This window comes from Schistocerca piceifrons, chromosome 3 (genome assembly GCF_021461385.2).
Source record: "Schistocerca piceifrons isolate TAMUIC-IGC-003096 chromosome 3, iqSchPice1.1, whole genome shotgun sequence".
Classification (NCBI taxonomy): Eukaryota; Metazoa; Arthropoda; class Insecta; order Orthoptera; family Acrididae; genus Schistocerca; species Schistocerca piceifrons.
This window is the reverse complement of record NC_060140.1, coordinates 672,478,140-672,622,318: the sequence shown is the minus strand read 5'-3', so window position 1 is coordinate 672,622,318 and position 144,179 is coordinate 672,478,140. Positions and strand designations below refer to the sequence as shown.

The 144,179-nt window shown below is 39.7% G+C and overlaps 2 protein-coding genes across 3 annotated transcripts; one reads left to right on the top strand and one right to left on the bottom strand.

The window, feature by feature from the left end:
* Positions 1 to 22,870: 22,870 nt before the first annotated feature.
* LOC124788956 (THAP domain-containing protein 2-like) lies at positions 22,871 to 72,629 on the top strand. Its single transcript, XM_047256245.1, has 4 exons — positions 22,871 to 23,108; positions 23,223 to 23,468; positions 72,374 to 72,506; positions 72,620 to 72,629. Exons 1-4 carry the CDS (start codon positions 22,871 to 22,873, stop codon positions 72,627 to 72,629), a joined length of 627 nt encoding a protein of 208 aa, XP_047112201.1.
* A 5,469-nt stretch (positions 72,630 to 78,098) lies between these two features.
* Positions 78,099 to 143,365, bottom strand: LOC124787763 (probable ATP-dependent RNA helicase DDX17). Of its 2 annotated transcripts, XM_047254644.1 has the most exons (14): positions 143,123 to 143,365; positions 137,159 to 137,440; positions 136,869 to 136,994; positions 136,541 to 136,652; positions 127,127 to 127,315; positions 118,965 to 119,144; positions 108,172 to 108,344; positions 100,064 to 100,174; positions 98,652 to 98,713; positions 88,526 to 88,585; positions 85,879 to 86,114; positions 81,635 to 81,638; positions 78,621 to 79,165; positions 78,099 to 78,398 (listed from the first exon to the last, which is right to left on the bottom strand). In XM_047254644.1, exons 1-13 carry the CDS (start codon positions 143,140 to 143,142, stop codon positions 78,636 to 78,638), a joined length of 2,085 nt encoding a protein of 694 aa, XP_047110600.1. In that variant the 5' UTR covers positions 143,143 to 143,365; the 3' UTR covers positions 78,099 to 78,398; positions 78,621 to 78,635. The 2 variants fall into 2 exon arrangements, with proteins under 2 accessions (XP_047110600.1, XP_047110599.1); XM_047254643.1 differs by lacking the exons at positions 78,099 to 78,398; positions 81,635 to 81,638 and having other exon boundaries at positions 79,054 to 79,165; positions 143,123 to 143,345.
* Between the last annotated feature and the right edge of the window lie 814 nt (positions 143,366 to 144,179).

Here is a 144,179-nt window from a genome sequence, read left to right as displayed (position 1 = left end):
AATCTAGAGAGAGTGTCTGGTACTACATTATGCTCCTCTGTGACGTATTTTGTCTGTAAAACAAACTGTTTTATGAATAAAGACCATCTAATCAACCTCCCATGTTGTAATTTGGGTACATTAAAGCCTTGTGATACGTAACTACTATAGTGTGATGGCCCCAAACAATGGCTAACATTTCCTTTTCATTGATACTGTAATTTTTCTCGGAACTGGTTAGCCAATGGCTGCCACATGCTATTGTTTGCCCTTGCTTCACTCCCTTCTCTTTGATTCTTGAAAAAGCTGATGCCTGATTCTGTAATCAATGGCATTCACTATGAGGCAAAATGGTAAGCTCAGTCCAGGGAGCTCAGGGTTATTGTATTAGCTAAAGTTCTCTTTATCTTCTCAAATGATATTTGACATTCCAGTGTCCACAACCAATTGTTATTATTCTTATGTAGCCTTGCTAAGTGTGATTTACTCAGAGCTTGCTCTGGAATAAATTTGCAGTAGAATTATCATACCTCATACGTCAAATAGTGATTTTAATTGCAATGTGTGCTGTAATTTTCAGCTTCATTCTGTCCTTTTAAGTGCCTTGAATAACTCTTCTAGGATTCGGTAACGCTCCTTGCATTGTTCTGTAGCTACCAGAAGGTCATCAACATAGCAAGTTAATCTAGGACACATCTCAGGCTCCAAAACAGTGTCTACAACTCTGATAAACACTGACATAGATAAGTTAATACCAAAGGGTACCACGCTGTACTGGTAGGATCTTCCATTGAATAGAAAGGCTGTGTATTTTCTACTATCTTCTGCCAATGGTATCTGCCAGTACCTACACATTAGATACCAGCTTGACAACTACCTCAATCCTCTAAACTTTTGTAAAATTTCTGACATGTTTTCAGCCTGTTTGTTTCCTCTTTAATGATCTTCTAATGTGGCAGCCAGAACTACACATAAAATTCAGTCACTATCCACTGCTCCATCTTTCTAAGTTCTTCTTCCGTAGCAGCTCTATTAGCTAGTGATATGGAATAAAGTTTCACAGCAAAAGGTTGATGAGGTTTGTTTCTTAACCGATATTCATAAGTAAGTATCACTCCTGGACAATTTGAAAATACTTTTTGTACTTTAGTAGCAGTTCCCCAAGAGCATTGTGCTAGTCCATAGTGATGTCTACCATGCGATTTACTTTTTCCAATATTTTCTCTTCTACTGTCTTGTTGCCAGTGAGGTCCTGATTGTTGTGCCTTTCTTCCTGCCTCTCTATGTCAAGTTGTTTACACTCCTTAACCGAGCGAGGTGGCGCAGTGGTTAGACACTGGACTCGCATTCGGGAGGACGACGGTTCAATCCCGCGTCCGGCCATCCTGATTTAGGTTTTCCGTGATTTCCCTAAATCGCTCCAGGCAAATGCCGAGATGGTTCCTTTGAAAGGGCACGGCCGACTTCCTTCACCGTCCTTCCCTAATCCGATGAGACCGATGACCTCGCTGTCTGGTCTCCTTCCCCAAACCAACCAACCAACCAACCACTCCTTAAGTTTTAATCGACATACTACTGCTTTTTTTTTACACAATCCCTGAAACAGTATACTTTTTGTCCGATTATCCTTTGTGAACTCCAAACATCTGCAATCACAATCTACAGTATGTCCATTCCTAAGACAACACAAGCAATCAGTTCTGGTACCGCCAAAAAGTCTTGGTCCGCCTAAAAGTTCCCTAAATTGATAGTTGTATATACTGATTTGGTAACAGGCTTGGTTAACATTCCTGTGACACTCTTGATTCTAACATTAGTCACTGGCATTGTTAGCCACTAGTGCTACTCTCCTCTGTGTCATGGCGGCTGCAGTGTAACACGTGTTAAGTTCGGCTCGCGAAATTTAGTTGAATTCGAAGGTGTTCTCGCAGGTGGTGTTGTCTAGTACAAGTGGAAATCGTGAAAACAACAGTGTTCTGTGCAGTAGTGCTATTTTTTTTTCTGTGCTCCGCCAATATCTTCGAGAAAATGGTAAACAGAAGAGTGAACAGCAGCGCGTCCAGCAGCGGGGAAGCAGCAGGTGCGGCGGGCCCGCTCTTGGCGGAAGGTGCGGCCGCGGCTCCCGGTATAGCGGAGCTGGTCCGCTCTGAGGTAAACGCTGCGCTTCGCGATAAAAACAATCTCGATCTGATAGCAGGCACTATATCAGATACTGTAACGGCAGCAGTATTGGCCAAAATGCGTGAAACTGTTGAGGCCAATACTGCCGAAATTACAGCACTAAAAAAGTCTGTGTCTGAATACGAGAAAAAGGCACGAGAGTTGGAAGTCAAACTATCTGCCGCAACTGACGAACTAGAACAGTACCAAAGGCGAAATAGTCTACGACTGTTTGGAGTAGTAGAAAATAAGGAAGAAGACACGGACAAGCTGCTTATACAAGTTGCACGTGAAAAATTAGGCGTTGAAGTGACCAAGGCAGACATTGACAGGAGCCATCGGGTGGGACGAAAATTACCAGGTGCCACCAAACCTCGTCCGATAATAATTAAATTTGTTTCGTACCGAAAAAGGGCAGAGATCTTTACCCAGAAGAAGAAGTTAGCAAGGACAGGGCTTACAATAAGGGAAGATCTGACACATGAACGGCTAAAGATTTTAAACAGTGCCATATCCCATTTCGGTCTTCAGAATGTGTGGACTCAGGATGGCAGAGTAATCATTAAGACAGCAGCTGGAAAGAAGACAGTCACAAACATGACAGAACTGAATAGTATTAAGTGAAGCTACTCGAGCCAAAAGTGCAAACTTAACACCATTTGCAATTGTAACAGCCCCAATACTCAGATATAGTCTTGTAATTGTATTAATTTCTTAATTATACCCATATTTGTACCTTCAACTAATTGTTTTTGTAACTGTACTAACTTTTCACTATTTTTTTGTGTCTGTAGCTCTAACCATTACTTAATTTTAGTTACTGCTAATTCTTTTTTCATTTTCTCAGTTTATTCTCTTCCATTCTGAAATAGTTCTATTGCAATTATTAGTCTCTCCTTTAGTTCATTAATCACCCATCTCTTCGGTTTAAATTGTTCATAACAAAAATCACTATCAGTATTCACTTTAGCAAATTTCAATCTAATTGTAGCTTCCTACGATAATCACTACCAGTATCACTTTAGTAAATTTCAATTTAATTCTAGCTTCCTACGATAATCTATTAATTACTAAGCTTACTTCTCTCTGCTGGCAGCATCGGCCTCTTAAATCACTCCCTTCTCCCTTATTTCCACCCTAAGCTGTTTCAAATACGCTAATTACATTTCTCCTCGTACGACAGAGGATACACAGTGACACACAGCCGTCACTATTTTGGTCATATTCTCCTTGCACAGAATACCACTAATCCATTTTCTATACTCCCGCAACCTCAGGTAATCTTTAGCAGGCGCCTTTCTTTCGGCACTCGCGGTGTCACAAACAGGGCGTGCAAAATCTCGGACACCCCTGCGGTATGTCACTTGGCGGAAGCAGCGGCCAGTGCCCCTCGCGGCAGGTAGTGCCTAACAAAGGGACAAACCAGTCTGCCACCCTACTCCAGGCGGCTCGGCGGAACGCGTCAGAGCTTTTAGCAGCTCACTGCAACGTCCAGTCTTTACCTGCGCATTACGAAGAACTTAGCCTCCTCTTCAACCAACTAAACTACCACGTAATCCTCTTATCCGAAACGTGGTTGAAACCACACATATCCTCTGCATCTTTTCATCTCCCAGGGTACACATTTCTTAGGGCAGACAGATCAAAAAAGCGAGGTGGCGGGGTCGGCGCGTATATACGAACAGATCTCAAAGCGAAAGTCTTATGTACGTCAAATCCTGCTGAAGAAAAAGAGGCTGAATTCATGTTCATTGAAATAAATATACAAAGTCGGAAATTCTTGACTGGCGTCGTGTACAAGCCGCCAAAAATAAGCTCAATGAGTTCTTTTCAGTCGGAATTACATTCACTTCAGTGTCAATACGAACATGTCATCGTAATGGGTGACTTGAACATAGACCTGCTAAGAGACACTCCCTCCGCAATAAACCTAAGAAGACTGTTTAGTTGCAATAGCATGAACATTCTTCCATTACAACCTACACACCATACGGCGCACAGTCATACTCTTATAGACGTAATCGCAACGAAACAGACTGACAAAGTAAGAGATGTTGGTCAAACATCGGCCCCTGGCCTCTCAGCACATGATGTAATATTCCTGGCCTACTCTGTGCAGCCCCCAAGGATCAAATCGCGTTACATAACTTGTAGGAACATGAAACGTATTGACCTTGACGCTCTAACAGCCGATTGCTCAGAAATCCTATGGCATCAAATAATCAGAAAACCCACAATCGACGGCAAAATTAATGACCTTGGTGATAAACTCACTGCCCTCTATGACAAACATGCACCTGTGCGCACAATCCGTGTAAGAAAATCTCCTGCTCCATGGCTGACAGCTGAATTACGTCAAATGATGACTAATAGGGATGCTGCCCACAGGCGTTTCAAGGCAGATCCGAAACCCGAGCGTTTCGAAGAATATAGAAAGCTACGGAACAGAGTGAAACAATGCATTCGCAATGCTAAAATCAGGCACGCTCGCTCCCTTGTATGCAGCGATCTGACGCCCACGACTCTATGGAAGAATCTCCGTAGCTTGGGGGTCGGAAAGGCAAAATCGGAAACTACTTTTCATGTGTCTGCTAACGAATTAAATGAATTCTTCTCTCCACCTCTGAATACCAGCACAGCTGATAATTACCGTCCACAAGAATCCCCAAACAGGATAACTAACAACGATACCTTCCATCTAAAACATGTAACAACAAATACGGCAAGAAAAGCAATAATGAGAATCTCTTCTGATGCAATAGGCAACGACAGTATCGGTATAACCATGATTAAGAATGTTGCCGATATCTTAGTACCTGTCTTAACTGACATATTTAATTTTTCCCTCGTGAACGGAATATATCCTACTGCATGGAAAAGAAGCCTAATTCGACCCATCCCTAAGATCGAAAACCCGCAACTGCCTAGTGATTACCGACCAATTAGCATACTGCCTGCTGTTTCCAAAGCACTTGAATATATTGTTCATGACCAAATCACTGAACACTTGCATGAATTCAGCCTATATGACAAATTTCAATCCGGTTTCCGTAAACATCACAGCACAAACACTGCTCTAATTAAAGTAACTGATGACCTGAAATATGCCATCGACAATCGAAAGGCAACAATATTGACGCTACTGGACTTCAGCAAAGCTTTTGACACTGTTAACTTTGACATATTGCTCAGAAAAATGCAACAACTTAATTTCTCTGATAGTGCAATGAGATGGTTTGAAAGCTACTTAAAAGACAGACAGCAATGTGTTGTCTGCGTAAATGAAAAATCTTCCTGGAAACATGTTTCCTCGGGAGTGCCACAAGGATCAGTCTTAGGACCACTTTTGTTTTCTTTATATGTCAACGATATTTCGTCGGTTCTGTCCTCCTGTAAATATCATTTCTATGCCGACGACCTCCAGCTCTACCTAAGTGTCAGACCTGAAGATGTAAACACTGCAATCGCTCAGATGAATGATGATCTGTCTTCAGTAGTGAGATGGGCGAAAAACCTGGGGCTTAAACTAAATGCAAAAAAGACGCAAGTAATCTTAATAGCCCATCAGAAATTAATAAGTTCAGATTTCCGCGAACGGCTACCTCCTATTCTGCTCGACGGTACTCCAATACCATATCAGAAAACAGTGAAGAACTTGGGTGTAACTTTGGATGAGCATCTCAACTGGGCGGAGAATACAGTCGCAGTGTGCCGAAAGACGTCTGCTTGTCTCTATGCTCTCAAAAAGTTTCGGAACATATTTCCACAGGACTTGAAACGCCAGCTCGTGCAAGCACTCGTTCTACCGAACCTCCACTATTGTGATGTGATTCAACAAGGCATGAGTAGTGAAAACAAAAGACGGCTAGAGCTAACCATGAATGCCTGTGTGCGTTACACCTGCAACATTCGCCGATATGATCATGTTAGTGCTTCATACTCCGAGCTAGGGTGGCTGCGGCCTGACAAATTGCGTGACTACCACACTCTATGTCTACTCCACCGACTCCTCATCGCGCAAGCACCCCAGTACCTTGCTTCAGAGATTAAAAACCTGTCATGTCATCATAATCGAAACACGAGGTCACTCTTATTTGGTATCCTAACTGTGCCCACTCACAAAACAAAAACTTTTGCAAACTCCTTCTCAGTTGCCGCTGTCCGCCTATGGAACAAACTGCCCCTTACCTTGCGCAAAATTCGATCTCCTGCTGCTTTTAAGAAGAAGTTGAAGCATTTCCTACTATCATCCTCACAAAGTTCTCCACAAAATTAATGTACAAGGACAATCCCCTCATCTGTCAAATAGCAAAGCTAGCGTCTCCTATCTTGCTCCTGAGATGCCTTCCTCTTCATCTTTCTCTATTAGCCACGCAATCTTCTTTTCCTTTATATTTCCTTAATTATGTTTCATCATGTCTCTATTCTTCTCCTCCCTTCACCATGAGTCTCCCTCATACTCCGTGCTGCCGGCACTCCTATCTAAAATCTGTCTCTTCAATAATGTCTAATTATAACAGTACTTGTGACCTAAGAATATAAACTCTATATGTATGTATTTTTCCAGGTGTACCTTTCAAATTGTTTATCTCACTTTTTGTACTAGATGTAGTTTAACATGCCTACTAAAACATATGAATGTAAAATAAGTAGAATGCCTGGTTAGATGTAAGAGAGGGCCTGATGGCCCTAATCTTGCCAGGTTAAATAAATCAATAAATAAATAAATAAATAAATATAGTACCTACCCTCACTTCTAATAAGGGCTGAAAACTATCTTCAATTATCCTATTGTCCCTCTGACTTCTAATAAAAATATTTCCACTTCTTCACATGAGTACATAATTGAAATTCCTCTCCGACCAACAACTGTCTTCTTATCCAGCAGTTTTTGATGGTTTGTTTAGGCATGTCTTCTAGTGCATTGTCTGTTATGTAGCTGACTCCATAACCAGTTTCTTCTTTGTCTTCATCAGCTTTTTCTAGCCATCCTGCCCATACAGCAAATAACATCACGTCTTCATTTCCCAACAATTTGATTCACATAATTTTAAAGGTTCCTCCTTCCTTCCAGTTAACATAATTCACTATTAATTCTATTGCAGCTTCAAATTCCTTTTCGTTGTTTACACCTGTTAAATCGCCATGCCTTCCCACTCTCTCCTTTGCTCCCTATCAGTCTAGAACCTCTGCCTCCTCAGTTCCTCCACTGTTCTCCCCACCATCATCTCACTCTAACTCCTCCTCCACTTTCTCCTTGTCTTCTACACCAATTAGTCTTTCTCTCTTTACTATGATATTTTCGTCTCCTCCATTCTCATAATGGTTCCTGCTTTATTCAATGTCCGTATGATCCACCTTGTCTCTCTGAATGCCCTTTTGGTCTCTTCAAAATTCATCCTCATATCACTCAAGTCAGTTGTCATCCTCAGTGTCTTCTTCTTCTTTCTTCTATAACAGTATTCTCAAACCCCGCACTCCCCTCATATCTAATCCAGGAAATAATTTGCATCTTCCGAGCTTCTTCTACCTCAATGACTTTGTCTCTCTTTCTTCCTCATCACCTTTTCCATCTTTATTCTCCTATTCCTGTTCTATGGCTCTTCCCCTTTCATTGTCTCCTTTCCTATTTTCATCCTCTTCAGTATCAGATTCTACTGTCTCCTAAGGCTTCAATCTCTAATGACACAGCATCCCATAAATCTTACCATTTATTGCTGTGTCTGTTCACCTTCATTTGTTCTAAATTTCATTCTACATTGGCTTAGCTGGCTTCAACTATGTTATTAGAACTGGCTTCCATTTCATTGGTTGTCTGACTAGGATCTGTCTTGATATCATCACAAACTGGCAATTCTGATTCTTGCATGACCTCTCAAGTCATAATTCTCCATGCTGAAATTAACCTAGTTGCTTCTTCATTTCATTGAAAGTCAATCCTACAATTGGTGGCACCTCTTTAGCATTACAGATCCTAAGCCTTATCTCTTTATATTCCCCATCTTCCGTCTCCTCACTTTCCTGTCCATTACCACCCTCTTCTTCTGCCTCATGGACTTGAGTATGTGATATTTCTGCCTACCAACCATCATAGCATCCACTGCCACTTCTGTGTGACTTTGCCCTTACCCTATTTTGTTCTGTGTTGACCCAAGTGATGTACACTTGCTTGTCCGTTGCTAAGTACATCTGTCTGATGCACTGGCATGGCAACAGATTCACTGGAGGGGGCACCTTCTCTGCTTACTTCTACCCCTACCTGTGGCTGTCCAACTTCACATGGTAGGTACTCATTGTTGCTGCCCACCTTGATCTGCACTTCTCTTTGTGTTGCCACTAATTTTGGTAAACAAAGTATTTACTTGCCAGTCCTGTACTCATCTCTACTTTTTCTTTTACTTTCATAGCTATTACGGCATGTCCTTTGCTGGCAGTGCCAACTACTTGGCCCTGGCCACTGTCTCGTGTGTGCAAACCTTCACAAGTGTTCCTTAGTTTTCCTGCCAGTTCTGATTCTTCTCCTTTGCCTGCTCTGCTGTTGTTTCTTCCATTTCTGGGTCTTCCTAGATCACTTCTACCTCTTCAACCTTGTGGTATGTTATTAATGTTTTGAGTCGGTCCATTCATGTAGTCAAACGTTTCTCAGGATGTCTGTAATTATTGAATTGCAATTTTGCCCATTGTACCTTCCTCAGAAAACTTTCTTCATTCATCCAAGGACCTCCTCCCACTATTTCCTGTCCTGCTTTCACCAACTTCTTCCATAATGCCATATATTTCACTGCATCACTCCCAGATTGATTAATATATCATTTTAGTCACTGTCTACAGTGAGTTTCATAGCAAGTGTCAATAGTCGTTTGTTTTTAAAACTAGTTGTCACCAGTGGTTGTTTTCATCAGTGTCTATAGCAGAGTTTCATAGTGCATATCTATAGCCAACTGTTTGTTTTAAATGTGAGTGTATGCTTTCCCGGCGTATACAGCTGGCGAAGAGTTCTCGGGCTTCCAGCCGGGTGGCGGTGTCTTCAAACAGCGACGTTTCGACGAGTGACATACTCATCATCTTCTGGCGAAGTGCCGAGACTTTGCGGATGCCGGTCCCTTTATACCTGCGGTGTGCCCCCCACCACCTGGCCGCGGGAGGCTGGGTCCAGAGGAGCCGGCGGGCGAGGTGGAGGGGGAAGCGGGTGCGCCTTTCGTGTCTCCGTCAGAGCATTCTGATTGCGTCTCGTGAGCTGGACGGTTCTTGTTGCGTTCCTGGCGTATTGCGGCTAATGCTGGATTTCAGGCCGCGCTCAGTTGATAGCCTTCGTCCCTGTTCACAAGGTTCTCGTGGACCCGTATTTCTATTGATTCTTTAATGAAACTATCCCAATAGCTCCCGGCTCGGCATAGCACCCTGGTGTTTTCGAAGTCAAAGGTGTGATTTTCTTTGATGCTATGTTCAGCTATAGCAGATTTCTCTATCTGTCCAAGTCGAACATGCCTGATGTGTTCCTCGCACCTTTTTGAGATGCAGCGCTGCGTTTGACCAATGTACTGCACACCACATTCGCAGGCAATGTTGTATATACCAGGTGTGTTTAGTTTGAGTGGGTCTTTAGCTGAGCCCAGCAGCTCTTTCGTCTTCAGCGGTGGTCGGAAGACGGTATTTATGTTAGATTTTCTTAATAGCCTCCCGATTTTGGCTGATGTGGGCCCCAAATATGGAAGAAAGGCGAGTCTCTTGTTAACTTCCTCTTCTTCTTCCTGAACTTTGTCAGCCTGTCTCCTCTTGAAGGCCCTGCCAATCTGTGTTTCACTGTACCCGTTTTTCCGAAATACCTCTCTTAGGTGGTGTAATTCGTCTGAGAGGCTTTCTTTGTCACGAATGACGTGCGCCCTATGCACCAAGGTGGTCAGTACTGACTGGCGTTGCGCCGGATGGTGGCAGCTGGTTGCATGGAGGTACAGGTCTGTGTGTGTCTTTTTTCTATATACTGAATGGCCCAGCGTGCCATCCGCTTTCTTCCTGATCAGTGTGTCCAGGAATGGAATACAGCCATTCTCTTCTACTTCCATCGTGAAGGTTATATTCTCATGTATGCCGTTTAGGTGGTCCATAAACTCCTCCAGTGCCTGCCTGCCATGCTGCCAAATCACGAAAGTGTCGTCCACATAGCGGAAGATGTGCCTGGGTTTACGGTGAGCAGTTTGTAGTGCCACCTCCTCAAAGTGTTCCATATAAAGATTCGCGATCCCTGGAGCAAGGGGAGATCCCATGGCCACTCCATCCACTTGCTCATAATGCTCTCCATTGCACTTGAAGTAGGTGGTCGTAAGTGCATATTCAAAGAGCTTCTTTGTTTCAGGCTCGAAGTGCCGATTAAGGAGCGCCAAGGCGTCTTGTAGCGGTACTTTTGTGAACAAGGAGGTGACGTCGAAGCTCACGAGTAGGTCATCACTCTGTATTCGGATGTCCTTCAGTATTCTAACGAAATCCGCGGAGTTTTTCACGTGATGATTGCAGTGTCCCACCAGTGGTTTCAATAGTGTCGCCAGGTATTTGGCCAGTCCATAACTGTGCGAGTTGATAGTGTCCACAATCGGCCGTAGAGGCACCCCATCTTTGTGAATCTTGGGCAACCCATACAGGCGCGGTGTCGTTGGCGCTCTGGGATACAGCCGTTGCTGCACTGCCTCTGGTAGATCTGAGTCCTTCAGTAGCGCCACGGTTTTCCTGGTCATCGTCGATGTAGGGTCCTTGTTGAGCTTCCTGTAGGCTGGGTCTTGCAGCAGAGAGCAGATTTTCTGTTGGTAGTCGACTGTGCGAATCAGCACCGTCGCATTTCCCTTGTCTGCTGGGAGGACCATGATGTCAGCATCATCCCTCAGTGCGCAGATAGCCTCTCGCTCCTGCGCAGTAATGTTAGCTTTAGGGAGTCGTGACTTGTCGATGATCCTGCAGGTTTCCCTTCGGATCTGCTCAGCTTCCTCCTTGGGTAGGCCCCGGATTGCTTCCTCTACGCTGCTGATGATGTCCCGGTTCGGTATGGTCCTTGGTACAGGTGCAAAGTTCAACCCTTTCGTGAGGACAGAAGTTGTGGCTGCATCTAGCACCTTATCTGTCAAATTTACAATAGCTCTGGTGCTATTTGTCACCTTCTGGGTCGACTGAGCTCCAGAGAGTCTGCCGAATTTGTTGATCTGTTTTGCGGCAACATGTCGTTTCTGCACCTCACTGTCGGCGTGAGAGCTGCAGTCAACCCACTCCCAAGTGTGTGCCGGTAATGCTTCTGCCATTTTCAGGTGACATGCGATCAGGATGCGTGCATTCTTGTCCAGTTCTTGCCGTGTGTAGTGAATGCGTTCCCTGACAATGGCCATCCCTGCTCGCCGTAAAATACGTTCGGTTTTCTTCGTTTTCACAGGATGTCTTAATTCCGCAAATCGTGGCAAGATGTTCTTGTCTCGGCAACGTTGGAGGAAAGCCAGTGAGCTGAGCAATTTGGCTTTCCTGTTGCGTTCTTTCTGCAGCAGCTTGAAGCTACAGAGCATCTCCTCCCCGTAGAGGTGTCGTAAATGTGAGTGTATGCTTTCCCGGCGTATACAGCTGGCGAAGAGTTCTCGGGCTTCCAGCCGGGTGGCGGTGTCTTCAAACAGCGACTTCGAGCCTGAAACAGTGAAGCTCTTTGAATATGCACTTACGACCACCTACTTCAAGTGCAATGGAGAGCATTATGAGCAAGTGGATGGAGTGGCCATGGGATCTCCCCTTGCTCCAGGGATCGCGAATCTTTATATGGAACACTTTGAGGAGGTGGCACTACAAACTGCTCACCGTAAACCCAGGCACTTCTTCCGCTATGTGGACGACACTTTCGTGATTTGGCAGCATGGCAGGCAGGCACTGGAGGAGTTTATGGACCACCTAAACGGCATACATGAGAATATAACCTTCACGATGGAAGTAGAAGAGAATGGCTGTATTCCATTCCTGGACATACTGATCAGGAAGAAAGCGGATGGCACGCTGGGCCATTCAGTATATAGAAAAAAGACACACACAGACCTGTACCTCCATGCAACCAGCTGCCACCATCCGGCGCAACGCCAGTCAGTACTGACCACCTTGGTGCATAGGGCGCACGTCATTCGTGACAAAGAAAGCCTCTCAGACGAATTACACCACCTAAGAGAGGTATTTCGGAAAAACGGGTACAGTGAAACACAGATTGGCAGGGCCTTCAAGAGGAGACAGGCTGACAAAGTTCAGGAAGAAGAAGAGGAAGTTAACAAGAGACTCGCCTTTCTTCCATATTTGGGGCCCACATCAGCCAAAATCGGGAGGCTATTAAGAAAATCTAACATAAATACCGTCTTCCGACCACCGCTGAAGACGAAAGAGCTGCTGGGCTCAGCTAAAGACCCACTCAAACTAAACACACCTGGTATATACAACATTGCCTGCGAATGTGGTGTGCAGTACATTGGTCAAACGCAGCGCTGCATCTCAAAAAGGTGCGAGGAACACATCAGGCATGTTCGACTTGGACAGATAGAGAAATCTGCTATAGCTGAACATAGCATCAAAGAAAATCACACCTTTGACTTCGAAAACACCAGGGTGCTATGCCGAGCCGGGAGCTATTGGGATAGTTTCATTAAAGAATCAATAGAAATACGGGTCCACGAGAACCTTGTGAACAGGGACGAAGGCTATCAACTGAGCGCGGCCTGAAATCCAGCATTAGCCGCAATACGCCAGGAACGCAACAAGAACCGTCCAGCTCACGAGACGCAATCAGAATGCTCTGACGGAGACACGAAAGGCGCACCCGCTTCCCCCTCCACCTCGCCCGCCGGCTCCTCTGGACCCAGCCTCCCGCGGCCAGGTGGTGGGGGGCACACCGCAGGTATAAAGGGACCGGCATCCGCAAAGTCTCGGCACTTCGCCAGAAGATGATGAGTATGTCACTCGTCGAAACGTCGCTGTTTGAAGACACCGCCACCCGGCTGGAAGCCCGAGAACTCTTCGCCAACTGTTTGTTTGTTTTGCAAGCTAGTGGTTCCTCATAGGCAGTAGTCAGTCAGGTAGCAACTGCTGGCTGAGTGACAGGAAAGTAACAGATTTTGTGACTTTCTACAAGTTCCCAACCTAGTGCGACTTAAGTAGTTTCATCTGTGTTCATTGCTAGTCTTTTTTGAATTTCTGCTTGTTAATTTAATATTTACTGGACACAGTTCTCTCGTTTTCGTTTGTGTCAGAAAGCAAACAATTTTTGACATTTTACAAGTTCCTAACCAGGAGCAAATTATTTTGTCTCACCTGTGTGCTTTGGTAGTTCAGTTTTTGAGTCTCTGCATGTTAATCTAAACTACTAGACAGTTCTTGCATTTTCGTTAGTGTCTACTGCAGAGTTCCACAACGCTTGCCAATCGCTGTTTGCTTGTCTGTGTGGTGTAGTTCTTCACCGTCTTCAGTATGGACTAGTACAGTATTTGTTGCATGCAGACATGAGCTGAGGCGGTGGCACTTTGCTCTTTGGCCTATCTGGTTAGTCTGATAAAGAGGTTTCAGGTGCTATGTGTGGCTGACTGCGTCCCTTACCCAGATGCAGTCCCTTGTCCTATTTCACAGGAAATGTCTCAGCCTGCAAGGCCTGGGCAGTTTCAGAGGGTGGGATTAATGATACTTGGGAGCTCCAATGTTAGGCACTTTATACGGGCCTTAAGATGGCCTCACACGTAACTGCATGGTTGACAAGCACACTTGTGTAACTGTGCTTGAGCAAGCATACACAAATTCCTGGCTCCTACACACAGTTCAAGCATGCTTGCATGAGCATTAGTTTGTTTACCAGAAAATGTAGGCAGCAGCAACAGAGCAATCAGTTCCATCACTGAAGTGCAAAAGGAAGTTAGTGTACCAAATGTAGAGGTTAGAAATTTTGGCCTACACTTGCGCGCACATTTCAATTTAATGTTTATGCTGCAAACAGCATCGACAGACGAGGGCTAGTAGAAATCCTTGGGTAACAGAAGAAATATTGAATTTAATTGATGAAAGGAGAAAATATAAAAATGCAGTAAGTGAAACAGGCAAAAAGAAATACAAACGTCTCAAAAATGAGATCGACAGGAAGTGCAAAATGGTTAAGCAGGGATGGCTAGAGGACAAATGTAAGGATGTAGAGGCCTATCTCACTAGGGGTAGGATAGATACCGCCTACAGGAAAATTAAAGAGACCTTTGGAGATAAGAGAACGACTTGTATGAATAGCAAGAGCTCAGATGGAAACCCAGTTCTAAGCAAAGAAGGGAAAGCAGAAAGGTGGAAGGAGTATATAGAGGGTCTATACAAGGGTGATGTACTTGAGGACAATATTATGGAAATGGAAGAGGATGTAGATGAAGATGAAATGGGAGATATGATACTGCGTGAAGAGTTTGACAGAGCACTGAAAGACCTGAGTCGAAACAAGGCCCCCGGAGTAGACAATATTCCATTGGAACTACTGACGGCCGTGGGAGAGCCAGTCCTGACAAAACTCGACCATCTGGTGAGCAAGATGTATGAAACAGGCGAAATGCCCTCAGACTTCAAGAAGAATATAATAATTCCAATCCCAAAGAAGGCAGGTGTTGACAGATGTGAAAATTACCGAACTATCAGCTTAATAAGTCACAGCTGCAAAATACTAACACGAATTCTTTACAGACGAATGGAAAAACTAGTAGAAGCCCACCTCGGGGAAGATCAGTTTGGATTCCGTAGAAACACTGGAACACGTGAGGCAATACTGACCTTACAACTTACCTTAGAAGAAAGATTAAGGAAAGGCAAACCTACGTTTCTAGCATTTGTAGACTTAGAGAAAGCTTTTGACAATGTTGACTGGAATACTCTCTTTCAAATTCTAAAGGTGGCAGGGGTAAAATACAGGGAGCGAAAGGCTATTTACAATTTGTACAGAAACCAGATGGCAGTTATAAGAGTCGAGGGACATGAAAGGGAAGCAGTGGTTGGGAAGGGAGTAACACAGGGTTGTAGCCTCTCCCCGATGTTGTTCAATCTGTATATTGAGCAAGCAGTAAAGGAAACAAAAGAAAAATTCAGAGTAGGTATTAAAATTCATGGAGAAGAAATAAAAACTTTGAGGTTCGCCGATGACATTGTAATTCTGTCAGAGACAGCAAAGGACTTGGAAGAGCAGTTGAATGGAATGGACAGTGTCTCGAAAGGAGGATATAAGATGAACATCAACAGAAGCAAAACAAGTATAATGGAATGTAGTCTAATTAAGTCGGGTGATGCTGAGGGAATTAGATTACGAAATGAGACACTTAAAGTAGTAAAGGAGTTTTGCTATTTGGGGAGCAAAATAACTGATGATGGTCGAAGTAGAGAGGATATAAAATGTAGACTGGCAATGGCAAGGAAAGCGTTTCTGAAGAAGAGAAATTTGTTAACATCGAGTATAGATTTAAGTGTCAGGAAGTCATTTCTGAAAGTATTTGTATGGAGTGTAGCCATGTATGGAAGTGGAACATGGACGATAAATAGTTTGGACAAGAAGAGAATAGAAGCTTTCGAAATGTGGTGCTACAGAAGAATGCTGAAGATTAGATGGGTAGATCACATAACTAATGAGGAAGTATTGAATAGGATTGGGGAGAAGAGAAGTTTGTGGCACAGCTTGACCAGAAGAAGGGATCGGTTGGTAGGACATGTTCTGAGGCATCAAGGGATCACCAATTTAGTATTGGAGGGCAGCATGGAGGGTAAAAATCGTAGAGGGAGACCAAGAGATGAATACACTAAGCAGATTCAGAAGGATGTAGGTTGCAGTAGGTACTGGGAGATGAAAAAGCTTGCACAGGATAGAGCACCATGGGGAGCTGCATCAAACCAGTCTCAGGACTGAACACCACAACAACAACAATTCTTTGCACTCGTTGACCAATCTTAATTCTCAAGACATTTAATTTTGAAATCAGGGACTCCTTTGCTGGGCACCCTGTAGATGCAAATTGAAGGGGATCACTCTGTCAGCTGCAGCGGGACATAAAGCAGAATCAATAGCGACAAGTGAAAATGTGTACCAGGCCAGATATCCTACTTACTGACCAGGTGTGTTAACCACTGCACCAACTGTGACACAGTGTTATCACAACTGCATGAACTATTTTGGCCCTCCTCACAGCTGATCCACATACCCACCAAGCGTCACCTATCCGCAAATACATCCATTCTCCTGTGGGAATCTCAAAGTAATGAACATGGTGTCAATGGACAGGGACTGCAGATATGTGGCGCTCAGTGGAGATGTGGATTAGCTGGGAGGCGTGCTGAGACACGTCTGCATAGTTGCGATGATGCAGTGGTTAACACTCCTGCCTAACAAGCAGGTGATCTCAGGTTCGAATCCCAGTCCAGTACACATTTTCACTCATCACTTCTAAGTGCGCTTAATGTCCCTCTCCAGCTGACAGCAGTGTTCCCCTTCAATTTACACATAATATTTCACAGCTGCGGATTCTGCATGGTGTCTGTTCTTTTGAACATGCTGAAAGAACAGACATCACACATTCATATAACCCTGTAGATGGTTAGCAGTTCTTGTTATGGCAGTTAGCACCATATACAAACTATGGTATAATATTTCTTTTCTTAACAGAGCCTAGAGTATCATTAAGAGAGCCTGAGGGAAGTGTGATAGGACCACTCTTGTTTTCTACACATATGAATGCTCTGACTGACAGAATGAGAAGCAATATGCAACTTCTTCCTGATGACGCTGTAGTGTGCACGAAAGTGTTGTCGAATGACTGTAGGGGGGTGCAGGTTGACTTAGACAAAGTTTCTATTTGGTGTGATTAATGGCAACAAAAGTGTATGTTAATGCTGGTAAGTAGGAAAATTTTTTTATGCAAAACTGGTGGTGTGCTGCTTGTAACCATCATGTTGATCAAATATCAAGGGGCAACACTGTAAAACGACATGAAAGAGAAACAGCTTGTAAAGTCAAAAGACAAATGGCTGATTTCAGTTTATTGGGAGAATCAAGAAAAGTGTAGCTCATCCATACAAGGGATCACTCACAGAAAGCTAGTGCGACCCAGTCTTGAGTACTGCTCAAGCGTTTGAGTGTTTGGGATCTCCATCCAGATGGCTTAGAAGACTTCAAAACACTTCCAAGATAAGCTGCTATATTTGTTACTGCTTAAGTCAGATCAATATGTGAGTATTATGGAAACATTCTATAACTCAAATGGGAATCGCTGGAGGTAAGAAGACATTCTTTTCACAAAACACTGCTGTGAAAGTTGAGAGAACTGGCATTTGTAGCTGACTGTGGAGTAGTTCTGCTGCCGCCAATGTAACATTTCACATAAGAACTGCAAAGATAGTATAAGAAAAACAGAGAAGCAAGAAAAATAGAGAAACAAATAGTGTTTTTCCCCCTTGCTCCATTTTAGAGTGGAACAGGAAAGGGAATAACTATTAATTGTACTGTTTCTTCCAAATTTATGGAAGAGCAGTAAAAGCAGTTGTCCCAGCAATTGTCTAAAAATTGTGGTAGAGAAAGTGAACTCCATCATAGTGAATCACCTAAAACTTTCACCATATATATTGCAGAAACGGAAATTGCTACTGATATGCAGTTTTCACAGAATGGACTGGTAGTCAGGAGCTCGTACTGTTAGTCAATAAACAGATTGTAATAATAGTTAGAAAGTGTATTTTTTGCCCAAATATACATTTTTAACATGGAATAATGCCTATTGACATTAACAGATTAAAAGTAGGGTAAATTAGAATGTGTGTGTTGCAGGACTCTACTGCAAGTCATTTACGAGATATTGCATTTTGAAAAGTTTCCATACCAACATCTGTTTGTGTCATTCTATCTGTGTAATTGTGAGGTATAATGTGTTTGCTTACAGTGTGCTTGTGTGTTCCCTGAATGCATTGCAAATTGCTAATCAGTCAGTGTGTGACAGTCCAAGCAGTCGTTCACAACCGGATGACAGGATTTACCATTGCAAGAAAAGCCGACACACTCATAGTGTGTGGAGAGTGTAGGAAGATTGCAGTTTGTCCTTGATGTCCCAATAGACATCAACCACCTCAACAATTATTTATCAACCTCTTCAACCGGTTACGTGAAAGTGGTAGTGTAACACCGAGATAACGTAACAGAAGAAAACAAGTGACAACAGAAGAGGGAGAGAAATTAATGTTCTTGCCACTGTTGCAGTTTACATGCACATTAGCTCCCGCACCCTCAAACATGGAAACGGCATGAGTCAGGCAAGTGTCCTACCTATTCTCCATCGGCATAGGTTCCATCCCTATACATCTCTCACTATCATGAGCCGCACGGAAACAATTATGAGAATAATACAGTGTAGGCTTTCACAGGCGGTATTGTCTTCACTTAAAACTTCCGAGCTGATAAGCCATCATCGATGTATAAAACTATCCCCTGATGTTTTGTCTCTGACTGCAGGAGACATCCTCTGAGGTAAAGTGGCGAATTGCACTCAGGGATGAAATGTCAGTACTTTTATACATCGACCACGGCCTATCAGCCCAGAATCATGCTAACTTCTGTATAAGGGGTGTTCAAAAAGCAACGAGCCAGAGGCATAATTACATTAATTAGAAGAACCGACCCTGGCTGTTCAGACACTTGTCCCACTGTGACACTAGGCGACGAATGGCTGTCTCATAAAATTCCCAGGGCTGTGATGTTAACCAGTCCGCACATACAGGTGGACGTCGTCGTCCGAGGTGAATCATTTGCCCCTATACTGATGTTCTTCTTTGGCCAAGATGCCCCCCTTCTGATTCACTTCCTGCAGCATGGGACAACAGTGAATGCCCAGCATTACTTGCAAACCTTGACCACCCTCCGCCAAGAAATCAAATCAAAACGACCAGGCAATCTCATCTGGGGGGGGGGGGGGTCATTCTGCTCCACGACAATGCAAAGCCTCATACGGCCAACACAATCACTGCACTCCTGCAGAAATTCAAATGGGAGGGTCTTGGCCACCCTCCATACAGTCTGAACCACCCCCCTGTGATTATGTCATTTTTGATTTCCTTGAAAAGGCTCTGAGGGGCAAACGATTCACCTCGGCCGATGACTTCCAGATGCATGTGCGGAACTGGTTAACATCGCAGCCCCAGGAATTTTATGAGACAGCCATTCACCGCCTTGCGTCACAGTGGGGCAAGTGTCTCAACAGCCAGAGTCAATACTTCAAACATACAGGTACTGGTTTCCGTAATTATGCCTCCGGCTCATTTCTTTTTGAAAGCCCCTTTTCATGTACCTTGTTTAGTGATGCAGCCATATTTGTGGTGACCACGTAAACTATGAAAAGATGAACTGTTGGTCTGTTGATAGCCCCTGTTGGCTTTCTCAGATGGAACGTCAGAATACATGGAGTGTATAAGTGCACTGTGGGATAGTGAACCATCAGCTCAGGGAGAAAGCTGAAAGATGCCGTCTACAAGGGCATACTAACCACACCTGACCATATGCAACGACATATTACTGCTGCCTACTTGGAAATATCCGCTGAAGTGCAAGCACACGTACAGCACCGTTCCGCACCAGACTGGAAGCGTGTATTGCCACTGCTGGTGGTCATTTTAAACACAACCTGTGATGGTCAATTGACTCGCTACTGGTCATAATCCACGTAACTAGTGTACCGGTATACATTGTGTTGTTGTTCAGTGTATGCTACTACACGTACTGGATAAGTGGCAGTGTAGGAACTTTTCAGAATACAACATATCATGAATGACTTGTAGTATCTTGCAACAAATACCACTAACATTGTAATTTACCCTACTTTTAATTTGTTAATGTCGATAGGCATTGTTCCATTCTAAAGATATATTTGTTGTCGCCGCCCTGCGTCGATCTGCTGTCGTCGACATCTTTGACTTAAGCTATAGCTAATGATGATGTTATTTACTGTATATGCCCGGTTAGTGGTGGCTGGTGGGCAAGAAATCGCGTTAGAAATCACAGTGATTGAGAAGTCACAGATATCACGATAACAACTTTACGGAATCTAATTGCGATTTCAGTCACAGTTAGCTGTCCCAAGTAGCATTTCACATTCAACGCCGTGAGCCATCTGTTGGCCGAATTTCGTAGTGCTTTCTGCGACTTCACTGGCAAGTCGCGACTGAAAGTCGCAAGTAGCATCTAAAAAGCGCAGTTAACAGTGCCATCTGTTGGCCAAAGTTCGTACTACGCTATTTGCTATCGAGTCAAACTGCGATTTCTGTGACAAATCGCAACAAGAAGTAACAAGCAGCAACTGAAAAGCGCAGTTAACGTTCTTTTCCTAGTGCCATCTGTTGACCGACGTACGTACTTCGTTATGAGAGCCTTGTTCTGTGTGTGCAAATGAAGGGCTTATTTCAATAGTGGTACAAGTCCATTTTTGTTAATTTTGAGATACAGAGTCCTAAAGTTAAATGAGCGCTGAAAAATCTGCAATTGGGATACCAGAAATATTCAAGCATATGGATTCTTGCTAGAGATGAACCTTTCTTTCTGATTGTTTGGATCATTAATTTCAGAAGCTTTATAGACAGAAAAGTGAAAAAAAAAGGTTCAAATGGCTCTGAGCACTATGCGACTTAACTTCTGAGGTCATCAGTCGCCTAGAACTAGTTAAACCTAACTAACCTAAGGACATCACACACATCCATGCCCTAGGCAGCATTCGAACCTGCGACCGTAGCTGTCGCTCGGTTCCAGACTGTAGCGTCTAGAACCGCACGACCACTCCGGCTGGCAGAAAAGTGCAGGTAATGGACTTTTACCACTATTGAAATAAGCCCTTCATATTATATGACGACATGCACATTCAGCACCAGCTATGGTTGGTCAAACACAGCTGTGACTCTGAATGTATTATATTAATAAGAGGCAACATTGCCTTTTTCTCCTGAAAATATCAAGTAACCTAAAAAATGTGTTTGATTCTGCTTCCAATACGACAGTTTTGGTTAATGCTCAACATGCTTACAGAACTTTGCAATGTTAACACAGCACAACTCAGACATCTGTATAAGTGTAATGAAAACAGTAGTATTGAGTCATACTAATGCCTTACTTTTGTGCTGACACAGTTCAAGACTCTGGAGAAATGTTTTACACCTGGCGTTCTACATGGCAACTACACACACAACAACTTTTTGCCAACACTACTACCACCTGCATAAGTAAGCTTTTCCTGTGTTACTTTCAAGTAATGCACTTAAACTATTCCTGATTTAACTGGAAGATCTGTACTTCCCACTTTCATATCAACAGCCTCAAAATGCATATTCTAGACGTCGGCGTATGCTACAGGTCAGTGTCACACCAAGATTGTGGAGAAAGGGAGGGGGGGGGCGGCATTTCACTCTCCAACAAGTGTTTACCAATAAATAAGTGGCGGGAAATTTACGGGTATAGGACGGCTTAATTATGTATTCAACATTTTCATTCCTTTAAAATCGCATAACAACTTCAATAAAACATAGTTTAATCACTCATTATGAACACATATTTCATAACTGTGGCACTTTTAAACTGCAAATCCTCTAAGAGCTGTCTAGAATCTTCATGATTCTCTCTCAGGAGCCTTGATGTGGATAGATACGTACAGCAACCAGTAATCAGAGTCGGAACTGCATCTGCAAAATCACAAGGATTCTTAAACATTTTTGATGTCACTAATTACAAGCTATGTAATTGACAGAGTAGTATTGCTAATTTTTGCTGTAATGCATGCCACTCAATGCGATATATTGCACATTTGCAAGAACGATCTTGCGTAATTAAGTTCATCGAAACACTTACAAACTAACCTCTCGTCTGACGAAGACAGCCTAAAGACGTAGTGGCAATTTCTCCAAATCTGTTGACAATGATATTTTGAGTCATCACTGAGTGACTGATATGTACTTCGGGTACCTGAGAACATAATGATATGTTGGCATTCATTTTCTAAACACGAACGATTACGGTACTGTATGGTTACTTACATATTAATTACACTACTAATATTTTCACAGTTGTTTCTTTAAGGGGCTCCGGAAAGGCTCAAAATTATGAAAAGTTCAATTTTTACTTTTTTGCGTTTTCTGAATCTGCGGACTATTACCTTTTAATAGATATATAATTTATTCAATTCTGAAGACTACAACTATTTTTAAATTTTTTTTGAAATGTGTTCTACATGGGCGTGACCCACTGTGGCACTGTGAAACTCAACGAGTTAAAATTTCATAGAGTGGCTGAGATACTAGTTACAGCGCTCCTAGCGGCAACCAACGCTAACTCGGCCGCCATGTTCTCCTTAGTCAAAACATTAGGAAAGCGTTACTGTTGTTTGTGTTGAAAGTGTGTCAGATGTTGTGATATTACTGCAATATTTAACTTTTCTAGTTGACTTTTTTGTTACAAAATATGAAGTCAACATGCCTGCAGTGTGCTCAGCGTTCAACTGCACAAATCGCAGCGATAAAACAACAAATATTTCATATTATAAGTAAGTATATTAGTACCGAAATACGACACACGTTTTTTAATGTTTATTAAAGAGTCATTTGCATTGGAACTGTAATTATGCTTAAGACAAATGCAGGAAGTAATTTATTTATCGTTGATTACAGATTTCCTTTAAAAGATAAGGAAATTACAAAAAGATGGGCTATAAATATGATGCGAGAAAACTGGTTTCCTACTACAGCCAGTTACCTCTGTTCAGCTCATTTCGAAGAGAAATATATGTACCACATAAATGTCCAGAGGCGCCTTTTGTCAAAACCAGTACCTACTATCTTTAACTTTCCACCACATTTACAAAAGCAAGATAAAGTATTACGACCACAACCCAGAAAGCGATCTTTCGACAATTTGCAAGATAGTGCTATTACAGTGACATCATTAACACAAAGTAAGTCAATAATTTAATTTTACTCCGTGTTCTTATTACTTTGAATTACATACTTTCTATTATAATCTTATGGTGTAACTGTTATAAACTTATGATGTAACTACATTCTTTCAGTGCCTGTCGGACCCACATCTGCTTCTGCTGACCACGATTACTGTCTACCAAGCCCTAAGAAGTTGAAAACACAATATAACAGAGTACAAGCAGAGAATGTGCGACTAAAGAAGCGGATAAAGCAAATGAAGCAACTTAGTGTACGACACAAAAGAAGAATAGTGCAGTTACAGACTGTAGTTGCTGGTTTGAGAAGAAGGCTATGTAGTTCAGTTTCTGAAATGTTAAACAGTGAACATGTAGTTGGTTTGTTGAAGGAGCTATTGGAACTTCAGTGCAGTGCTAAAGTATGCCATTATTCTCAGCAAATAAGGAAATTTGCCCTGACCCTACACTTTTATTCTGCCAAGGCATACAGCTACTTACGAAAATTTGTGAAATTACCCCACCCAAGAACGCTTCGACTTTGTTATTGAATTACTATGCTTGTGTTAACTACTTGTAACACATATTTCAAATAAATTCTCGTTCACAGTGTGCTGGTTTTTGAGGCTTTGACTGTTTACTTTGAAATAGCGACAAAAATATCGCATTTCTGCGCCCGTTACTGTTTCTAATAGTTAACCACAGCATGTTTAGAAGTTTCACCGTAATATTCTGGTGGTACCTGCTCTAATTGCATTAACTTATGGGCAACAAGTAACGTTATAGTGGATGGACAGACTTATTTGAGTTGTCTTGTAGTGTTACCTACATCGAAAAGTTTAGCCATATTTCGACAAAAACATCCCTTTTTGCTGTCAGTGTACACTGAAATGACTGCTGTCTATTGCTTGTTTTAGAAAAAATAAAGATAGTATGGGCTATTTCAAGTAAGTCAAATGCAGTTACAAGGGGGCGGGACACAGCAGACGAATGCCTTGACTAAAGAAAACATGGCGGCCAGAACTTCAATTTGCTTCAAACATGGCGGGCCTATAGCCACTCTATGAAATTTTAACTCGTTGGTGAAACTGCTGTCAAATGGTGTTATTATTAACGTCCGTGTTCTTCAGGTACATTTTAGTGATGTGAGATAAAGTATGTGTTGTGGCTAACCTGTGATGGTTCAATATATATCGCTGGTGTGATTGTCGATTGTTTCATGTTTATTTACTCTGTCGTTACCTCGAAAATATTCGTAATTAATTCTGTTTCTTGAGTCTCTGTTTTGTTGAAGTATAATAATGAGTAAAAGTAAAGTTATTAGAAATCCTCTGAAGGCTTTTAAGAAAAGGAGAAATGTTGGAAAGCCAAAGGTATGTGATATTACTGTAAACAATAAAGACGATAACCAAGTGAGCGAACCTAACCTCTCAAGTACACCTGCCCATAGCAGTCAAAGTGGGAAAGAAAATACTTCACAGAAGAAGCTTGGTTCAATGAGTGAAAACTATGAATGTTTTATGGGCGAATCGGATGTGAATGAAATATTTGATATGTCGGTTCTCAAAGGAATTTTTTCAAACTGTGTAAGATGTATTCATTGTAGTGAAGTTGGTCTGGAACTCTCCATAATAAAGCACGTAGGACTTGATAGTGAAATACAACTGAAATGTGATAAGTGTTCATACATGACCACCTTTTGGAACAGTGTTGCAGTAACTGCAACTGAAGAAAATGGTAGCAAAATCTACGAACACAACAACGAGTGATGCTTGCTTTAGACAAGGAACACCTTCGGGCTGCAGACAGGGCTGTAAAGAGTCTAGAAATACAAGCAAGAGTAAACAGGGGGAGGAACAAGAGCAAGCTGGAGGAGGAGTTTGCAGAGGATGAAGATAATCCATCCTATTGACCTGGATTGCACTAAAAAGTTAATCCAATCTCGATTCCCAAAACTTTTATTTTCTCATACTAATTACATGTTTACTAAGGATCTTCCAAACATATTTGTTTCAAACTTTCAGTAAATGTTACACAGTACCTTCTGCATAATTTAACACAGCCTTTTTCCAAAAAACTATATTTTTGAATATATAAACAAAAAATTGCAAAAAAAATGTTGTGAATTTTCATTACAATTGAAAAAAATCATCTTCAATAACTGAACTAAAATTTTGTAAAATCCCTATGTTAAGTTGTAGCCCATATTCCAATAAATAACCTGTAAAAAGTTCAACTTCCTACCTCATATACTTTGTGAGGAAAGATGTAATTTATAAGCGTTATTTTAACATTGCAAGTATAGGGTGTTCCGGAGCCCCTTAATACAAAATTAAAGCCAACGGAAGAACAAACGTAAAACATGCTTACAGATTTGTTGAAATGCAATTTTCTGTATGGACAAATGTAACTTTTTCATACGCGCTAAGTCGCAGAAATCGCAGGGGTCGCAGAAATTGCAGAAGTAGAATAAATCACGGAAGTAGCAGAAATAGCAGTGGTAGAGGGCGGATTCCTTAACTGCGACAAATCACAGTTAAGAAAAACAGAAAAGTAGCATTCACAGAAATCACTGATATCGGAAAATCGCAGTTTAGCCCATCACTATGCCCGACTGTTCGTACACTATCAAATTTCTTTGTCAAAGATTGAATCAAAGATGTGATCAAAAATTTCCGTAAAATGTATTTGACAAAGATCTTTGACGTAGCGCTAGAAGGTGTATTACATTGTCATCATATTTTTCGTCAAAGTTCAAGATGGCTGACAACAACATCTTGTTATTAACCGCAGCAGTTGCATGTCCCACAATTGCACTATGTGCACATGCGGAAGAGAAGCGGGGGAAACAAAGGAAACATACCTGGGTGAAGCCGTGGGTTTTACGACGACATGATAAAAGTATTCAATAAAAACTTGTTACGTGAGCTTATAGTGGAGGACGTCAAGTCGTACATCAATTACTTAAGAATGGATGAGCATACATTTCTGTATGTGCTCAGTGAAGTGAATTCTCATAACACAAAGCACAATATTCACATAAGAACTGCTACATCTGCAGAAGACAGGCTCAGTGTAACACTCCGATTCCTTGCTACAGGAGAGGATTAGGTTAGGTTAGGTCAGGTCTGGATTCTTCTTAATCTATTTTTGTATTCAGGGTGCCTCACGTCATAAAGTGCCTCATCAACTTCATACATCTCTACTAATTTTATAGTTGTCGGCACACACCAATTGTATTTACCGGCAATGTTTATAAAAACACTACAGAGGGCAAAACGCTGCAGCGATGTTAGCAGTCCATGTGGTAACATGTCACATTCCAGTGAACAGAAGACAAGCGACTTCTTTGATCAAATCTACAGCGAGGCCCTAGCTTTGATCAAACATTGGACGACATTTGACAAAGTTCCCTATTACACCATCAAATGTCTTTGACAAAGAAATTTGATAGTGTAATACCGGCCTATATCTATATCTCAGATGGAGCAACCACAAACATCTTCATTGTAACAGCGATTAAATTTCGGGTTTTAATACTAATCTTTAATTATAATTCTTTACAGACGAATGGAAAAACTGGTAGAAGGCGACCCCGGGGAAGATCAGTTTGGATTCCGTAGAAATATGGGAACACGTGAGGCAATACTGACCATACGACTTATTTTAGAAGCTGGATTAAGAAAAGGCAAACCTACGTTTCTAGCATTTGTACACTTAGAGAAAGCTTTTGACAATGTTGCCTGGAATAGTCTCTTTCAAATTCTGAAGGTGGCAGGTGTAAAATACAGGGAGCGAAAGGCTATTTACAATTTGTACAGAAACCAGATGGCAGTTATAAGAGTCGAGGGACATGAAAGGGAAGCAGTGGTTAGGAAGGGAGTGAGACAGGGTTGTAGCCTCTCCCCGATGTTGCTCAATCTGTATATTGAGCAAGCAGTAAAAGAAACAAAAGAAAAATTCGGAGTAGGTTTTAAAATCCATGGAGAAGAAATAAAAACTTTAAGGTTCGCCGATGACATTGTAACTCTGTCAAAGACAGCAAAGGACTTCGAAGAGCAGTTGAACGGAATGGACAATGTCTTGAAAGGAGGATATAAGATGAACATCAACAACAGCAAAACGAGGATAATGGAATGTAGTCGAATTAAGTTGGGTGATGCTGAGGGAATTAGTTTAGGAAATGAGACACTTAAAGTAGTAAAAGAGTTTTGCCATTTGGGGAGCAAAATAACTGATGATGGTCAAAGTAGAGAGGATATAAAATGTAGACTGGCAATGGCAAAGAAAGCATTTCTGAAGAAGAGAAATTTGTTAACATCAAGTATAGATTTAAGTGTCAGGAAGTGGTTTCTGAAAGTATTTGTATGGAGTGTAGCCATGTATGGAAGTGAAACGTGGACGATAAATAGTTTGGACAAGAAGAGAATAGAAGCTTTCGAAATGTGGTGCTACAGAAGAATGCTGAAGATTAGATGGATAGATCACATAACTAATGAGGAGGTACTGAATAGAATTGGGGAGAAGAGGAGCTTGTGGCACAACTTGACTAGAAGAAGGGATCGGTTGGTAGGACATGTTCTGAGGCATCAAGGGATTACCACAGTGGAGGGTAAAAATCGTAGAGGGATAGAGTAGCATGGAGAGCTGCATCAAACCAGTCTCAGGACTGAAGACCACAACAATAACAACAATACTAATCATTAATGTTAACTTCTTGCTCAGTCGACCACTCTGCATTTTTTGCTGCGTTACCGAAGACAAGATAGTTAATAACGTCTTTGGATGTTAGTTATTATTTACTAATACACACGTAATTATGGAAATCACTTTAGTTTTTTATTACCAACATTCAATAATATATAATGATAATGAACAATTGTATTTTGTACAGAGGAAAAGAATAGTTACCCTAAAATTGTTCTTAGCAATTACGGCAACTAAAATGTCCGTGATTTTTATAGTTAATACTGAGCGCTACTTTTTCTCGCGCGCACGGTTCCTCACATATTCTTAATCCGTGACCTTATGGCGAAAGTGTGTCCCATATAAATTAACTATAGTCAATTTTCTTGCAGTTTAACAGATGTGCCCTGACTCCTTCCGTAGCATATCACACTGAAATGCTCACTATATCGCACTTCACAGCTATGTAGACATACTCAGGGCAGTAAACAAGAAAAGAGAACTAACAATACCCGCGCATGATTTATATAGTAGAATTTAGAAACAAAATCAGCCGTCCTAAACCCTCTTTCATTTCCCTGAAGCGCTACTTTGCTGCGGTGGTTATTCTTATGAGAGATTATATATCGATAATTTTAATTAAAACTTTTTAAGAGCTATTAATTATTTTCGATATTATCGATCACCTCTCTCCTATATGAGAATGAGCATGATAATATTGTTCTTAATTACCCGAGCGGTTGATATCCAACATCTCCTCAGCGTTCATCGTTGATGCGATATCTTGACAAATATGTATCAATGCCAGTCCGTTAAAACAATCATCCTGCTGTGAAGATAAGTCTTCAGGTTGAGATATATTTCTGCACAATGCTGGTTGTGAGAGTAAATGTACGCAACAACTTACAGAAGACTACTATTTGGCAGCGCTGTCGCTCTTTAATAGGCCTCTACTGGAGACTTCCGTCGTATTTTCGTTTATTTGTTTCCAAATTTTTAGCTCTCTCTACGAAGCTACAAAACAAGGTATTTCATTTTTGTATGCTTTACCAATTTGCTAAACATGCTCTACCAGGTGTAAATCACACACGGCATTCTAGTGACGATCTGGTAACGCAAATCTAGAAAAATTAAAACCTTATATAAAGTTAATTGCGTGCTCGAGCAACACCCACACCTCGCTCTTACTAGATGATTGTTGCTGCACGGAATAATTTACCACTTTGCAAAACATGCTTTATCAGTAAAGTTCAGTTACAGCAATTTTTGTAGCTATTTGATTCTTTGTAGCTGAGATGTTGGGAATCAAATTCCATTTAACAAATTATCCAGAAAAGATATGAACTCTGACAGACGGTAATACCACAATCTAAGAGCGAAAGCTAACTAGTGCGGCCACGGCCACGACTAACGGCTGGCCGTGTCCGCAGCTACTGCGAGCATGACTGCGGCTCGCCGGCACAGCCGGCAGTCGACTGGCCGCACGTCTTTGGCACGATGGACGTCACGGAGATAGCTACGGCTGTGTGCCTCTGTAATCGTGAGAAAAAAACGAAAGAAGAAGCGATATTGAGAACATCCTATGTTGCAATCCCTCTCTACAAACGGAATGTTTGTTACTTTTTTTGTGAACTTCGCAAACACGAAGATAAATTCTTCAATTTCACTAGAATGCCAACAAAAACTTTTGATGAATTGTTAAAGAAAATTGGAGACAGTATAAGGGGTATAAACACAACAATGGGGCTATGCATAGGAAATGAAGAGAAACTGCTAGTTACCTTAAGGTACGTTTTATTAAAAGTTATTTAATTAAAATAAACAAGAAAAAATTTAATTTCACCTCAATTAGTAACATTGACTTCATCATTGGTGAAACAACCGAGTAAAGGTGACGTAGCACCATTGTCAATACTGCCATCATTGATGGTTTCTTGTGGAGACTTCGCTATGTTGTCTTGTGAAGAAGAAGAACAAGCAGGTTGGGCAGCGTAGCTTTGCTGATATCCTTCTGCGTCACAAGGTAGCGATGTAACTTAAGGATGGCATTGTGAGAAATATACTGATGATTGTGAAGGCTGAAAAAAGTACTATCGATGGTGTTCTTGGCTGGAAGTGGTTGGATAACTAGGGTTTCATTGAACTTCCTAGATAATACTTAAGATTCATCGTTTTACTGACAACTTCAAGTGCTGCGGTATTTTCTTACAATTGGGGATCAAAGATAACATAAAAGAGTTTGTCCTCGTCTGTCATCATTTGTGCGTCTAGTTGCTGTCTTGCATCTGCAGATTTTTGCAGCACATTGATTAATTCTCTACCAATTTCATTTTGTGGCTTCCTTTTCTTGTCTAGCACCCTAGCCCATGTACGGTCCACTTGCTGCTTCACTTTCTTGTGAGGCCTGATTCTCAACGGTTTCAGGCGATACGCTGCTGTGCGTATGGGCGGGTGGACTGGTGATATTTAAGAATGACAGTAAATTGAAATACAAATATTGTGTGCTCCTTGCAGCGGCAGAACCAGTTTTACCGCTTAATCTCCTCTTCTCTCGGTTGTAGGAGTCTTTGATATTGCGCCATTTCTTCTGTAATTGCATACCTGTAATAATGAAACATTATTTTAACTACGAATAAAGTCCATTGCTTGCATGCTGAAACCGCAAGCAGTGATATGTTAACGAGTTTCCACATACCATAAGTTAATTTTTGAAAAAATATTACAATAATTCTGCTTATTAGATTATCTTAGCAAAATGTTCCACGAAATTACGGTAAGGAAAAGGTTGCCTGAAATGTAACCTGTTTCCTAGAAGTGTGAACTGATTTAGTAATTTCTCCCTTTCAGATATCTAGCAACTGGAAATTCGTTTGTTGATCTGCATCATGCCTTTCGACTTGGAGTAACAACAATCAGATAAATTGTAAGAAGAGTATGTTCCAATCTGGATTGCCTTGAAAGACGAATGTTTGTCAGAACCTACCAAAAACGATTGGTTGCAAATAGCAAAATATTTTGAAACTAAGGCCAATTTCCCAAACTGTCTCGGTGCTGTTGTTGGAAAGCATATGAGGCTGGTGAAACCAGCAAACAGTGCATTAACTATAAGGAATATTTCTCTATTGTATTAATGGCTGTTAGTGATGCAAACTACAAATTTGTCGCTGTGGATGTTGGATCGTGTGGTAAACGTGCTGACTCAACAATATTTCAACAATCAGTGTTCTATAAGCGAATACTGTCTAATAACTTGGACATTCCAGAAGACAAACAAATTTCAGAAATAAACTCATTGCTGATGACGCATTTTCTGAGTTGCACAGAATTCTGTGTCCATACGTTGGTCTAGGACTTGATATGAAGAAAAAAGTATTTAATTATCGTCGTTGCCGAGCAAGACATTTCGTAGAGTGCACTTTCGGAATAATGGCAAATAAGTGGAGGATCTTTCTCAGGCCTCTGAATGTAGACGTTGATTTCGCTATAGATATTGTAAAAGCATGTTGTATTCTACACAACTCTGTACAAAACAGAGATGGTGTACAATTTTTAGATACATTGTATCGATATCCCCGAATTCATGAGGATACTCCACAATCAATATGCAGCCATAGATCCAATTCACACTACAGAAATGTTTTTGCCGATTACTTTGCACATGAAGGCACTCTGCCATGGCAATTGGACTACATTCACTGAATTACGTGTATATGTTGTGATAATTAAATACAAATAAGTGTAAAAGAATTTACACAACATGTTTTGTTCCTGCAGTGTTGCACGTTCACTGACCCCGAACATCATGGTCACTTCCTCCCACATTCTCTTCTTCAGGTTTCTATCAGCATATTCTTCAGATGACAAGTCCCACAAAGAAGGCCTCTCCCTAATTTCTATAATAAATTTCTCCGTGTCCAAATCCATTACGAATGAGAGATTTTTGCATAAACACGCAAGAATACTGAAACGTAAAAAACCGCACAGCTGTAACATTCGCCGCAGCGGCCAGCTGGCCGGAGGCTGGTCGCAAGACACGACACTGGCCGCAAGTGCGGCCAGTGTTGCCAATTTAGCGACTTTTGCCTTCGTCTTAGCGACAAAAATTATTTAGCGACTTATCTGGCGACTTTTGGAGTACTGACGACTTTTGAAGTACAGATCAAAACTATTTTGGGCCAGTATTTTCATTAACAAAACTAAGATTGTAACTATAGAATGGGTACTACACTGACTTTGTTCAAGATTTACTAAGTTAAATTAAGTTCTTAGCAGATCACGTAACATTGTTCAGCATTTAGTAAACCTGAATGTGGGAATTGCCTACAGAGTAAGAAAACCTTGACTATAGAAAAATTCATTATTCATTACCCACTAGCCTGTTATCGTCGATAGCATATCGATCTATAATTCAACTTTTGAACTCCCTTTATTTTTCGAATTGACAAAAAACATATGTAATATTAAGTATAATAAAATACACTCCTGGAAATGGAAAAAAGAACACATTGACACCGGTGTGTCAGACCCACCATACTTGCTCCGGACACTGCGAGAGGGCTGTACAAGCAATGATCACACGCACGGCACAGCGGACACACCAGGAACCGCGGTGTTGGCCGTCGAATGGCGCTAGCTGCGCAGCATTTGTGCACCGCCGCCGTCAGTGTCAGCCAGTTTGCCGTGGCATACGGAGCTCCATCGCAGTCTTTAACACTGGTAGCATGCCGCGACAGCGTGGATGTGAACCGTATGTGCAGTTGACGGACTTTGAGCGAGGGTGTATAGTGGGCATGCGGGAGGCCGGGTGGACATACCGCCGAATTGCTCAACACGTGGGGCGTGAGGTCTCCACAGTACATCGATGTTGTCGCCAGTGGTCGGCGGAAGGTGCACGTGCCCGTCGACCTGGGACCGGCCCGCAGCGACGCACGGATGCACGCCAAGAACGTAGGATCCTACGCAGTGCCGTAGGGGACCGCACCGCCACTTCCCAGCAAATTAGGGACACTGTTGCTCCTGGGGTATCGGCGAGGACCATTCGCAACCGTCTCCATGAAGCTGGGCTACGGTCCCGCGCACCGTTAGGCCGTCTTCCGCTCACGCCCCAACATCGTGCAGCCCGCCTCCAGTGGTGTCGCGACAGGCGTGAATGGAGGGACGAATGGAGACGTGTCGTCTTCAGCGATGAGAGTCGCTTCTGCCTTGGTGCCAATCATGGTCGTATGCGTGTTTGGCGCCGTGCAGGTGAGCGCCACAATCAGGACTGCATACGACCGAGGCACACAGGGCCAACACCCGGCATCATGGTGTGGGGAGCGATCTCCTACACTGGCCGTACACCACTGGTGATCGTCGAGGGGACACTGAATAGTGCACGGTACATCCAAACCGTCATCGAACCCATCGTTCTACCATTCCTAGACCGGCAAGGGAACTTGCTGTTCCAACAGGACAATGCACATCCGCATGTATCCCGTGCCACCCAACGTGCTCTAGAAGGTATAAGTCAACTACCCTGGCCAGCAAGATCTCCAGATCTGTCCCCCATTGAGCATGTTTGGGACTGGATGAAGCGTCGTCTCACGCGGTCTGCACGTCCAGCACGAACGCTGGTCCAACTGAGGCGCCAGGTGGAAATGGCATGGCAAGCCGTTCCACAGGACTACATCCAGCATCTCTACGATCGTCTCCATGGGAGAATAGCAGCCTGCATTGCTGCGGAAGGTGGATATACACTGTACTAGTGCCGACATTGTGCATGCTCTGTTGCCTGTGTCTATGTGCCTGTGGTTCTGTCAGTGTGATCATGTGATGTATCTGACCCCAGGAATGTGTCAATAAAGTTTCCCCTTCCTGGGACAATGAATTCACGGTGTTCTTATTTCAATTTCCAGGAGTGTACATTTGTGTCCAGCAACCTCTAATTTTTCGAAATGTTAACTCGCAGTCAAATTATTACCACATGCAGTGTGGTAACGCAAGAACAATTCGGTGGGGGTATCTCAGACATTATTATGTTCTAAACAATGCACAACAAAACTGATATTGAGATACCGAGTGAGTAGATTGTTTCATGACATCTAGTTTGCCTGAGTTTTAATGTATGTTCAGTGATTATAAATTGGTGAAACTTATGTTGTGGTGGATTACAAAATGGATTTACCGCAGAAGAAGAAGCAGTACGCTCAAAAATATCAGGATGCGTGGGAAGCAGGACCTGAATTCGTTGGAGACTTATCCAAGGCAAGATGTCAAGTATGTGCAACAGAGTATTATGCTAAATTGTGTGATATTAGAAAGCATTCGAAAACTATTAAGCATAGACCAAAAACTGATTTAAAAAAAACACAAACCACATTACCTGTGAAACTTGTTCCGAAAACTACAGTTAGAACAGCAAGCAGAGCAGAAGGCGCCCTTTATTTATTGCTGAACATGTTCTATTTTAGCTGTAAATCATTTAGGAATACTGTGCCAGAAGGTGTTTTCAGGTGATGAGGGCGCTAAAAACATGCAATTACATCGTACAAAGTGCACTAACATTATAACTGAAGTTTTGGCTCCATATTTTACACAATCATTGATTGAAGATATAGGTAACCAAAAGTACAGTGTACTAATAGATGAATCCACATATGTATCAATATCTAAAATGCTAGGTATCATTATACGGTACTATAGTGTAAACAACCAAACCATTAGTCCAGCATTACTCAAACTCGCTGTAGTAGAAACTGTAGATGCAAGAAATCTGGCTGCTGTTCTTGTGAATTCTTTGAAAGATCTCAAACTTCCAATCGCTAATATGGTAGGAATTGGCACAGATAATGCTTCTGCAATGGTTGGAATAAACAATGAGCTTTTCGAACAACTCAAGAGAGAATATGGTTTCAAGCATTTGGTATTGACCCATTGCAGTTGTCACTCCCTTCAGCTTGCAGTTTTGCACGCCTCAGTGAATACCATACCTAGAAACATAGAGTTTCTTGTATGGGAAACCTACAATTGGTTCTCCATTTCACCCAAAATACAAGAGGAATATAAAAATGTTTATGAGACAATAAATTGTGGAAAACAGTCACTAAAAATTTGGAAGGTCTGTGCAACACGTTGGCTTTCAATTGAACCAGCAATATGAAGAATTCTGGAGCAGTGGGAAGAACTAAAGCTACATTTTTCACTTGCCATGGTTCAAGACAATTGTTATACTACCGATCTTTTGTACAAGATGTATTGTGACGACTCAGATCATCTTTACATGTTCTACCTTAAACATGCTTTAAAGGACGTACAAATAGCAATAGAAGCTTTTGAAGGAGAATACAATGACCCCATTAAATTACTAGATACACTTGTATTTCTCATGCAGTCCCTCTGACAAAACATAGTTTTTCCAACTGTTGATTTGTTGACAACACCAGTTCCAAGCGAAAGTATGTACACAAACCCGAACCTTGGCTTTATGTTTAAACAGAAATTGTCTGAGTCAAGTTTGTCTGAAGAAAATCAAGTTTATTTAAAGAAGAGATGCATTCAGTTTAGTCTGAAACTCATAAAAGAAATTCAACACAGACTGCCAAGTAACGTTACGATCCTGAAAAAATGTCAATGCTGAATGTTGAAGAAACGATAAAAATGAATAAAAATAATGCTGTAGCGGATGTAGCCAAAGAATTGGGTTTTAGTGGCGATTTCATAGACGGTATGCTGCAAGAATGGCATAATATCAACTTCGTTATGTGGAATAACGCTACTAACACTGTTAGATTTTTGAGTGAGGTTTTGCAGTATAAAAATGCCGCAGGGGAGGATCCTTTTTCTTTAATTTCACAGCTAACAATGACTGCTCTATGCCTACCACATTCCAATGCAGAAGTGGAAAGAATATTCAGTTCTATGAACATTATAAAAGCTAAACAACATAACAGATTATCATTAATGACAATTAATGCTTTGATCATATTGAGAGACCAGCTGAAGAAACAAAATAAATATTGTGCATCTTTTGACATACCGTCAGACGTATTGGAGCTTATTGGAACGAACAAAAGTTATTCTTTTGCGACAAAACCAGTCGAACTGCATCATCATCTTTTGAGCGACGTTCAACCCTCTACATCAACTACAGTTCTGTCAGAGCATGAAAGAGAAGAGTTATTCGATCTTCTGTGTGACGACAATGAATAGCTCACATACTGGTATGTATATATTTTGTAACCTAATTTGAGTTCTTGCTTTCTTTTGTTACAACTATAGTTGTATATTTCTAGTATATTTGACAGCTGTGATTGAAATAACAATTTATGTGTTGCGTCAATTATGATAACACGTTTAATTGAACGTTAGCGTATTTTATATGTATGTTGTTGCAAGCGATGCGTCATTTAATTAAGACAATATAGCAATTACATGTGAGAATTTTTATTAATATTTTATTACCCCGTCCCCTCCCCACTGGCTTATTGCACCATTCACAGCACGAAATTTTCAGTACACCCCTAGTAAAATCAGTTTTAGCGACTTTGTACCGACTTTTGATATTGAATCTAGCGACTCGGGTTTTTTAGAGTTGGCAACACTGCTTGCGGCAGGCCGCAGTCGGCTAATAAGGTACGTTGTCCAAGACGCGACGCACACCAGCGACTGCGACGGGTCGCTACGTGACGTCAGAAGTTGCCTGCTGGCGCATGCGCAGTTCGAGTTTGGGATGCGACGCGCGACTGTTGCGACAGCTGCCGCAGCACTGCACCAGTGAGCAGTGTTGCGACGGAAGTCGCACGACACAAAGACGTACGGCTGCCAGAAAGATATCGAGCCAGGCAAGGAAAACTGAAATGAGCCACTCACAGGATGTGATGCTCTGTGAGCTGGTCTCGCAACATCCTTGCCTTTACGATTTGAAGAACCCTAAATATAGAGACACTATGTTCAGAGACAGAATTTGGGAAGAAATTGGTGCACAGTTGAAACTGGCAGGAGAGTGAAATATATAATATTTTCCCATTAATACAAATTTTTCAGGCCTGTTATGAAAATCAGTATAATCCATGCAGATGTAGAATTAGAATGATGAAAATGAACTTGAAGGTCAATTTTCGCATTACTCTTTTTTGTGACGATAAAAATTGAAAACAGCAAGTACATTATAAAATGAACAATCTAAAGTACAACGAGAAAGTTGCATTTTACAATACCTTCACCTTGAAAGTAAACGGTAAATTGGTGTCTTGATGATACCTTCTAGTTGTGAAAAACCACCACCAGATTGTTGTACAGCTTTCTGTAATCAATAGATGTTCGTTTTTGAGGAAGGCGTTTCTCAACAGATTGCTCAAACAGTATGCTGCAATAAGTAATTTGTCACATTCACTTCAATTCATTGGTAGAAGATGGTGCTCAAAAAACTTGTGCCAAAAGTGCACTACCGTTTTACAACGCCCTTCTGGTCTGACTCAGTTCACAATTGAAATTCGTCTTTTGTAAATCCTGGAGTCATCTTTTGAGTGCAACTTGGCAAGATTAAATGTTCATGTCATCCATAACGATGTATGCTGTCAGAATATAAGAATATGGAAGTTCATTTGGATGGGAATAAAGATTCAGTCAGCTATGAAAGTTGCCTTAGCTTGTTCCAAAAGTTTCTGCATGGGAGAAACTGACAAGTATAATTTGGGGAAATTTTGTGAACAAGCACGGACATTATTTCTTCCACATTTCTGCCAATGTATACTGTAGACGTTCAGAATCAAAATTCTAGAAATGTTTAAGGTGTAACCCTATCTTGTTGTCAAGAACTTGAAACAATGCAATGACGCTAGCGTGCGCTTATTGTTAATAAACTTATCTTTCATTGGAATTGTAGGTGAAATGTGCAAAAACAGATGGAGGAATATTCGGGACTCGTATCAGAGAAATAAACGAGAAAGAAAGCTTGGAACAGGTTCAGATGCCTCAGCAAAACCAAGAAAATGGGTTCTGCTTGATCACTTGGCTTTAAGAAACCTACATTTCGTGGCATTTTAAATGAAATTGTCAAGAGCATATGGAGAAATATTAGTAACTCATACCGGAGAAATATGACATAAAATGGTTTCATTAGGTCCAAATGTGTCAGCGAAACAAAACAAATGCATTCTCTATCGTGTGAAGACCACACGATTCTCGTTGCGCCTCGACAGAACTGGCGGCTAGTCGCGACGCTCCCGGAGATATATGAGCCCAAATCTCGGAAACGGAGATCGATATCTTTCTGATCTCAACTTTAAAAATAATTTCGATATGTTAGCTTCTTTTCATGGGCAACGATGTATGACCTAACGTGAACCATACGTAAAGTAGCCAGCGACCACGTTTTTCACTGTACACAATTCAAATTTTATGCAGTAGGTTACTTGTAAATTAAGTACCGGAATAACTGTGACGAATATCCGAAAAATAGACACCTCATTATCAAGCTGTGATGTGAAACTGTAAGATACGCAAACATCAATTTTTTGTGCCTTTTACTTTCCTCACAATTAATAGAGAAGTAATATACAGCGAAAAAAAACACGCAAAACCGGAAGAGATACTTTTCAATTTTTTAAAGTAAAAGGAAAATCTGTATCGAAAAACTAACTCTGGGAGCCGATGTAACTTTGTTGCATTAACATACAGTATTTTTTACAGCAAGAAAATCGGAATTCTTATTTTTCTTATGTATTTGAATCCGCCGCCGCCGACCGGAGCTTGGGAAACGGCGACGACTCCTGTCGTGTTGCGGCCGTGTCGCCGTCTGCCATGGTGGGAAAACTTATAAGTGCGCGTTGCCCGGTGCACTCCTATGTAAAATTGGCCGCATCCGACCAGCCGCAAGTTAGGCCGTGGCCGTCCGTACTAGTGCGCTATCGCTCTAACATAACAGTCGCGACACTCACTGCTGTAAAAGTCATTACCGTTTGACAGATGGACCGACACTAGCGCTCCAAGCAGCGAAGAAGGTGAACAACAGACGCGTCGTAAACATGTTTGTTTTACTTCCATTTCCTACGTAATTTACGAAATAGTTGAGTTATATTCTTGCCTCCAGGGGTTTGTGTAGTATCAGAAGATATATGTTTCTAAAAATGATTCTAAAATAAGCGCAAGTATGGACAAAAACCATGAATCGAGTGGCAAGCTACAACACATTCGTGAAGAAACACTTGTGACGATGGATAGAATTGCAACTTACCTCGTTGACATCAAAAGAATATAAACACACAGATTCACACGTAAGAAGCTCATTTATCGTTCTGTAGGCCTACTGTGTTTGTCATTGTCGCCTGTTCCCACAAGTACGACCATCATCTTTATATTATTCTAAGTGGGACAAGCAACTGCCAGATAGTGGGTGAAATATGTTGAAAACATTATAATGAACTGAATACATTACATTTCACGCAAAACCAAATAATTGAATATTTTTCAAACAATCTGTCAGTGAACAAGGTGCCAACAAAATGATGTCATCGCACGAAGGAAGCAAGGAAAATTAAGTGACTAACAACAGAAGTAAATGAAATGCATACCAAACATTACTTTTTTTAAAAAGACACGAATAACTGCACTTAATGTAACTAACCACTTCATCGTCAAAGCAGGTCTGTGTTGACGATTCACACGAATCTGGCCCTGATACATGTAGAGCTGAACTGCCTACTTCTGGGTCATTGGACTGTTTTACAGCTTTAGATGGATTGTCGAATCTTTGTAGCCGTTTCCTCTGCATCGTCAGTTGAGGTCGTTTATTTGGGATGCCAAACAGTGTGGGTACTGCATTTCACACGAATTTATTACTGTCTGCGTTCATGAACTGGTTTTGTTCTAAATGTAGCGAACAAAACCTAATATAATTATACAGGTAAACTGCGTCTTTTTTCATAAGGTCTTTTCGTCTGCTATTAACTAGCCATTTTCTGTTCCTAAAACGAAACAATCATTAATACACATGTAGTTTGCCAGTGAATCATGACGGTACAGTTTAGTAACATGATGGTATATACCTCGCAGGATACTTATGAAACCCGAAAAAAAAAGAAAGCTGTTGTGTCTTCTTCCTGTTGTTGCTGCAATTTATTGCGCTACAAACGCTGCCGCTTGTAAAAACCACTGTAGAAATCAAAATAACAACCACTATGCGCTTTCACGATCGCGCGGACTCATCGTTTAAGTTACTGGCCGCTTGGGGCGCGGTAGGCAACAAAATCGAGGCGAAGTGTCGCGACTGTTATGTTAGACTGTGGCAATACTTTTCTACAAAGTGTGTATGAAAATTGGGCCTTTTGGTTTGACAGTTTGCTAGCCTGCAGAATGTGATTTCTGTGCCAGTCTCACCTACATTTCACATGCATCTGTGCTAATGTCACATTGTTTGGGATGCCTTTTGTGGTTGTGTTGACAAGCTTCGTTGCTGAGAGTATATCAGTTTCGATGGCCTGTAACGATCAAGATAAAGGGAGAGTTATTCACAAAATGTCAGAGGGATGACAAAGCTCACAATGAATCCAGACAAGATTATAGCCAGGAGCAGTGAAAATGTAGGTGTGGCACCTTTGTCTCCTTTTACCATTTTTGCAAAATTAGAGAGAGACATGGGAAGTCATTTAAGAATGTCAAAAATCGCCTCATGTCTTTTCACCCATCTCCACACACTTTAGTATACTGTTATTTTTCTTCTTCCATGAGCAAAGGAGTTTGAGTTTCTTCTTTCAAGAGATACATTCTTCCAGCTGACTCGCAAAGAAAGGTTGCCACAGCTGAAATAATTCCCACATTTCTTACACTAGGTCCTGTGAAGTCAGTACTGATGGCTAAGTGAAGTTTCTGTCTTGCACAATGAGTATAAAAAGCTCAAGATTGAATATTAGATATGCACACTTGAACACCTTATATATTACCATTCATATTGGCCCCTCCATGTGTTCCCAGTACAGTTAAATGCCTAGGCTCAGGTGTTCCAATTCTTGCAATATATTGAAAGCTATGTTTTCACCAGTAAGATCCACAATCTGGGCAAACTTCAAGAAATTGTCTGATTTCATTCGTATCCACATCAATACAGGGAATACAAATGGATAGCTGGTCACTAATAGAAACATCTGTAAGCTCTCGGCTGTAATAGAAGAAATCTATATCTTGATTTTGGCGACTACTTTCATATTAATCGCACACAGCTCTAAGTTAATTCATTTTGTGTTGATCTGGTAATATACGAAGACAGCATGTTTTCATATGGTCAGGTAGTATCTCATAGCCAGGATCTAGTCAGAACTTCAATAAGTTCTGAAGTTGCCTTCTCCAGGAGAACTTCCCGATTCTAAGTCACTGTCATCCCTGTGCCCTCTTAATGGATTGTTTTGCATTCCACACAGTATAATCATTTTTATAATGAGTACTTTTCTACACCAGTTCAACTATGCTCTCCTGGGATATCATTTGGTCAAAAATATCCATTGAATTTTCCCTTCATCATCATCAGGAAATTGTGAGAGGCTCCCGCATTAGCTTGGTGATATTTTGTGCTCTCGTGATGTTTGAGAATGTCAACATTTTTATATAATTTCAATGGTTCTACACTAACTTTCCCGGTTTAACATCTTTGCCAATAGCTGCAATGACAAACATTTTGTATCCAGGCATTACATATTGTAGGTAACCAAAGATGCAGGAAGTGCTTTTCTTCAGCAAAAAAATAAAATTTTCTTACTTAGGCTTACATCTTTCATGATTACTCTGAACACTTCAACAAAAAGACAAGAGGATATAAAGTGAATGTAAACAGACCATTCAATGCCATAATCAGAAATTGGTTGACAGACACCTAATTTATGTGGAAGAAAACATTTCCAAAGTTAGCCATTTCTTGACTGCTCAAGTCTGAGCATTTCACCTTTTGAAATTATCTTTGACTGCAAAAACTAAAATTTATGCAAACAAAAGACCACAATGAGGTTAAACTTTAATATGGTCTGTCTGAAAAAAAACTTATACCAACACACACACACACACACACACACACACACACACACACACACACACACACACAGAGAGAGAGAGAGAGAGAGAGAGAGAGAGAGAGAGAGAGAGAGAGAGAGAGAGAGAGAAAGGGGGGGAGAGGGAGAGAGAGAAGGGGGGGAGAGGGAGAGAGAGGGGGGGGAGTCATGTAAAAAAAGTATTAAGTACTAAAAGACCCATAGATTAATGTGCAATGACACTGAAAAAAGTGAAAACAATAACTGGTGTGTTGTTCATGGTAGTGACCTTAATGTAACATATTCAGAAATGCTTTATATTTTCATACAGTTGTGGTTTACACAGTCAAATGAATCTTAATAATCAGACAACAGGATATGTAATTTCTTGTCACTGGTAATTTTAAGGTACATAAAGCTAAAGTAGTCCTTTCATATGCTTCTATCAGTCAGGTTGTCTTCCTGGACAGAATGAAGAATGCTGTAGGAAGTCCCTCCTCGAAAAGGGAGATGCAACACGAGTCACTAACATCCCATCCCTATCCTGGCCCCTTCACAGAATTGAGGCATCTGGGTAACATTGACACCATCCATAAAGACAGTTTGGACACCAAAAAGGTAGCTTCAAAACTGAAGCCAAATTTTCTTTCTTTCACAAATGGTGTACTGGAATCACTAAATAAAAATTCAAGCCAGTCAGTATATTCGTTTCTAAGCTTTCAATTGTCTAGATCGCAAAATACTTCTCAAGCAAGTGTACTACTGAGGCCTCAGAGAGGCTTGCAAAATTGGCTACAAAATCTACAGTCAACGAAGTTTTCAATGGGAGCAGCAAAGCAAGTTGGGGTGGGGAAAAGGTAGTCTGACTGAGCAACTGTACTCCTTTGAGTGTGTATGTTTGATTCGCTGTTGTTAAATAACTTACCTTTGTCGTACAAAACATTATTCACTATGTTTGCTAACAATATAAGCATTGTGATAAACAACAAATGTCCAACTCTCTAGAGGCCGATTCCAACAAATTACTGGTTCAAAGCAAACTGTCATTAAACCTGAATGAAACTAATTATATCCAGTCTAACTCCAATCACAAAATCCCATAGGAGCTATTGTACATGGCATTCAGCAAATACAGAGGGTACACCGCTCCAAAGTCTTAGGCCTCCACACAGGTAGCGAGGTTACATGGGAATATCTTGTTGGTTGGTTTAAAAGAAGGGGGGGAAAGTACCGAACTGCTAGGTCATCGGTCCCTTGTTTCCGGTAAAATAATTACGCAAGGGAAAGAAGAAAATAAAGGGAGACATACAGCACAATAACAGGAGAAAGGAAGAACCAGAAGAACGACAGAAGGACCCAACACCACTAAGGACAAAACAGGAAAAGAAAACCACAGAGAGAAGCAAGAAACAGGCAGATGAGGTAAAAGCAAGAGAACAGATGACCGTGGCTGGTCGACCATGAGAATAAAAAAGAAAAAGCCAGCCACTCTGCAACAAATTAAAACATCCACCCTAAAAGCATTAGAGTGGAGAACACAAAGGGACAAAGGACTTGCGCTAAAACTTATATAGAATGATAAAACCCACTGTCATGTATAAAACGTAAAACTAAATTAGCCGATGAGGCGTTGTCAGCTAAAATTAAAGGCAACAAGTCCGGTAACTGACGAGTCCATCGCAGGGCAGCCAGATATAGGCCACTGTCAGCCAGGCACTGCACCGACACTGAGGTGGGTCATCACAGCGCAGGAGATAGCTGTGTGTCACCCAAGCGTGGCCAATGCGGAGCCGGCAGAGAACCACAGAGTCCCTGCAAGAGACTCACATGGAGGACTGCCACATATTCGTAGCCTCCTTAATGACACGCAGTTTGTTGTGCATGCTGAGGTTATGCCATTTTGTCTCCTAAGGCCACAAAACCTTGCACAATAGTACTGAATGCAGGTCAGTTGCAGAGAAGCCAATCACCATAAGCAGTTTCCACATAGCCTGTTTGGCCAGCCTGTCTGCAAGTTCACTGCCTGGGATTCCGACGTGACCTGGGGTCCAGACAAACACCACTGAACGACTGGACCATTCCAGGGCATATATGGACTCCTGGTTGGTCACTACCGAAGGATGACAAGGGTAGCACTAGTTGATAGCTTGTATGTTGCTCAAGGAGTCAGTACACAGAAGAAACAACTCCCCAGGGCACGAACAGATGTGCTCAAGAGCATGAGAGATAGCCACCAGCTCGGCAGTGAAAACAATGCAACCATCGGGCAAGCAATGCTGTTCAATATGTACTACATACATGAAGCTGACGTGAGCATCAGCCATCGAGCCGTCGGTGTAAACCACTTCATGGCCTCAGTACATGACAAGAATTCGAGAGGAAGTGGCAGCGGAGAGCTGCGGGATTAACTGAGTCCTTAGGGCCACATGAAAGGTCCAGGTGAAGCTGCGGCCTAGGTGTACAGCATGGATGTGTACAAGAATGGACCTCTAGTATAAGTGATAAAGGCAAGGACTCCAGTTTGGAAAGAAGGGATCGGACACGAACTGCAATTGGAAGCCCTGACCTGGGCCGCCGATGCAGGAGACGAACTGCCGTTGGTGGGAAAAGTAGATGAGATGGTAATTCGGATGCGCAAGAGAACTATGAGCGTGTGCAACGTAACTGGCCAGCAGTTGTACATGCTTAACCTGCAATGGAGGGACTCCGTCCTCCACAAGGACGTCTGTCAGCGGATTCATCCTAAAAGCTCCTGTCGCTAGGTGAACACCACAGTAGTGCACTAGGTCCATTAAACGCAATGCTGTGGGTGCCGCCGAACCATAAACCAGACTTCCATAGTTAAAGGCGGGATTGAACAAGGGCTCTGTAGAGCTGCAGTAGATTAGAGCGATACGCACGTCATTGATGTTGCTCAGGCAATGGAGGGCATTGAGGTGCTGCCAGCACTTCCACTTAAGCTGACGAAGGTGAGAAAGCCAAGTCAATCGGGTGTTGAAAACCAGTCCAAAGAATCGATATGTCTCCACTAAAGTGAGTGGATTGTCATTAAGGTAAAGTTCTGGTTCTGGATGAACAGTACGACACCGACAGAAGTGCATAACACACGACATTGCGGCCAAAAATTGGAAGCCGTGGGCTAGATCCCATGACTGCACTTGAGGATGGCTCCCTGTAGGCGCCGCTTAGCAACACCAGTAATGGTGGAGTAGTACAGAATGCAGAAGTTGTCTGCATACAGAGTCTGTGAGACGGATGGCCCTACAGCTGCTGCTAGACCGTTAATGGCCACTAAAAATAGACACACACTGAATACAGAGCCCTGCGGGACCCCATTCTCCTGGATATGGGGGAAACTAAGGGAGGCACCTACTTGGACGCTGAAAGTATGAAGCGACAGGAAATTTTGGATAAAAATCGCGAGCGGGCCTCGGAGACCCGAATATCTTTTCCTCCAGCCCATAAAAAGGGTGTATTAGGCTACTTTTGCCGTTAAGACATGTGCCCACTAGCAAGCAAAGTTGCTTGCAAAAGCTAATTCTGCCAGTTCTTTGACATGGAAACACTCCCACCAGCCAAGTTTCTGTCAACTTGCTGAAGTGGTGTATAAAAACAGTTCCTTCCATCTTGTTGCATGTACATGGCAGTTAATGGAAGTTTTTCTCGAACTTACAGAAGCTTTGTGTGTTCAATACGAGTACAAAAATAGCAGTGTCGAGGAGAATGGCACAAAGGTAGATAGGCCAAAACATATGTACCACTGGAGACCTTGAACGTACGAGTATATTACTGACCACCACAGCCAAGAAAGTGGGAAATCAATTCAACGATTACTTTGTTTTGCCAGAAGGGAAGTAGAATGTCAGCACAACTTTAAATTTTAACAGATTTTTTTAATGTTAGCATAAACATAAATGCAGTAAATTTATATGAAAAGTAACAAATACTATTTGCAAAAATCGGAGAGTAAATGAAAGACCATCTTTTGGTGGTATAACATGCCACACTTTTGTATCCTCTTTATAAACACAATTGTACAAAGACAAGAGATGTTTGAAAGTAGCATATGACTATCAGGAAGTTTCAACCTAAACAAGGTACTTAGATTTTATTCTACTGAATATTGTTTCTCGATAACTTAATTATGTATGCCACTGTCTCCATTTCATCATCCAAACATTTTACAAAAAATGTATTCACAGTTACAGATATGGCAACTATCAGCTGTATAATAGAATGACAACAATGAAAATTTGTGCCACATCAGGACTCGAACTCGGATTTCCCGTTTTCCTGAGCGATTGTCTTACAATTTGGTTACCTGTGCACAACTCACGGCCAGACCCAAACTCCCGTGTTGTCATCCATGTGTCTAACAACCAGTACTGGAAATTCATTATGTATATTCCCACGCAGAGTAGACACTACTTGAAAAGTGCTTGCCTGGTGTCAGTGGATCAATTACATGGACACTGCAATATTGTATTTATCAACACCAGGCAAGCGGCATCCAAATAAAGTGTCTCCTCAGTACGGGAAAATACATAATGGATGTATGTGTACAGGTTGCAGACATTTGATGGACAACAAATGGAAAATTCGTGTTTGGCCAAGAATCGTGCTTGAGCAGCCAAACAGTAAGGCGACAGCTCAGGATAAGCAGGAAATCGGGGTTAGAGTCCCAGTCCAGCACAAATTTTCATTGTCGTCATTCCATTATACTGCTGATTGTTGTCCATATTCATATTTGACGTATTTCATAAAGGCTATAGGTGTCGCAGTGCCGGTTTCTTCACACATGCATGCTTGTCTGAAGGAACACTGCATCTTAATTTGGAATGACACAGGCGCTGCAATATTGTATTGTATACATTTTCTTCTTAATTTTGATTTTCTAAACGATTTTTTTTCAATAATAGTAATAATAATAAACATTACACTGTAAACTTCCACTTGCATATCTTATGATGGTAAGTACTTGCAACAAGTTCCCCAAATTAATTTGCCGGAGAACTTGCAGATGTAAACTTGTGCATGTTTTTGCTCTAATACAAACACCTCAGTAACTGCTTACAGAAGTTACTTGCTAGTCGATACATTACATGCCTATAGGACGCTCGTACTGGAGACACAAATAACAAAATCAGTTTTCTTTGGATACTTCCAATACTATGCAGAATGAAGTTATCTTCCAGTGAACTTCACGCACATCAAAGAAAATTTTCTGCCTGCAGAAAAAGGTCATCCAAACTATTTTAAGAATTTTCCCAAGAACCTCATGTCAACATTATTAAGAAACTTGGGATACTTATCACCACTTCTCAATATATGTATTCCAATATTATTTCATAACTGAAAATCTTGTGTACTATGGTACCAAGGAAATGCATCATGATTGCAATACTAGGAAGGAGGGCAGACCTCCATTGTGGTTTCAGGTTTAACCCAGGTACAGAAATGTGCACAGTATTGTAATATTAAAATACTTGGACTCATTTTCAAAAATTATTATTTATTCAAGTATAAATCCAAAATGGGATAATCTTTATACTAACGAAAAGAGAAAGTTTCAAAGTTTTTGGCAGGCAGGCAGTGATGGTTTCAGAAGTGGCCAGTAGAGCTCGTGCAGCAATAGGATGTCATTCCGTTTCACTGTCAGTTGTGAGAAATGGGGACTGCGTTCTTGAGTTCGTGAAAAGTGAGTCGCAAATTACAGTACAGTGGGCATTTCACACCAAATTCGATATTCAACCACCAACTTGCAAAAGCATTAGCCATGTTGCTTAAGCTGCCAATTTAAACAGGCTGGAAGTGTGTGCAAAGGAAAAAGTACATGCCGACTGTGTGTTTCAAGAGGATATGTGGCGGATTTAAGAACATTTTGTGCACAGTCCCAGTAAGTCTACCAATAGAGCCAGTTGAGAACTTGGAATACCTCAACCAACTGTATAGAAAGTTCTGAGATGGCATTTGCTGTACAAGCCCTACCAACCACAACTTGTGGAGGCTCTCAACCCCGATGACAAAGAGAAGCGTCTCACATTTCTAAAGCGTGTAATTTTTAATGATGAAGCGACGTCCCACCTTAGTGGAAAAGTCAAAGTCAACAGACACAATGTTCACATATGGGGTTTGGAAAATCCAAATTCACCTCTGCAACACGAAATAGACTCACCGAAGATCATGTTCTGTGCCGTATCCCATACAAAGGTCTACAGACAGCTTTTCTTTGCGGAAAAAACTGCAGCGGGAATCAGATACCTGGACATGTTGGAACAATGGCTGTTCCCTCAAGTTATGGAAGATTCACAGGATTTCATTTTCCAACAGGATCCGCCCAATTGGCGCCATGATGCACAAGGCTTTTTAAATGACTCCCTCCCTCAGCACTGGATCGGTCACATGGGACTTGAGTACCTGACCCTGCACTTCTGGCCACCGAGATCTCCTGATTTCGCACCCTGGGGCTATTTCTTATAGTTATGGGGCTATGTGAAGGAAGCTGCGTACATCCCACTTTTACCAAAAACTCTGAGCAATCTGTAGAACTGGATCACTGCTGCCATGCATCCAACGGTGACCACATTGAACATTTATCATTTCTAATTATTAAATAATTCTTGAAAACTAATTAATTACAAATTATTAAATTTATTTAATTGATATCAAATATAATGAAAAAAACTTTAAAACTTTGTCCTTTCTTTGGTATAAAGCTTGTTCATTTTGGATTTGGATAAATACGAAGGTCTGTAAATGAGTCCATCATTTAGTATAAACCAGCATTTTGATCGTATGTTTGTCACACAATGGTAAATTTGGGATGAAATAGGACAGATTGCTACTCACTACGTTCAAGCAGCGTTGAGTGACACACGGGCACATCTGAAAGAAGATTAAGCTACTGGACAAATTTCCCTTTCAGAGGTAGGAACGAACACACACACACACACACACACACACTTTCTCTTTTTGTGCAAAGGCCCTTAGCCTTTGTAGTGTTCAATATCACACAGGCATTTTTGACTTCCTTGTGTTGCAACCATGTTCTTTAATAATATGATAAGAAGCTCAGGACCTTAATCAAAAGTGTAACACTAGGAATGCTTCATTTTCAATGCCGGTGGTTCTAAATGTCTCATTAATGACAAATTGTTGAACAAAAATTTGGCGCGAACCTCAACTACTTTGTCCAGTTCAGTCTTCCTAGTCAACTGCAGCTATTAGTTCCTGTTACTCAACTGGAACAAGAGTAAAATTGTTCACTAATTTAAGCACCTAATTCGTTATCATACTGTGGACACTATACTTTGATCAAAATCACGAAGTGATTGTCAGCTGAGCATGGGAGAGAACAATTTCTGGTTCACACTGTTCTGCATACACAATACAGCTGCAGCAAAAACTGAATGGCGTTTCTGTTTTGCGATTATTCACATACTGCCCACTGACATGTTTCATCGGGCTTGAATAACAGAGTGTATAGTCTTATCACTTTACTGGGCACTATTACAACTAGTTTAAGACGTTATCATTTGAGACAGACAAGCCACATACAGAAACAATGCAAACAACAAAAACAAAATCATGATTTTTACATGACCAGCTGCAAGTGCATCCGCAACTGTGATACCAGACCGATACGTTAACAGTGAACAGAGTGAGAGGCTTGCGAAGTTCACTCTCTGGTTGTTTATGTAGTACCTGTCAATTAGTTCATTATCATTAGAGGTGGGCCAAACGGTTATTCTGGAGTAACCGTTATCACAGTTCCAGTTATTCTTTGATAACCGTTATCGTTAACGGTTATTAATAACTGCCAAGTTATTTTTCGCTAGCGAATACCGATAACTCCGACAGTTAAATAACGACATAGTTGGAATCCATCAGTTTAGTTATCAGCAGAACTGCGAGTAGTGTGAAATAGCAGGAATGTCGTATGAATCGTGTCATAACCTCAGCTTATTAACTCCGGGTACATTTTAGTTGATGTTAGAACGATTATTAGTGTTTCATATTATATGTTTGTAGGTTATCGGTCGCTATTAGAAATATTATCTTCGCAGCTGCGACAGAAAGTACGCGGAACTTCGCTAAAGCACTGTTTAAGTAAAATGTTAACAACGTGCGTTTTTAAGTATGAAGTAATATGTAAACTGAGTACTGTAGGTTAAATTCGAAGCTTAATTTCTTGTGCTGCTCGCATAATAGAATAAAGTGTACAGCCTTATAATACAACAAAAAATATACGTAATGTGACAGATTCGTTTACTCCTGTGCTGTAAAAGCTAGTCCTATTGGGGAAAGTGTGAGTACGCTAATCCAAGTTTTATGTCAGATTTGCAAACTGCTCGATTTCTCCAGCGATAGCATGTTTATAACATATGAAGACATGCAGATCGAAAAGGTTGACAGTGTTACATTTCTGGGACTACAACTCGATAATAAATTCAGTTGGGAAGGGCACAACACATTTTTTCATTCTATTATTTCATAAGGGAGCATATTCTGTGGTAACTTATCAAACGTAGCAAAAGTTTTTCGCATGTAAAAGCGTGTAATAAAAATCGTTTGTGGTATCAATTCAAGAACATCATGTAGGAACCTGTTCAAGGAACTTTGCATTCTAACCACTGCTTCCTAGTATATTTATTCCTTTATGAAATTTGTTTCAAGTATTTCCAACCAACAGCTTAATACATAATATCAGTACTAGAAATGGAAACAGCAATCTACATAAAGACCTAAAATTAGTTACCTTGGTCCAAAAGGGGTCCAATATTCAGGAACATGCATTTTCAATAAACTGTCAGCAAGTCAGCAACCATTAAAAACTTGGTTTCAGATAAGGCACGGTTTACAGTGTGTTTGAAAGACTATTTGATACAGAAGTGTCTGATTCCACCCGTTATCAATATGCCGGAAATGGCTATTTTAAGTGTCTATGACGTCACTACATACACATGGCAACAAACACGAAGTTACATATAAATAATACAATAACATTTCCCACCAAAAATACAATCAAACCAATGGGACAACTGTGGGAAGTTGGGGGTTGTAGGGTGAGGACAAGCTAGTAAAAAAAAACACACCATGATCTCAAAACACAAAATGAAGAACAAAAAGAAAAAAATACAGCATTCTGCTACACCAACAAAAATCTGCAGGAATCGGACACTTCCCTTGAACAATATAGGTCAACTATAGGTGACCATACCAAAACACCAATACCCACAACTAAAAGTACGAAAATTGGAATCAGACATTTCCCTTGACCTACATAGGGCAACCTCAGATGACGATACTAAAACATCAACACACACAACTATGAAAATGGGAATCGGTCATTTCCGGTGACCTATATAGGTCCACCACAGCTACTGATGCCAAATACCAACACCTACAACTGCGAAAAATAAAACCACAATCCCAAAAGTCCACAAATCAATCATCCCTACATAAATTAAATCACATTCAATACTTCATAAATACACAAAACATCACAGCTAGAAAAAAAAAAATATTAATTACCACCAGCAAATTCCGGCACTGCAACCTAGATCGACAGCCCCCCCCCCCCCCCCACACACACACACACACACAGACAAAAAAACCAACTCATAAACACCGTGCCGTAATGACATTCACACACCACAACACCTTTACGTCGAAGCAGACGGGTGGAATCAGACGCTTCCACTGACCCCTCCTTCTACTCTGCAGATGAATATCGCAACAGAGACTGATAGACCAGCTTAGGTAAAAATTCTGCTATATTTCAGTTTTGACAACACTTGGTTGCAACAGTCAAGATCGGTTATTCTGTGTACGATAAATTTATTAAAAGTACGTAACTGTGTTTTATTCTGTCAGTGTACCAATTCTGTAAATATTAGCAGTTACTGTGATATATTCACATATTTTGACAATCTCCTGACAAATGATGAGGATAATAATTATTATATTCCACTGTATTATGTTATACTGTCTGACATGTTATTTGTCATTCGCGATGGCCAGCGGCTATTTCCGTAGCAGTGCGAAAATATTTGTTCGCTTCAGTTACTATCCTCTCTGGAAATATCACCTGGAACTACGACCTTTAACTGGAGTCACCGAGTCAGGAACGTCTACACACACAGTTATTCCGTTACCAGCTTCCAGGTTATCTGTGGTGGTAGCCCGATAACTACCAGAGAACTAGAACTACGAGCCAATAACGATAACTGCCAGAGGAGAATACCGGTCTCTGACAGTTATTTCCATAGTCGCTCGAATTCCTAAGTAACTTTCCTTGTACTACCCGTCCAAGCTAAATTAACACGTAAGGCGGTGGCTTAAGGGAACGACCGTACTTGTTAATGCCTGTACTGCAGCTCCTATCAGCCACGGCTTGGACATTAACTTTATTTAATTGTTTATGCTAAAAGTAACGAAGGCCCACGAAATAGTACACAGTTCTTATCAACAGATGGCGCGCAGTCTCACAGTTATTCCCATGGTCTATAGAACGCCTTCCAAATGCGCAGTACGATCTTTCGGTCAACAGATGGCGCGAGGCACTGTTGACACTAAACAGTTATTGAAATAACTGCCAGAATCAGAGGAACGGTTATCGCAGTAACCGTTACTTCTCAGTAACCGGTTATTTCTATCAGTTACGTTATTTTTTGCCACCTCTAATTATCATTCACTTATATGTTGTTAAGGGGACTACACCATGGTTCAGGGTGAAAAAAAATCACTTTTCGGTTTTCATAAATTTCGATAGATAATTAAGTACTTTGAAAAGGATTTTGCTAAAAAAATTTTTTTTCGAGCAATTAAAGAGCATTTTCCTACCACGTGTGTATGTGCCATGCCCTCTTTTCTGCATATATTTTAGATCTTTATATCCCCTACTTTGCATGTTACGGATATTTTTTTTTTTACTCCAAAGTGTGTTGGCTATCCTTGGAATGCAACAGTCGGTATTCTTTTGTTTCTGCTGTTTGTAAATAACAAGCTTTCAAACACGCGCATACTTTTGTTCAAGTGTGATTGCGAGTAGTTGTTATACTTACATTTGCAGTGCTTGTTTATGTGTGTTTATTGAAGATGATGAAACATAAAGGCATTTTAAGAAACAACAATTTAGAGGAAACAAGTTTAGAAAGCTTTCTGTACAAGAGGTTATGTTGCCTGGCAACGATGTTTCTAATTGTAATTCTTCAACAAGTGCATAATCAAAGAAGCTCTCAACATTTCAAGAGAGTTACGAGTTTACTGTAAGTGACAAGGAGTGCAGTAACATTATTATAAATTTGAGAATATTATCAGATGTAATTTCTAAATTTGTACAATGTAGACAGTGTGGTGAGTCACAGAGTGTGAAAATTTGTGAGAGTGCCAGTGGGAGGAAAGGCCTTGCAATTGCTTTGGATTTAATTTCCACTAAATGCTCAGCTGTGATTTCATTTATAAATTCTTCAAAACAAGATGCAAATGGCCCTTATGAAATCAATACTAGATTAGTTTATGCCTTACGATCCATTGGCAAGGGCATGACTGTAGGGAGAAGATTTTGTTCAGTGATGAACTTACATCAACCAACAATACTAGAGAAAGATGTATGTTAGGTCAGTGAGGAAAGCATGAAACTGGCCGTTAAGGAAGCAGTGGAAGAAAGTGATGGATGTTCAGATATTGCAGTTGCACTTGATGGAAGATGGCACAAAAGAGGACATACTTCTCTGAATGGAGTAGTAATGCCACGAGTGTAGACACCGGTAAAGTGTTACATGTGGAGATAATGTCTAAATATTGCAAATGTTGTAAAGTCAACATACAGAACACAACTGTGTGGCTAATTTTAGAGGAACAAGTGGTGGTATAGAACTTCATGGAGTACAACAAATATTTCACCGCCCCGTAGAAACAAGAGGCGCACGGTACACCAAATATTTGGGCAATGGTGACAGTAAGGCATACAACAATATGGTGAACTCTAAGCCATATGGAGATGCCATTGTTAGCAAAATAGAATGTGTAGGCCATGTTCAAAAACATTTGGGAACAAGGCTGAGAAAACTAACTGCTGATATGAGAGGAAAAAAAAAAAATTAGAAGATGGAAAATTGTTGACCGGACAGGGTCAGTTAACTAAAACTGAGGAGAAATAAAGAAAATCTGGAGTCAATGAAGAGAGATGTTTGTGCCATAATCTTCCATAAGTCCTCTACTGATGATAAGCCATTACATGGATTGTGTCCATCAGCAGAAAATTCATGATGCAAATACAATAGGGCTCAGGCAACTGGAGAATCTTATTCTCACCAGCATTCTCTTCCTGCTGCTGTTATTACAGCAATTAAACTTATTTTCAGAGATGTGGCTCATCCTGACCTCCTAAGGAAATGTCTGCATGGGCAGACACAGAACCCAAATGAATGTTTCAACAGCATAATTCGGAACCGCCTTCCTAAAACTGTATTTGTAGCCATGCATACAATGAAACTAGGATTTCATGATGCTGTTATTACATTCAATTTTGGTAATATTGGAAAGTGTTGGGTACTGAAAAAGCTGGGAATTAATCCTGGTGAAAATATGCTCAGTGGGCTGCAACACTGCGATAAAATGAGGATAGCCCATGCAGACAGGTCAAGAAAGCAAGATAAACTTCCAGGAAGGTGAAAAAGAAGCTGGAAGACCTGCTAGAGGCCAAAGAAGGGCCATCATATGCAGCAGGGCTGTTTTAATTAACTGTAAGTAACATATTTCAAAAGTTTTTTCTTTAAAGTCAATTTCTCGCAAACTAAAATTTTCAGTATATATGCCCCGTTACATCAGAAACTGTCATAGATAAATAAATGAAATTTTCAGAGACTCTGCATAATATAGAAAGCCACCTCTGGTACTACAGTCATTAATATTCCCCATTAAGAAGTTTTCCCCTTCATGAACCATGGACCTTGCCGTTGGTGGGGAGGCTTGCGTGCCTTAACGATACAGATAGCTGTACCATAGGTGCAACCACAATGGAGGGGTATCTGTTGAGAGGCCAGACAAACGTGTGGCTCCTGAAGAGGGGCAGCAGCCTTTCCAGTAGAAAATTTAAAAAGGGAAATGGATAGGTTAAAGTTAGATATAGTGGGAATTTGTGAAATTCGGTGGCAGGAGGAACAAGACTTTTGGTCAGGTGAATACAGGGTTATAAATACAAAATCAAATAGGAGAAATGCAGGAGTAGGTTTAATAATGAATAAACAAATAGGAGTACGGGTAAGTTACAACAGACAGCATAGTGAACGCATTATTGTGGCCAAGATAGACACGAAGCCCACGTCTTCTATAGTAGTACAAGTTTATATGCCAACTAGCTCTGCAGATGACGAAGAAATTGATGAAATGTATGAGGAGATAAAAGAAATTATTCGGATAGTGAAGGGAGACGAAAATTTGATAGTCATGAGTGACTGGAATTCGAGAGCAGGAAAAGGGAGAGAAGGAAACATAGTAGGTGAATATGAATTGGGGCTAAGAAGTGAAAGAGGAAGCCACTTGGTAGAATTTTGCGCAGAGCATAACTTAATCATAGCTAACACTTGGTTCAAGAATCATGAAAGAAGTTTGTATACATGGAAGAACCCTGGAGATACTAAAAGGTATCAGATAGATTATATAATGGTAAGACAGAGATTTAGAAACCAGGATTTAAATTGTAAGACATTTCCAGGGGCAGATGTGGACTCTGACCACAATCTATTGGTTATGAACTGTAGATTAAAACTTAAGAAACTGAAAAATGTGGGAATTTAAGGAGATGGGACCTCGATAAACTGAAAGAACCAGAGGCTGTACAGAGTTTCAGGGAGAAACACAAAGTCTCAAAAATGATATCGACAGGAAGTGCAAATGGCTAAGCAGATATGGCTAGAGGACAAATGTAAGGATGTAGAGGCATATTTCATGAGGGGTAAGATAGATACTGCCTACAGGAAAATTACAGAGACCTTTGGAAAAAGGAGAACCACTTGCATGAATATCAAGAGCTTTGATGGAAACCCAGTTCTAAGCAAAGAAGGGAAAGCAGAAAGGTGGAAGGAGTATATAGAGGGTCTATACAAGGGTGATGTACTTGAGAACAATATTATGGAAATGGAAGAGGATGTAGATGAAGATGAAATGGGAGATATGATACTGCATGAAGAGTTTGACAGAGAACTGAAAGACCTGAGTTGAAACAAGGCCCCCGGAGTAGACAACATTCCATTAGAACTACTGACAGCCTTGGGAGAGCCAGTCCTGACAAAACTCTACCATCTGGTGAGCAAGATGTATGAGACAGGCGAAATACCCTCAGACTTCAAGAAGAATATAATAATTCCAATCCCAAAGAAAGCAGGTGTAGACAGATGTGAAAATTACCGAACTATCAGTTTAATAAGTCACAGCTGCAAAATACTAACACGAATTCTTTACAGACTAATGGAAAAACTGATAGAAGCTGACCTTGGGTAAGATCAGTTTGGATTCCATAGAAATGTTGGAACACGTGAGGCAATACTGACCAGACTTATAAGAAAGATTAAGGAAAGGCAAACCTACGTTTCTAGCATTTGTAGACTTAGAGAAAGCTTTTGACAATGTTGATTGCAATACTCTCTTTCAAATTCTGAAGGTGGCAGGGGTAAAACACAGGGAGCAAAAGGTTTTTCCAATTTGTACAGAAACCAGACGGCAGTTATAAGAGTCGAGGGGTATGAAAGGGAAGCAGTGGTTGGGAAGGGAGTGAGAGAGGGTTGTAGCCTATCCCCGATGTTATTCAGTCTGTATATTGAGCAAGCAATAAAGGAAACAAAAGAAAAGTTCGGATTAGGTATTAAAATCCATGGAGAAGAAATAAAAACTTTGAGGTACGCCGATGACATTGTAATTCTGTCAGAGACTGCAAACGATTTGGAAGAGCAGCTGAACGGAATGGACAGTGTCTTGAAAGGAGGGTATAAGATGAACATCAAGGGAAGCAAAACGAAGATAATGGAATGTAGTCGAATTAAGTCAGGTGATGCTGAGGGAATTAGATTAGGAAATGAGACACTTAAAGTAGTAAAGGAGTTTTGCTATTTGGGGAGCAAAATAACTGATGATGGTCGAAGTAGAGAGAATATAAATTGTAGAATTGCAATGGCAAGGAAAGCATTTCTGAAGAAGAAAAATTTGTTAACATCGAGTATAGATTTAAATGTCAGGAAGTCATTTCTGAAAGTATTTGTATGGAGTGTAGCCATGTATGGAAGTGAAACGTGGACGATAAATAGCATAGACAAGAAGAGAATAGAAGCTTTCGAAATGCAGTGCTACAGAAGAATGCTGAAGATTAGATGGGTAGATCACGTAACTAATGAGGAGGTATTGAATGGAATTGGAGAGAAGAGGAGCTTGTGGCACAACTTGACTAGAAGAAGGGATCGGTTGGTAGGACATGTTCTGAGACATCGAGGGATCACCAATTTAGTATTTGAGGGCAGCATGGAGGGTAAAAATCGTAGAGGGAGACCAAGAGATGAATACACTAAGCAGATTCAGAAGGATGTAGGCTGCAGTAGGTACTGGGAGATGATTAAGCTTGCACAGGATGGAGTAGCATGGAGAGCTGCATCAAACCAGTCTCAGGACTGAAGACCACAACCACAACATTAAGAAGTTCACAAATATTACTTTCCGCAGAAAAAACTTAATATATTTTGTTAATAAATTTTAAAAGTATTTCTTAAAAACTATACAATGGATAAAATAGATTTTAGTACAGTTGACTATTAGCATCATATAAAATACAGTAAAAATATTAAGGTCCTGCATCAAATAGTTTTTTTCAGAAATGGGTCAAATACTTGCCTAAATTAACATGGGTTAGACTGGCAGGGTGTGGTCCCCTTAACTGTGATGGTAATAACATTAACACTGAGGAAACTTCCTTAAGCAACACCATTATCCTGTTCAAAATAAATCAACAGAAATTCAACTCGATACTTAAAATAGCTTTATGACAAGACTGAGTTTATAAATATGCAACAGTCTACCTAGTTTTAATCGGAGAAATAACTGTTAATCCGAGTCACTAATTACTTCATAAATCCTATACACAAGAGAAATACAATGCACATCAATATACTCTGCATATGACTATTTCACGCATTTACTTGAGATTGGGAAGAAGTACAGCTCTCCTTAACGGAAAACCACTTTCAATGTATTAACTACATTCGCACCAATGTAATAACCTGAACTGGACCGTATGTAAACTAGCCACTGATTTCTTTTTTCAGCAATAACTTTTCAAAATGTGGTTCAGATTACTTAATTTCAAAGTACGCTAACTATGAGCAATAACAAGAAGAGGGCTAGTTCATTATCAAGCTCCAATGTGAGGTGTACGACACAAAAGAATGTTCATGAGATGGCTACATGACTCCACGTCTTTTCACTTGTGTGGCTCCAGTCTACAAGGTTTGTCCACAAAATAATGCACAAAAAAAAATTCTACAAATGCAAAACATTGTATTTGTATGTTTGACCTCTTCTGAATGAGCATGCCAAGTTTCCGTCGCTTCCAACAGATAGCATAGCTGCATGAAACTTTAAAAATGGTGTCATATGTGATGTACGTTACAAGCAACGTGCTGTCATTGAATTTCTCACTGCAGAGAAACAAACTGTCGGGAATATTCACAAACGCTTATGCAAAATCCATGGAGCATCTGCTGTCGACAGAAGTACAGTTAGTTACTGGGCATGTAGGGTGAGGTCATCAGAAGGTGGTTCGGTGGAACTCCACAATTTGCAGTAGTTGGGGAGACCTCCACAGCTGTCACATCTGACAAGTTACAGTGAGCTGATGATGTCATTTGCAAGGACAGACAAATTACGACTCAAGAAGACGTTTTGAGGATGATGACGAAGTGATTCACACAGTGAAGCATTGACTCCGCCACTAGGACAAGAAATAGTACTGACAGGTCATACACACCCTCATTCTACACTGAAAGGAGGCCACAGAACGGGATGGAGGTTATGTGGAAAAAATTGGGTGTGTAGATAAAGCACCATTCTTTCATGTATATAATTCTCATTATGTTTAATGAAGAATTGTTGAAGGGGAGAAAGTGCGGTGCTTTACTTTCTAGGCACACTTGCATCTCGGTATCTGGGTTCTTGAGTAAATTCTGCATTATCAAAGGCTTGAAAGTTTTTGTTCTACTCTGGATATATAACTTTCTCAGTCTTCCGTATCAACTGGGCACTTCCTATTTTGAATCAGGATCCTGCCAGAACTACTGACATGCTTGCAGTGACAGACGATGTGCAGCTTGAAACACTAATGGATTACACATATAAAGCATCTTTTGATAAATCCAGGCATACTAGCAACTGGGTGTACTGTAAGTAAAATAGGAAAGAAGCTGTTCTGTCTATCACGCAACCTCTTAAAAATGCTAACTGTAAGAAAATACCACTTCCATTCAAAATAGACTAACATATGGACATGCCATAGAACAAACCCTCTGAATTAAGAAAATATTAATTTCAACAGAAATTCATGTATGTTTTCAAGGCTTTTAACATGGCCTACTGATGCAGAGTAACAAGAGTCCCTCCAATCCCATATTTATATATGTGGATTTTCAAGTGTTTTCTAACGACTATGAAAAACACTATTTACAGAACCTGTTAGTTACTCTATCAGGTAAGAAACATTTTCAGGACTTGTTACACAAAATCTTATTTGATTACTTGTAGACAGCTATAAGCAGTAAACTATCTTAATAAAAGCCTCATAAGCTGATAATTTTGCCCTACAAAACAACAACAGACGGATTAGCTTGTAACTACAAAAAATAATCAATTTCTGAGCATTCAAAGCAATTGGATAAAAATTCTACTCACCAAGCAGCAGCAGAACACATTAAAAAAAAAAAAAAAAGTTTTATGTAAGCAAGCTTTCGGAGGCAGTAGCTCTGTTTCTTGGCAGAAGGGTTGATCTTTACCTTTCCAACAAGTAGAAATAATCTTGAGATCCAAGAAGTTAGGTCAAAATTCTCACCAACTGTAGCACATGTTTCATTGGGAGAGATTTAATGGGAATTGAAGTAAGACCAGGATGTGAGATCTAATGGGAGCTGAAGCAAGACCAGGATGTGAGGTCTAATGGGAGCTGAAGGAAGATCTGGATGGGACATCTTGTTTATGTAAAGGTCATTAAAAGATTAAGCACAAGGTCCCATCAGACAAGAACAGAAAGGAAATCTATAGTTTCCTTAACAAAGGAACCTACCTAGCATTTGGATTTATTTCCACTAAACTATAGAAACACAAAACTGGATGACAAGCATTTAAATCCTACCACTCCAAAATTCAAGCCCAGTGCTGTAACTACCGTCCTGCACTGCTCAATTAATAGCAGTTTCTGAAACAAGCGCAGATCTTACAGAAATACAAGACTGGAAATATTGACGTATTCTAGTTAAGGAATCAATAAACCAGTCCTTGAATGCCTTTAACAGCAGCAACTTTCTTGTCTAGAAACACTATTCGTTTTAAGTGAATCTACTACAGATCTCCTATTGCATTATTCCTGTACTAAGACTCACTTTTCACAAATGGTAATTTGAATTAACACCAAAATTGTATTTTTCTAAGTGCTGTTTAGTTTGACACAACCAATTGTAGTGTTGAGGATTATTCAAAGTGGACTCCAACAGAACAGAGTATAACTGTCAAATGATGGGGATGATCACACTATATGAACTGTCACAATGCTCAGCCGAGTACTGAAGAGTTTAAATGAGGTTTATAAAGTACAATCCTTACTAGTCGATACACGATAACAATGATGGTAATTTTATTTATGATCATAGTAAAATTATTAGTGAAGGATCTTGACAAACGCCATATTTTAAGTTCTCCACGCTACCGGTGTAGCGGTACTTTGAATTTCGTCCTGCTACACTCGACCCCTCAGATATAAATTATACCGTCGCAGCGGTATGGGCGCTCGACGGCAGAGAAAATACTAAAACTGTAACTTTTTTTTTCTGTTCGTCTATTGTCTCTCGAGAGCGGAAGCTTAATGCAGATGTGATCTGATGAAGACGAAAAAAAAACTTATTATTGTGTAGACATTGTGGAAGTTATGACATTTGGAGGAGGGAAGCAACGTAAAATAAATTGCATTTAATATCAAGACGGTTTTGTTTACATTAGAAATTCCTGGACGATGAAGCTTATTGCAAGATTTCGGAGCAGACTTTTCACGCAGAAATGAAGTAGGAGATTTCTGAAGACCTGGACGTCACACGAAGATTAGATTAGATTAGTTTTTCGTTCCATAGATCCGTGTTGAGGAAATCCTCTTGGATGTGGAACATGTTAACCTGGTAAAGGATGAACTCTTATCTACGCCATTTCCCCCTGTTAGTTACATTTGTCCACAAGGACCACCCAGCAATAGCCTTTCCGAATCACGAAGTCCGATGACTTTTCTGTAATACGAAGTCCGATTTGCATTTCATTATTTCCCTTTTTTCACGGTCATTAACGATTTTACAACCCCCTTTTTATTCACTCTTTTCTTCCTACATTTTCAACCTTTTCTGTTCTTCTCTCTTTTTCTTTTTTAATAACCACTACAACTGGCTCCCGCGACAGGACACAATTTTCGGATGTGACGTTTTTGAGCAAATTTGAAACCTTTGTATTTTTTCCCAACTTAGAATAACCAAAAATCCTTAAATTTAAATAGTAACTAAAAGCCCAACTTTATTGTACCTAAGCAAATGATTATACAACGATATTGTAAAGAATTTTTGTAACTAATTCAATCTGTTTTTCTTTCCATGGCATATATTGTTGCAAAACTATTATTTTGAGACCTTTTGGTGACTATCCGATGGAGATGTATTAAGAAAATCCATATTTTGACGAATACGATTTACGCAGAAGTGATTGACCAGCCGCTGCAGGACAGAAAATTTAATGGTGAGTCACACAATTATGTTTCATTCAAGCATTCAATAGCCAACTGCAGAATCCATTTTTCCCTTCCCATGCATTCTGTAGTTTTCTTCTACATTTTTCCAAAATTATCTATCTCTATTGTAGTTTGTGGTAATTATAGAATTGTTGTAGCATATGAAGATCGTGAATTTGACCGCCAAACAGTTATTTGTTACGAAAAATTTTGTCCGCCCTGCTGCATCTTTCTCAACCATTGTTTGCAATAGAGAAATCATTTACATTGTCGAGAAAATATTTCAACCTAAATCCGAGTCAAATCTTTATTAATCAGACTTATATTATTCTCTTTTTGACTTACGATTATACATCCTATTACAATGGAACGCGGTAAGGTAGAGATAGATTCGGCAGATGAGTTAAGTGAAGTAGATTCATCGTTCAACCAACAAGAAAGTCTGCGTTTCCCTCCATGGACGAGTTCACAGATCAATGCAATGAATTTGCCTCAAACTCGCAACATTTGTAATAATACACAGATGGCGACTTTAAATGACGAAATGTGGAATGGACGCGAGACTAGACCATCAGTGCCATTGTTAACATCAATGTCAGAACCGAATGAGACAAATTCAGCAATGTGACACAAATCGGACACAGGAGACTGACAAACTGGACCGTCTATTAGAGTTATTTGCAGACATGAAACGAGACGTTAGTCAGAAAATTGACATATTAAACCACACTATGACCGAAAATTTTGAACGAACGACAAAAAAAGATGACAGAATTAAATAACACCACTCAACAGCTCAGCCAGCGATTTGAGACATTGTCCGACCGAGTCACTAAACAGGAACAAACTTTGGTTACATTCACACATGAAACAAAAAACAATATCACCCGATGTGAGAATCAGTTCAAATGGTTCAAATGGCTCTGAGCATTATGCGACTTAACTTATGAGGTCATCAGTCGCCTAGAACTTAGAACTAATTAAACCTAACTAACCTAAGGACATCACACACATCCATGCCCAAGGCAGGATTCGAACCTGCGACCGTAGCGGTCACGCAGTTCCAGACTGAAGCGCCTAGAACCGCACGTCCACACAGGGCGGCTGATGAGAATCAGTTAAATAGTTAATGTGCAGCAGGAAGTGAACATCCGTGTGGAAGAGGTAGCTCAGGCCCACACTTCAGCTAGCTCCACCCAAGAAAAGCTGACTGAAGAAGTGGGAGATGTTACCCAACAGCTCACAATGGTAGTCCTTGAACAAACCCACATCAAAGACAAGATAGGAAAATTAGAAGATCGAGCGGACCTCGCGTCACTAAACAACGACACCAACATGGCCGAGAGAATTGTACATGAATGTAAATTGTGTGACGACTATCTGGGCAAAAAAACTTGAAACAATTACACAGGACATACTTTCAAAAACAAAGACACATGTTAAAGACGAGGCAAAACACATAGAAGACGAAGTGACAAAATTACGAGACAATGTTGTGCCGTGTTTGGCGATTGGTGCAAACGCATCCTCAGGGAACGACAAAACAGCTAAAACCACGGCGAATGACACAGACAGAACAGCTATTGTGGAATCACCTATTTCCAATCAAAATTACAATGTGCCGCTTTCTTTTCCACCAAAAGAGCAATATTACGGTACAACACCTAGAGTAGGAAGTGACACAAACCACATCAATACAGTTATGCAAACCGGCATGGTCGATGACACATTTGTAAGGCATGGGTATTTCCAGACATTTTCCAGTGAGAACAAGCAGAAAATCCGCCCTATTGTGTTTATTAGATCATTTGACGGTGGTTTTCCACGTAGTCGGTCAGAAGTCGATAAAATCAGATACGTCACCAATCTCATGAGAGGACGAACAGCTAAGTGGGGTGCCACTATGAAACGGCGGTGCCTTACGTTTGAACAGTTCGAACAAGCCTTCTTGAACGAATTCTGGTCCGAGAATGAGCAACAGAGTCTAAGGAGGGAAGTGTGCAACCCCGAGACCTATGACCCTAAAAAAAGAGACATTAAGACAATACTTTGAGAGGTACCTAGACAAGACACTGTACTGGTCCAAACCAGCCGACTTGCCAGCGATAATTGACACTTTAAAGAGCCACTTCCCCTTTCCATACCGAGACAGATTAATAGGAGTACCGGAGAATGGCGTTAAGACTTTCTTAAACTTCTTAGATCAAATGGATGTAGTTTACAAAGGCGATTCACGCCATTCAAATTTTACTCATATTAGTAACCAAAATCAGCACCAACCCCAAAGGAACTGTAGTGACGGTGGTTGGTGGAACCATCCGTCCGCGCCGCTACACAATACGATGCCTCCGCGCGAAACATATTCAAATAGAAACGTGTATGACGGTAGGAACAACCGCAGAAATTCGTGGAATAATAACGACGACAACAACAACAACAACAATTATCACCCTTTATCGTAATGTAACTACAAGCAAAATGAAAATCAGTACAACAACAACCGCAATAGGAGACGTGAGATTAACCGGTACAACCCGGGCTACTTTGACAGGAACATGCCATGTTGTTGTTGTTGTTGTGGTCTTCAGTCCTGAGACTGGTTTGATGCAGCTCTCCATGCTACTCTATCCTGTGCAAGCTTTTTCATCTCCCAGTACCTACTGCAACCTACATCCTTCTGAATCTGCTTAGTGTATTCATCTCTTGGTCTCCCTCTACGATTTTTACCCTCCACGCTGCCCTCCAATACTAAATTGGTGATCCCTTGATGCCTCAGAACATGTCCTACCAACCGATCCCTTCTTCTGGTCAAGTTGTGCCACAAACTTCTCTTCTCCCCAATCCTATTCAATACTTCCTCATTAGTTATGTGATCTACCCATCTAATCTTCAGCATTCTTCTGTAGCACCACATTTCGAAAGCTTCTATTCTCTTCTTGTCCAAACTATTTATCGTCCATGTTTCACTTCCATACATGGCTACACTCCATACGAATACTTTCAGAAATGACTTCCGGACACTTAAATCAATACTGGATGTTAACAAATTTCTCTTCTTCAGAAACGCTTTCCTTGCCATTGCCAGCCTACATTTTATATCCTCTCTACTTCGACCATCATCAGTTATTTTGCTCCCCAAATAGCAAAACTCCTTTACTACTTTAAGTGCCTCATTTCCTAATCTAATTCCCTCAGCATCACCCGACTTAATTAGACTACATTCCATTATCCTTGTTTTGCTTTTGTTGATGTTCATCTTATATCCTCCTTTCAAGATACTGTCCATTCCATTCAACTGCTCTTCCAAGTCCTTTGCTGTCTCTGACAGAATTACAATGTCATCGGCGAATCTCAAAGTTTTTATTTCTTCTCCATGAATTTTAATACCTACTCCGAATTTTTCTTTTGTTTCCTTGCCATATAACATGCCATATAACAGACATAATTACCACCAAAACAATAACAATCCCAACAATCACCGACAGAATATGTGGAACACACAAAATTCACACATGACAAATCATAACCCTCCACAGAATCCGCCGCCTTTCCCCAGTACAGTCATACACTCCCCGCCACGAAGTAGCAATAACAATTGCGGCACGCCATCAGCTGACGCGTGGGTGCCAACCGGCCTTAATGTAAACATAGTAGAGCTGGTCAACGAACCCGGCCAAACACAGCAGACGACGGAAAACAGTCGACGACCGAGCTAAGCGCTCGTGCTTCGGTCGTGAGGTGTTGTAAGAGCGCAACGGCTGAGACGGTTTGTTTCCTCAGGTACGATGACAAAATGACAGCAGAACAGGAATTAACCGACGAGAAAAACATTAAATCAGACAGTTGTGTTAAAGAATTCGTACAAGCTACGGCATGGGTTAAGTTTAACGATTATGATGTACAAATTTTATTCGATACTGGTGCTGCTGCAAGTGTGATGTCAACCTCATTCTATAATGAATTGAAACAAATTATAAACATATCTACTTTACCCGTACAGAATTGCCATGTGGTTAGTGCCACAGGTACTAAATCTAAGAACATACGCATGCAAGCCCTTGTTAACGTCACATTTTCCAATACACAGTTCAAGTGTAATTTTCTGATTGTAGACAAGCTCATCGTACACTGCATCCTGGGGATGGATTTCTTGAATGAACACAAAGCAATCATAGATTTAAGTAATGGCGTATGTCAATTATCTGTAGGAGAACAACTAATTAATGTTGAACTTAACAAGACGATTGAACCACGACAAAAACATTACGAAGTAAGTCAATTTCAATTGGTATATCCTACCATAGTTAGTGTATGTAATTTAACACTTGAAGATTCAGACTATCAGGAGATTGAGCGGGATTTATTGTATCAGAAATGTGTCGAATCTGACTATTTAACGAAACAACAGCAAGAAGAATTGTACAAATTATTATGTGATTATGGACAAGTTTTCAGTGAGAGGCCTGGTGTAATCAGGGGTTACAGCTACAAAATGGATGTTAAGCCACATAAGACTTATTGTAGGACACATTATAATATTCCATGGGCGAAGGAACCTGCAGTTTTACGTGAAATCGAGCGTATGTTGACCTGGGGTGTCACAGAAAAATCACGTTCTCCTTATTGCAGTCCTATCCTGGCGGTAGACAAGCAAGGTGGCAATGTCAGATTGGTGCTAGACTAGGGTGTCCATTCGTCCCGTTTTTCCCGGAACAGTCCCGTTTTTGACCCAAATGTCCCGCTGTCCCGAAAGTTTTTTTGGGGACGCTCAAATGTCCCGTTTTTTTATGATTCCGCTTGGCTAGGGTATTTTACGCTACTGGTTGTTTGACTTGCTATAAACTGCTCAATTATTTACGCTAGGAAGCGTGTGATGACTTTCAGCATACCCCAAACATGTACCGAACTGTCACAAATCGCAAGTAAATTTAAACCCACTATAGGTTACGAATAATAACGAAGATTCTTCTCTTCTAAATCGATCCACCGAATCCGTCCTTTCGGTCCAGAGATACTCTACACCACTAATACTTGCTCTCTGGCTTTCGTCACCACACTTAATGTTTTGCATAGTGCAATCACTGTTTCATTATGCCAAAACGAAAGTGTAATTTTAACAGCAATATAAAAAGCAAGTTTCCTTTTATCAGTGGTAGTGGAGAAACTGTAGAATGTACGTTGTGCAGATCAAAATTTGCTATTGGCTATGGTGGAAGGTATGACATTGTCAATCACATTAAGACTAAGAAACATCGCATGAGTGATCAAACGAAAAGATCAAATAAATGCGTGAGTGAATACTATGTGAACTTAAAATCAGTAACAGAAATGGATAGGCAGTTGGCAGCACAAGAAGCTACGTTTGCATAGCATAGTGCAATGCATAACCATAGTTTTAAGTCAATGGACTGGACTACAGCAGTTGTTAAAAAACTTTTCAATCCTAAATTCACATGTGGAGACACAAAATGTAATGCAATCATTTCAAATGTCATTGCACTGTATGCAGCTCAGCAGGTTTTAAATAAACTGAAAAGTGCTCGATTCATTTCTGTAATGATTGATACATCGAATCATCTGGATTTGAAGTTGGTTCCTCTCCTTATCAGGTATTTTTACCCTGAAAATGGCATCACGGTGAAAGTGCTCGAATTGATTAATTTAGCTGGAGAAACTTCAGATTTACTTCAGAATTATGTGCTGGAGGTTTTAAAGAAATATGATCTTGAGGGAAAGGTGATTGCAGTTTCTGCAGACATCACTAACACCAATTTTGGTGGTAAGCAGAGGAAAGGAAAAAACAATTTGTTCTATAAACTGCAACAGAACACAGTGAATAATATAGTAGGTGTTGGCTGTCCAGCACATGTGGTGCACAATTCCTTACAAACTGGCTCAGTTTGCCTACCCATCGACTGCTAATTAATTGTAAACAAAATCTACCAGCATTTCCACATATATACAGTAACGGTTGAATCTCAGAAGTAATTCTGTAAGTTTACTGAAACTGAATACAAAACTGTACTTAGGCACAGCAAGACAAGGTGGCTATCTCTACTACCAGCATTGGAAAGAATTGTAAAGACATTTCCTACTTTGAAATAATATTTCATTTCCCTTGATAAGTGTCCTGTTATCCTTAAACAATTCTTTGATAACCTTGTGTCTATTGTTCTTCTACATTTTCTTGTTAGCCAGCTAAAACCTTTCTCCACAAGAATTAAATGTATAGAGAAACAAGAAATCACAATAGTGGAAGTTTATCAAGAAATAAAGAAATTATTGGGCAAATTAAAATGTAGAAAATCTGAAAGATTTCTCACATCCTTTGTACATGAGACTCTAAGAAAGCTGGAAGAAGAGGGTGAAATTACTGTAGAACAATTTCATATTTATGCTGACATCATCTATGACTCTTGCATTGAGTATATTAAAGAATGGTGTTTACCATTTCTCACATCTTTTAAAGCATTTGACTGGGTTAATACTGAAAAGGAGCAGCTACAGTGGAAGGATATTCAGGACTTGTGTTTTTTTTTTTTTTTTTTTTTTTAAATATTGTACCAAATTTTCCTGTTGATGAAGACGAACTGTTTGATGAATTTTCATGTGCACAGAACTTCATAAAAAGTGAAGAAGGAGACAAAGAAAGTGTTAGTGCAACGTGGTGTAAAATATTTGCTTATTTCAAAAGTAAAATCATTAACATGAAAAACATGATTCATTTGGTGGAGTTTTGTCTGGAAATTCCTGGGTCAAATGCTGCTGTGGAATGTGTGTTTTCGTTAGTGAACTCTTTGTGATCAGATGAAAAAAACAGAATGAAAGTTGAAACAGTGAGGGCCTTACTCATTGTCGAAACACACTTTAATGGTGTACCGTGTACTGACTTTTATGATACAATTTCAACGAAAATGCAGTTCTTGATAAAGTACATAAAAGTGAAAAGTACGGTAATAGTGTGGCAAAATAATTGTAAAACGTGATTTGGGGTCTTCTGAGTGCACGTTGTAAAGGTAAACTTGTATGTGTATTAAATTTAGTCAATACAGTATTTATGTCCTGTTTTTTTATTCATTGTCCCAGGTTTTTCTCTAATTTTAAATGTCCCCTTTTTCAATGAAAATGAAATTGACACCATATGCTAGACGCACGTGAAATCAACAAAATTATTATACCTGTTAACACAAGACACGTCAACTTGAACGATCAGTTGCTAAAATTTTATAATGTACAATACCTAACTAATATTGACCTCCGCTTATCGTACTGGCAGGTGTCCCTTCACAATGACAGTCGTAAATACACTGCTTTCCTTTGTGAAGGACGCAGTTATCAGTTTTGTGTGTTGCCTTTTGGTTTGCGCGTAAGCGCGGGCGTGTTCATCGAGGCGCTTGACGCCGTTCTCGGCCCGTCGATGACATTGTCGTGGCAACAAATACGTGGGAGGAACATATTGATCTGTTACAGCAAATTTTATTTAAATTTTCACAAGCTGGAGTCACAGTAAATCTTTCGAAGTCCAAAGTAGGAAGGCGTGAAATCAAGTTTTTAGGCCATATTGTCTCGCCGGAAGGCATTAGTCCCGATTCTAAGAAGATTGATGCTATTCGTAATTTCCCCTCCTCCACAAAACCGCAAACAGTTGAAAGCATTCTTAGGATTATCTTCTTTCTTTCGGAAGTTCGTTTCACAACAGCTTCTGAACAGCTCTCACCTACTAACTCTACTGAAAAAGAACGCAATTTGGAGATGGACAGAGTTTTGCCAAGCTAATTTTCAGGCTATTAAAGATGCATTTGTGAACGCACCCCTCCTCTGCCACCCCGACATGACGTCAGATTTTTGCCTAGCCACGGATTCGTCATCATACGGCCTTGGAGCTTTTCTATTTCAAATTAAATCCGAATCAAGACAATCTGTCATCAAACCGATAAGTTTTGCGAGCCGCACGCTCACTGAGTGCGAGAGGTCGTACTCGGTGACAACGGAAGGCTCTTGCCATTATTTAGGCATTCCGTAAGTTTCGCTACTTTCTTTGGAGTAAACATATTCGCATATTCACAGACCATCAAGCTCTTTCTTTCTTGCTATCATGCAAATTGCTTCATTCACGGCTCACCCGGTGGTACCTTTCACTCCAAGAATAGAGTTTCGAAATTATTTACATTGAAGGTAAATCAAACGTAGTAGCCGATGCCCTGTCCCGTTTGTTGCAAGGCATACAGGATTTTTCGGAACTTTCCAAGTAAACATCAGACTTTAACATCTTACTTATGTATGACGGTACATACGCCCCATACTACCGCAATATGTGCAAGAACTTTGCTTCACTTCAGGACAGCGACCCCAGGTAGTCAAACATCAAAAAGAAATTACGTACAGATCCTTCTTCACACTTGCAAAAATATTACACAATACACAAAAATGTACTTTTTCATAGGCGTACCCCAGACTTGCACCATTGGTGTGTTTGTCTACCTGACGCGCATGTTGACGATTTTATTCTGTTCACACACACTACGGAGACACTGGGACACTACGGAGTCACCAAATGCACTGATGAAATAGTACAGTACTGTTATTTTCCCAATCTGCGTCGGAGAGTGTTGCAAATTGTTCGTAAATGTATCATCTGCCAAAAAGCAAAATTTTCCAACCGATAAACTTTGAATTACATCCTATTGTACCAACCCGACCTCTGGAATTAGTATCATTGGATATCACCGGACCTTATCCCACAGCTCGTGGAGGTGTGAAATACTTCGTTGCTGCACTTGATGTCGTCTCAAAATACTTAAAATTGTATGCTATCCGTACTGTCAACACATCTGCTATTGCTAGACGTTTGACTAACAGCTACTTCACAAGCTTTGGCAAACCCCACAGCATTATCACGGATAACGCACCCTATTTTACGGGAAGAAAATGGAAATCTTTTGTTGCCACACATAACATCAAACATATTCTTACATCAGCATTTTCACCCGGAAGGGAACCCCGTAGAAAGGATTTTTAGAGTTTGGTCAATTCATGAGACTACATTCACCTCGCAAACACACAAAGTGGATCGGATTTTTTGCACCCTTTGAGCAGATAGTAAACAATTGGCCTCATGCCTCAACAGGATACCCACCACAGGAATTATTATTAAACAAACCTGAACAGAACAAGTGGGCTATGCCCATTCCAAAGCTAACCGCATCCACAACACATACACCTTTGGAAGAGAAAGTAAGACAGGCATACACTATGTTGTGCAATAAAGCCAAGATCAGGAAAGATAAGTATGACAAACATGTTACAAATACACAAACCTATCAGGTTGATGACCTTGTTCTTTTGCGTTCACATCCCAAGTCTACAAAATTAAAACAACTGAACAGAAAATGGCAGCTATTATAATCAGGTCCTTTCAGAATAGCAACCATACCTCACCCAGGTTGTTACTCCCTAGAATACGCGTTATCTCACAAGCCGAGGGGGCTGCATCCCCACAGACATTTGAAACCCTTTGTGCACTAAAACAACATAATATAATGACAACTAATTTGAACATGAGCAAGTCACTGTGAAAACAAGATCATAAATATTTGTATTGAATACACGAACATTAAGTTATACAGCCTAAGAACACAAACGTTAATTTTTGGAAATTATATACTGCAGTTACACTTGTACACATAATTATGAAGAGAATGTAAATCCAGGTGAGTACACTTACTGAATAAGAAAAGATATTCATATAGGAATGAGATCTACACAGGTTACATTTGTTGTTAATTGTAAATTATAAGGTGAATCAACAATTAGTTATTTCAAGGCACTCTAATGACAGGAGATAATAGCTATTGAGATCAGTAATGACATAGGTATGTAGCAGAATGAATGAGGCTGTAAGAATGAATGAGTTAATATTTAAGTTAATATAAGAAGGTAAGTTACTGTGAAGTAGTTGATGGAGACAAGAAATTATTTGAGGAAAATATTATTGGAGTTTATGAGAATGAAAGTGGCAAATGGCCCTACATATGTGATATATTAATGTTTGATGAGGAATATGTTTAATGTATAAGGATATATATATTATGATGAATATGTGAGTAAGGAATGAGTGAGAATGTTTTGGTAATATTGTGCTACATAGAGAAGTGAGTAAACAGTCTACATCTTTAAGATTACATAAGAATTTCAGTTTGCAAGAAAACATTTGTGATGAGTTAGAACACTTGAGTACAAGATGTTAAATGTAAATCTATTTTCCGTGCCCTTGAAAATGAACGAATGCAAGAAAAACAGAGTGAACATAATGATGATTACAGCTGTGGAAAGAAGTGTAATAAGAAAGTAACTTGGAAACACATTAGCTTTAATTTATTTCAGAAGTGTAACTTAGTAACCTTTCGTTAAGTTTTGTTAAGCCATTGTGTGGAAGAAAACATTTATAGTTCTGTGTTCAGACAGGAGAATATTTTAAGGAACTTAAATTGAAATAATTTTTACACAGCCCTCATGTGAATACATTTGTATATTTTTTTTTTTACGAAAGTGAAATTTAGTGCCATGTTAGCCTTTATTATACTTACATGCAACAGAAAACCCTGAGGAAGCAAAAGATAGGAGAGTTATTAAGGCCGTTTTTGTGACTCGTACACCTCCACTTAAGCGAACAGATGACAAAATTACATCTACTTGGAAGACAACATTTGACTTTTCAGGCTATGCAAGGTAAGTGCAAAGGAGCAGTGATCACCTGTGCAGCCGACGTTGAGCAACGGACACTGAGAAAGAGATATTTTGCTGACAATTATAATACTATGTTCTTTATTTGTGTTTTATAGAAAGAAATGATATATATAAACCACATACATGATGTTTAACCTTCACTAAAGTAGAAGAAAGTTCATGGTTGAACTCTTGAGAGGAAATTCGATATGTTATTATATAATACACATTATGAGAGAGACAATCTCTGTGATATATATTTTCCATTTGTATAGACGGTATCCACAAGAAGTGGAGATATCGGTTACTGAGCAGATATGCTATTTACTCATGCAAGGATTTGTTAAGGTATAATACACTTAGTCATATGAACAGTCAGAACACAAATACAGAATCTGTCATGATGTTACACTACACAGACTTGACGTAAGGGCCATGATTTGGTAAATGGTAAGCACCTGCTTTCACACACCCTTTGAAGGTGATGCAAACGTTATAATGTATTGTTCTCTTTTTATGTATTAGCTGTAGGATTTGGTAGTTTATGGGTAGTGAATAGTTTCTTCCAGTCAGTCTTTCTTTCTTCTCCATTATCCTACCACCTCCTGCAGCTGGGTATTGTTTGTTTATGGAATGTAAGAATATATTGAGAGACAGTAAACTTTCAGGTATGAATAAAAAGACATGAATATTGATGGCATTACAAGCCAGGTTAACCACTAGCCAAGATATGGAATCAAAAGAAAGAAAGAAATAATAAATGAAGGAAAGCCCGTGCTTTAAATATTAAGTCTGACATCCCTTGGCACGCCCAAACCTGGATAAAAAAAATTAATACCCCCAATAAAAGAAAGCCAGTGGGACTTAGTATAATTTTTTAGTGTAAATATTTCACATGCATATTCTTGTAAATTTATATGTATTTGTATACAAGTTAAAACTTTGCATATATTGTCAACATATTTTGAAATGTGACCACGAAATGTAAGCTTTCAAAATTAACTATGTTAACATGCTCGGACACTGAACTTTGTTAAAATGTAAATATGGCAAAAAGTGTTACAAACTGTGTACGTTATAAACGACGAAATTTGTGAAACTTATGGTGCATAAACCAAATAACTGTTTGTAAACCGATATAAACTGCAATTTACTTCGACAATGAGGATTTTCACACTGCAAATGAACGTTTGTTGGCAAGTGTAAACAACGTGTTTAAACACCTACCTTTGTGAACATTGACGCCGTTGTTCCTGGCCGGCACCTGTCATAGGCGATGTGGAGGCTAAAAACTACATCAACCATATGCCCCGGGAACAATAGTCATGAAAATACACAAGGACCTGGAGTGTTGTGTATTAACAGAAGCCATGGACATTGCTTCAGATCACGCACACGCTCAATCTTATGGTGTCTCCGGACTTAACACGCCATTTATGCTGAAATAACAACTTGTAATGAACACTATGTGAAAGTGAATACTGGGCAAGACTGTCATAACACAGCGATTTTGAAACTGCCGCACATGAAATTCAGTGATGCTATTGCGCAAAGACTACGTGCTGCCACATGCATTGGGAATCCAACGCTGGAAGCGCACAACATGAACTGCGCTGGCAAGCAGCTTGCTCAAACAAACTCTATGTAAATATATGTATATTAATTTTGTAAAAGGGATCAAAACTGTAACACTTGTATTTAGTATATAGGTTTAGAAAGTAAGTATTGACAAAGATTATCCCCTATGAATGCACGTGGCCTTTCCTATGAAAATATGTATATATTGACATATCTAAAAACAAAGGTGATGTGACTTACCAAACGAAAGCGCTGGCATGTTGATAGACACACAAACACACACACAATTCAAGCTTTCGCAACCAACGGTTGCTTCATCAGGAAAGAGAGGGAAAGACGAAAGGATGTGGGTTTTAAGGGAGAGGGTAAGGAGTCATTCCAATCCCAGGAGCGGAAAGACTTACCTTACGGGGAAAAAAAGGACAGGTATACACTCGGACACACACACATATCCATCCACTTTGTGTGTGTGTGTGTGTGTGTGTGTGTGTGTGTCCTTACCCTCTCCCTTAAAACCCACATCCTTTCGTCTTTCACTCTTTCCCGATGAAGCAACCATTGGTTGCAAAAGCTTGAATTTTGTGTGTGTGTGTGTGTGTGTGTGTGTGTGTGTGTGTGTGTGTGTGTGTGTGTGTGTGTAACAACATGCCAGCACTTTCGTTTGGTTAAGTCACATCATCTTTGTTTTTAGATATATTTTTCCCAGGTGGAATGTTTCCCTCTATTATATGTATATATTGACATTTAGGCACATCTATTATATTGTTTGCTAGCCTGCCACGCTAAATGTTTTAGCGTGACAGTCGAGGGGGCGATGTAGCGGGACTTTGAATTTCGCCGCACTACACTCGTCCCCTCAGATATAAATTATACCGTCGCAGCGGTATGAGCGCTCGACGGCAGAGAAAATACTAAAATTGTAACTTTTTTTTTCTATCCGTCTATTGTCTCTCGAGAGCAGAAGCTTAATGCAGACGTGATCTGATGAAGATGAAAAAAACTTATTAATGTGTAGACATATTGTGGAAGTTATGACATTTGGAGGAGGGAAGCAACGTAAAATAAATTGCATTTAATATCAAGACGGTTTTGTATACATTAGAAATTCCTGGACGATGAAACTTATTGCAACATTTTCGGAGCAGAGTTTTCACGCAGAAATGAAGTAGGAGACTTCTGAAAAGACCTGGACGCCACACGAAAGAAGACATGTTAACCTGGTAAAGGATAAACTCTTATCTACGCCATTTCCCCCTGTTAGTTACGTTTCTTATTATCTGTCTTTTTTCAAATAATTTTTGTAGTGGAAACCGGTTTGACTTTTGCTCAGAAACGCCACAAGGACCACCCCAGCAATAGCCTTTCCGAATCACGAAGCCCGATAACTTTTCTGTAATACGAAGTCCGATTTGCATTTCATCATTTCCCTTTCTTCACAGTCATTAACGATTTTACAACCCCCTTTTTATTCACTCTTTTCTTCCTACATTTTCAACCTTTTCTTTTCTTCTCTCTTTTTCTTTTTTAATAACCGCTACACCGGGAACTGAAGGAACAGGAATTGTCATCCAAGCACCACTAATACATTTATTTGATTGAGAAACTATATATATGTACATATAAAACATAACAATACTCAGAACGTGGTATAACAGCAACTTTAGTTTATCCTTTGTGTTTTAGTTTCATTAGTTTATCCTTTGTGTTTTAGTTTCAAAGTGGCATACAACAGTTTACTTACAGAGCTGAAACAATTTTTATTGAATAACTACGTTCTTATTGACACACAGGATAGGTTTTTTCCCCGTGTTTGGATGATTGGCCTCCTGTGAGTGAAAACTTTCACAATTTCAAGCCTTTGCAACCCACGGCCACCCCACCAGGAAAGAGGGAAGGAGAGGGAAAGACGAAAGGATGTGGGTTTTAAGGGAGAGGGTAAGGAGTCGCTCCAATCCCGGGAGCGGAAAGACTCACCTTAGGGGGAAAAAAGGACAGACATATGATATGTCTGCTTGTTTGTTTGTGTGTGTGTGTGTGTGTGTGTCCCTGTCCCCTTTTCCCCCCCTAAGGTGAGTCTTACCGCTCCCGGGATTGGAGTGACCCCTTACCCTCTCCCAAAAAACCCACATCCTTTCGTCTTTCCCTCTTTCCTGGTGGGGCGGCCGTGGGTTGCGAAGGCTTGAAATTTTGTGTGTGTTTTTCTATGATGTCTATCTACCAGTGCTTTCCCGTTTGGTAAGTCATGGAATATTTTTCCCATGTGGAATGTTTCTTTCTATTTTATTTATAAGATAAAGAATCTATTGATGTAAAATGAGTGAATGTTGTGAGAACTGGTGACAGTCCAACATTAGCTGATAATATTACTATTATCTGATTCAACGCAGGTGTAGTCTTCAGCATACTTAGGATTTTACAATTACACTCTGCACAATTGAAGGACAACTTGCACCATCAACCCCACCCATAACATGGGAGGAGACTTAGAAGACACACACTTGTGTGTGATGTGCACCCACAAACAGTTTTTAATAATGCTTTACTTCAGTAAGTATTGACACTATCTTGTGCTTGCCAAATGATGGTACAGATCCTCTGCATATAAATTTCACAAAGCTAATAGATTACACTTTGATTAATGCTAGTGGAAATAACTGAAGTTGCATATGCCCAATTTCCATGCATTTCTTTAAATTACTCTGAGATCATTCAGCAGCAACACTCAAGCTGCTCCCCCCCCCCCCCCCCCCCCCCCCAAGTTCATCTGACTTCCAGAAATCACGACTTCTAAGATGTTGACGTTCACTAGAAAGTATTATTTCACTTGGGAGTTTGCTACATTTTGCCGATTCAATCTTCTAATCATTCATTCCAATTCCTTAAATATATTTTCCAGTATCAGCCAGCATTTTAGGGACAAAAGATTAGAATATATCGTCTCACCGAAAGAGGTAATTAGAGACAGAGTTCTGATTACAGGAGGATGCGGAAGGAAATCAGTCATACTCTTTTCAAAGGGACTATCCTGGGATTTCCCTGGAGTAATTTAGGGAAACCTCAGAAAACATAAATCTGGGTTTGAAGTCAACATTTTAGTGGAAACGCAATCTGTAATGATTTAACAACCGCCATTGTTACATTTGGCTATATTAGAAATTGCCTCTCCTCTCTGCCTATACAAACACAGCAACACAAAGAATATTTTTGCAGTTTATTTTTCATGGATGCCACTGTGATCTTGAAAATAAAAAAATCTTAAAAAGTACCCTTTGGCACTGTTCTCAGTTTGTTGCCTAGCACTAAACAAGGAACACTTGTACAAGAAAGCCAAATTCCCGTGTAGTTGCACCACCACATATTTTAGCCACTTCACAAAGATCAACTACTACTACTACTACTACTACTACTACTACTACTATTATTATTATTATTATTGAATCATTGATCTTCTGGCTAGTTTGAAGCAGCTCACCACAAATTCCTCTACTGTGCCAACCTTTTCATCTTGAAAGTAGCACTTTTACCCTACACCCTCAATTATTTGCTGGATGTATTCCAATCTGTCTTCCTCAGTAGCTTTTACCAATTATTACAGACCAGTTATAGGTTGGAATGAACACATTTTATTGATTTACATATAAAATACAGACAGCTCTGTACATTTATACAATACATTTAGAATATAAATTATTATACTTCAAAATGACTGAAATAAAAACTTCAATAAAAAAGTGCTACGAAAGATGTAAATGCAAGATCTCTGTACACAATACCATCTAATTATTAAAAATCAGTCCAACAAAGAAAGATCACAGAGCCACATTCAGCATCACTAACACCACATCAATACTGTAAAGATAAGTGCACTAAATCCCACCCTCCCAGCTCTTCATCCATTCCTCATCACGACTGGCAACGCAAAGCTGAACGATGGAGGCAGAATACTGTTAGGCGTTGTTACATCACGCTAAAACAGAATTGCATATTGCAGAAATGGGTGAATACACGAACTAAATCTGCAGGTTTAAGTCTTTATTTCCAAATTAAATACTGTACACAGTCTGTAACAAAGCAACACAACAGCATGTGAGCTACCTCCAACAGCTTCAAATCAGGAAAGGTTAGGACTTTATTTGCATATTAGAAGTGAAACTCCATGTCAGATCAAGAATTTCATGTTGATAATACTGAAGCATCCAAAAACAAATTAATTTGGACAGGTACAAAAATGACGTTGTATGGAGTGTGTTGTCATTATCTCGCTTCATCTCTCCCCCGTTGCCGAACTCCAGTAGTTATCCCCGATCACATAATCATCTAAAACAAATAAGCAATAGCACCAGGAAAAATATCTAGAATTAACATTAATTTTAGTGCATCAAAACCAAGCCAAATTATGTGAACATATGGAAAAGTCTGAATCCCCATTTATAAAGTAATCAACATTTCAAATTATCATTAATTAGGAACAAATTAAGTCAACTGTATGAAGTTTCTCAAATGCACTATCTGAGAACCTGGTGACAAGAAGACACAAACCTTGCATGCTGCAGCCTAATGGTGACTGTACCCATAGCCATTGGCCAACGGTGACATCATCTGTTGTGTTGTGTTAGAGGTAACAGAAGAAAGTGATGGAGCAGACTGATTGGTATCAGTCTGTGGCAATTTCTGAGAATCAGTTGTGGTCTGGGATGTTGGTGAAGAGGGAGGTTGTTGCAATGCAGCTGGAGGAGGCAGCCCACCATTGCTCCCCAGGTGAACCTGCTGAGGCTGCTCCTGATTCTGCTGTGGGTGTTGCTCTTGTCGCCATGCACGATCAGGTGAAGACTCCCGCAACTTGCCTGATCGGTCATCCCGCCTGTCACGAGGGCTGCGACTTCTGGAACGGGTCCTGTCCCTCCTCCTGTCTCTGCTGCGGCTTCTGCTTCGTCTGTCTCTGTCTCTGTCCCTGTCCCTATCTCTGTCTCTGTCCCTGTCTCTGCTCCGACTACGCGTGCGGGACCGGCTGCGGCTTCGTGATCTCGTCCGACTACGGCCGCCACCTAGGCCGCGGCCACCTCTACCACGCCATCTGTTCCGACCTGATAAAATAAAATATTCATTTTTATTACACAAAAAAACTGTCTAAGATTTATTTGGTTAACACATTACAGGCTTTCAGAAAATAATAAATCAAAGGAAATGACAGAATATTTTTGTTTAGGCATCAAAATAACTTTTAGACACGTCACTCAAAGTTCTTTCAGTGCTGCTGGAGCAAAGGTAATATACGGAAATGCAAGATTTAAATAAATTTGTTGTAGGGATTAGAACTGGAACATAAAATTTACAAATCCACATAAGCAACATATTTTTTTTTTTTAAAGAAGCCGTTTGACAAATTCAATAATCAATGGAGAGAATGAGCTGTTTGTATTACAATTTAAGATCAATTCAACTGTCAATGTGCTAAGCCTTTTTGAGATGCTGAACCACAACACAAGGCATCTTACTGAGTTTTCATTCACCAGATATTCCCAATTCACAGGTAAGTGCCTGCCCATTAAATATAACGACTAATAGGCAAGTTTTTATGGATTATTGATAACAGAACAATGAGAATGTAATCAATTTGACAACATAAAACTTGTTCATGACCAATGGTACTGATTAAAGTTACCAATTTTCTCTCACCAACAGCACAGCTCAGCGTTTATGCTGAATTGACAACGACCCCCCCCCCCCCCCAAACAGCAAGCCAGTCTTACACCCAAGTTTTATTTGGAACAATGTCATCACAGATTTATAGGGCACACAAAACCACAAACAGAAGTTAAGCAATCTCACACTTATACAAATATCCGGTTGCAATTTTTTTTGTTCCAATACAACAGTTGTTACTACCTTTGGAAATTAATATTAAGTATGCCCGATCAGATTTCACCACATCCTCTCATTGTTAAGTGTATTGTTGCATCTTTCCTAAGCTGTTTCAAAGGAATCGCACTTGTGACAGGAAAGAAAAGCACTACACTGTTATGTAACCCTACACGAAATAATATTCAGCTCAGTAACATGAGGGCATCGCTGTCAAAATCCCTGCTGTGGATCTTATTTTCAGAGTTTAGAGGTTATCTATGATACGCACATAACATGAACTTCCTGCAATGTAATGTTAACTGCAAGAACAACTATTACTGTACATGGGTTGGTAAAAATCTTATGATTTTACACATGGCATTCAGACAGCAACCTTACAAGAATATGACAGTTAATACAACCAACCAGTTGCAACAAGGTTTTGCTTTAAACTAGTTTCGACACAAACTATGTCTGACATCAGCAGAAATTTCAAACAACTGTTTTGATTTCCTCTGCATGTCAAAAACAGGTTGAAGAAGTATCTTGTTGCTACCAGTTGGCTGTATTAACAAGTCCTATTCTTGTACGATTACTGTCTCAAAGCCTCATTTAAAACAGTTTGGATTTTATATTGAAGACAGCCAGTCAGCGTTGTTTAAAGTAAAAGCTTGTTGCAACTGGTTTGCTGTAATATTGAACTCTTACTACTGTACATATTACAGGGCACCAGAATGACTTAGCTCACCCACGTTACATTTTGTAACTTAATGTACTTTTTCTTCCTGCAACTGTTACACCTACAACTTTGAAATGTTGACAGCTGTTTTCAGCATGTTTTGTTAGCTCACTGAACCATAATCAACTATCCGTAAGTGAGAGCCTCCAGTATATTGTTCACAGAATATAGAACTATTTCTTGGCATTTCAATCAATATTGGATTAGATAAAAACCCAAAAGAAGGGAAGGAAGGGGCCGGGCCGGGCAGAAAGGAGGATGGTCTTACCACCAGCACTTTCATATTCTACACCTACATACATATTGAAAATCCATCTTAGCGTGTTTGGTGACAGGTACATTGTGTACCAGTGTCATTTTGCCCCCGCCTTGTTCAATTCGACAGTGGTGTATGGGAAAAATTGCACAATTCCAACTGCTCTAATTTTACCTGTATGGCTCTTCTGTGGATTATATGTAGGAGGAAGCAATACACTGATACTATCTACTTGGAACATACACTCTTGGAATTTTAGTAGTAAACCACACCATAATGCACAACAACAACTTTTGTAGCATCTGTCAATGGAGTTGGACGAGGAGTTCAGTAACAGGTGCTCACTAAACAAACTCTTGAGGAAACAACTGTTTTCTTTGCATCTTCTCTATCTCTTCTATTGATTGTCCCAGTCTCAACAGTACTTCAAGTATTAGTTGAATATAGGGTTTTTCCCCCCCCCAACGAGTCTTGCATCAACCTTTACTATAATCAATTTTATGGGAGCTGTTCCTCTTCAAATCACCCCTGACCAATTCTAGATTTTTAATGGATGTCACTAGCTCTAGTGACTGTTCAGCAACTGCTCAAACAAACAATAGGTCTTTCTGCCTACTTATGCAAAGTGAATTGATCTGTTTATGCTGAGAGTAAATAGCTAATTCCTGCAGCAAGAAATGATAATCTTGCATTCCACTAGAAATTTCTAGCAATGACTTCTCTATACACAACAGCATTATCTGTCGTCAGCCTAATAGGGCACTAACATCTAAAATTACAAAACAAAACTGTCATGCAGTGTACCACATTTGCATTAAACACTATGACACGGCACACTTCTGTACCACAATCAAGTCCACTGTATCTGAACAGTCTCTATGATTACAATTTGCTTGTGACTTTATGACTGCTGCTGTTAAGAGTGCTGGAACTGTCAACTACTGAGTGGACATACACACTAGCAACACAAATTTTAACATTAGATATGTGAACGTATTAAGACATAATTTATTAACTCACCTAAATGTGTTATTACCATAAGCACACATAGTAAAACACCAAATTGATGAACTGGTTTTATGGAAATTCCGCTTTTAATGAATATTTCCGTTCGTCCCGGTGATACAAAAACAAAGTTATTTCTTCATGCTTTTACCGCACTTTAAGCAAACGTCTGCTTTTAAAGAATAGACATGGAACATCTTGCAAATTGAAAGGCAGTTTTAACATACCTCCTAACACTTTCGAGCAACTTTCTGATTTCTTTCCATTGAACAGTTGTGTGTGTGCATGTGTATGTGGACCAGTAAATAGTAATAGGACAGAGTGTAGTCCAACTATACTTCCTTTGTAGCTTTATCAGCACATGCATCAAATGGAAATCAATTCCATGACACTTAGGTCATGTGCTGTGACACCACAGTCACCAAGTCTATGAAGCTCTGAAGTGTAGCTGTTTGTTGATTGAAGTATCAAAGTTATCAGTTTAACTTTTGTGGAGTTATGGCCTGCAAAAGTTCGAAGCTTACAGTTCAGCAAAACCTGATGATAATCAGAGACGTTTGTGGCAGTCTTAGCTTAAATTTTTCCTACATGGCGAACAAATACAGCGCTGTCTAGATGTGCGGCTAATGATTCCTATGGATCCAAAATAGAGGAATGTTCATATGTCTACATTCAACAACAAGGAAAACTAATTGTAGTTTCAAGGACTGAGAAGCAGAAGCATTCCTGTACGGGGAAACATAATGCACGAAAAAGTTTGAAATCACTATGAACATCAACATTGACACTTTAAGCGTATTAAACAGCTGCTGGAATAGTTAAAAAAATTATAATCTGTAGTTTAAAAATGTAGGTTAGACAGCTAGGCTCTTAGAAAAGTGTAACTTAATGGAAGAACATTACATTGCCACAATTTATATAGAGCTATCAGCCCACATACATTTCATTTCAATGCTGTTGAAACTCTTCTCTTTTATAATTTAATTCCTGCAAAAATCGTGTTTCATCATGGAGGGGAGGTGGGCGCCACAGAGGTAAAAAATAGTAAAGAAATGATGATGATACTAATGTATGTAAGGGGTGATGGAAATGAAAAGCTGTCTCCGTTATCAATTCCCATGTGTTTCTCAAGCATAAAAATGCTATTTTGTACTCAAGAGCACAATAGCAAATCCAGAAAATGTCAGAAATCTTTGCAACTTTTTCAAGCAGTTACATGCCAAGAGTGGAGCAGCAGGAAAAAATTAGTCTAATTATTGAACCATGCCCCATACATTCTAATGAAGCATATTTCTGAGGAATGTACAACTGCAAAAGTAATCTGCAGCCTCTGGACGAGGAAATAATACACTGTTGAAAGCCAGGCACAGAGCAACATTTGTGTAAAAGTCAATTTCATTCCATGCGAGGAAGGAAGTGATGAGACTCAGCATTGTACAGGCTATGCATCTGTTTCTGCCTGGGATTTTGTAAAACAGACTGTTATACAAATACTGACTCTGGTAAATTGGTTGCTATTGAAGGAGACGTTCCAGAAGGAGAATGGAGTAGCATAACAGATGAAGAGGAGGGCATTGTGTTAAGTTTCACTGCTGTTGTGCAAGGAATTGATACTGTTAACAGTTTATTTTCCTGTTTTAATATAGACAGGTCAATTTTAAACTATATCAGGCAGCTTGAGCGACTTCTTCTTTCAGTAGAGCGACTTCTTCTTTCAGTAGAATATATGCTGTAAGAACAAAACTGCTTGATTTTTTTGTTCAGTGAATGAAGAGTGTAATAAATGTATATTCACTGCATTTAAATTTGTAGCAGCACAGGATATTGGTGATTTTGTAATTAAATAGCACTTTGAACTACAATTCTGGGTTTCTCTTTCCACGTACTCTGGCAAAACCCCAATTAATGAAAAAAATATTTGCATACCCAGAGATTAATTAAAAATGGGTTTTACTGCGTTACAATAAGCAGTATATCACCTATATCCTCAGGTCATCATATGAAGTCTCATTAACATTTAAAGCCTGCCCATTCTTGTTACCATCTCACACCCCCTTACAGTTTACACACAACAGAAACTGACCATGCAGATTAGCATGAGCTACTGAAATTAACTCAGATGGACTGCAACATTAGGAAGTGATGGTAAAAAGCAAACTGTCTTAACATAAGAACTCCATTTTCAAACGACCTTAATTCAGTTATTAAGCTTTTCAACTCTAGATATTTAAAACAGAAACATGTAATAAGAATCACATGTATAATTAATTTCTTTATTCTCTGGTTCTTACGAAGTTTTACTGATGCAACTAAACCTATTGAGGACAGTATTTTAACTGTACTGAACCACAGGTATCTAGAGTGGTTACAATGCAGAGAGCACAACAGGATCATCATGGAAAGCTACAAAGGAACACATTCTGTAATGATTTTTCATTGCAAACACTAACAAATCTGTGTACAACGAAGGCTACAGTAATGAGGTACAATTTTAATATGGTTTAGCTGAACAAAAATTACCAATACCTAGGTATTAAGGAACGAAAGTAGTGTGTAATAAACCTGTAAGCCAAAATAAAAATAAAAATAAAAATAACGTTTGTGTTGAAGGCAGTGACCTTAACATAGTTCATGTAGAAACAATGCCGTTGTTTTTCATACAGTTGCGCTTCACACATTCATATGTCATCTATTGAATCAATCTTATCACGGTATGTGGTTTCTTCACACTGCTAAGTTTAAGGTTCACAAAGCCAGATTACTTTTAAATTCATATCGACTACCACTAAAATTTACAGTTTCTTTGAAGGACAGATCTAAATATCCTACACTTGGGTATTTTTGCCTTTAAAATATGTGGGCACCATGTGGGGAGTTGTTCTTTGCTTGTAACTTGTTTTATGAATTATGGGCGTAGAACATTACATCGCAATCTTCTTTGCAAACCCTTGACACTGCTCTTTTCTGTCACCTATAATGACTGTCACCAGAAGATTATAGCACTTTATATAGATGCACATAAAGTTAAAAATCATCATTCAAAAAATACTAAATTACACACAGAACCGCTGAGGACAGTGGAATGACACTACTGGTCGCAGGCTGTATGGTTCTCTGTCTTACTACTGTGAATCTCTCCACCACCACCACCACCAAATCCGTATGAAATAATGCTGAAAACTGATTCTGTGCACTTTGAAGTCTTAATGTGTGTCAATATAAATTTGAAGTAATAATCCATAGCAGAAATGTAAAATGAATAGTGTACATCATAAGCTAGTAGCTAGTTACAAAAAAGAATGAATAGCTGGCATCTTTTTCTTGGTACGTACATGCACACTCATTCCAAATAAATTTGTTTTGAGTATTTGTTGCATGGAGCATATACGATAGAGAACAGCAAGAAACTTCCTGGCAGATACAATTGTGTGCCAGACCAGAACTCTAACCAGTGATTCTTTGTTTTCATTGACACCTTCACCAACAGAGCTATCGGATCAAGACTCACAACTAACCCTTATCACAGATTTACTTCCACCAGTAGCTCATCAGTGAGGCTATATTTGTTCATTGTGGATATCTTGTGTAGTCGGGTATGACAAATGATTGATGACTGTTAAAAATTTTTTTCTTTTCTGGTGATTGGAGCCATAAGTTTTTGCACAATAGGAATTACAAGAAGTAAAACAGATGAAATAGATGGTGATCCAGTCTTGTATAAATTGTGAAATCAAGAAGTAAAACTGATATTCATTAAGCTCTGGCTAAAATTTTCTATTTACACTACTTTCAGTTAATGCATCCAGCCTTAATACATAGAAGGTGCCAGTTGCCCAAATGTTTCCAAGAACAGTACACTTGCAAAATGTCAATCACTATTCACTGCTATTTTAATGCTCACCATTCAGGCAAAGTTTCCGTATTATTAAGTACTACATAAATAAAAATTTGATCACCTCTTCCTCCATTCCTTTTGCCATTTCAGCCATTTCATACAACTTAGGATTGATGACCTGATTTGCTTCTCTTAATACTGCAACCAAATCTGCTGCTTGTCTTGCATTGCTTGGTGTAAAAAAGGTATATGCAGTGCCTGTTCTTTGAGATCGTCCTGTCCTCCCAATTCGATGAACATAATCTTCCGAACTTGAGGGGTAGTCAAAGTTAATGACAAACTTTACATCCTCCACATCTGAAAAAGCAGCAAAACTATGTGAGTAAGCACAAAACAGACAAGCTAAGTTACAACATTAATAACTAATAAAAAACACTTTCAAATCAAACAGCAGTACAGTAATAAAAGTATTAATTTTAATGTATCTACACGTTTATTTTCAATTTACAGGATCTTCTGAGATTAAATGAAAAAATATTTAATCACTGATCACTATTAGTATAACATTAAAATGATTACTGATACCACATTAAACAATTAGCAAGTCATGACATTAGCCTGCAATAAAAAACCACAATGATTAAGGAAACGCCTGAGCAGGTGTAGTTTAGTTATTACCTGTGTGCGAACCACTAACAGGCCTAGTAGTGCAGTCAGGTGCACACTCCGCACAAGTTGCTTACTGCTGCCCTACAACTGGGCCATCTTAAGCAACTCGGTTGGGAGCATGCACCTGCGACGGCGAACGGGGGGGGCGTGCAACCCCCTTCTGTTACTCGGCTTTCTCTCAGGGGCCTACCGAGTGGCCCGCAGGCCTACCGAGTGGCCCGCAGAGAAGCCAGAGAGGCACAGCCTGAACGACAATGCAAACCACCTTTGCATTATCTTGCTTGTGCCTCTGCAAGAAAAAAGAAAATAATCGAACTTGTTAATAACAGAAGTCTCCCACAGATCGTCACTTTCCTTTCACTGACTGAAGAGAACTCAAGACAGCAGGCCACTGCTATCCCAGTAATTTATCAAATGGCATTTTTAAAAATATTTACTAATACTATTTTGGAGGGCCGTGTAGCTCCAATGTTGTTACTGGCTGGCACCAACAGCTACAAAATTGCTTCTGCACGAGTTGCGTCCACAAACTGGCTGCACTTACTGTAAGTAAAACTGATATCTCAATCAGTTTTCAGATTTCTGGAAACCAATCATATTAATAGAAATAAAAAGAATATTCATGGCCCCATAACCTATATATCATACTTTTTCAATGAACCCAGTGGCATGTTTTAAATATACTAACCACAAGGTACCACTTACTCCCACAACAAAATTAAAATTTGTGCAATATTTGATTTCAAGGGTATCCCACACTAACATGTAGCATACAAAAACAGAAGGCTTCTTTTTAAACACTTAACCATTCCCTTGCCTGAACCACTTTGCTTTTTACAGCATTTAATTTTGTAACCCTTAACTAAAGAATTCATGTATGGTCCTTAAATACTGTAACCCACAATATTTACTGCTGGAAATGTCATAAGTGAAAGGAGTGGTTTTTAAAACACCTAAGACATTTTCCATGCTAGTAGTGCCCTGTACACATCCATCAATCCCCTTAAACTACTATCCTAATGTTGCCCTACTATTTGAAATTGAACATACTGATATTGCAGAAACCGAGGAAAGGGGGGAGAAGGGGGAGGGAGGGAGGGGGGGGGAGGGAGGGGGGGGAGAGAGAGAGAGAGAGAGAGAGAGAGAGAGAGAGAGGGGGAGAGAGGGGTAGGAGGAGGAGGGTAGAGAGAGAGGGGGAGAGAGGGTAGGAGGAGGAGGGTAGAGAGAGAGGGGGAGAGAGGGTAGGAGGAGGAGGGTAGAGAGAGAGGGGGAGAGAGGGTAGGAGGAGGAGGGTAGAGAGAGAGGGGGAGAGAGGGTAGGAGGAGGAGGGTAGAGAGGGAGGAGGAGGAGGAGGGTAGAGAGGGAGGAGGAGGAGGAGGGTAGAGAGGGGAGGAGGAGGAGGAGGGTAGAGAGGGAGGAGGAGGAGGAGGAGGAGGAGGAGGAGGGGAGAGAGGGAGGAGGAGGAGGGGAGAGAGGGAGGAGGAGGAGGGAGAGAGGGAGGAGGAGGAGGGGAGAGAGGGAGGAGGAGGAGGGGAGGGAGGGAGGAGGAGGGGAGGAGGAGGAGGGGAGGGAGGGAGGAGGAGGAGGGGAGGGAGGGAGGAGGAGGAGGGGAGGGAGGGAGGAGGAGGAGGGGAGAGAGGGAGGAGGAGGAGGGGAGAGAGGGAGGAGGAGGAGGGGAGAGAGGGAGGAGGAGGAGGGGAGAGAGGGAGGAGGAGGAGGGGAGAGAGGGAGGAGGAGGAGGGGAGAGAGGGAGGAGGAGGAGAGAGGGAGGAGGAGGAGGGGAGAGAGGGAGGAGGAGGAGGAGGAGAGAGGGAGGAGGAGGGGTGAGCACACACTGCACTCACTTATTTGTACATTCTCACTGAATAATGAAACATTACTTTAATTCATATTTAACTGGGACTAAAGTAACAGTTATTGAAAAATATCCCACTTCTTGTGTACTGAATTCACAACTCAAAACTCACTGCAGTATGGAACATTTGAAACTGTAGAAGCCTTCCAACCTCACAAAAAGTAATCAATGAAAACTGTTTACTGTCGCGTTCAACATGCAAATATAAGATTGGTGTACATGACATACATACATACATACATACCTAAGCCTCGAGCAGCAACATCAGTAGCAACAAGAATCGGTGATTTTCCTGTGCGAAATTCTAGAAGAAAATAAAATCAAGTATCACTTTACACCATTCAACTTTCTGTCCACTTACATTGCATGCATGCCAAACCATTCTATACTTTATGATTTCCATAAAAACTCAAAGGGTGCAATGCTTGCGTTATAATTAGCATAACAATCCAGTAATTTTTAAATATGTGTGTGTGTGTGTGTGTGTAGTGATAAACATTATAAAATTATAATTAGAACAGTGGGCACACCATCAAATAAGATGTGCAAACTGAGGTGCTGATATTCAAACAGCAATCGACAGATTTACGGATGCACTTATCAATTATATCTGCCCATTCTTAAGTATGAATATTGGCAATTCAGTCCTAAACAATGGACCATACACCCATACACACTTAAGCATAACCAATTCACTAATAACTTATTATGGCAGGGTTCTATTACATCCATTATTGGAAAGATCTCTGTTGGGCTCTACGAGGATGGAATCCAAACATTAGTCTGAACACCGAAGGCATAAAGTTCCCACACATTGCTATACCTCCTATTTAATTCATGACATGTTAAGGACACAAAGCCATGCCAAGAAAGGAGGCCAAATCTTTATGTATAGTCACATTCATGTTGCTACACAATAACACACAGAAAATGACAGTCTCTTTCAGGTGTGTTAAGTACATGCATCTCCAACACTCAGCTCCATTGATGTTCATTTTTATAACATAACATCTGCAGAATAACAATATACTTAATGCAATGGTGAACCTGAAATACAGCTACAAAAAATAATCTATTTGGGAAACAGAGCAGAAGCTATGCACAACAAGAAATTACTAGAATGCCTTGTATGAAAAAGTAACCGATATTTCTTCTTTCATTTGTTATTGTTAGCTATGCATATGGCACTGGATCTCGTCTCTTTAATATTCACATCACAGTAGTTCTCTGCAACCATATGACAACTGGATGACAGGATTGCATAATGTTGCAGTACAAAGTCCATGAACCATTCTGGACTGTTAACAACAATCATCATGCAGTCAAACCCAGAAGTAATTTGTTGATAAGTCTACTAAAAACACACATATGCAACACTACCTGCAGGACACCACACCATAAATATTAAACCGAAAGTTTTACAATAGCAAGGAAAACTCTCAGTGGGTGAAAAAAATTGTTAATTCACACTCCTTTGGATGGAAATTCTACAAAGAGTATTTTTGTACTGTGATCCGTATGTGTTAAAACTCCTTTCCCCATAATCTAGCAGTAATGGTCAAACAACAATCACAATACACAGAAATCCAGTTCTATAACTGGAAACTTAATTTAAAATAAAGCAGTTTGAGTTATCAGAATACACACAGTACAATACTGATTTTACCTGTGATATGTTGTCCTGGAAACAGTAACATGATAGCTACTGTCGGGCACTACGAGGATGGAATTCAAACTCTTGTTTGAACACCGAAGGCATAAGTTCCCACTCATTACTATACCTCCTGTTTAATTCATGACATGTTAAGGACACAAGGCCATGCCAAGAAAGGAGGAGAAATCTTTTGTACAATCTCATTTCCTATATTTGTGCAAGTGCAGAAAACTTCTTACAAAATTTGATAGGCATCAAACAGCACAGATAACTGGACACTTACATTTCATCATTAATCTTTATTAATTTAACGATATGCCTAAACCAACTAAGCTTGGAACTACAGCTACAAAAATTTAACTAATTGGGACACAACATGCACTAATAAACTACTAAAGTCATGACATCCTGAAAAACTAAAGCAACTGCCCAATGTTTTGACCACTTCTCCGCAAGGTCTCTGATGCACGATTCCTCATTTTGTCTTTGTCACTGTAATGAAGGCAACCCCCCCTTCCGTCCCCCCAGTAGCATTCACACTACAGAAGCTCTTAGCAAACTCATGTCTTACCGTATTTACTCGAATCTAAGCCACACTCGAATCTAAGCCACACCTGAAAAATGAGACTCGAAATCAAGGAAAAAATAATTCCTGAATCTAAGCTGCACCTGAAATTTGAGACTCTAAATTCAAGACGAGAGAAAAGTTTTAGGCCGCACCTCCAAATCGAAACAAAGTTGGTCCATCGTAATACAATTTAGGTCGAATGAATGACAATACAGCAACAGTAGTTTGGTTCGAGTCATAAACTTAGCAGTTAAGCTTTACCAGGTAGCCATTGCTATGCGTCAGGTGCTCCGTATTTATACGGGTACCCTTCCTTTTTCACGTGCTTCGTCTGGTTTGAATTGATTGCTTATTTTTCTTTGATCTGATAAGTGCCAATCTCTTTGCTATAGGGGTTTACGTCTCACTAAGCTGAAAATGCATTATAATAGACTGTGAATGATAGAAGATATTCTGTACGAGAGTTTAGCGAAAATTTTTCTCCGTTTGAAAATGTTTGCAGACGCCTCTTTAGTACATTACATTCTGCACAGAAATTAGAGTCATCTTAGATTTACAAATCTAGTTAATTCATTTCTGACTATGTCTATTAGGCATAAGAATAATACAAATATATACATGACATGATATGTATTTCTTCCGCGTCTGCTGTTGTCTCACTCTAGTTTCGTACTTTATTAGGCAGGCAGGATTTAAATGAGATAGCAGCAAACACGAAACAATACATGGCAAAATATTTATATTCGTATTATTCTTATGGTGAAGACAATACTGCATGTGATTCAAAATTCATAGAAGCTCCTATTAGCAACCATCTCTTCTCACAGGAAGGAAAAAATTCAGAACGTAGAGTTGGCTTTATTGACAAACATCCCAAACAGTCTTGCCAGTCGGATTTTTGTAGTACATTGAAATGCTGCTACATTCTAAGATGAACAATACGGAATTTGTATTTACTTCATTGGATAATGTATGAAAATGCAGTGGTCGAAACTTGTGGCGGAGAAGAAAGCTCGTCTTCCACCTTTTTTTTTAAATTTATTTACTGACGCAGAGGTTTTGGCACCAGTATTTATCTTTGTGCCTACAAAGCATGCCTGTGTAGCGCTACATATATTCGACGGCAGAAGTTAGTTGTGGCGGCACCTACCAATATTTTTCAGAACTTCCGCTTGCTTTGCACTCGATTCTAAGACGCAGGCGGTTTTTTGGATTACATAAACCGGAAAAAAAGTGTGGCTTAGATTCGAGTAAATACGGTATGTATGACAGGATGAGAAGACCACACAGGATGAATAATTACTTCATTGATCATAGTGTGTTAACTACTTTCCATTGTCAGCAATTGTGTTGAGGCACACCTAGGACACCAGCCAAAGAAGCCTATGTAAACACACATGCAACTATCTGAAGGAAACTTAAAGTTAAGTTGCACATAAAGTTTTTAAACATTCAGTGAGTAAGAGGAGGGGGCTCTATGTGCTGGACATGAATTTCGGTAAAGTATTTGCAGAATTTCCAAAAAAACTTGTCTCTCCAAAAAGTCAAACTAACACCATTAAGCACATAAGCACTGGTCAAAACTGCTATTCCCACAATACAACAGTATTGATGTAACAAGTTCAAGAAAAACAATGAAATCCAATTTTATGACATGACTAGAGGCATTTAGTTTACACTAATCAGTTGTCATGTGGAGTACTACTAGAGTATGCAATACAATAAAATGTGGCTTGCTTATTACTTACTTAGAATTTGTTCTCCTAGAGACAGTCACACATGGGAGGTAATATAGAGCTTTACAAGGATGGAATCCAAATGTCTATCCAATGCCTAATTCATGACATAAGGGGGCAAGCCCATGCCAAACAATGAGGTAGTATTATAAATGTATAATTAATCCTTGATTCACACACACACACACACACACACACACACACACACACACACAGTAATACCCTAACACATTTTTTCACTTTAGTTCACTGCCAAATTATTTCAATATATCGACTGGGAGGGAGGATTCGTAAAACTAACAAGAATTCATTCCCACAGACAGTGCTGTCACTACAGGTTTCTCCCACTAGGTGTTTGTACTACATACCAATTTTCCCTATCAACCAAACATAGGTTGCACTGATTTTTGCAAATGTTTGTCCACGATCCTAAATGCAGAATTCGTAGGCATGACAATAATATGTTACCATCAAGTTCTGATTCTCACTACAGAAATCAGAAACCCCTCACTGGAAAGAATTCAGCTTGCACGAGATCCAGTAGAAGTTCACTTTGACAACACAACCAAAGCAAAACAAATGAAAACTAACATAGAAACAATTACGGATACTGTATGCAACATAAAACATATAGCCGAGTTTGAAATTATTCTCTATAGTAACGTAAGTAACTAGTTTACAACATCGAGGAGCTAAAATGTTGGGTGAGGAACTGTAAATCCCCCTCTCAATCACAGTGAAACTACTCACTAGATCCAAACCCCCATCACTTATTACTAGCACAAAAATTTTTCTAATGAAATGAATTAAGGACACATTAAAAAATAAATATGGGTGAACTAAGGAATAACTTCCAACAAGGTTAAAATTAAATTTTGTCAGTTGGTGAAATAGAATAAGGACATTATGTCTCGCTATTTACACTACTATAATTGTTACTACTGATGCCAAATTTCTTTGTAAATATGTCATGGGATGCTGAGGAGTATGCAACATTATCTCAGGAGGTTTTGTTGGGCTCTACGAGGATGGAATCCAAACATATCAGTCTGAACACCGAAGGCATAAAGTTCCCATATATTGATATACCTCCTGTTTAATTCATGACTTGTTATGACACAAAGCCATGCCAAGAAAGGAGGCCAAATCTTAATATGTATAATCACATCCCATGTATTTTTTGTTGCCAGACACAATCACTTAAAAATAGTACGTCTTTCTGCTGTAATCAGTACAGGCATCTCAAATGCTCAGCTCCTTTTATTCTTACAATTTATCATTAACATTTGCAAAGTAGCGATGTACTTAATGCAATGGAAAATCAGACTTACAGAAAAAAATAAAAAATTTAAAAACTGGGAAACAAAGCAGCCAACAATGCACAACTAAAAATAACCAGGACACCCTAATGAAAAAGTAAAACATTTCTTCCTTTGTTTGTTATTGCTAGCTGTGCATTTGGCACTGCATCTCAGACTCTCCAATATTCAATCACAGCCATTCTTGGCACAATAACTTTACCACAGGATCACACAGAAGACAGAAGTACTTAATAGGTCAAAGAGAGTGGACTGCTCTGGATTGTCAGCAAAAATCCTCAAGCAGTCAAACCCATGACTAATTTGTTGAATACAGATGCAGAGGGAAACATTCCACGTGGGAAAAATATCTAAAAAGAAAGATGATGAAACTTACCAAACAAAAGCGCTGGCAGGTCGATAGACACACAAACAAACACAAACATACACACAAAATTCTAGCTTTCGCAACCAATGGTTGCCTCGTCAGGAAAGAAGAATTTTGTGTGTATGTTTGTGTTTGTTTGTGTGTCTATCGACCTGCCAGCGCTTTTGTTCGGTAAGTCACCTCATCTTTATATATATGCATGCAAGGAGGTTGGGCTGAGATGTCAGTCAAGGCGGAAGTACAGAGGCAAAGATGTTGTTAATGACAGGTGAGGTACAAGCGCCAGCAACTTGAAATTAGCGGAGGTTGAGGCCTGGTGGGTAACGGGAAGAGAGAATATATTGAAGGGCAAGTTCCCATCTCCGGAGTTCTGATAGGTTGGTGTCAGTGGGAAGTATCCAGATAACCCGGACGGTGTTAACACTGTGTCAACATGTGCTGGCCGTGCACCAAGGCATGTTTAGCCACAGGGTGATCCTCATTACCAACAAACACTGTCTGCCTGTGTCCGTTCATGCGAATGGACAGTTTGTTGCTGGTCATTCCCACATAGAAGGCTTCACAGTGTAGGCATGTCGGTTGGTAAATCATGTGAGTGCTTTCACACGTGGCTATGCCTCCGATTGTGTACACCTTCCGGGTTATAGGACTGGAGTAGGTGGTGGTGGGAGGGTGCATGGGACAAGTCTTACACTGGGGGAGGTTACAAGGATAGGAACCAGAGGGTAGGGAAGGTGGTTTGGGGATTTCATAGGGATGAACCAAGAGGTTACGAAGGTTAGGTGGACGGCGGAAAGACACTCTTGGTGGAGTGGGGAGGATTTCATGAAGGATGGATCTCATTTCAGGACAGGATTTGAGGAAGTCGTACCCCTGCTGGAGAGACACATTCAGAGTCTGATCCAGTCCCGGAAAGTATCCTGTCACAAGTGGGGCACTTTTGCGGTTCTTCTGTGGGAGGTTCTGGGTTTGAGGGGATGAGGAAGTGGCTCTAGCTATTTGCTTCTGTACCAGGTCGGGAGGGTAGTTGCGGGATGCGAAAGCTGTTTTCAGGATATTGGTGTAATGGTTCAGGGAGTCAGGACTGGAGCAGATTTGTTTGCCACTAAGACCTAAGCTGTAGGGAAGCGACTGTTTGATATGGAATGGGTGGCAGCTGTCAAAATGGAGGTACTGTTGCTTGTTGGTGGGTTTGATGAGGACGGATGTGTGAAGCTGGCCATTGGACATATGGAGGTCGACGTCAAGGAAAGTGGCATGGGATTTGGAGTAGGACCAGGTGAATCTGATGGAACCAAAGAAGTTGAGGTTGGAGAGAAAATTCTGGAGTTGTTCTTCACTGTGAGTCCAGATCATGAAGATGTCATCAATAAATCTGTACCAAACTTTGGGTTGGCAGGCTTGGGTAACCAAGAAAGCTTCCTCTAACCGACCCATGAATAGGTTGGCGTACGAGGTGGCCATACTGGTACCCATGGCTGTTCCCTTTAATTGTTGGTATGTCTGGCAAATTTGAGTGTGTTTGTGTGATTTTTATTGTGTTTATCTACCAGCGCTTTCCCGTTTGGTAAGTCACAGCATATTTGTTTTTTATATATTTTTTCCCACATGGAATTTTTATAAAATGGAAATTGAGGGATGGAACTGCTGATTTTGTATTGGCTCCAAACATCAACAGGCATCTGTATCGAGGTTCCACATGCAAGTGTCTGTTAAAGTTGCATTTCCCGTAATTGAGCACTATAGATAGAATGGAAAAATCCTGTTTTATAGGTGAAAGCTTATAGTTCACACTAAAGCCAGCTGTCATTTTCAGTACCATCAGAACACACAATAAAGTGAGATAACTTTTTTCTTTTTTTACTTTGTGAACTTTTCCTGGAGACAGTCACATAGACATACTGTCATGCTTTAAGAGGATGTAGTCACGTTTTAACACCAAAGGCATAAGTTCCCCTTATTACTATACCTTCTGTTTAATTCATTACTTGTTAATGACACGAAGCTAAATGAAGAAAGGAGGAAATATTAAGTATGTGTAATAAGGCCTTAACATGTTAGCCATCGTATCTTCACCTCACTCCAACACTGAAGCAAGCAAATGCAAGCGGCAGCAACAAGCTGGAAAGGGCAGTGTGGGAGTATGTGACAACACAACATGAATGCATTTACTGCAGGTACTGACTGGTTCTCCTGCAACTTGTTAATACCTACAGAGTCGTAATAACTTTATCCAACACCATCTGTGTTGAAGCTTCGACTAGGTAGGATAGTAATTTTTTTTTGCAAATTTTTTCCACGAGTTCATAACTGTAGTTTGCACGCATGACAGAACAAGTCAGCATCCAGTTTTGTTATGTGTTTCAGAAATCAGTGGCAGAAACTTCCCACTGACCAGTAACCAACAAACAAAATCACTGGAAACCTGCTTCAATAACCTAACCAAACCAAACGAAGTAAAACAAGTCAGTAGCATCGTAACTACTTTTAAAAATGGAAATGTCTGGATGAAACAATACTTAACAGAAGGGAAAGTCAACCAATCTACCTATAGTGGACTGATGGGTGGGGCATAGAAACACACAACATAGAATAGTATTCACATTAGCTTTTGAGCTCTTGTTCTTTTACTACTGAAAATACACACATTAACAGACAGACCCAGACAAACACCAATTACTGAAAGCAGTTGCCCAAGGCTGATGGAGGTGGGGTGGGGGTTGGGAAAGTTCGTTAGTTGATTTGGGGGAGGGGACCAAACAGCAAGGTCATTGGTCCCATCAGACTAGGGAAGAACTGGGAAGTCTGCCAGGCCCTTCCAAAGGGGAACCACCCTGACGTTTGTCTGAAGCAATTTAGGGAAATCATGGAAACCCTAAATCTGGATGGCTGGACATGGGTTTGAACCATCTTCCTCCTGAAAGTGAGTCCAGTGTGCTAACCATTGCGTCACCTCACTCAGTTAGGGAAGGACACACATGGCAATGAGGCAGGTCTTTCACAACAGATGATTCAGTGGCTGCACAACAAAACAAAATTAATTCTGTGGGTAGAGCATTTAAGAGACAGAGACGAGAGAGAGAGAGAGAGAGAGAGAGAGAGAGAGAGAGAGAGAGATATGTAGACAGAGGAGAGTAGGGAAAAATAAGGTGAGGTAATGGGAAACTGCTTAGCGGAGGTTTGGGGCAAGGGGATTGCAACTGCACAGGGTCTGCTGGGGAGAGAATTCCCACCGGTGTAGTTGAGAAAAACTTGATATGGAAATGAGTATCCAAATGGCCCACATACTGAATCAGCTGTTGAAGTCATTAGCGTAGTAGTGTGCAGAATGTCTGGAAAGCGGATGGTCAGGTTTGGAGTTTGCCTCACTTTTGCAGTAGCAACCCAAGTGAGTAGACAGTGGATTACATGTCATGTCCATATGGAATGGTGTACAGTAATTGTAGGATAGCTGTTATGTAACACTACCACTTTCGCACTTTGCCCTGGGTAGAGAATGCTAGTATCTGGACTGCAGTAGGGGGTAGTGGATGGGTGCATGGACTTGCCTTTCGCAGACTCAGAGTGATAGGTTGAGAGAGAAATGCTGAAGGTTATTCTGTAGGTTGAGGGGAGTGGGTGGCGAAACACTAATTTTGGTTATGTGATACTTTTACTAGAAAAAGAGTGAGAGCTCAAACTGTACATAAAAACACACAGCTTACATGATTAATATTGAAGAACTGATTGCCCGATCATGATAAGGCTCTGAATCAATGTGGCAGTTTTTTTCCCAAAAAATGTTAATGACAAAGTGAATTATGTTCAACCTTTTTTCTATTAATTAGGATGAAAAGTGACCAAATAAGTATTTGTTGTTCGGCTTTGTAGTAGATATGACGGAAAACTCACAGGAGGCATTCAGCATCTCAGCCCCGGAAAACAATAAAAAAATATTTCCATGGTGAAAAAAAGATAAGCTCATTAGGACCAATGGAGATTATCTTTAGCTAGATGCAAAGTGTAATGGAATTATTCTCTATTTTTGGATTTAAGCTCATGTTAATTTTTAAATTCCAACTGGTATGCTTGTAAGTTAGCAACAATATCTCTAAGGGTCCCGTCGGGTACTTCGAGGATGGAATCAAACTCTAATCTGAACACTGAAGGTTTAGTGCCCATATATATCTATACCTCCTGTACAATTCAAGGCATGTTAAGGACAGTTATGTCAAGGAAGGAGGCAACACTATCAATGTATAGTCAGGTCTTAGGTCCACCTGTCACAATACACAATGAATTTATTAATAATCTAATGGTAAAATGTTCCAGACATTTATCCACGTACGATCATGATATTTAAAACCAAGCAACTAATTACAAGCAATTTTAAATCTGTAACCAATTTCAGCAAAATACTGCCCCAATCAGCGCACAAAACATTGCCAATGCTACTGGAAACTGATCAATTAGCAGTTGAGAGTGCAAAATTTTGCACACCAACGCATTACAACCTTGGTATTACAAGGATTTAAGTGAGACATTGGTCTTAATACCAAAAACAACACCAATGGCAGGAAATTCTCACTGCTTTCTTTAGTTGCTGTTATTGCTGTCTTTATTTGCTGTTAAATTCAAGTTGTGTTAAGGAGAGATGGAGACCCTTCGCGGAGGTCAAGTGCACGCTAAAAACATATAATGCTCATGTATTACAAAATAACAATTTAACACGTTTTCTAAAACCAACCTTGAAGAACCCAGTCTCTCTCTGGTTGAGATTTGTCTCCATGGATGCAAGATGCTGGCCACCTGTAATAAGTCCACTGTAATAGTAAATCTCAACCACAAAATTAACATTAATGCAACATCCATTACCATAAATTTCAAAAGATGAACTTTTTTAAATCTCTGAGGCAACAAAATATGCTGATCCAATCTATATATCATACATTCTTGCTGTGAAGCAACAAAAGTTAACACTGTAACAAACACCATGTGAAAAATTAAGTCAAAGAAAAATCGCACCGAACAACAGACTATAAAAACAATGTAATATATGTGAAAGTGGGTGTCCACTGCACACTGCAACATCATGTGGTTTCAATCAACAAACATCACTATAGTATGAAGGATATCCATATATATAATGCAGCCCAAAATTACAGCCACCCGGTGACAGGTCAATGAAGATTTTCACAACAATCGAAGGGTACTTTTTGTGTGGACGATGATCTAAATATTTTTCAAGCCCAGAAAATGTTAGTGGACCTTCAAAAATTTCAAATTTGAGCTAATGCATCAATTCTTGTGTTTGCTAGAGAGAGTGTGTCTAAGCACCATCACACACAAAATAATACTATCAGAACAAAAGAAAACCCCCCAAAAGTGTTAATTTCTGTAAGTTAGTGGTTCCCAGAAGAAAGTTCTCTAACAATGTGCTTCAAACCTGATTTGCCTTTATTATTTTATTTTTGTGAGGTCTGCCAAACCTTCATGAAAATAGAAATAAAAACTGTTTATGAATTTTCCATCAATTTTTCTGAATTATATCATTGCTGAAAACAGCCAGGTTTCAAGGGGAAGAAGACGATTTCAATGGCAGTGCCTTTTTTTTTGGGCTAATGAAGGTAAGGAGAAGCAGTGTTACCTTTCCTCTATTCCAACTCAAAGCTAAGCTACAGAACAAGCCTGAGAAGCAAATGTTACCCACACACTACTTCCAGCACTAATAAAAAACTGAATTTACTTCTCAGATTGAATAAGGCACTTGTATCCATGGCTTCTTTACAACTATGGTACAGCAGAAATTGATAGTCTTCATAAAGCATGACAAACCATGTCTGGATAAAACAATGACAGAAATTAGGGTATAGCTGAGAAAATCTGAAGAAAATGTGAAGGAATTTCTTTGTAGAAGGAAAAACTCTCGACACCTCCCCGAAGTTCCAGTCTGTATCAAAAAATTTAAGGCTTACAAAATTAATACAATTTAAATTCCATTATCTAAAATTGGTAACTCCTCCCTTTCTCATTCCAAAAATGATTTGAGAGATTGCACTTACACTTAATGAACTAGTAATGAAGTATCTGGAATCTGTTCAAAATTAACCAAAGTGAGCATTTCAAAATTTTGTGCAAGTCACTTCTGTCACTACTTACCCATCACGTCGCATTTTTCTCGTAATTTCATCAACACGCCTCTTTGTTTCTATGAACACTATGCTTTTGTTCTCTTTCTCAGCCATTATTTCTTTTAATAGCGTGCTTAACCTGCAAAATATTAACTGGATTACTATCAATAAAATGATTGTCCAACTCCTTATGTGACCATTTATTTATCCTGTAAGATAGTCTAACCTTTTCGATAACTTAATATAACATTAAAGGACTAGCAAAAAACATTGTAACAGATGTTTGGTAATTATTATAATTTCACCTCACCAGAGAAAAATCACAGAACTTGTGAAATTCAATAACACTCGCAAAAATGCCGTAGAGCCTAAAAACTGAAAAAAATATTTACATGCAAACAATGATGAGATTATAATGAAAGGTACCTTTCAATCATCGTAATTGCAGAGCTGCATTAAGATGACTCTGCCAATGCTCTATACTGGTGATTGACAGACTTCTGCAAAAGGAGTAATGCTACAATGGGCATCCATGAAATATTTTCCAAATCACTGAAGAAGACCCCTTTAGCAGTATACAAATGAATTACACTGCCTTTTATATGGCAAGTACATAGACAGTCGTATCATTTTACAACCGCCGCAATGTAAGGGATTCTCTGTAGCTATCAAGAAATACCATTTCTATTCAATGAACGTGGATAAATAGCATGTTTACATAGGAAGAAAAAGAAGAAGATGATGATAACTAGAATTATAATGTTATAACAACAATCCACCTTGTAAATTTATAGCTGAGTCATTAACAACACAGGTGTTGAACCAGTTGACTCAAGAATTTGGGATCATTGAGAAAACTAAATTTGTCCTCTATGTCAAAGAGCACTCACACCAATGAGTTGTTAAGGGTTTTGAAAGATATACAGTCTTGAGTTTGGGAGTCATACTTCAAAACCAGCGAATCAGTGTAAATAACTCAGTAAAGGTCTTACACAGCATACAGCTAAAGGTCATAATGTGGCTCTCCATGTTTGTCTGCCCCATGCAAATCTCTACAGCAGCCTACATCCATTTGAACCTGCTCACTACTGGCATCCCTCTATCACCACATTTACTACTACTCAGTGCTTCAGGATGTGTCCATCTAAGTTTAGTCAAGTTCTGCCATAAAGATGTATTCTCCTCTACTAGATTCAATGCCTCTTCATTAGTTGCCTACTCATCTAATTGTCACCACTGTTCTCCGACAACTTTTCAGAAAGCTTTTATTCTCTTCTTCTCTGAACCACTTCTAGTGCCTGTTTAGTTCTGCCCAAGGCTACAGTCCACACAAATAATTTCACAGACGACTTAAGTCTTTAACATTTGTGTTACAAATGCGTAAAACTAGGATATTGCTACCTATACTGCATAGCTAATACAACTATTACATCAGTAAGATAGCTAACAATGTTCTCAATTTTATCTGTGCACCTACCAATGACCCTGCAGCACTAATCTCTGACAAGTTATCTTTACTTCTTTCACTACGTATTCAATTACCATTTCTATCTAGACATGTAATTTAACAACGGTGCAGTCCCCAACACTCAGTCTTTACTTTTCATCCCATCCAGTATGTCTCCCCTGGCCCGGGGTTCTGGGTGACTTTTCTGAACTGTACCCCTTTTCCTAAACCTCTCCAATACTTTTCCTTCACCCCTTCAACTCTTCTGCCATAAGGAGGAGCCACAGGCTCCCGAAAGTTTGTAAAATTTAAACCCGTGTGTGTGTGTGTGTGTGTGTGTGTGTGTGTGTGTGTGTGTGTGTGTGTTTTCCCTTGCCACTTGGTGAGTAGATTTTTCTATCTATCCATTTACATTATACAGATATGTAATTTAATTTGTACAGGGTACCCCACCAGAGCTAATTGCCTTAATTATTTAGGCACCTTTGTAAAATACCAGTCTGATTAGGCAGTATGATCATATGGTGGAAATATTTATGGAGAAAGGAGTCAGGGAGGAATATCAAAATTACAACACCAATGCAAGAACCCTCCAGACACAGAGAGAAGCAAAGAAAGTGACTGCAATGCTGGTTCCCATTACACAAAGGTAAGTTTCTTCAAATTAATGTAGGTCTAGATTTCCAGTCAACTGTGTGCCTAGAAAATGCAAATACAGTGGTACCTTGCTTAACGTGCACCTCCCATAATGATTAAAAAAAAAAATGACTTGTTTAACGACTGATGTTTCACACAACGAATGATTACTTAGTGTCACAACACCAGCCCTTTGCATGCAGCGGGAAAACATTCAACAACATCAACACCTTCCACTGTTGGCAGCAGCATATGAACTTTGTCTTTCAGTTTTGGTTGAGTGCTCTTTCTGCTACCATCTTAGCGCAGTTTTGAGCACACACTTATCTAAACTTGTGATCACACAGTGTTTTTTGTGTGCAAATTTTAATAACCTTCGTAGAGAAGTCCCCGAAAATACAGCCCCAAGAGACAACCATAAGAGAAAGAAAATTACCTTCGAAATGAAATGTAGAATCACTGATAAGCACAAACATTATCTGAGTGTTGCTGATTTAGCACGAACATACAATTGGTCTACATCAAATATTTGCACTATCCTCATGAACAAGGACAAGATTAAGTAGAAAGATGCTTCCTTCCAAGGAAGTGACAAGAGTAAACAACAGTTTCGAATTCTGGATGACGTCGAAAGGTTGTTCACTATATCAATAAATGAAAAGCAACTGCAAGGAGACACTATTAACAAGAACAACGTTTATGAGAATGTGACAATTTTTGCTAACCTCAAGACAACAAAAGTGTCATTAGCGACCGAAGAAGTCGCTGATTGTTCAAGAAGTTTAAGAGAAATATCAGCATCCATAGCGTTGTGAGGTGCAGCAAAGCAGCCAGCTCCAACACAAAGGCAGCAGAGAATTTTATCAGCAACTTCAAAGTGCTCTTAGATTCTGCCTATTATCTGCCGGAACAGGTTTTTAATTGTGACAAGATGGGTCTATCCTGAAAAAACATGCCAAAATGCACCTTTATAACAGCGGAGGAGACCGCATTGCCCCATCACAGACCTATGAAAGACCGCCTCACACTACTATTCTGTGCCAATGTAAGAGGTGATTTGAAAATTAAACCGCTGTTTGCATTCGGAAACCCCATGAGCCTTCAAGAAGTGTGAAGTCCAGAAGAGCAGGTAAAATGTGATGGGAGGGTGGGGGTTCTAACAACAAGGCTTGGGTGACACATGATCTTTTTTCTGTGGATCAATGAAGTGTTTGGCCCTTCAGTGAAAAAATACTTGCTTGAATGAATCTGACACTCCAGGTCTTGCTTTTTATGGACGACACTCCGTCCAATTCTCCAGGCCTACAAGACAAACTCCTTAAAGAGTTTCAATTCATCAAGATCCAATTTCTGCCTCCCAACACCACTCCATTAATCCAGCCTATGCGCCACCAGATTATTTCTAATTTTAAGAAACTCTGCACTAAACCACTCATTGAGTATTGCTTTGAATTGACTGAAGCTACCAATCTCATTCTCACAGTTTTGGAAATATCAATTCAACATCATTGCCTACGACAAAATGATAGAAAAGGCATGGGAAGGGGTTACAAAGAGAACTCTCCCTTCTGTCTGGAAGAGGTTTTGGTCGCAGTGCTTTGTCGAATGTGACTCTGAGGTGTTTATTTTAGTCAGTACCTGTGGAGCCTGTAGCCAATGAGATTGTGTCTTTGGCTAAAAGCACAAGATTAGAACTGGATACAAACAATATTGAGGAGTTTGCGGAAGATCACAGTCAAGAAATGACCACCAAAGAGCTTAAGAGTTGCAGAGTAAGATAAAACTTAGTACTTTTTCTGCATTACCATATTTTACATTAATTTGTACAGGATAACCTGTTTCACTTAAAGAGGAGTGTTTCACACTGTGAGTGAGATTCTAAAGTGAATGATGCTGCCTACACAAGGTTCCACTATAGTATCTTTATTTCAAAACACCAATGTTAATGTCAATGGCACTGTTGCTTAACTTTAAAATGGTCATATGCTAATACGAGTCCTCAAAGAACTGTAGCACCTATCTCACTGCTGTAGCACAAGGACAGTGGCCACAGAAATAATAAAACAAGCCAACTGCATGAATAGCAAGAAAGGGACATACAGTGCATAAAATTTGTGACTATCAATTCGAGGTAAACCTCAAAAAACTTCTGTGACTGGCATACCTTTCTCTTTTATGCAATACCTAAATATTTAATTTTGGGCTGCCTACAGGAAATCAACCTCATCAACAAGTCAAAATAATGAAGCATCTCTTCACTGTACCTGGACAGTGGAGCAAGTTGAAGTCACCCACGAGGGTCATTCATATTTAACAAGAATGATTTAACAACTAGGATCCTTTTTGAGTGATGGATGTGGAATGGTAATATGTTTCATTCTCCAGCAATCTATTTTAGCAATACAGAATGTTCCATCCTCTAACACTGCTATCAAAATAAATGTCAGGTGTTGCTGGGAACCTGATGCCTGACAGACGAAACAGACTCATCCAAAACGGATCTATGCTATCCTCCTCGTTCATTGTAACTCATACGGTAATAGAATAACATTTAAACATTTTTGTTGCTGTTCAACTTTATTTCCTTAGCAGTAAGAGTAACAGAGTGCTCATTACAAAATCAGCAACGTAAGGTTTCCTACCCACATGAACCATGGTGGGGAGGCTTGCGTGCCTCAGCGATACAGATGGCCGTACCGTAGGTGCAACCACAGCAGAGGGGTATCTGTTGAGAGGCCAGACGAACGTGTGGTTCCTGAAGAGGGGCAGCAGCCTTTTCAGTAGTTGCAAGGGGAACTGTCTGGACGATTGACTGACCAAAACGGCCTTGCTGTGCTGGTACTGCTAACGGCTGAAAGCAAGGGGAAACTACAGCCGTAATTTTTCCCGAGGGCATGCAGCTGCACTGTATGGTTAATGATGATGGCGTCCTCTTGGGTAAAATATTCTGGAGGTAAAATACAGCCGTAATTTTTCCCGAGGGCATGCAGCTGCACTGTATGGTTAATGATGATGGCGTCCTCTTGGGTAAAATATTCTGGAGGTAAAATAGTCCCCCATTCGGATCTCCGGGTGGGGACTACTCAAGAGGATGTCGTTATCAGGAGAAAGAAAACTGGCGTTCTACGGATCGGAGTGTGAAATGTCAGATCCTTTAATCAGGCAGGTAGGTTAGAAAATTTAAAAAGGGAAATTGATAGGTTGAAGTTGGATATAGCGGGAATTAGTGAAGTTCGGTGGCAGGAGGAACAAGACTTTTGGTCGGGTGAATACACGGTTATAAACGCAAAATCAAATAGGAGTAATGCAGGAGTAGGTTTAATAATTAAAAAAAAAAAAGAGTGCAGGTAAGCTACTACCAACAGCATAGTGTACGCATTATTATGGCCAAGAGAGACACGAAGCCCACGCCTACTACAGTAGTACAAGTTTATATGCCAACTAGCTCTGCAAATGATGAAGAAATTTATGAAATGTATGAGGAGATAAAAGAAATTATTCAGGTAGTGAAGGGAGACGAAAATTTAATAGTCATGGGTGACTGGAATTAGAGAGTAGGAAAAGGGAGAGAAGGAAACACAGTGGGTGAATATGGATTGGAGGAGAGAAATGAAAGAGGAAGCCATCTGGTAGAATTTTGCACAGAGCTCAACTCAATCATAGCTAACACTTGGTTCAAGAATCATAAAAGAAGATTGTATACATGGAAGAATCCTGGAGATACTAGAAGGTATCAGATAGATTACATAATCGTAAGACAGAGATTTAGGAACCATGTTTTAAATTGTAAGACATTTCCAGGGGCAGGTGTGGATTCTGACCACAATCTATTGGTTATGGACTGTAGATTAAAACTGAAGAAACTGCAAAAAGGTGGGAATTTAAGGAGATGGGACCTGGATAAACTGAAAGAACCAGAGGTTGTACAGAGTTTCATGGAGAGCATAAGGGAACAATTGACAGGAATGGGGGAAAGAAATACAGTAGAAGAAGAATGGGTAGCTGAGGGATGAAGTAGTGAAGGCAGCAGAGGATCAAGTAGGTAAAAAGACGAGGGCTAGTAGAAATCCTTGGGTAACAGAAGAAATACTGAATTTAATTGATGAAAGGAGAAAATATAAAAATGCAGTAAATGAAGCAGATAAAAGGGAATACAAACGTCTCAAAAATGCGATCGACAGGAAGTGCAAAATGGCTAAGCAGGGATGGCTAGAGGACAAATGTAAGGATGTAGAGGCTTATCTCTCTAGGGGTAAGATAGATACTGCCTACAGGAAAATTAAAGAGACCTTTGGAGAAAGGAGAGCCACTTGTATGAATATCAAGAGCTCAGATGGAAACACAGTTCTAAGCAAAGAAGGGAAAGCAGAAAGGTGGAAGGAGTATATAGAGGGTCTACACAAGGGCGATGTACTTGAGGACAATAGTATGGAAATGGGAGAGGAGGTAGATGAAGATGAAATGGGAGATCCAATACTGCGTGAAGAGTTTGACAGAGCACTGAAAGACCTGAGTCAAAACAAGGCCCCGGGAGTAGACAACATTCCATTGGAACTACTGACGGCCTTGGGAGAGCCAGTCCTGACAAAACTCTACCATCTGGTGAGCAAGATGTATGAGACAGGCGAAATACCCTCAGACTTCAAGAAGAATAGAATAATTCCAATCCCAAAGAAAGCAGGTGTTGACAGATGTGAAAATTACTGAACTATCAGTTTTATAAGTCACACCTGCAAAATACTAATGCGAAATCTTTACAGACGAATGGAAAAACAGGTAGAAGCCAACCTCAACAAAGATAAGTTTGGATTCCGCAGAAATGTTGGAACACGTGAGGCAATACTGACCCTACGTTGAGGTTCGCCGATGACATTGTAATTCTGTTAGGGACAGCAAAGGACTTTGAAGAGCAGCTGAACGGAATGGACAGTGTCTTGAAAGGAGGGTATAAGATGAACATTAACAGAAGCAAAACGAGGATAATGGAATGTAGTCGAATTAAGTCGGGTGATGCTCAGGGAATTAGATTAGGAAATGAGACACTTAAAGTACTAAAGGAGTTTTGCTATTTGAGGAGCAAAATAACTGATGATGGTCGAAGTAGAGAGGATATAAAATGTAGACTGGCAATGGGAAGGAAAGCATTTGTGAAGAGAAATTTGTTACCATTGAGTATAGATTTAAGTGTCAGGAAGTCGTTTCTGAAAGTATTTGTATGGAGTGTAGCCCTGTATGGAAGTAAAACGTTGACGATAAATAATTTGGACAAGAAGAGAATAGAAGCTTTCGAAATGTGGTGCTACAGAAGAATGCTGAAGATTAGATGGGTAGATCACATAACTAATGAGGAGGTATTGAATAGAATTGGGGAGAAGAGGAGTTTGTGGCACAACTTGACAAGAAGAAGGGACCGGTTGGTAGAACATGTTCTGAGGCATCAAGGGATCACAAATTTAGCATTGGAGGGCAGCGTGGAGGGTAAAAATCGTACAGGGAGACCAAGAGATGAATACACTAAGCAGATTCAGAAGGATGTAGGTTGCAGTAAGTACCGGGAGATGATGAAGCTTACACAGGATAGAGTAGCATGGACAGCTGCATCAAACCAGTCTCAGGACTGAAGTCCACAACAACAACAAGGTTACATTTTGACACCAGCCACCAATACAAAGGCTTTGACACCAGCCACCAATACAAAGGCTTTGACACCAGCCATCATTACAAGAGCTGACACTCCCATCCTCCCTTTTTAATGGTTTCCTAATTTCCATTGTTTACAGTATGCGTATCTATCTATCTCCATCCCTCCTTAGTACTACAGGGGACAATAATGATAATAGCATACAGCAAAAATCAAAAGCTTCGTGAGAACACTGCTACGCACATGAAAGGATGCTCCTAAAAGAGATTAGGAATTTCATAAATTTTAAACTCTACTCTGTTGCATTTTTAAGTTTAAGAGATGACACCTCCATTTCTGAAGATTAGGTACTAGATATCCTTTATTCGGAACATTTAACTTAGTCCAGAAACAAAAATTTATATATACGTACTTCTGCTCCTTTTCATACTCTTGGCAGACATCGATTATCTGAAGAATGTTATGATTTGCTGATAACTGGAGTGAGCCAACATTAATCTGCGTGTAGTCTTTGAGAAATTCTTCTGCTAGATTTCTGACATCTTTTGGCCATGTTGCTGACCACATCAATGTTTGTCTATCAGGCTGCAATTATAAACATTAATTAATGCAATAAATTAAACTTTAAATACATTTATCAATTTTTTTATATTAACGTTGTCATACCTGCTTTCCATTTAACTAAATTGACAAATTTCACATGAATGTTCATTCAAGCATCACATGGGCATTTATCGCAATTGGATTATTGAGTGTGGCAATTTTCATAATAATATTGCTCAGGTTTCCAAATTTTTCGGTTTGAGGTTCCAAATTTCTGAACCAATTTTTTGTGATATGTAAGAGCAAGTTTTACTTTACTAGCCTCAATGGTCACTTATGGCATTTTTGTGTTGGCAATCTTCTACTTATTAGTAACAGGAAATTTAGGCATAAACAGTACGAAACAACAAAACAGTGGTTTTTACAAAAATCAGAAAAATTGGCATTTTCACCGTAACCCAGGTAAAAGTCTTATAAATATGAAGACAGCCACTTACAAATACTGGTAACTGATAAGTTGTCATCCAGTAAAAGCTCCATCCACCGAAGTCAAATTTCCTGACCCTTTTGTACAACACATCATACAAAAAATTTCACATTTTGAGTGATGTTTAGTGCTATACACTAATTAAAGTGCATATCTCTACACTACAAAAAGTATCAATACAAAACCACCACATACAACACTTTAGCTTTTTCAAAAACGTAAGAACATTTTGGCACATTGTTTCATCACTAGGACTACATTACATATCAGGTAGTCACTACACATTTCACAAAATCATAAAAATAAATTTATGTTCTTAAAGCAGAAGTGCCATATTTGGCTTTTTTTTAATTTGCATTTATATCTTATGAAAATATGCATTTTAGCTTAAGCGCAGAAATAAAGGTATCTCCAAAATGTGGTGTTCTTTCTATGATTTGTTGCGCAAAAGTTTTGAGAAGTACAAGGGTGGTTTCATAAGTCTGTAACTTTCAACTAAAGAATGGAACATTTTTGTTGTGATTTCATGGTTGATAAGCTCGATTATTCCAATGATCGTATAAAGAATTTCAACAATGTACAGCACCAGTTCATTCTTGACAGCCAACTGAGCTGAAAACCATTTATTTCGTTATTAATGAATTTAAACAGTCGGACAAGCGGGAGGGGGGTGGGGGGGGCATGCTCCAGCCGTTCAATAGAAGTCACCAAAAATTTGACTATTGAAAAACCCATGTCGTCTTAATGAAAGACTGCAGAATGAAAATTCATGACATTGCTGAGATTGTCAGCATCTCAACTGCACAAGTGCATAATATCCTACACAGATAATTGGCTGCGAAGAAGCTGTGTGTCACCCCTTTTCACCAGGCTTACTTCCGGGTGACCTCTTCCTCTCCCCTAACTTTAAACTTTGGTTCCTGGGAAGAAATTGTCATCAAATTAAGTGATAGTTGCAGTAAACAAGCATTTTGCAGTGTTAGAAAGAAACTATTTTTTCAATGGGATGAAAAACCTGGAGGGTCACTGGATCAAGTATATATCCCTGAAAGGAGGCTGTCTAGAATTAAGGCCACACACTGCAGTTTTGTGTTTGTGTGTGTGTGTGTGTGTGTGTGTGTTCGTGTGTGTGTGTGTGTGTGTGTGTGTGTGTGTGTGTGTGTGTGTTCTATTTTTGACAAAGGCCTTCGTTGTTGGCCAATAGCTAACTTTCTGCCAGTCCCTTTGTTGTGCCTGTAAGCAGCTCAGCATCTCTGCTATATGCAGGGTGTATATGTAGACAAGGAAAAAAAATCCTGTATTTCCCAGTTAAAAATACACTTTTTCCGTGTTAAGTGACAGTATACTCTTCCTCGGCACTGTAAAACTCATCAATTCTTTGAATGTTTACGTTTTTATACACCGACGTTTTGAAAGACCCTTGATGTGCAGCAACATGTACGCTGCATATTTCCATATTACGAAGGTATAAATTTGAATTCCACCAAACACCGCATGTCACTTTCCGAAGCATTGAAATCGAGATTGTGAGGCGCTTTTGTAAGCCAGTCATAGAACATTGTCACGTGATCTCACCAGCAGATGACAGCACGGACACTTGATGTAGTAAGCCAATAGCAAGATCACTCTTAAGTAGCGCGAACACACAAATGAGAAAAGTTAATGGTTTAAATTAATATACATAGAATTCACATATAATATTGGTCTCTAAGATTAACAAGCTGGAAGAGAAGCTAAGCTTCTACATATGATGTTGATCTTTTTTGCGCCCGTTACATTTTAAGATACATCACATAAATGTGCCAGTAAAATTTTTAATAACGACTTAAATGTTTGATGTTCTGGGCTCAAAATTCTTCTGAATGGTCGTCCTCAAAGAGCTTATTTTTAAATGAGAGTCAAACATTTTGTGATTTAAGTAATTCATCGTACATTCTCGCAAATAGTTCATCTTGCGTAACAGGAAATTGGGTTTGAATGTAACGCTTTTCAAACCACCATTTGCAGTATTTTCCATTTGCAGTATTTTCCTGCGACCTGTTAGAAATAGGTTCGTTTCAGCAGTTGGGGGAGAGCTCCACATAATAGGAGTCACCGTGCTTACGCAGCTACGATGACGCAGGAAGCCCATATGTTCGTACGTGTGAAACATTAAAAGATCTTACATTATGTCATAAAAGAAACAAGACATCAGAGGATACTTCCAGAGTATCCTAATTTCGTGAACCATGCTAAAATGCATAAGTCGGCTTAAAATGCACATTCATATGTCCAGAATCGTATGTAAATTTTCTTGGAGTGCCAGTAGTTTATTATGTTTTCTTCTTTATTATGGCATAATGCCATACGTGCACTTGAAATTCAGCGAACAGTTGAAATTAGTCAATAGTGTGAAATTAAACACTTTGTTTCAAATAAAACAGAAAAGATTAATGAAAGCCAAATCTCTTTTGCAAACCGACGAAAATAACTTCACTGTTCTGCAAGGCGATTAATGTTTGACTGTCAGGAAGGTGGAAATAAAATCTAAAACCAATAACTTATTTTAGCCTTCCGTAATTATGCGAACGTATTTTGATTCATTTGATAACTCCCGGCCGCAAAAATCCGTTTGTTATAATTTAACGTGAGAGCAATAAACTAAGAGGAAACAACAGAATCACTGAACGTAAACACAGGTCATGTGGAGACAATCCATCTCCCCACTACAACTCTGTTCTGGGGATCAGCGCCAGATTTACTATATTTCCAAACCAGGGGCAATATTAAGTAGTGGCGCCCAGCCATACTTCTGTAACCAAAAGCGAAAGAAGGTACTACTCATACGCGACTCAACTGTGCATGCGCAAGAGCCCGCCCGCCACTGCTCAAATGAATCTAATTTGAACAGTTGTCACGTCACGGTCATCCGAGGCAAATTGTTGTTTGAAGCATTGCATAGTCTTCCTAAAGCCTTTGGCCGGCCGAGGTGGCCGACTGGTTCTAGGCTCTACAGTCTGGACCCGTGTGACAGCTACGGTCGCAGGTTCGAATCCTGCCTTGGACATGGATGTGTGTGATGTCCTTAGTTTAGTTAGGCTTAAGTTCTAGGGGACCGATGACCCCAGATGTTAAGTCCCATAGTGCTCAGAGCCCAGCCTAAAGCCTTTGACACACTTTGCTGCTGGCCGACACTTGTATGAGCACTGTGTTTTGTTGTTCTATACGGCGCATTTCCTTTGCAACTTAAGTTGCATTTTAGTTTTTTTCTCGTTCATGTTTTGTTGCTGTAGTATTATTCTGCAATAGTGGGATACAGTAATATCCTTCGTTAGAGTATTGGTTCTTACCAGTCAAAAATCACAAAAATTTAGCTAAACAATGAAGTTCCTGGAATGCTAAAAAATTCCAGAGTTTTTCCCGGATGAAAAAATTCCCGGGTTTTCCCCGGATCATATGGTGAGTAGCAACTATCATTTTCATAATATTGTTGTATTCTCTCCTGAAATTTCCGTTGTTTGAGAATTAAGGTGACTTGTTTACAAAACAAACATTTTTTTCTTGCTTTTTTACTGCTTATCAAATAATGTTCATAACACTGGCACATAAAATTTTTATATCTATTCCAAGAAAACCGTTTGAAGATGCATTCTTTATCATGGAAAAGGAATGTTTAATGATTAAACTAGCAGACTGTTGAAAAAAACCTCAAGTACTTCAGACAGAAGTGAAGGATACAATGAAATGTATTGGACTGCACCTTTGAACTAGGCTGCCAACTCTTACAGCAAAAGATACAAGTGTGTGTTCACAGCAGTAAGTTACTATTTCAACAATATGATGAACTCTATTAAAGATGACGTGGCAAAGATCCTGTTATGTATACCTGGAATGTCAGGTAACTGCAGAGTAGATCTTGTGAAGGGATACAAACCTCTGCAGAGTACAGGGGGCAGTTTTCGAAATGTCCAGGGTGACCCCTTCACCTTGACCATCTCAAATAAACCACTAACCAGAAGCAAAATAAGAAATGCATCAAGCAAATTCTGTTTAGTACCAGGGGGGATACTTACCACCATAATGGTCTTGTTTGTAACAATTTGTTATGAAGAAATGAAGGGCAGTGAGTCTTTACATGATATTAAAAATGTAAAACAAAACTGACTCACTTATTAGCACGCAGTGCAAGTACCCAGGGAGCCATAGACACAAACTGGTATTTCACTTAACAGTCTACAGCATATGATAGGTTTTTAATTGTAGACTGCCTCTCCTGTACACAATTTATCATTAAAAAGCACTACAGAATTTTAATACATGTATCAGTATTCTAAATATGACACTACTGCAATTAATGTTCTGCTACCTGACATTCTCCACAGCATTTCTATCTTATCTTTGTTGGCGTATACTGCACTCGCACAAAGCTTCAACTGAAGACAGCTTACTGAGTTAACAGGGCACATTTTCCTTGTGTTTCTATTTGTTTAGTCTCAACTCTAGCCAGTGAGAGAAAAAAATGGTTCAAATGGCTCCGAGCACTATGGGACTTAACATTTGAGGTCATCAGTCCCCTAGAACTTAGAACTACTTAAACCTAACTAACCTAAGGACATCACACACATCCATGCCTAGCCACACCGGCTGGCACCAGTGAGAGAGGAACCACCAACGGGTTCTGCGATCAAGCAACATGCCTCACACTTCTCAACCTTTCCTTATTTGACTCCGCAGCACTACATCCAAAGCAGAATCTACGTAACATTTAATACAACGACAGTACATTTCCTCGTATAATTAACAGTTAAAGTCTCTTAGTGTCTCAGAATTCCCTGACAGTAAAATCAATTTCCTTGAGAATTTCTATTTTACAGGTGTCACCATCCTGATTAATTAACACAAGCCTGCCCCCTCCCCCCATAAAAAGCTCTCGAGTAGCAGTTCAAAGCTGCCCGTCCTACCACCAATATCAGTAACACAAACTGAGAGCACTAAGGGAGTTTCGTAACTTTTCTTCAATCTACATGCTTTTAAGATACTGAACCAAGGGAAAAACTTACTTAAATGTCACTCATTATGTTGAGAACAGAGATCTCAGAATCTAGACAAAACAGACACTGGATGATCAAAGTTCTCTCAGATTTACTTTACCTCCCATCAGCATAAACAGCCTGCTACTGGTAAACAACAGGGTTCTGCCAAGATAAGGAGGTTCAACCATATGTAGACTAATTAAACATAATCAACTAATAATAAAAATATGCCATAAAAAAACACAGTAGCAAAAAAGACATGTACGTCCACCTCATTACAATACAGGTGTACAAAACACACTGTTAGTGAACAAAAATAACTCAAAGGAAATCATCTTCAGTTATCAGCTAAGTAATGTTTTAGTAATCTCCAGACTCAGTTGCAGATTCCTGTAAGACAATCTACGAGACTGTTCATAATACTCTTCTCCCAAAGGTATTTCATGTGGACAAATCACAAGCTTCGGTAAGAGACTGTACAAGTCAGCAGCAGAATACTGGTCGTGTGTAGTCCATACTGCTGGTGCTGCTGTCTGTCCCTTTCATATGCTTTAGACCCATATAGCCTTAACTGACAGAGTGAAATCTGTGTTTCCACAACTGCCACCTAAACTTGGGCCGCAACAACCAACCTTAGTCTCAGGTACAACTATCCAAAGCAGACTTTACCCAAATGAAGAACACGCTCTGGACATTGAGTGCACTCTTCCGCAAGGTTTTTGAACGACACTGTTGTTCCCGCTATGCAGCTGACGTAGCCACAAAGAGTGTTGACTACTGTTTGTCCACATTTCAAAGCCATCAAGAGTTTGTGCACCAGCCACTAGAGGCACTCTTGTTTGGCATCAATGATAGATTAATTCTCTTTGTTTTTTTTTTCTTTTGCATTTTTCTAAAAAGTTATAATGTGAGAATTTCCTTGTGAATACAGATATCAACTAGCACTATTCTTGCACACTCGTCCCAAGTTCTTGCTATCTTCATTTGTGTTCTGTATTTGTTAAATGTTTAGTGTTAATGGTACATGAGTGTGTATATTTCGTGTGCTATTTCAGTTGATCTGCTTTAATACGCAAATTTAATTTGTTCAGATCATTACTGTCCCAAAATAACAATCCAGGAAGCAGTGGAAATAATGGTAAGCAATTGTTAACATCAAGGACGACAACTTCTCATTTCTGTATCGCACAGGATCCTTCATAAGCAAAAATTTGGCAAGAACACCTTCAACAGCAGTGTTTGCATGGGTAATGTGGACATGTTGCACCAGATTGGCAACAGCTAGATGGCCACTTAATTCCAATGTCAATCATGCCCTCCCAGAGGTACTCAATGATCCAAATGATGTTACTGCTGGAGAATAGATGCATAGTTGAATTGATTACAAAAGTTGTGAAATGTTGCTTCACAATGTCAGTTATTCTGAACATAACCCAAGAAGCTTCCATCAGTGAAATTTGCTGAAGAGGCTTGCCCTTTCACAGTGATAACAATGCTCCTTGGTTTGATGGACAATGCAAATGAGTCTTTAATGGCACGAAAAAATTATCAGGAAAAGTACAAGCACTAAGAACACCTTGATACACAAACTGGCAAATCCATATAATAGTTTGACTTTTTTTATTACGGATGAGGGTAGATACATTTATTAATTACAAAATAAGGCATTTTCTACAATGCAGGGTTTCAAAGCCAATACTTGCATTATTGCTGATAAAATATCAGCAATTAAACAAATATCAGCTCTGAAACCCGCTTTCTAAAAAAGTGCATACTTTGTAACAACTGTCATACAAATAACCAATGTCTAAAAGATACTGAAACTATTTCAGTACAAAAACAACCAATGTCTGAAGGTCTTAAGAAAACTGCTTAAGAACTTTTAATAGCACAAATAATAGCATTTGTGATCAAATTTATTAGTGGGAAATATGAAATTGCAGACCGAAGTATTAATAGCATTTGAACATCTCTAAATTTCAATGCTTGATTCCCACAAATACAGGGAATATACACAAACAAGAAAAAAAATCCCCAGGTTTCTTGGTTAAAAACGCGCATTTCCCAGGTGAAAATACACTTTTTCCCTTGGAGCTGTAAATACTACCAAGCCTTTGAACAGTAAAGGTTTTACACACTGTCTTAGAGCTTCCCATCAATTTAAAACAAACCCCACAAAAAAATAATGCATTTTGGAAAGGTATTTTGACAAGTGACAACATGTACACTGCATATTTTCTTATCAAGGAAGTATATAAGAATTTCACCAAATACAGCAGAGCATCTGCTGAAGTCTAGATTGTGCTGTGCGATTATAGATCACATCACATGATCTCACCAACCAATGACAGCAGATATTCAGAGCATAGGACACATGATGTGGTCAGCCAATTGCAACATCACTATTAAGCAGTGCAAACACACAAACAGGAAAAGCTGATGGCTTAAATTAATATACATTAAATAAGGGCATAAGTGGCCGGTCCTCAAAGTATTAAGTCTTGAATGAGAGTCATATGCTTCATGATCTAAGAAATAATCACCCATTCTCACAAATCACATAATTCATCTTGCATAAAAATAAATTTACTTTGAAATTAACACTTCTCAAACCACTTCACAACACTTTCCCAAAACCTATTTGAGGGCAGCAAAGAGTCTTCTTCCTAGACATGCTGTCAAGTAATACAAATGAGTTGGAGGTTTATATCAATAATGTATATATATGTGTGTGTGTGTGTGTGTGTGTGTGTGTGTGTGTGTGTGTGTGTGTGGGGGGGGGGGGGGAAGGAAACTTGTTATCTGTTACACAGAAGGTCTCCTGAAAGAAGATACTTACCTAATGTGTCATATTCAAACACTCAATAAAAGCCTTAAAAGATCTAAGTTGCAAAGACTTGATTTTTAGAAAATTACATTACTCTACAAATAAAAAGAATATTTAACAAGTCAGGGGTTCATAGACTACTCCGAGCTAAAAATCACAATGAGATAACTTAAAATACAAACAATACGTGAACATGTTCAGCACTGTGACATGTTGTTCAGAGGGGAAATATGGGGTTATGGTACTTAGGGCAATTGTTTTATTATATCCTATCCAGATAAGGAATGCAAAATGAGAAATTAGTCCTTGACATAATATTTATTTCAAAGCTAGGCTCTGCAACACAAAGTACCCCAATATTTTGCTACATGGTGACTTTAACAAAGATTTTCTTTTATTTAAACAGTAGTTTGTGTACACCACACCTAAAAACAGTAAGTTTTTACAGTTCATGTTCTACTCCATGAATAAATACGAAGCCATGTGAGGAGTTGCAATGATAAAACATCATGTGTTGTCAGTCGATAATTTAGCAAGGAATGGCATTCTGTAAATTTAAGACGTAAACAACACAATTAAGAAATAAAGTCAGTCCTATAGGAGATACCTGACAAGTGCTAGAACATTCCTTGTTATTGAAAAACATTGTTTTTCACGGAAGGCAGACTTGTAAAATTCTGCTAAAGCTGTCAATATACTGGAAACAAAATATTTTATTCAGTATTACTGACCAAATTTTCCTGCTTAGTTATCCTCAAGTAAACATTTACATATGCTGATACATGTATAGCATTAAGAGATGTTACATTATGTTGTAAAAGAAACAGGACATCCGAGAGAACTCCAAGAACATCAGAATTTCGTAAACTGTACTAAAATGCATAATTTGGCTTAAAGTGCACAGTTTTATTTCCAGATTCATACCGAGAGGCTAACACTGAGTATTAATATTTTTCAGTGAGGTTTTCGGATTGCCAATTTTCTTGGCATACCAGTGCTGTATTATCTTATCTTTGGTTCTTTATTATGGCATAATGCCACACATGCCATCAAGATTAAAACAAGCACTTTACAAACAACTGAAATTAACTAGTAGTGAGGAATGAAACATTGTTGTAAATATATTCAATGCCTCTGTGGGAAAGGTTAATGAAAGCCAAATTTTTTCAGCAAACTGATGAAAATAACTTCATTGTTCTCCAAGTCAATTAATGCTCAATTGCTAATAACTTGGAAATAAAATCAGAAAATAAACTAATAATATATTTTAGTCTTCTATAATTATGACAATGTATTTTTATTCACTTGATAGCACCCAGTCCCTGATATCTATTTTGTTTTATTTGATGCGAGAGCTATAAACAAAGACAAAACAGCAACATCACGAATGTGAACATGCCTCACGTGCAGACTACTCGTCACTTGACTGCTCTGCACATGCACAACGTGCAATGTGGCAGCTTGGGCATGCCAGAAAAATTTTCCTGTTAGCATCTCGCTGCTCGCTGCTACTGCTAATCCAGCTAACAGCCACACTTCAAGCAGCCAGAAGCAGAAGACTGCCCGTATGAGATTTCTGCTCTGCACATGCAGATGAGCACACTGGCAACTGCTCGAGCAAACCTACAATTGTATATAGATGTGACATCATGCTCATCAAAAACAGTTTGCTGTTTGTCTTTGCCCTAAGGCCTTTGACACATTTAACTGTCTAGAGACACTTGCATGCGCGCTGTGATTTGTTGTTGTAACTAGCCCATTTTCTTGAAACTAAAGTTTTATTTTGGTATTATTGTTTCTTTTATGTTTTATTGCTGCAGTATTATCCTGCAATAGCAAGTTAAAATAAATTTCTTTGTTGAAGTATCAGTTTTTATGATCACAAATTACAAAAATTTAACTGAAAAATAAAACAATGAAAAAATTCCCATGAATCTAAAACATATCTGGTTTTCCCCCCCAGATTTCCCAGAGCATTCACAAACTGAAATAAGTTTTGTTTTGTTTCGACACTAATTGTTCTTGCATTAGACCACAGATGCAATTTACAATACATTCTTTGGCTCTGATACTGTTTTCACATACTAATTTCCAGTAAATGCTTGGGAAGTTATTTTCATAACTTCACTGTTACCTTTTTATTTGTGAAGGAAGGGGACTTCCAAACCATCTAACAATCTCAATGACAGTGTCCATACCTACTGATGTTCCACAATATATGAAGTGTTATTTCACCAAAATGTGTGAAGGAGACAAACTTAATTCTCAACTTTTTCAGTATGTCGCAAGCTACAGCTATCTGTGGCAATGCTACAAATGTAACTACGTATTCTTACCCGTATCTGTTCAACAATTTTGCGAATCTGTGGTTCAAATCCCATGTCAAGCATTCTATCAGCTTCATCCAAAACTAGATATGTGCACCTCTTTAGGTTTGTTTTCCCACTTTCAAGGAAGTCGATTAAGCGTCCAGGTGTTGCAATGACAATTTCTACACCTCGCTCCAAATCTCTTGCCTGAAACAACACAATTCAAACACAAAATAAGAATCTGGAAAGAAAATTGTTAAATGTTATGGAAAATTTCACCTCTACCTCTATTAAGAATTCCCCAACAATTCATCATATAAAATAAGAACCAAAAGGGAAAAATGGGAAATCCAAGATGGATTAACGAAAATTATGGAAAGAAGAGATTGCTACTCGCCATATAGATGAGACGGTGAGTCGCAGATAGGCACAACTAAAGGACTGCTATACATTTAAGCTTTGGGCCAAAAGGCCTTCTTTTAAAGTAGAAAAAAAGAGACACATTTGCGTAAGGACAATTAACACACACACACACACACACACACACACACACACACACACACACACACACCCTTGTCTGGCATCTGAGGCCGAACTTCACAGCAGCTGTGCCTGATGGGAGAGGCAGTCTGTGGGTGGTGGGGGAAGGAGGAAGCTGGGGTGGTGAAAGGCAGGTATAGCAGAGTAGGGGTGGGGAAGATTTAGTGCAGCTTATGGGGTGACTCAACAACTCTCTTATATGGTGAGTAACAATAAATCCATTTTATAATTGTAGTGCCTATACCCACTACCTCCACCACACTGATTAGCACCAATAGCTGTCCCTCCATACATGAATTTGCCTGTAGTGGCAAGCAATGTAACATGACTTGTCTGCATGAGCTAATTTCGTGTATCAGTACCATCGTACTACAAACAACATTCCTATCAAATGCTATTCCCAAATTACCACTTCTTTCTTTTCTGAAACTTGCCCCCAATACAACAGCCATGGAAGGAGTCAGAAAAAATGAAATTAACAACTTCATTGAAGGCACATGATACTCAATAGGTCACAACAGCAATCATGGGAAGAGAGAAAAAGTGAGAGAGATAGTGGAGAATGAGAGAATGATGGACGCAGACTGCCACGAGGGGTAATGAATATTATTATTATTATTATTTATGTTTATATCACTTTCCACCTCAGTCATTGCCCCCCTTATATTGTTTCCATAAGGACACTAAGAACTTGGAAACATTAAAATAAACTCAGGCCAAGGACGCGCACAGACTGTTTCACTCATTACATTGTAAAACACAACCACTTGTACTCAGATCTTAGGTCACACATTTTTTTGTGATCCACTTTCGCGCGCGCAAATGTGTCTCTTTTTCTACTTTAAAAAAAGGCCTTTTGGCCCAAAGCTTAAATGTATAGCAGTCCTTTAGTTGTGCCTATCTGCGACTCACCGTCTCATCTATATGGTGCGCGCGCCCACACGCCCACACACACACACACACACACACACACACACACACACACACACACACACAAAAGCGGATCACAAAAAATGTGTCACCTACGATCCGAGTACAAGTGGTTGTGTTTAACAATGTAATGAGTGAAACAGCCTTAATTACCCATGTTTATTTACGTCCCATTTCAGATGAATTACGTCACTTTCAGATACAAAATGCTCACCACTGAACTGATTTGTGTCTACAACTAGTTTTTTTCTTAAGATGGCCCAATTCAATTCAGGCGAATTCAGTAATTATAAATAAATACGAAACTAATATAGACTTCTGTCCATAAAAGTTTCGTTAACTCACATTACAATGAGGTGAGCATTATAAAATAATGACTCATTATTATAAAATAACGATTATAAAATAGAAACTACCACCTACTGTGAAAGACAAACGTACTTTACACAACAATTTTGGCAAGAATTAAAATCTTTTCAATGCATCTCTTTTGTTACCTAAAATACTGAGCACGTCATCATAACAGGAGCACGGCAGATGAATAACAGTACAAATTACATAAACCAGGCTTAGAATCAGACTTTGATATGCAACGTTGGGAGAAGGCAAATAACATGTTACAATAATTTAAGAAAATATATTCCATTTGCTACATGTGCTGAGGATATATGGCTGTTCCTGTTGATGTTTAAGTCTTCAAAGAGGTCAACATTTCAGTAGCAAATCTGAAAGCTTAGGAACCTTCCCAACAGACTGCAACTTGAACCTGCTATCTTGCTTTTGGCTGGCGATAATACAGACTGATGCTGTTCAATAGGTTGTGACACCTCACCATCACAGTAAAATGATTGAAAGTGAAAGTGTTACTATACCCATGCCACTGAAACCTTGCGCTCGAAACATGTTTTTCAAGTTAGTAGTGTAACAGTTTGACAAGTGAAGAACAAGTACATGGCGCTAGGTGTGGGGTGCGAAGCAATGCCAGCACAATAGCCATTTCTGACCATGTCGTCTCAGTTCCTGCGTTGCCAGCTTTGTTTTGTGTGAACACAAAATTCATCATTGTTGGTTTCTGCCGTTTGCTTGCTTAATACTGCGATTTAGAAAATTCCGATAAATGGAAAATGCCAGCAGAAAATACCGTATTTACTCGAATCTAAGCCGCACTCGAATCTAAGCCGCACCTGAAAAATGAGACTCTAAATCAAAGAAAAAAATTTTCCCGAATCTAAGCCGCACCTCAAATTTGAGACTCTAAATTCAAGGGGAGCGAAAAGTTTTAGGCCGCACCTCCAAATCGAAACAAAGTTAGTCCACTGTGATATGAGACACAATTTAGGTCGAATGAATGACGATACAGATACAGTAGTTTGGTTCGAGTCCTAAGCTTAGCAGTTAAGCTTTACCAAGTAGCCATTGCTATGCGTCAGGCGCTCCGTCCGTTTTTATATGGCTACCCTTCGTTTTTCACGTGCTTCGTCTGGTTTGAATTGATTGCTTATTTTTCTTTGATCTAATAAGTGCCATTCTCTTTGTTATAGGTGTTTACGTCACTCTAAGCTGAAAATGTATTACTGTACTGTGTCATGCATTGTTTGTCGCATTCTGGTAATGTGTGTTCACGACCTGTCGTCGCTCGCGGCATGGCTTGCTTTGGTGTGCGCGGTCGCCGCTTACAATTTAAAAAAAAGAGAGGAATAGTCTCATTAGCGGAAAAATGGCAAGAGACTGCTATTTGTTGTTATTTACACTGCTGCTTTCTTTGATAATGATCAACAAGAACCAAATAATAAACTACGTATGATAGACGATGTTCTGAACGAGAACTTAGCGAAAATTTTTCTCTGTTGAAAATCTTTGCAGGCGCCTCTTTAGTACATTACTTTCTGCACAGAAATTAGAGTAATCTTAGGTTTAAAAATCTACTCAATTGCCGTGCTTCATTTCTGACTGTATCACTATTAGGCATAAGAATAATACGAATATAAACATGACATGATATGTGTATTCTTCCGCGTTTGCTGTTGTCTCACTCTAGTTTCGTAGTTTATTAGGCAGACAGGATTTAAATGAGATAGCAGCAAACACGAAAGAATACATGGCAAAATATTTATATTGGTATTATTCTTATGGTGAAGAGAATACTGTATGTGATTCACAATTCATGAAAGTTCCCATTAGCAACCATCTCTTCTCACAGGTAGGAAAAAATTCAGAACGTATATTGACAAACATTGCAAACAGTCTAGCCAGTCGGATTTTCGTAGTACATTGAAAAGCTGCTACATTCGAAGATGAACAATACGGAATTTGTATTTACTTCATTGAATAATGTATGAAAATGCAGTGGTCGAAATTCTGGGCGGAGAACAAAAGCTCGTCTTCCACCTTTTTTAAAATTTATTTACTGACGCAGAGGTTTTGGCACCAGAATTTACCTTTGTGCCTGCAAAGCACGCCTGTGTAGCGCTACATATATTCGACGGCAGAAGTTAGTTGTGGCGGCACCTACCAACATATTTCAGAACTTCCGCTTACTTTGCACACGATTCTAAGCCGCAGGCGGTTTTTTGGTTTACAAAAACAGGAAAAAAAGTACGGCTTAGATTCGAGTAAATACGGTAGTTCTGTCTGCCTAGTGACAATCTTTTGCGACAAAGGTGTGCTGTTAAACAGACAGGGACGTGAGTCACTTGTAAACTCTGAATTTTACGAGCAAGAGAAAGAATGTGCAAATATTCAGTCAGCCATCAGTTCCTGCCAATAAAGTAGTAGAATGTACATAAAATACTCTTGGAATCAGTTCAACAACATTGAATTACTGCAAGAACAATGGTAAGTAAGGGAGTGTTACTTCAAAAGCTGAAAGACACAGATGTGAGCCGTAGTGAATTCTAAAGTGTCTGTATCAGCTAATATATTTATAGCAACTTCTGAAAAGAAGAAAAAGCAGCCTCCTCCTGTCACCAACAGTTTCTTTCCAAATTGATGCAGTTGCCAGCAGGAAAGAACGACCTACTGTAGCAAAGTTGCTACTATTGTAATACTAAGTCCAACTTTTCAAGGGTGGAAAGAAAGTCACTAAAAGGTATGAGTTTCCATTACAAAGAGCTATACAGACACTAAGTCCAGTTAGAAAAGGCACATATTTCGATGACTTTAAACATATTTTTTACACAAGATTTGATAATATTGCTACACAAAATGTGGGTTAATGCTAGGGGAGCCGTCAGTAAATGCTGGCTGGGTGACACTCAAGAAGCAGTTATCACCCAACAGGAAGAGCAGCTTGATTAACCCTGCAACAACAGGATGCTTGGCTCCCCGGTTGGGCCACCCGAACAGGCAGTACTTGACTGTCTTGGCTGCGTACTGACAGACTGATCATTGTGCCCAAGCATGGTCATGTTAACGAATCATTGTCACATTCAATTTCACTGACAACTTCAAAATAATAGCAGTTTCAAAGCTTCCTCAGCTGAGAAACAGTTTGCTCATTTTCAAAATAAAATCTTACTAAAAAATAACACATCTACAGCCAAGAAAGCGGGCACTACAGATTATGTATATCGACAACAAATGTACCACTGCTTGCACTGCACTGCACACCACATGCCCAAAATCCTTAGCATGTGCCATACTGCTAAGTTAAGGGCATTAATTTCTAGTGGCAGTATGTTGCTGTACAAAAATGTTCAGAAAGCCCACTAGATAGCACCAAGAATGCTGCTTCCACAATAACATAAGCTTACTAAAACTGTAAACACACAGAATTGGCTGCACTGTGACAGCAGTCCATTTGAGGGAATGTCTTTCCCAGCAGACTGTTTCAGCAGTCCATTTTCTGCAGGGCCCAATTACACTACCATAGTTGAAGCATTAATTGTGTACTTTTAACTTTTTAATAAAAAAATAATTGATTACCGTTAAGACAAGGATTAAACATGATTTGCTGAGTGGTTGATGAACCTTTTAAAACAGTTTCACATCCCTATAACAATGGTAATGGACGATGTTCCAAATCATTTAGTGATACTGAACACAGCATCATAGTAGACGAAATAGCCAAGGTGCAGCATCATATTGCAATAAGGCTGCCAGCATGTCACTGCCATTTCAACCTCAGTGAGTTAGTACGAAGTGATGTGAAGACATACAGAAGAAACAATAACATGTCCTAGAGTTGGGCAGGCAGTTACGTGAAGCTCCTGGGACTGTAGGTGCAGCTTCCTGAAGGCAGCACAAACAAAGGTATCATCAGCAAGCATGAATAGCTAATGATTTGTATTGGTAATGAAGGCACCTTTGGATCCAATTCCAACAACAATGATAGGGAGCCAGATGGATTGTATCACTGTTGCCATAAATTGGTGAATGAAAAGCTGTGAATATGTTATTTACGACATCGTGATTGTAAAATCCAGAGAAAAAACTTACAACCTGCGTTTTTTTTAATAAACCGTGTTATATTGTTTTCAAGATGGTCATCATCAAATACATACTTCTTGCACAAGGTGACACATGGGAGACTGACAGTTTTGAACTGCGCAGTACTGAGGGTGTAGTGGTGGGAGGTGGTCGTGGTGGGGATAGTTCTTATCCACACAAGACGCCATTTCAATTACTCAGTCATTATGGAGCAGTGGGACTTGCAACGTCAAGTGTTTGTCTATGACAGTTTCGTGAAAAGTGGTGAGTCTATTATTGCCACGCAGCAATTGTTTCGTGCACGGTTTAATGTCTGTCGACATGGAGCTGTTCCGAGCTGTAACACAATCCTCAGATGGGTGGAAAACTTCAGATCAACTGAAAACATACTGGATAAGAAACATCCTGGCCCGAGATGCGGAGTAACGATACCCGAAAATGTTGAAAGGGTAAGGCAAGCGGCAGTCAGAAGCCCAAGACGGTCAGCTAGACATCATGCTAGTGAGTTACAAATCAATCGTGAATCGGTCAGACGAATTTTGCATAAAGAATTAAAATTCCATCCCTACAAAATGCTCATTGTCCAACAACTTAAGGAAACTGATTTTGCTGTACGAGAAGACTTCGCTTACAGAATGCAAGTGATTTTGTGATCAAATGAAACTTTATTGATGAGTAATGAAGCTCATTTTCATTTAAACGGGACCGTGAATAAGCAAAACCTATGTTACTGGGATCCAGAGCATCCACACCTAATCCACCAGCGTCCTCTACACTCAGAAAAAGTAAGTCTGGTGTGCTCTTGGTTCTGTTGGCGTTATTGGAACTTTTTTTAAAAAAAAAAAGAGAGAATGGGGCCACAGTTACTGTTAATTCGGTTTGTTACATTCATATGCTTGAAACATTCTTGAAACCAGAACTAAGAAGGCGACGAATCCCTTTAAAACGCGTTTGGTTCCAGCAGGATGGGGCAACATCACACACCGCAAACGCTTCAATGACAGTTCTTAGACGCATGTTTCCTGGCCGGATTATTTCACATTTTGGCAATGTTCCTTGGCCTCCCAGGTCTCCAGACTTGTCAGTATGTGACTTTTTTCTGTAGGGGTACCTTAAGAACTGTGTCTATAACCACAAACCACGAAATTTGGACGAGTTGAAGAATGCAATCATTCAAGAAATTGCTGCCATCCCTGCAGAGATTTTAGACCATGTGATGGAGGATTTTGGGAAGAGATTCTAATCCTGCATTCGAAATGATGGACATCACCTTGACAACATTATTTTTCACAAATAACTTTGTTGACTAAAATGGTAATAATGAGCTTTGATTTTATGTAAATAAACATGCATTAATTTTAAAGTTGGCTGAGTATTATTTCATTAAAAACTGTCCGTCTCCCATGTGTCACCCTGTATTTCTGTTCTCAAATATGTATGCTTTGTTATGATTGTATCTACATTGATATGTGGCTGTTTATTTGCTGTCATTAAGGTTGCAACTCAAATACTAATTCTTAAATTCACTGGTGCTGTCCAAAGGCTTATGTTTATGAAATGGAATGGAAATCGGTGTCTTCCGCTATGTGTGTAGAGGCTGCTGTTGCAAAATCACTACTGCAATATAGTAAACTTAACTTTATGTAACGTTAACTATGAAGTGTAACATTTCACTGGCGTCAGTATACTACCATCAAACGTCCACACATTAAATGAGATATATTCTGTCGCAGTAAAATGCAGAATCTTTATTACTCAAGAATGAAAACAACAGTATTTCATTTATGCTACACAACTTGCAACTGATCTACAGCTGTGTTCTGGAAAATCGAGTCCTAATGGAATTAAATTTTGGAAACAGCATCAATTTGTTTTCGTTAACAAATGTCAAGAAATTTAGCATTTTGGTACTTTTTAACAACAAAAAAATTAGAAAAGCCAGAAAGTATTAACACAAGTGTTCAAGCCGAAAAGTTAACTGGAATAGCAAATTAGAATGGAGGAAACAGCAAACACTTCTTAAGTACTACTGCACACTAACAGTACTGTCCAACTCTTTGTTACAACCCAATTTCTAAGAAAATGAGAATAGCCTGGTTCACGATATTTTGCACTCCCAAAGCAAAATTCATATGTGTAACATATGTGAAACCTGCCCACCTGACAATGTTGATACTTAAACCCTTGACAGAGTTTTACGGTGTGAAGAAAATATTTGTTTGAGATTATTCCATTCTTTCTTATAAAGATACAGCTGAAAATAAAACAAATTTAGTTTGTATTGTAGTTACCTGTGGAGCTTTTGGTGCACCACCAAAAACACAAGTGTTGCGAATCTGTGAAGAAGCTCCAAAATCATTTGCTACTTGCTGAATTTGCTGTGCCAATTCCCTAGTTGGAGCCAGTATCAGAACAATTGGTCCATCCCCACGCTGAAGACGAGGCTGATTATTTATGTGCACAATAGCTGGCAAAACATACTGAAATTGGTAAAGAAAAAAAAATGTTATAGTATATGAAAAGAAAATATGGCAAGGCATTTCACTGAGCTAAACACCTGTACATGTAAACAGATAAGCACTGGTATTAGGCTATCCCAAAAGGATAAAAGTCAACAAAATTTGCAAGAATGAAAGCATAAAATGACATTTTTCCAGTAAATACACATTGTGATACTATCCACTCACACACTGACTAAGAGAAAATGCAACTGTAGCCTGTAACTTGGTAGCATCTATAGGATGAATTCACTCCAACAAAATCTGAGAGGTATTCAGAGATGCTTGTGGAATGCTTTGGTATAAAGGAGGTACTTTTTCCAAGGTCTTATTGCAGAGTAATTGCATTTTGTTTCTTACCACTTTTTAACTCTGAAAAGATCTGCACTACAGTTAAACTGGACAGCATGCACTGTGTGTGTCTTGTTTGGAAATTAACTTGTTAAGATTCAGTAACAAGCCTGCTGTTGACAAAAGTTATGCTGATTTCACTGTTTATTATAAACTTTGCATTCATTACAGTCAATTTTGTTTCGAGCTTCTTTTTCCAGCATGTTAGCTGCATCTTGAACAGTTTCACACAGCCGTATAGACAGGTTTACTGATGAGTTGGGTGAAATGAACATTGTTTACGGGGTTCATTGACTGCAATGGAAGAGCGAAACAGTGCTTTGTTGAGCTGCTCCCATTGCAACAACAACCACGTCAGAGTACTTATCCACCTGAGCTATTACTCTACTCTTGTGTGTTTTACATTTCTGATGATTACCAAACTTTGTTGGTATTCACATTCACTCTGTCCAAGGGTACCTAATGTTTAGTGACATTAGTACAGCCCCTAAGTGTGAACCCTCTGCATCAGGAGCCACAGGGGCAGAAAATTTGAGAGAAAACTTTGAGCAGGTTAACAAGATTCTCAAGTTGCAGTCACTAGTGAACAATCAGTTTTCTGCTCCTTGGTTTCAAAATCTGATTACAGAGGACGGCATTCGGAACATAGCTACCTTAACAGCCTGGATTAATTCCTAACTACAGACCACTTTTATCTAAAAACAGTTATATCTACATGATAACTCAGCAATTCACATTTAAGTGCTTGGCAGAGGGTTCATCGAACCACGATCATACTATCTCTCTACCATTCCACTCCCGAACAGCGCACGGGAAAAACGAACACCTAAACCTTTCAGTTCGAGTTCTGATTTCTCTTATTTTATTTTGACGATCATTCCTACCTATGTAGGTTGGGCTCAACAAAATATTTTCGCATTCGGAAGAGAAAGTTGGTGACTGAAATTTCGTAAATAGATCTCGCCGTGACGAAAAACGTCTTTGCTTTAATGACTTCCATCCCAACTCTCGTGTCATATCTGCCACACTCTCTCCCCTATTACATGATAATACAAAACGAGCTGCCCTTTTTTGCACCCTTTCGATGTCTTCCGTCAATCCCACCTGGTAAGGATCCCACACCACGCAGCAATATTCTAACAGAGGACGAACGAGTGTAGTGTAAGCTGCCTCTTTAGTGGACTTGTTGCATCTTCCAAGTGTCCTGCCAATGAAATGCAACCTTTGGCTTACCTTCCCCACAATATTATATATGTGCTCTTTCAAACTGAAGTTGTTCGTAATTTTAACACCAAGGTACTTAGTTGAATTGACAGCCTTGAGAATTTTACTATTTATCTAGTAATCGAATTCCAGCAGATTTCCTTTGGAACTCATGTGGATCACCTACACTTTTCGTTATTTAGCGTCAACTGCCACCTGCCACACCATACAGCAATCTTTTCTAAATCGCTTTGCAACTGATACTGGTCTTCGGATGACTTTACTAGACGGTAAATTACAGCATCATCTGCGAACAACCTAAGAGAACTGCTCAGATTGTCACCCAGGTCATTTATATAGATCAGGAACAGCAGAGGTCCCAGGACGCTTCCCTGGGGAACACTTGATATCACTTCAGTTTTACTGCAACTCTCAATGCTAAAACTTATTCGTAACTTTATTTTCAAGTTCCACAAAAAATGGAGCATTGTGCAATATTTCACATTACTGCAACAGTTAACAGAATAAAATTAATGTTCGTGTACTGGAAATCTTTTATTTATTTGCGCATTATCCTTACAAATTCGGAAGGAAGTGTACAGATGAAGTACTCCTCTGAGGCTGCTTAATTATATTACGCTCACTCTAAATCAGTGATTCAGCACTTTCCTCACTACCCAATAGAACTGGTGACAAGTTAATGCAGTACTTCACAGTAATAGAATTTAATGTTGATTTGTGGGTAACGGCACTAAGCAGCAAGGTCTAAGTGCCCCTTCACGAGTGATACACAAGGCAAGCATGGTGAAAATTTTAAGTTGCATTTACTCACAAGAACTGAAAAGGCAATCTTGATAACGTAAGCATCAATAATCATCATATAGAACACTACTACTTGTGCTGTGGTTAAGGACACAAGCACAGAGTGGAATGAGTCCAGATGAACATTGCAACCCCAGCTTTCATCCTGACACCAGTAAGGTCATCTTTTCTGTAAAAGTTATAGCCTCCAAGTGTAGGCACAACAGTGTATTTAAAATGACTCTCTCAGAAAAGGAGGCAATAGGTATGTTCTATACTAAGAGTTAACTCCTCCAGACGAGACCTGAAGCAGTGTGGGTTCAATTTACTTCTACCCATTCGCCGAGGTGGTGAGGTGCTTGTAGAGTGAGGAGGATTGGAGGGGCTGTCTGGGTCCACTCAAAAGGCATCAAAATCCATGATGCCTTACCTTAAGTCAGACATACCAGAATGACATCTGATGGTGCCAGACAGCTTTTGGCCCTCATGTCATGACCCTTACCCCACGAGAATGATGGGGAAGAGGGCATTGAAAGGCACTCTACTTTTAAGGTGTCTACTTGATGCTCACTGTGAAAATTTTGCGGTCTCTTCTGTTGTAGCTGCCTGGATGTCTTTGCTCACATCAGTTTGGCCTGTACAGGTGCCAAGTACAGGTGCTAGTGGTGAATAATGGTGCACTAGACATCATCTGTGTCAAAGGGTCCACCTTAGGAACATGTTTCTGCAGCTCACCTAGCGGCATTCATCAACTGGATGCTGAGCCCCTGAGGGCAGTACAATCTGTGGCTCTTCACCAGGCAGTTTTAAATGAGGAATCCATGAGAAAGTGTCATTCATAATTTTACTTCAGTAACTTTCAATTCCCACTGGTAGCCGAAATTTACAAAGTGGATTTCAACTATTTTCAACTACAAGTGAAAGAACCACACAGCTGTTTCCAAAATGACAAGTCTGACAGTGCGCTTGTCGGTTAGCATAGCATGCGGTATCAGTGATCAAAAGATCATTACATGAATACTAAATGTGGCTGTAAATAGGAATGTTAAGTTACGAGGATATTTCTCCTTAGCAAGTGCAACAAGAAACTTTTCAGATTGCCTGAACAGTCTACAGGACTGAAAATTTTAAGCATAAACAAGACAAAGTTCAAGAGTACTGTTAAATGTGTCTTAGAGACACTTGTGTGTCAAGAAAAACTGAGAGATGGGAAATACGTGACGCATCTTGACAGCTGTGTTAAGAAACGGCCGCAAAAGCAAACAGATCTTCACTGCAAATTTAGATATAGCCAAAGCCTCACAAACTAAAACTGAATGAATCCATAAATTGGGGGAAGCATTCAACAAATTCCAAAGTAAAAATATCTACTGACAGAAGATCTGAAGTTCTGATCTCTGACTGTCATATGTCTAGAAACAATATGACCTTAATAGCATTGAAACATTAATAGCATCACAACACAGGAGATAAAGCAAAAACACAAAATGACTTTTCCAAATCTGTTTCATGTACACATATCACACTGTGGTTCTTGCTCTAAATCGCCTCAATGTTATCACATACATTAATGATTATGGGTACTTTGTAGGGTTGTGACATGTTATCGGTGACTGGAGGAGGACTGTGGTTCTATCGAACAAAGATTGTGGTTCAACCTCCTTATCTATGAATAGGTTGACTTCATCTTAACTCGGAAAAAGCACATCAAGAACTTTGAACTAGGACACTGTACCTCATACTGGTAATGTGTGTTACCATATGCTTTATCACATCTTTAAAGCATCTGGATTGACAGTCGATGGGCACACTACAAGCTTAACACACTGCTCAATGAGCTTAAAGTCACGGAGAAGGTGCCTGCTCAGAATATCACATTCAGCTACCTCTAACACAAGCTCTCCTTGAGCACATATACCCCAAAAAAGTAAGACTCTTGGCGACCTGTGATACAGCTTCCCCAGAGATTAAAACTGTCTCCATGAATATTGGGTGAATTTCACCATACAGAACAATATGCAGTTATATAAAATAAGCTTTAAAGAGTAATTCAGCAGCAAGACCATTACTTTTCTCTCCGGACATATACTGTGGGGGTTGGTATTCTGTCTTCTATCTAACGGATAGAATTACAACACCTGCATCATAAAGATGTAAAAAATATTCCACGATATTTGAGAAGCAGCAGCAAGTGGTCCCATCAAAACAGCTGAGAGTAAATCAAGTAGAATCCAATCACTAAATCAACAGCAGATAAAAAAATTGTGGTAATTTAATGGGAAGGCAATTCAACGCAGCATAAGTAGCTTTTTACTCAAACTGCAGTATACGTGTAATGTGAAGTAGTACTTAGTAGTAGTTTCGTAAAAAATGGATTTCAAGTCAGAACTGTACTGTTGCAATCCATTTAAATGTGATCATGTGAGCTTAATGAAGAATGTGATGAATGTGCAGGAATGGATGGTAAACAGGTGCCCGAATGTATTGCCAGGTGGAAAAATTTGCAGCAAACCTAGAAAGCAAAATCAGAAAACCCATCGCCCCTGTAGTGCTGCCACAGCTGTCCTACGAACTTCCACAAAATGTGTAAATGAAGAAGAAACAATGTAAGATGTGGCACTGGAATCTTTAAGTACTAGCCTTCAGTATTTAGTTGAATCTGCTGCGAAAAAAGAAGAGGCTTCAGTATGAGAAAAAGTACCCAAAGCAAAAACTGTGAAAGACTGCCTCAGTATTGGAGCATACTTATGTGGCGCAGCTGGTAGAAGAAGAGTGTACAAAATAGAAAAGGAAAAATCATAATGCAGCTGGAAGATGTGTCACAATTCAGACTATATGTGACAAAATACAAATTCTGACAGTAATTTGAAAGAGCTAGATTATAAGGAAAACTATGAAAAAATTTTCCACTTCAGGTTGCATGCTACAAAGAGTAACTGTTAGTAGCAGACCACGGTATATTAATGTCACAAAATCTAAAGCTTGATAAGACGTGTGAAAAAGCCATTCAATGTGTACATGATTTTATCATGAGCCGTTTGATGCCAGGGAGAAAAGAACGTCTGTAAAAGAAAATGCAATTAAAGTACAGAAGCAGAAAGTGTTGCACAACCTTAAGGAATTGCATGCATCTTTCAAAGACACACCCAGGTGTAAACAGGATAATCAAAATTTTGTAAGTTGTTACCAAAGCACTTTGTCCTTACCAATGCCACTTTGAACCCATGTCTCATACAAGAATTTTAAGTTAATGGTTGAAGGGTGTAAACTGAAAGAACTAATGAAGTCTGGAAAACACATATTACCATCAAACGAGCACTGCATAGCATTTGGTACATGTAATCCTGCACTTGCAGCATATGTCTTAGGGGGAGGTGTCCATGTCCCTACTGTCCAAATTTGACAGGACTGTCTGTCTGGTACAAATTGCACTGTTGAAGTTACACAGAAGTTTAGTTTTTGACACAATAAAATCTACAAATGATATCATTGACATGTTTGCAACAAATTTAGAACAGCTCCTACCACACACTTATCACCCAGCAGCATTCACAGCTCTCTCAAATCACTAAATAAGAACTCAAAATTAAATGAAGACCTTGTTTGTGATTTTGTGGGGAACTACTACACCATTTGAATGGAGTACAATGCTTTCAGTGGAATAATTCTCAGGTTACAATTCATCTATTTGTACAGATATACACTGTGTATCATATGTGGAAATATTTCCCTGCCTTCAACACGATTTGTGTGTGTGTGTGTGTGTGTGTGTGTGTGTGTGTGTGTGTGTGTGTGTGGGTGGGTGGGGGGGGGGGAGGGGGGATGCACACTTTCCAGCACAATTTCATCAATTTTTTCAAAACTGTCACTTTATAACTCTGAAGCTCATTCACTACTTCTCAGGTGCACGTCCTCTCCAATACAAAAGCAGGAAGAATTTCATGAATCACCTTTATCATGGAGTTTTTGATGTTACAGCAGAATGGAATTTTTGCTACAGCTCAAGATAAAGGACCTTGTGGTGTGGTTGTGCATAGATTAGCCACACTTGCCAACCTCAATACATGAAACAGTATTTTGAAGACAATTGTTTTGGTGGTGCAAAGGAAATATTCCTTCATATGTCTCCCACTATACATCAGCTTCCCATCAAGGAGGCACTGCCACGCATACAAGGACAATTCCACATACCCACAAGCTTCAATGAGTAATATCTATTAACAAAAGTAGAGCAATAGCAAGAAACATATTCTATAGCAATGAAAACAAGCAATTACTGACAAAACTATTTAAATGGTAGATAAAAAATCACAGTGGTTCCTTCAGGTAGAAGGAGAATGAAAAGGGGTGAAGGTAAAGGACTGGAGAGGTCTAGATAAAGGGGTGATTATCAGAAAGTCACCCAGAATCGCAGGTCAGGTGAGGACTTACCGTATGGGATGAGAAGTGAAGACTGGACGAGATTTGAAAACCTGAGAGCTTAAAGGTGGAAGACACGATAATATGCAGTGATTACTGCTTAAACATCATGCACGAGTTGTTAAGAGTGAAAAGCTAAGAGCATCATACGTAACAATGGTGGGAGTGGGCAGTGAAAAATAGACGGGAAAGCAATGAAAGATGTAGAAAACTACAACAGGGTGAAGCAGAGAGAAGTTACAGTGAAGAACTCCTGAGACTGAGGAAATTAATGTAAACTGCACTAGCACAACAACATGTCCTTTGTTCTCGCCATCCACATGGCCTTAAATTACGTTACTTTCTTCCGTCTCGGCAGTTTTTCATTGTAACTACTCTCTGCTTCACTCCATTTTAGTTTTCTACATATTTCATTGTCTTTCCCGTCTATTTTTCACTGCCCACTGTTACGTACAATGCCTTTAGCTTTTCACTCTTATTAACTCGTGCATGATGTTTAAGCAGTAATCTCTGTCTGCGTATTATCTTGTCTCTCAGGTTTTCAAATCTCGTCTGATGCAGTCCCCAACAATCAGTCTTTCCTTATCACCCCATACGGTAAGTCTACCCTGACCCGTGGTTCTGGGCGACTTTCCCAAAATCTACCCCTTTTCCTAGACCTCTCCAGTCTTTTTACTTCCCCTTCAACCCTTCTGCCTGAAGAAGGAGCTACTGGCTAAAAGCCTGCCAATTACAAAGTACAATTGGTAAGTAGATTTTTATCTATCCAATTAAATAAAGAACATTTTCTGCTTCTTTATTGGGCTTACAAGAGTCAAGAGACTGCCGTGGTGAATGAAATGGTGTTAAGAGACATACATGGACTTGTTGCCTGTATATATGACAGTCATTGGTGGTATCCAAATGTCTTACAAATATATGAAGAAACAGATTACGTACACGCCAGCTTCTTGCATCCAAATAGGCCATCTCCAGCATCTGCCTTTCCTAGCTAACTGAAACCCTTGTTATCAGACAATGTGACATTTAAAAAGATTGGGTCCATTGACACCAAATGGAAAGACACGCACTCTCCCTGCATCAGATCTGGTTAACAATAACAATTTAAATGGAGACTTGTGAGATGAGATGTAACCACTTTTACTGAAGCTATACTGTAAATCATTCATAATACCATAATAACAATATAAACCATATTTTTATACAACATTGTCTTGTACTTTACAATAATGTGTGTTTCATATTTACATGCTTCCTTCAGCATTTTGAAAGTGTACTGAGGGTGACAAATTTTTATACCACATATTTTTCAAAAAAATTGAATGTAGGGGTGGGGGGGTTGATATATTCAAGGTCAATGATGGTGAATACGAAAATTCTTAGAAACCTGATATGTTGCATATCAGTGTGAAGATCTATCCATTAGCTTTTTAATTATGAGACTTTCACTGCTGTATCAGAATTAGAAAATTCCAGTAACATAAGTTGACACAGACACATTTAAATTTAGGATCATTTCCAACTTATATGGCCCCCGTAACTTTGTCAATTGCCATATCTCTGCAAATCAGTAGTTTACCATCTCCTATCTGGACCATTGGGTGCACCAAATTTGAAAGAAATCTGAGAGGGTTCAGGTTGAAAGTGTTACTTATCTGTGTTGAATTGACTTTGAATTGCCCGATGAAGTACCTCTGGTACACAGTCATCTATAGACACCAGAAGACTGCTGTTCAATGTACATAAGCAAATTGTAGTTAGATGGAACTGTCTGGTCCACTACCACTAGTGTAAATTAACTACAACGAATACTGGAGCATAGTTATAGGTATAACCAATAAAACGAACCAAGTATAGCATTGAAATTACAGAAAACTTTCCACTTCATTGGATGCATCTGCTTAACGTGCACCAAATAAACCAAGTTATGTTGAATGTATAAAATGTCAGCCCATGATACGCAGTTAAACCTCACATTCACCAGAGAAATACAATTTCTGAAAAAGAAATATGCAAGGGTAGCAGTGGGAGAGGGTGTGTAACACAATACAAACATCAACAATGTTCAATATTTACATAAAAATCTTCCACCATTATTTTTCTGCAACCTTAGAACCTAACAAGATCTGATTAACCACAGAAACTTAAGTTTTAACATATGTGTAAGAACATTACAAACTGAATAAAGAATTTTAAAGCAGTGCACAACAAATGGCAACTTTATAGTAACAGCAACTACAACTAAATGTCCTTGCATATCACGTAATAATCTGGTCCAACTGTTATTAATAAAGGGTAATTAATGTCATTTTTACACAACATTCACACATTCAAGGCTCAGTATAGCGTATATCACATACATGTAACATTCATTTGCTTTTATTTCATCACTGCCTCTTAAATTAAGTCAAATGATTTGCAGAGATACTTTACCGAAAGAGTTTTTCCTGAACCAGTCTGCGCAATGCCCACCATATCTCTTCCACTCAATGCAATGGGCCAACCCTGAGCTTGGATAGCTGTAGGTTCTGAGAACCCTTGCTTTCTGCACATACAAACAATCAAATCAAAAATCAAAAGTTTCATTAAGCATTTGTTATCTATTTTTGTAACCTGTATTCTCATGGTTAAAGAAAACAATTTCAATCAAAATAAGCATTGGCTACAGTCACTATTAGCCATTCTATTACAGTAATCTACAGCAAATATGAAGAACAGTGTACTTAATCTCCAAAAACACTGTTTTTGAAAACATACATACTTTATTTCTTTAAGTACATATTCTGGGAAACCAGCTTCATCAAATGTTCTGATAGGATTTGGAACATTGCGACCTTTAAGCGTTATTTCTTTGGAACTTCTATATTCTTCAACTTCCTGTGGTGACCTGTCAGGATGAAAATACAAGCATTTCCACAATTCTGACTAGTAGTAACAAATTGTAAAAAATGTAGCAATTTGGTATAAGCATCTTGGTTGTTATATAGGAAGTCAAATGTACTCCATCTGAACTCTGACCACTTAATGCACTGGTAACAATATTCCACTGACCTGTTTGCTACATCTGGATGAGGAACATAGAAGTCTTTGCGAAAAGGTTGAAGTCTGCTTAGGTCCCAATGTGGTTTCCGGAGATTAGCTCCAGCTTGACTTCTTTTCCCTCGTCCACCACCACCTCTTCGGTCATCACGATAACGATCTCTACTGCGACTACGGCTCCTTCGCCGACTTCTATCGCGATCTCTGTCCCTGTCTCGGTCTCGGCCCCTGTCACGAGATCTGTCTCTGTCCCTGTCCCTATCTCGATCCCTGTCCCGGTCCCTGTCTCTGTCTCTACGTAAGAAAAAAAACAATCAAATCAACTAACAGATTTATAGTTTTACCATGTAAAGAGAAATTACATCATGAAAATATTACAATGCTTACCTACCAAAGAATGCAATAAAACAACACAAGTAAATTTTAGTCTGACCAAGTGTACAAAATAACTATTTGTCTAAAGACTATAATTATCCAACACTTTCATTTAAAAAGTCCATGTTTTCCTTAAAGTTTTCTTGAGACAGTTGTACAATGAAACATTTTACTGCATCATTACACGTATATATTTCAAAATACAATATAGCCCTGTGCAACAGAAACTTTCTTTACAAACTATTCATTTGTTGATTATGTTTTATTTTACAATGTGTGTCCCTAACAGGCTTTCTTCTGACAGGGCAGAGAACATGATCAGAACAATCCCTAATTCCTTCCTCTTACTCCAGATGTGTGTCTCATTCACAATGATGAAAACCACAAAGGTGTCTGCAAAACTTCTCACATGATAAATGAGAATTCTAGCACTAGGAATCTAACAGTTGTGGATGAAGTGTACAATGTCACTAGCTAGTGTATTGAATGAAATAGGTGGCAACTAGATCGACTTGCCCAAAACACAATCTGCAAGCAAGCAAGCAACCAACTTTCGTAGTTTCCAATCGTCCACAGCAGAAGCACTCAGCATCTGTGAGTTGCTCCACTTGCTGCGTAAACAGAATTGCACACAAATGGGTTTCATACATGACTGTACATGGCATGACCACTGCACACTTGAGTTTCATCATTTTAAAAATGCTGTATTCATGTCTAAAATGAAAGTTTTAGCTGTTGCACGAGTTGCAGTGGAGTTAATTCTTTGTTGGGCGAAACTGCGTCATAAGAATAGAAATAAGAAACTTGTTTGGGTTCATGCCTAGATAAAGACATCAGCTCGGGTGTTCAGTGACCTTACTGAAACTAATTGCTGTGAAAGATCACATAAGTTATTCTAATCATCTTAGAATGACACTAGAACAGCTCATGCTATGCCAAAAAAAGTTAATGATGCAATAAGGTAAAAAGGTATGGCAATGTGTGAAGCACTGTCACCAGAAATATAATTAAAAATTGTGTTTTGTGCAAAAGTCTCAAGAACCCTAGGCCTGACATTTCCATTAACACCATGCTTAATTAAACCTCTGTCATGGCATGGTCCACTAAGTTTCAAAGAGAAGAAGCTCATCAGATTGTGGGAAATGCATCTGGAATTGCAGTTTCCAAATTTCACTCGTATGAAAAGTCAGCTCCATTACACCAACAAGTGGTTGATAAAATTGTCAGTGCTACAGATGCAATTCTTAACTGGCAGAGGAAAACAGCTATCTCAACAATATGCACAATGACAGTTAACAGACCAGAAACATGTCAATAATGGAGTTTACCAGCCAGAAACATTGAGAAGCATATATGCTTGGGAGCAGGTGGGGAGGGGGGGGGGGGCAGTTGAGTGTTCAGATTGATGGCTAATAGACAAAACTGAAGTCCGGTAGTAATAATTATTCAAAACAGCCTGCATTTAGTACAGAATGGTTTCCAAACTACTATTCTGAAGACACGTGTACAGTGGCAACATTTCAAGGTTTGAACATATGTCCTACAATTTGTGAATGGGAAGCACTCCTTAACATTTTAAATAAACAAATATTGATTAAAAACTGACCAACTCTAACTACAGGATTTTAGTCTTTTAGACATGGACTGTTCCACAGTCCTGTTTTGTTTACTTGTATGTACGAAAACCTCAAATGCAGCAAAATGTCACTGCTTGTTTATGCAGTGAACATCATTCAAATCCCACAAACACCTACACATAGCATAGATACCCATAAAATGAACAATTTCCTCCATTCCCCCCATTTAATATTGCTGTTCATTTACACAATACTGCCACACCTAATCTCAATACTTGTGCAACTTGGGTCACGAAAGTTGTAAGAAACCAAAGTTGTTTAATTTTACTAATGAGTTGTGCAAAAGTGTGCCACAAACGCATACTGGCCGGTACCACAAACGCGCGCAACACAGTGTCATCAGGTAAACTAGGCTTTACTTTGGGAACAAGTATGTATGAGAAACAGACTTAATGAACATGCATATTTAAATAGCTCACAATCTGAAAGTGAAACATTACTGACAACACCTGTCCGTCGACAGAAAATTAGCCTACTATTACAAACCTAGCTATGCGAGAGTCTAGAGTGAGGCCAATCCAAGTCACCAGTGTTTCTCTACTGCTCATAGGCAGCTAATGCTTCAGTTTCAGGAACAAGTCATGCAGTGGGCCCACCTGCCTTTTATTTATAGCTTATGTTTGATAAATATGCACAATAAACATCAAAATACTCAGGCCTGGTCATTACTTAAAATACATTTTCTGAATCAATTTTGTTGCTTTTATTTCTATAGTGAGTGAAAGTGCATTTACCTATGGCACAAACAAACATTAAGCTACGCTACATGTCAAACAGTTACCACCCTTATCTGGCATTCAAATTTGTTTGCTTCACCAGCTCGCACCCAGTTACCACCTTTCTACCAAATCCCTAGAACTCCAGCAACGTTACCAATCAGTCTCCCACTACAACAATGTTTTTTGGGGGAGGGAGGAGTTAAACAACATACTAGCCTGAGACCGATGGAATAATAGATTCACATAATCACTGCTCCCATTGGTTGCATACAAACAGCTGCTAAAACATCCCCTTTTTTCTCCATCACACCCCATGTTGGGAGCTGACGACATTGTTATACAATACACGTAAGTCACAGTATTGGCCCGACTGTAGCAGACAAGTTTGGTCATGAAAAAAGGATTCCTGCTCAAATGTCTTTGCTAACATGGCAGCACACACTGGGAATGTCTCGAACCAAGAAATGTAAGTCCATAAAAGTGTTGACCGCAATTATGCAACGAGCTCTCTCTCTCTCTCCCCTTCCCTACAATAATAAAGCTAACACACAACCTAAATCAAGGCAGCCTGATAAACCTGAATCCTGCTTATTAGTGAGGTTAAGATTTATAAGGGGTGTTCAAAAAGAAATAAGCCAGAGGCATTATTACAGAAACCAGTACCTGTATGTTAGAAGTATTGACCCTGGCTGTTGAGACATTTGTCCCACTGTGACAAGGCAGTGAATGGCTGACTCATAAAATTTCCAGGGCTGGGATGTTAACCAGTTCCGCACGTACGGGTGGACGTTGTCCGAGTTGAATCGTTTGCCCCTCAGAGCCTTTTTAAGGGGACCAAAAATGATTCACTTCTGATCCACTTCCTGCAGCATGGGGCAACAGTGAATGCCCAGCATTACTTGCAAACCTTGACCACACTTCGCCAAGCATCAAATCAAAATGACCAGACAATCTCACCTGTGGGGTCATTATGCTCCACGAGAATGCAAAGCCTCATATGGCCAACACAGTCGCGGCACTCCTGCAGAAATTCAAATGGGAGGTTCTCGGCCAAACCTCCAAACAGTCCGGACCTCTCCCCCTGTGATTAGGCCATTTTTGGTCCCCTTAAAAAGGCTCAGAGGGGCAAACCATTCACCTCGGACACCATTCAGCTGTACATGCAGAACTGGTTAACATTGCACCCCCAGGAATTTTATGAGACAGCCATTCATCATCTTCTGTCAAAGTGAGGCAAGTGTCTCAACAGGCAGTGTCAATATTTCTAACATACAGGTACTGGTTTCTGTATTAATGCCTCTGGCTCATTTCCTTGCATCTTTTATGGGAGTATGACGCGATGATATGACACATCTATAGTGTCTGCCATCTGGTGGCAGAACATGTGGAACTATGAGAAATAGCAGAAATTATCAGCATGCGGAAGTATACAAGAGTTCTAAACTGCCGAGAATCTTCGCATCCATGTGCGACTGCAATAATGAATACATATGCAGAATGGGGTACTCAGTGTGTGCTTTCTACTTGCTATTGTTTATGGTTTGCTGACATCTGTAGCCAACAGCTAACTTCACATTTTCATGTGGGAACTTTTGCAAGTTTTTATTTAATGATTAACTTCCATAAATGCAGTAATTACATACAATATTTTATGCAAGCTGTCTGCAAAAAGAATTCTTTGTATCAGCTGTATATTCTAAAAATGGAAGTGGACCAAACAAACAAATATCCTAGTAAAAGCACACAGTGAGGAAATATGCCTGTATGATCATGACTTACTGAAATATGATAGTAATCCTTTCTTTCTGACTAAATATGAATATAATTTTACAAGTCTGATTCAGTATTTGTATATGAAACTTATAAAGCCCTCACATTTGATTTGATTCCTTCTATAGCATTATTCCAACATGTCCGGAAGAAGAAAGGAAATTGTGGGTGTGAGTGCCCAACAAGAAATTTCCCCTGAGTTTGTTAGTGGTGTTTAACGTCCCGTCGACAACGAGGTCATTAGAGACGGAGCGCAAGCTCGGGTTAGGGAAGTATGGGGAAGGAAATCGGCCGTGCCCTTTCAAAGGAACCATCCCGGCATTTGCCTGAAACGATTTAGGGAAATCACGGAAAACCTAAATCAGGATGGCCGGAGACGGGATTGAACCGTCCTGCGCGTCTCTGGGTTCCTTTTGAATTTGAGATCGGACCAGCCCGTTACAATTTCTGCAGAAAAACTGACGTGCGATGTGAATCGGTCTGCAGTTCCAGAAATGTTCGCTTGGGGCGCTGCTACAGAGGTGCATCGTGAAACACTCCTTACAGTTATGCAGAACGTATTTACACACGGGACTAACAGCCTTTTCGTATATACACATTGTCGTTAAAGTTCTGAACGTGAAAAGCGAATTAAATTGAGCACAGACGCGAAAGTGGGCTCTGCAACAGATCGATCTTTTATTTTACATTCACATTCGTTGGCTTTCCATCCTCAACAAAATAGCCACCTTCTTGCCTAACCAAGCTACAACGAAGAATTCACCACATTCGAACTGTGGAGCAATACAAGGCATAGAGTATAACTGTAGCGAGGCAAATATAACTGAACGGAATGCAATTCCTGTATGGTGGATGACTGCCTTCAAACTACTACGCTTTGAAGGTAATTTTTCCCCTATTTTTTATAGCACAATTCTTCAGAAACATTAAACAGGTTAATGTCCAATGAAGTATTGTGCAAAAATTAAGCTTCAAGTTATACAAATTTGATCATTATACGTGTTCCACACTGTAAAATAATATAACGGTAACTCTCGGCGCCGAATCCAAAAAATGTAGTCATAGCACCGCTCTCTCCCTCCCCCTCCTCCCCCCCGCCTCTCTCGCTCTCTCACACACACACACACACACACACACACACACACACACACACACACAAACGATATATTAGAACATTAACATTACACATTTTGAAGTTCAGTACCAAACTACGCAGCAATCTCCACAAATTTTCACAGCTCTTAGCAATTAAAGAATACATAACTTCAATTGGCTAATAATCTTCGAAAACTGTTCATCGTTGCCTATAAATTACTCCATATATTTTTATAATTAAGCTAATGATCCTATTGCCAATTTCTACTTCAACACCGACAATACTTTCAAAATTTACTCAGTCCACAACGCACATCAATGTAGCCCAATATGGTCCTTCATTAACAGTCAAATTTTGTAAGAACTTGCTCCTTACTTACCTTCTATCCGACCTTCCCATTTCGCACTCTTTTTTTAAAAAACACGGTTCAGGTTCAAAATAAAGTCAAACTAGTAACAAACTCAAATTAAACGCTTTTCACGAGTCAACCTCCACCAGATCAACCACTCCACGTAAGAACATGGCGTCAAGAGGAAGCAACTGCTGCACGCGGAAGAATACAGTTATTATTGTCTCTCGAATACGCTCCAGATGTTACAATTTTTCGCTTTAATAATACTACTGAACAAAATGCGATAGCCATAAACTAAACGAATGTGATCCCTATAACACTGTATAATGATGCACTGTTTACGTACAATAACATAGTTCACCGACAGTAAATTCACAAAACTACTTTCTGCCGCTCAGGTCACAAACCAACGAAACTATGCAAAAAAATTAAGTACTTCCGTTACGCCTTCGACCGGTTGTGCGTATGGGTATCTTCTATTTGCATCAAATTAACAAATTTTTCGAAACAAAACAAAATGACGCAAGACATAGTCTTTAAATTTTTTTAATATTTGCTTAATTTACAACAGATTTTTCACAATTGAAACTCACAGTTCATCAAAATGTTTTAACCCCTCTAAAAAAATCAGAAATAGGAACTTTCATAATAGAAAAGGTAACTTGTGAAAACTCTTCTATAGTTTTCCATTCACAGAACCAGTACCAACAATTTCTCATTCAGATTTGACGATGATTTCACTCTGGATCTAACGGGACGGAAAGTAAAAACTGTCGCAAAACTTTTTTTTTAAAAAAAAGGAAAGACCGAAGTCGGGGTCTTTGTTTTCATTTCGATATTTGTTTAAGTTACATCATATTTTTCACTTTCGAAACTCACAGTCCATCGAAACGTTTTAAGGTTTCGAAACAAGGTAGTATTAGAAAAATTTTTTGTAGTTTGCGAAAGAGCAAAAGTCTGAAGGTGGCTCTGCGCAGAGAGGAGGAGCAATAGGGAAGCTTGGAGGGGATAAGGTTGGTGTTGTGGCACAGCGGCGGCGAACTAAGTCCTCGTTGCCAAACCGAACGGACAAGTCAGGTTCATT

What these genes read in the sequence shown, in the direction of transcription:
- LOC124788956 (XM_047256245.1), top strand. Translation starts at nt 22,871, where the DNA reads ATGATGCGAGAAAACTGGTTTCCTACTACAGCCAGTTACCTCTGTTCA. An exon ending in AGTGACATCATTAACACAAA is followed by an intron (nt 23,109 to 23,222) that starts GTAAGTCAATAA and finishes ACATTCTTTCAG; the next exon opens with TGCCTGTCGGACCCACATCT. An exon ending in AAACAGTGAACATGTAGTTG is followed by an intron (nt 23,469 to 72,373) that starts GTTTGTTGAAGG and finishes TACATGCAACAG; the next exon opens with AAAACCCTGAGGAAGCAAAA.
- LOC124787763 (XM_047254644.1), bottom strand. Translation starts at nt 143,142, where the DNA reads ATGGGAAGGTCGGATAGAAG. An exon ending in TATGTACTTAAAGAAATAAA is followed by an intron (nt 136,653 to 136,868) that starts GTATGTATGTTT and finishes TTGTATGTGCAG; the next exon opens with AAAGCAAGGGTTCTCAGAAC. An exon ending in GAGAGACTGGGTTCTTCAAG is followed by an intron (nt 88,586 to 98,651) that starts GTTGGTTTTAGA and finishes ATTTTCTTCTAG; the next exon opens with AATTTCGCACAGGAAAATCA.